At 44.4% G+C, this 144179-nt stretch overlaps 3 protein-coding genes across 3 annotated transcripts in view; 1 reads left to right on the top strand and 2 right to left on the bottom strand.

The window, feature by feature from the left end:
• cdk16 (cyclin dependent kinase 16) overlaps positions 1 to 24644 on the bottom strand; it is a 94508-nt gene extending 69864 nt beyond the window's left edge. The window contains exon 1 of the mRNA XM_079239523.1: positions 23531 to 24644. The gene's annotated coding sequence lies outside the window, so the exon portion shown is untranslated. The remainder of the gene's footprint in view (positions 1 to 23530) is intronic.
• A 9827-nt stretch (positions 24645 to 34471) lies between these two features.
• On the bottom strand, positions 34472 to 110814 carry abt1 (activator of basal transcription 1). The gene is made up of 5 exons (XM_079239132.1): positions 110783 to 110814; positions 82252 to 82572; positions 46911 to 47086; positions 34807 to 34992; positions 34472 to 34734 (listed from the first exon to the last, which is right to left on the bottom strand). Exons 2-5 carry the CDS (start codon positions 82559 to 82561, stop codon positions 34546 to 34548), a joined length of 861 nt encoding a protein of 286 aa, XP_079095258.1. The 5' UTR covers positions 82562 to 82572; positions 110783 to 110814; the 3' UTR covers positions 34472 to 34545.
• Positions 110815 to 115079: 4265 nt separating this feature from the next.
• On the top strand, positions 115080 to 122225 carry rad51c (RAD51 paralog C). The gene is made up of 4 exons (XM_079239788.1): positions 115080 to 115244; positions 121091 to 121325; positions 121390 to 121606; positions 121682 to 122225. The coding sequence occupies exons 1-4, from the start codon at positions 115127 to 115129 to the stop codon at positions 122171 to 122173; spliced, it is 1062 nt and encodes a 353-aa protein (XP_079095914.1). The 5' UTR covers positions 115080 to 115126; the 3' UTR covers positions 122174 to 122225.
• The last annotated feature ends 21954 nt before the right edge of the window (positions 122226 to 144179 follow it).

Genomic DNA, 144179 nt, shown 5'->3' with positions numbered 1-144179 from the left:
CACAACTTTTAATCACACATGCCTCTTGAGCATCCTGACTCATTTGGGTTAAAGTTGGACAAAATTCTTAGGACAAGTTCCTCCAAATGCATGGCAAAGAAAATGACAGAAATGACCCCAAAATTGGCACCCTTTTCAAAATGGCCGACTTCCTGTTGGATTTAGCCCATATGTCCAAGAGACTTTTTTGAAGGTACTGGGAGGGTCTACAAGTTTCCCGAATCATATCCATGTCAGTCAATGTAGTGGGCGGGGCTGATTAATTAAAATATTGTAGGGGGCGCTATGGAGCCATTTACTATCTTCTCCACTATATTTTAATTTTACTCTATTAAGGGCATAACTTTCATGACTCATGGCAAGTATGGTGAAGATGAAAGGTTCCATGGCTTTGTTACAGGTACTTCCTGGTTCATGATATCAGACACTTCTTGTTGCCAAGAGGTGGGGCTAATTCATAGTCCCATTATTGCATTGCAGATTTTGTTCATCATGGGACTGGCATCAAATGTGTCGATTCCTGTGCTGATATGTTGTTTTATGTGGGAGTATTAGCAATAAGTCTTTGTTAATGAGACATAAAACTTTGAGGGCCCGCCCCTCCTAAACTAAATCTTCTATTAGAAGAAATAACACAACTTTAAATCACACATGCCTCCTGAGCATCCTGTGCAAGTTGGGTGTCAGTTGGACAATATCCCTAGGAGGAGTTGTTTAAAATGCATGGCAAAGAAATGACCCCAAAAATGGCACCTTTTTCAAAATGGCCGACTTCCTGTTGGTTTTGGCCCATATGTCCAAGAGACTTTTTTGAAGGTACTGGAAGGTTCTCCAACTGTGCTGAATTTTATCCATGTCGGTCCATGTAGTGGGCGGGGCTGATTGATTGAAATTTTGTAGGGGGCGCTATGGAGACATGCTCCATTTATTCCATAATGTTTCAATGGGGCTTAGTTCAGGGCCTTACTGTCATCAGTCATGACAAGTATGGTGGCGGTCCAAGGTTCCATGGCTTGGTCACAGGTACTTCCTGTTTCATGGCGTTGGACCGCCATTCGCCATGTCCCGTTTAGCGTAGCGACTTGAGGTTTTTATTGTGGCATCATGAAAGGGTTTGACATGTTTTGGAGGAGGCTCAAGTGTTTGGGACCATTTGCTTAGAAGCATGACCCTCAAACGTGGAAAAAACCACTTCCTGTTGTAAGTGGGCGGGGCTTAGGTCTAGACCAGCAATGGTCACATTAATCTGTTCAGGACTGATCCCTTATTAATCCCTATAAGTTTTAGGGTGCTCAGATCAAAATTGACAATTTTATAGTGATTTATGATGTCACGCCGCCGCATGGAACTTCGCCATGGCGTCACGGGCACGCCGTGCAGCGTAGAGCAACGTCCTTTACCAGATCTCTTCACCGACATGTTTTGTGATGCCTGAGTGAATTTGGGCCATGTGGTGTCCACCAAGCCAGAGTTCTGGGTGTGTGAGCAAAAAACAACACTTTAGACCTCCAGGGGGCGTGGCTATTTCATAATCAAAATATTGACATATAGAACTCTGTAGGAGGGGACTGCCATCATATCTAGCAAATTTGGTGCAGAAATGTTGCTTTGTGTGGGAGTTATATCCGTTTAATTTTTCATGGCGAGACATCAAACTTTGAGGCCCCGCCCCTCGTAAACTAAGTCTCCTATTAGAAGAAATAACACAACATTTAATCACACATGCCTCCTGAACATCCTGAGCAATTTGTGGCTCAGTGGGATAAAAGCCCTAGGACGAGTTCGTTAAAATGCGAGGTGCTAAAACGCCAAAATATTGACTTTGACCTTAAATGGCCGCCTTCCTGTCGACATTTCACCATGACATTAAGAGGATTTTTTGTTCGCCCTAGCATGTAGATCATGTGTATGAATTTTCATAAAGATTAACGACATGCAGTGGCGGGGCACCTAAAATAGGTGGCGCTCTCATTCAGTTTCGCCCAAACATTCTGGAGCACCTCAAAATATCAAATTTTTCGTATTCCCTTGGGGGGGTACGCAAAATTTGGTGAGTTTTCGAGCACGTTCAGGCCTCCAAAAAAGCACGCGAAGTGTCCGAATAAAAATAATAATAATAATAAACGCTGCAATTACAATAGGCCTTCGCACTGCCAAGGTGCTCGGGCCTAATAATAATAATTAAAACCGCAAGCGGTGATATAGGCCCTCGCACCATGGCGCCACTCGGCATAATGCCACCGCCTCCCCTGGCAACATCCTTCCCATGCCTCTCTCAACCTAAAATGCAGCCAGACTGCACTTCAGGCCATTTAGACCTTATGAACGGTCACTTCCTGTCACCAAGGGGCGGGGCTAATTTATAATCTAATTATTGAAATACAGAAATGTGAAGGATATGATGGGCATCATCTGTAGCAAATTTGGTGCAGGTTGGTTGTTTTTTGTGGGAGTTATGTCAGTTTTCCTTTTCATTGCATCACATCTGCTTTGCTGCCCCGCCTCTCCTAAATGATATCCCCTATTAAAAGAAATAGCACAACTTTTAATCACACATGCCTCTTGAGCATCCTGACTTATTTGGGTTAAAGTTGGACAAAATTCTTAGGACAAGTTCCTCCAAATGCATGGCAAAGAAAATGACAGAAATGACCCCAAAAATGTCACCCTTTTCAAAATGGCCGACTTCCTGTTGGATTTAGCCCATATGTCCAAGAGACTTTTTTGAAGGTACTGGGAGGGTCTACAAGTTTCCCGAATCATATCCATGTCAGTCAATGTAGTGGGCGGGGCTGATTAATTAAAATATTGTAGGGGGCGCTATGGAGCCATTTACTATCTTCTCCACTATATTTTAATTTTACTCTATTAAGGGCATAACTTTCATGACTCATGGCAAGTATGGTGAAGATCAAAGGTTTCATGGCTTTGTTACAGGTACTTCCTGGTTCATGATATCAGACACTTCTTGTTGCCAAGGGGTGGGGCTAATTCATAGTCCCATTATTGCATTGGAGATTTTGTTCATCATGGGACTGGCATCAAATGTGTCGATTCCTGTGCTGATATGTTGTTTTATGTGGGAGTTTTAGCAATAAGTCTTTGTTAATGAGACATAAAACTTTGAGGGCCCGCCCCTCCTAAACTAAATCTTCTATTAGAAGAAATAACACAACTTTACATCACACATGCCTCCTGAGCATCCTGTGCAAGTTGGGTGTCAGTTGGACAATATCCCTAGGAGGAGTTTTTTAAAATGCATGGCAAAGAAATGACCCCAAAAATGGCACCTTTTTCAAAATGGCCGACTTCCTGTTGAATTTAGCCCATATGTCCAAGAGACTTTTTTGAAGGTACTGGCAGGTTCTCCAACTGTGCTGAATTTTATCCATGTTGATCAATGTAGTGGGCGGGGCTGATTGATTGAAATATTGTAGGGGGCGCTATGGAGACATGCTCCATTTATTCCATAATGTTTCAATGGGGCTTAGTTCAGGGCCTTACTGTCATCAGTCATGGCAAGTTTGATGGCGGTCCAAGGTTCCATGGCTTGGTCACAGGTACTTCCTGTTTCATGGCGTTGGACCGCCATTCGCCATGTCCCGTTTAGCGTAGCAACTTGAGGTTTTTATTGTGGCATCATGAAAGGGTTTGACATGTTTTGGAGGAGGCTCAAGTGTTTTGGACCATTTGCTTAGAAGCATGACCCTCAAACGTGGAAAAAACCACTTCCTGTTGTAAGTGGGCGGGGCTTAGGTCTAGACCAGCAATGGTCACATTAATCTTTTCAGGACTGATCCCTTATTAATCCCTATAAGTTTTAGGGTGATCAGATAAAAATTGAGAATTTTATAGTGATTTATGATGTCACGCCGCCGCATGGAACTTCGCCATGGCGTCACGGGCACGCCGTGCAGCGTAGAGCAACGTCCTTTATCAGATCTCTTCACCAACATGTTTTGTGATGCCTGAGTGAATTTGGGCCATGTGGTGTCCACCAAGCCAGAGTTATGGGTGTGTGAGCAAAAAACAACACTTTTGACCTTCAGGGGGCGTGGCTATTTCATAATCAAAATATTGACATATAGAACTCTGTAGGAGGGGACTGCCATCATATCTAGCAAATGTGGTGCAGAAATGTTGCTTTATGTGGGAGTTATATCCGTTTAATTTTTCATGGCGAGACATCAAACTTTGAGGCCCCGCCCCTCGTAAACTAAGTCTCCTATTAGAAGAAATAACACAACATTTAATCACACATGTCTCCTGAACATCCTGAGCAATTTGTGGCTCAGTGGGATAAAAGCTCTAGGACGAGTTCGTTAAAATGCGAGGTGCTAAAACGCCAAAATATTGACTTTGACCTAAAATGGCCGCCTTCCTGTCGACATTTCACCATGACATTAAGAGGATTTTTTGTTTGTACTGTCATGTAGATCATGTGTATGAATTTTCATAAAGATTAACGACATGCAGTGGCGGGGCACCTAAAATAGGTGGCGCTCTCGTTCAGTTTCGCCCAAACATTCTGGAGCACCTCAAAATATCAAATTTTTCGCATTCCCTTGGGGGGGTACGCAAAATTTGGTGAGTTTTCGAGCACGTTCAGGCCTCCAAAAAAGCACGCGAAGTGTCCGAATAAAAATAATAATAATAATAATAATAATAATTAAAACCGCAGGCGGTGATATAGGCCCTCGCACCATGGCGCCGCTCGGCATCATGCCACCGCCTCCCCTGGCAACATCCTTCCCATGCCTCTCTCAACCTAAAGTGCAGCCAGACTGCACTTCAGACCATTTAGGTTTTATGAAGGGTCACTTCCTGTCACCAAAGGGCGGGGCTAACTTATCATCTAATTATTGACATGCACAAATGTGAAGGATATGACTGGCAGCATCTGTAGCAAATGTGGTGCAGGTTGGTTGTTTTTTGGGGGATTTATGTCAGTTTTTCTTTTTGTTGCATCACATCTGCTTTGCTGCCCCGCCTCTTCTAAACGATATCCCCTATTAAAAGAAATAGCACAACTTTTAATCACACATGTCTCTTGAGCATCCTGACTCATTTGGGTTAAAGTTGGATAAAATTCTTGGGAGAAGTTCCTCAAAATGCATGGTAAAGAAAATGACAGAAATGACCCCAAAAATGGCACCTTTTTCAAAATGGCCGACTCCCTGTTTGATTTAGCCCATATGTCCAAGAGACTTTTTTGAAGGTACTGGGAGCGTCTACAAGTTTCCCGAATCATAACCATGTCAGTCAATGTAGTGGGCGGGGCTAATTAATTAAAATATTGTAGGGGGCGCTATGGAGCCATTTACTATCTTCTCCACTATATTGTAATTTTACTCTATTAAGGACTTTACTGTCATAAGTCATGGCAAGTATGGTGAAGATCAAAGGTTTCATGGCTTTGTTACAGGTACTTCCTGGTTCACGATATCAGACACTTGTTGTTGCCAAGGGGTGGGGCTAATTCATAGTCCCATTATTGCATTGTACATTTTGTTCATCATGGGACTGGCATCAAATGTGTCGATTCCTGTGCTGATATGTTGTTTTATGTGGGAGGTTTAGCAATAAGTCTTTGTTAATAAGACATCAAACTTTGAGGGCCCGCCCCTCCTAAACTAAATCTTCTATTAGAAGAAATAACACAACTTTAAATCACACATGCCTCCTGAGCATCCTGTGCAAGTTGGGTGTCAGTTGGACAATATCCCTAGGAGGAGTTGTTTAAAATGCATGGCAAAGAAATGACCCCAAAAATGGCGCCTTTTTCAAAATGGCCGACTTCCTGTTGAATTTAGCCCATATGTCCAAGAGACTTTTTTGAAGGTACTGGAAGGTTCTCCAACTGTGCTGAATTTTATCCATGTCGGTCCATGTAGTGGGCGGGGCTGATTGATTGAAATTTTGTAGGGGGCGCTATAGAGACATGCTCCATGTATTCCATTATGTTTCAATGGGGCTTAGTTCAGGGCCTTACTGTCATCAGTCATGGCAAGTATGGTTGCGGTCCAAGGTTCCATGGCTTGGTCACAGGTACTTCCTGTTTCATGGCGTTGGACCGCCATTCGCCATGTCCCGTTTAGCGTAGCGACTTGAGGTTTTTATTGTGGCATCATGAAAGGGTTTGACATGTTTTGGAGGAGGCTCAAGTGTTTTGGACCATTTGCTTAGAAGCATGACCCTCAAACGTGCAAAAAAACACTTCCTGTTGTAAGTGGGCGGAGTTTAGGTCTACACCAGCAATGGTCATAGTAATCTGTTCAGGACTGATCCCTTATTAATCCCTATAAGTTTTAGGGTGATCAGATCAAAATTGACAATTTTATAGTGATTTATGATGTCACGCCGCCGCATGGAACTTCGCCATGGCGTCACGGGCACGCCGTGCAGCGTAGAGCAACGTCCTTTATAAGATCTCTTCACCAACATGTTTTGTGATGCCTGAGTGAATTTGGGCCATGTGGTGTCCACCAAGCCAGAGTTATGGGTGTGTGAGCAAAAAACAACACTTTTGACCTCCAGGGGGCGTGGCTATTTCATAATCAAAATATTGACATATAGAACTCTGTAGGAGGGGACTGCCATCATATCTAGCAAATTTGGTGCAGAAATGTTGCTTTATGTGGGAGTTATATCCGTTTAATTTTTCATGGCGAGACATCAAACTTTGAGGCCCCGCCCCTCGTAAACTAAGTCTCCTATTAGAAGAAATAACACAACATTTAATCACACATGCCTCCTGAACATCCTCAGCAATTTGTGGCTCAGTGGGATAAAAGCTCTAGGACGAGTTCGTTAAAATGCGAGGTGCTAAAACGCCAAAATATTGACTTTGACCTAAAATGGCCGCCTTCCTGTCGACATTTCACCATGACATTAAGAGGATTTTTTGTTCGCCCTTGCATGTAGATCATGTGTATGAATTTTCATAAAGATTAACGACATGCAGTGGCGGGGCACCTAAAATAGGTGGCGCTCTCCTTCAGTTTCGCCCAAACATTCTGGAGCACCTCAAAATATCAAATTTTTCGTATTCCCTTGGGGGGGTACGCAAAATTTGGTGAGTTTTCGAGCACGTTCAGGCCTCCAAAAAAGCACGCGAAGTGTCCGAATAAAAATAATAATAATAATAATAATAATAAACACTGCAATTACAATAGGCCTTCGCACTGCCAAGGTGCTCGGGCCTAATAATAATAATAATAATAATAAACACTGCAATTACAATAGGCCTTCGCACCGCCAAGGTGCTCGGGCCTAATAATAATAATAATAATAATAATAATAATAATAATAAACGCTGCAATTACAATAGGCCTTCGCACCGCCAAGGTGCTCGGGCCTAATAATAATAATAATAATAATAATAATAATAATAATAAACGCTGCAATTACAATAGGCCTTCGCACCGCCAAGGTGCTCGGGCCTAATTAAAACCGCAAGCGGTGATATAGGCCCTCGCACCATGGCGCCGTTCGGCATAATGCCACCGCCTCCCCTGGCAACATCCTTCCCATGCCTCTCTCAATCTAAAGTGCAGCCAGACTGCACTTCAGGCCATTTAGGCCTTATGAAGGGTCACTTCCTGTCACCAAGGGGCGGGGCTAACTTATCATCTAATTATTGACATGCAGAAATGTAAAGGATATGACTGGCATCATCTGTAGCAAATTTGGTGCAGGTTGGTTGTTTTTTGTGGGAGTTATGTCAGTTTTCCTTTTAATTTCATCACAGCTGCTTTGCTGCCCCGCCTCTCCTAAACGATATCCCCTATTAAAAGAAATAGCACAACTTTTAATCACACATGCCTCTTGAGCATCCTGACTCATTTGGGTTAAAGTTGGACAAAATTCTTAGAAGGAACTTCTCAAAATGCATGACAAAGAAAATGACAGAAATTGCCCCAAAAATGACACCTTTTTTCAAAATGGCCGACTTCCTCTTTGATTTAGCCCATATGTCCAAGAGACTTTTTTCAAGGTACTGGAAGGTTCTACAACTGTGCCGAATCATATCAATGTCAGTCAATGCAGTGGGCGGGGCTGATTGATTGAAATATTGTAGGGGGCGCTATGGAGCCGTTTACGATTTTCTCCACTATATTGTAATTTTACTCTATTAAGGACATAACTGTCATGACTCATGACAAGTATGGTGAAGATCAACAATTTCATGGCTTTGTTACAGGTACTTCCTGGTTCATGATATCAGACACTTGTTGTTGCCAAGGGGTGGGGCTAGTTCAGAGTCATATTATTGCATTGTAGATTTTGTTCATCATGGGACTGGCATCAAATGTGTCGATTCCTGTGCTGATATGTTGTTTTATGTGGGAGTTTTAGCAATAAGTCTTTGTTAATGAGACATAAAACTTTGAGGGCCCGCCCCTCCTAAACTAAATCTTCTATTAGAAGAAATAACACAACTTTAAATCACACATGCCTCCTGAGCATCCTGTGCAAGTTGGGTGTCAGTTGGACAATATCCCTAGGAGGAGTTGTTTAAAATGCATGGCAAAGAAATGACCCCAAAAATGGCACCTTTTTCAAAATGGCCGACTTCCTGTTGAATTTAGCCCATATGTCCAAGAGACTTTTTTGAAGGTACTGGCAGGTTCTCCAACTGTGCTGAATTTTATCCATGTCGATCAATGTAGTGGGCGGGGCTGATTGATTGAAATATTGTAGGGGGCGCTATGGAGACATGCTCCATTTATTCCATAATGTTTCAATGGGGCTTAGTTCAGGGCCTTACTGTCATCAGTCATGGCAAGTTTGATGGCGGTCCAAGGTTCCATGGCTTGGTCACAGGTACTTCCTGTTTCATGGCGTTGGACCGCCATTCGCCATGTCCCGTTTAGCGTAGCGACTTGAGGTTTTTATTGTGGCATCATGAAAGGGTTTGACATGTTTTGGAGGAGTCTCAAGTGTTTGGGACCATTTCCTTAGAAGCATGACCCTCAAACGTGCAAAAAAACACTTCCTGTTGTAAGTGGGCGGGGCTTAGGTCTACACCAGCAATGGTCACAGTAATCTGTTCAGGACTGATCCCTTATTAATCCCTATAAGTTTTAGGGTGATCAGATCAAAATTGACAATTTTATAGTGATTTATGATGTCACGCCACCGCATGGAACTTCGCCATGGCGTCACGGGCACGCCGTGCAGCGTAGAGCAACGTCCTTTACAAGATCTCTTCACCAACATGTTTTGTGATGCCTGAGTGAATTTGGGCCATGTGGTGTCCACCAACCCAGAGTTATGGGTGTGTGAGTAAAAAAACAACCCTTTTGACCTCCAGGGGGCGTGGCTATTTCATAATCAAAATATTGACATATAGAACTCTGTAGGAGGGGACTGCCATCATATCTAGCAAATTTGGTGCAGAAATGTTGCTTTATGTGGGAGTTATATCCGTTTAATTTTTCATGGCGAGACATCAAACTTTGAGGCCCCGCCCCTCGTAAACTAAGTCTCCTAATTAAAAAAATAACACAACATTTAATCACACATGCCTCCTGAACATCCTCAGCAATTTGTGGCTCAGTGGGATAAAAGCTCTAGGACGAGTTCGTTAAAATGCGAGGTGCTAAAACGCCAAAATATTGACTTTGACCTAAAATGGCCGCTTTCCTGTCGACATTTTACCATGACATTAAGAGGATTTTTTGTTCGCCCTAGCATGTAGATCATGTGTATGAATTTTCATAAAGATTAATGACATGCAGTGGCGGGGCACCTAAAATAGGTGGCGCTCTCATTCAGTTTCGCCCAAACATTCTGGAGCACCTCAAAATATCAAATTTTTCGCATTCCCTTGGGGGGGTACGCAAAATTTGGTGAGTTTTTGAGCACGTTCAGGCCTCCAAAAAAGCAATTCATTTATTAGGAGAATAATAATAATAATAATAATAATAATAATAATAATAATAATAAACGCTGCAATTACAATAGGCCTTCGCACCGCCAAGGTGCTCGGGCCTAATAATAATAATAATAATAATAAACACTGCAATTACAATAGGCCTTCGCACCGCCAAGGTGCTCGGGCCTAATAATAATAAACACTGCAATTACAATAGGCCTTCGCACTGCCAAGGTGCTCGGGCCTAATAATAATAATAAACACTGCAATTACAATAGGCCTTCGCACCGCCAAGGTGCTCGGGCCTAATAATAATAATAATAATAATAAACACTGCAATTACAATAGGCCTTCGCACTGCCAAGGTGCTCGGGCCTAATTAAAACCGCAAGCGGTGATATAGGCCCTCGCACCATGGCGCCGCTCGGCATAATGCCACCGCCTCCCCTGGCAACATCCTTCCCATGCCTCTCTCAACCTAAAGTGCAGCCAGACTGCACTTCAGGCCATTTAGGCCTTATGAACGGTCACTTCCTGTCACCAAAGGGCGGGGCTAACTCATAATCTAATTATTGACATGCACAAATGTGAAGGATATGACTGGCATCATCTGTAGCAAATTTGGTGCAGGTTGGTTGTTTTTTGTGGGAGTTATGTCAGTTTTCCTTTTCATTGCATCACAGCTGCTTTGCTGCCCCGCCTCTCCTAAACGATATCCCCTATTAAAAGAAATAGCACAACTTTTAATCACACATGCCTCTTGAGCATCCTGACTCATTTGGGTTAAAGTTAGATAAAATTCTTAGAAGGAACTTCTCAAAATGCATGGCAAAGAAAATGACAGAAATTACCCTGAAAATGGCACCTTTTTCAACATGGCTGACCTCCTCTTTGATTTAGCCCATATGTCCAAGAGACTTTTTTGAAGGTGCTGGGAGGGTCTACAAGTGTCCCGAATCATATCCATGTCAGTCAATGTAGTGGGCGGGGCTGATTAATTAAAATATTGTAGGGGGCGCTATGGAGCCATTTACTATCTTCTCCACTATATTGTAATTTTACTCTATTAAGGGCATAACTTTCATGACTCATGGCAAGTATGGTGAAGATCAACAATTTCATGGCTTTGTTACAGGTACTTCCTGGTTCATGATATCAGACACTTGTTGTTGCCAAGGGGTGGGGCTAATTCATAGTCATATTATTGCATTGTATATTTTGTTCATCATGGGACTGGCATCAAATGTCTCGATTCCTGTGCTGATATGTTGTTTTATGTGGGAGTTTTAGCAATAAGTCATTGTTAATGAGACATAAAACTTTGAGGGCCCGCCCCTCCTAAACTAAATCTTCTATTAGAAGAAATAACACAACTTTAAATCACACATGCCTCCTGAGCATCCTGTGCAAGTTGGGTGTCAGTTGGACAATATCCCTAGGAGGAGTTGTTTAAAATGCATGGCAAAGAAATGACCCCAAATATGGCACCTTTTTCAAAATGGCCGACTTCCTGTTGGATTTAGCCCATATGTCCAAGAGACTTTTTTGAAAGTACTGGAAGGTTCTCCAACTGTGCTGAATTTTATTCATGTCGGTCCATGTAGTGGGCGGGGCTGATTGATTGAAATTTTGTAGGGGGCGCTATGGAGACATGCTCCATTTATTCCATAATGTTTCAATGGGGCTTAGTTCAGGGCCTTACTGTCATCAGTCATGGCAAGTATGGTGGCGGTCCAAGGTTCCATGGCTTGGTCACAGGTACTTCCTGTTTCATGGCGTTGGACCGCCATTCGCCATGTCCCGTTTAGCGTAGCGACTTGAGGTTTTTATTGTGGCATCATGAAAGGGTTTGACATGTTTTGGAGGAGTCTCAAGTGTTTGGGATCATTTGCTTAGAAGCATGACCCTCAAACGTGGAAAAAACCACTTCCTGTTGTAAGTGGGCGGGGCTTAGGTCTACACCAGCAATGGTCACAGTAATCTGTTCAGGATTGATCCCTTATTAATCCCTATAAGTTTTAGGGTGATCAGATCAAAATTGACAATTTTATAGTGATTTATGATGTCACGCCGCCGCATGGAACTTCGCCATGGCGTCACGGGCACGCCGTGCAGCGTAGAGCAACGTCCTTTATCAGATCTCTTCACCAACATGTTTTGTGATGCCTGAGTGAATTTGGGCCATGTGGTGTCCACCAAGCCAGAGTTATGGGTGTGTGAGCAAAAAACAACACTTTTGACCTCCAGGGGGCGTGGCTATTTCATAATCAAAATATTGACATATAGAACTCTGTAGGAGAGGACTGCCACCATATCTAGCAAATTTGGTGCAGAAATGTTGCTTTATGTGGGAGTTATATCCGTTTAATTTTTCATGGCGAGACATCAAACTTTGAGGCCCCGCCCCTCGTAAACTAAGTCTCCTATTAGAAGAAATAACACAACATTTAATCACACATGCCTCCTGAACATCCTGAGCAATTTGTGGCTCAGTGGGATAAAAGCTCTAGGACGAGTTCGTTAAAATGCGAGGTGCTAAAACGCCAAAATATTGACTTTGACCTTAAATGGCCGCCTTCCTGTCGACATTTCACCATGACATTAGGAGGATTTTTTGTTCGCCCTAGCATGTAGATCATGTGTATTAATTTTCATAAAGATTAACGACATGCAGTGGCGGGGCACCTAAAATAGGTGGCGCTCTCATTCAGTTTCACCCAAACATTCTGGAGCACCTCAAAATATCAAATTTTTCGTATTCCCTTGGGGGGGTACGCAAAATTTGGTGAGTTTTCGAGCACGTTCAGGCCTCCAAAAAAGCACGCGAAGCGTCCGAATAAAAATAATAAACACTGCAATTACAATAGGCCTTCGCACCGCCAAGGTGCTCGGGCCTAATAATAATAAAACCGCAAGCGGTGATATAGGCCCTCGCACCATGGCGCCGCTCGGCATAATGCCACCGCCTCCCCTGGCAACATCCTTCCCATGCCTCTCTCAACCTAAAGTGCAGCCAGACTGCACTTCAGGCCATTTAGGCCTTATGAACGGTCACTTCCTGTCACCAAGGGGCGGGGCTAACTTATCATCTAATTATTGACATGCACAAATGTGAAGGATATGACTGGCATCATCTGTAGTGAATTTGGTGCAGGTTGGTTGTTTTTTGTGGGAGTTATGTCACTTTTCCTTTTCACTGCATCACATCTGCTTTGCTGCCCCGCCTCTCCTAAACGATATCCCCTATTAAAAGACATAGCACAACTTTTAATCACACATGCCTCTTGAGCATCCTGACTCATTTGGGTTAAAGTTGGACAAAATTCTTAGGAGAAGTTCTTCAAAATGCATGGCAAAGAAAATGACAGAAATTACCCCAAAAATGGCACCTTTTTCAAAATGGCCGACTTCCTGTTGGATTTAGGCCATATGTCCAAGAGACTTTTTTGAAGGAGCTGGAAGGGTCTACAAGTGTGCTGAATTTTATCCATGTCAGACAATGTAGTGGGCGGGGCTGATTGATTGAAATATTGTAGGGGGCGCTATGGAGCCATTTACTATCTTTTCCATTATATTGTAATTTTATTTTATTAAGGACATAACTGTCATGACTCATGGCAAGTATGGTGAAGATCAACAATTTCATGGCTTTGTTACAGGTACTTCCTGGTTCATGATATCAGACACTTGTTGTTGCCAAGGGGTGGGGCTAATTCATAGTCCCATTATTGCATTGCAGATTTTGTTCATCATGGGACTGGCATCAAATGTGTCGATTCCTGTGCTGATATGTTGTTTTATGTGGGAGTTTTAGCAATAAGTCTTTGTTAATGAGACATAAAACTTTGAGGGCCCGCCCCTCCTAAACTAAATCTTCTATTAGAAGAAATAACACAACTTTAAATCACACATGCCTCCTGAGCATCCTGTGCAAGTTGGGTGTCAGTTGGACAATATCCCTAGGAGGAGTTGTTTAAAATGCATGGCAAAGAAATGACCCCAAAAATGGCACCTTTTTCAAAATGGCCGACTTCCTGTATGATTTAGCCCATATGTCCAAGAGACTTTTTTGAAGGTACTGGAAGCTTCTACAACTGTGCTGAATTTTATCCATGTCGGTCCATGTAGTGGGCGGGGCTGATTGATTGAAATTTTGTAGGGGGCGCTATGGAGGCATGCTGCATTTATTCCATAATGTTTCAATGGGGCTTAGTTCAGGGCCTTACTGTCATCAGTCATGGCAAGTTTGGTGGCGGTCCAAGGTTCCATGGCTTGGTCACAGGTACTTCCTCTTTCATGGCGTTGGACCGCCATTCGCCATGTCCCGTTTAGCGTAGCGACTTGAGGTTTTTATTGTGGCATCATGAAAGGGTTTGACATGTATTGGAGGAGGCTCAAGTGTTTGGGACCATTTGCTTAGAAGCATGACCCTCAAATGTGGAAAAAACCACTTCCTGTTGTAAGTGGGCGGGGCTTAGGGCTACACCAGCAATGGTCACAATCTGTTCAGGACTGATCCCTTATTAATCCCTATAAGTTTTAGGGTGATCAGATCAAAATAGACAATTTTATAGTGATTTATGATGTCATGCCGCCGCATGGAACTTCGCCATGGCGTCACGGGCACGCCGTGCAGCGTAGAGCAACGTCCTTTATCAGATCTCTTCACCAACATGTTTTGCGATGCCTGAGTGAATTTGGGCCATGTGGTGTCCACCAAGCCAGAGTTATGGGTGTGTGAGCAAAAAACAACACTTTTGACCTCCAGGGGGCGTGGCTATTTCATAATCAAAATATTGACATATAGAACTCTGTAGGAGGGGACTGCCATCATATCTACCAAATTTGGTGCAGAAATGTTGCTTTATGTGGGAGTTATATCCGTTTAATTTTTCATGGCGAGACATCAAACTTTGAGGCCCCGCCCCTCGTAAACTAAGTCTCCTATTAGAAGAAATAACACAACATTGAATCACACATGCCTCCTGAACATCCTGAGCAATTTGTGGCTCAGTGGGATAAAAGCTCTAGGACGAGTTCGTTAAAATGCGAGGTGCTAAAATGCCAAAATATTGACTTTGACCTAAAATGGCCGCCTTCCTGTCGACATTTCACCATGACATTAGGAGGATTTTTTCTTCGCCCTAGCATGTAGATCATGTGTATAAATTTTCATAAAGATTAACGACATGCAGTGGCGGGGCACCTAAAATAGGTGGCGCTCTCCTTCAGTTTCGCCCAAACATTCTGGAGCACCTCAAAATATCAAATTTTTCGTATTCCCTTGGGGGGGTACGCAAAATTTGGTGAGTTTTCGAGCACGTTCAGGCCTCCAAAAAAGCACGCGAAGTGTCCGAATAAAAATAATAAACACTGCAAATACAATAGGCCTTCGCACCGCCAAGGTGCTCGGGCCTAATTATGTATGAAATTAAATGCGGATCTTTTTTTTTTTTACCATGTTGTGCATTTGAAGGCATGTGCTGAGCATCAAAGGGTTAAAAATTTCTGAATAAGTGGACCATAATAATTCTAACATTTTCCAATTAAAATGACAATAATGATGTAAAAATGCAGTGACTGGAGTATCGAGCTTCACACAGGAAGAAAGCACAAGATCCAAAAAATCTGATGATCATTCAGCAGCAGAAAGACTAAAAAACCAGTCTGCAAAATGACAAGAAGTTCCAACCAGAATAATTCATTGGTTCTGTTAAAATCCTGTTTTATAAATCACGTAAACTACCACACCACAACTCTTCAGAAATGGAGACATATTTATTTCTAAATCAATCTTAATATTAATATAATAATATAAGATAACTGATTCCTAAAAATCCATATTTTCTATGTGTGATCCGTGTGATCAAATCTTGAAAGAAAGCAACGTGTTTTCATGGGGAAGGTTTCTTCCCCTCAGACTAAAAGATTAAATCCTCCTTTAATCTGGGATTTCTCTGCTTTCAAGGCATGATGATGTAGGGTTAGGATGTGTCAGCAGTCCACCCAGGATGCTTCACCTAACCCAGGATGCTTCACCTACCCCCAACCCAGGATGCTTCACCCAACCCAGGATGCTTCACCTACCCCCAACCCAGGATGCTTCACCCAACCCAGGATGCTTCACCTAACCCTGGATGCTTCACCCAACCCCAACCCAGGATGCTTCACTTAACCCCAGCCCTAACCCAGGATGCTTCATGTAACCCAGGATGCTTCATCCAACCCCAACCCAGGATGCTTCACCTACCCCAAACCCAGGATGCTTCACCCAACCCCAAATCCAGGATGCTTCACCCAACACAGGATGCTTCACCCAACCCATGATGCTTCACCTAACCCAGGATGCTTAATCGAAACCCAACCCAGGATGCTTCACCCAACCCCAACCCAGGATGCTTCACCTAACCCAGGATGCTTAATCGAAACCCAACCCAGGATGCTTCACCTAACCCTAAACCAGGATGCTTCACCTAACCCCAGCCCTAACCCAGGATGCTTCATATAACCCCAACCCAGGATGCTTCACCTAACCCAACCCAGGATGCTTCACCCAACCGAAACCCAGGATGCTTTACCTAATTCAGGATGCTTCACCCAACCCAAACCAGGATGCTTCACAAAACCGCAACCCAAAATGCTTCACAAAACCCAGGATGCATCACCTAATCCCAACCCAGGGTACTTCACCTAACCCAGGATGCTTCACCCAACCCAGGATGCATCACCTAACCCTAACCCAGGATGCTTCACCTAACCCCAACCCTAAGCCAAGATGCTTCAACCAACCCAGGATGCTTCACCTAATTCAGGATGCTTCACCCAACCCCAACCCAGGATGCTTCACCCAACCTCAACCCAGGATGCTTCACCCAACCCAGGATGCTTCACCTAACCCAGGATGCTTCACCCAACCAAAAACCAGGATGCTTTGTCTAACAAAGCCCAAACCCAGGATGCTTCACCCAACCCAGGATGCTTCACCTAACCCCAACCCTAACCCAGGATGTTTCATATAACCCAGGATGCTTCAACTAACCCCAACACAGGATGCTTCAACTAACCCCAACACAGGATACTTCACCCAACCCGGGATACTTTACCCAACCCAGGAAGCTTCACCTAATCCTAACCCAGGATGCTTCACCCAACCCAGGATGCTTCACCTAACCCAGGATGCTTCACCCAACCCAGGATGCTTCACCCAACCAAAAACCAGGATGCTTTGTCTAACAAAGCCCAAACCCAGGATGCTTCACCCAACCCAGGATGCTTCACCTAACCCCAACCCTAACCCAGGATGTTTCATATAACCCAGGATGCTTCAACTAACCCCAACACAGGATGCTTCAACTAACCCCAACACAGGATACTTCACCCAACCCGGGATACTTTACCCAACCCAGGAAGCTTCACCTAACCCTAACCCAGGATGCTTCACCCCACCCCAGGGCGCTTCACCCAACTCCACCCCAGGGTGCTTTACCCCAGGGTGCTTCACCCAACCCCACCCCAGGATGCTTTACCCATCCCAGGATGCTTTATCCTCCCCAGGATGCTTCACCCAACGAAAGATGCTTTACCCACCCCAGGATGCTTCACCCAACCCCAACCAAAGATGCTTCACCCAACCCCAACCCAGGATGCTTCACCCACCCAGGATGCTTCACATAACCCATGATGCTTCACCTAATCGCAACCATAACTCAGGATGCTTCACCCAACCCAAACCAGGATGCTTCACAAAACCGGAACCCAAAATGCTTCACAAAACCCAGGATGCATCACCTAATCCCAACCCAGGGTACTTCACCTAACCCAGGATGCTTCACTCAACCCAGGATGCATCACCTAACCCTAACCCAGGATGCTTCACCTAACCCCAACCCTAAGCCAAGATGCTTCAACCAACCCAGGATGCTTCACCTAATTCAGGATGCTTCACCCAACCTCAACCCAGGATGCTTCACCCAACCTCAACCCAGGATGCTTCACCTAACCCAGGATGCTTCACCAAAAACCAGGATGCTTCACCCAACCAAAAACCAGGATGCTTCGCCTAACAAAGCCCAAACCCAGGATGCTTCACCCAACCCAGGATGCTTCACATAACCCCAACCCTAACCCAGGATGCTTCATATAACCCAGGATGCTTCAACTAACCCGAACACAGGATGGTTCAACTAACCCCAACACAGGATACTTCACCCAACCCGGGACACTTTACCCAACCCAGGAAGCTTCACCTAATCCTAACCCGGGATGCTTCACCCAACACAGGATGCTTTTCCCAACTCCCACCCAGGATGCTTCACCTAACCCAGGATGCTTCACCCACACCAGGGCGCTTCACCCCACCCCAGGGCGCTTCACCCAACTCCACCCCAGGGTGCCTCACCCAACCCCACCCCAGGATGCTTTACCCATCTCAGGATGCTTTATCCACCCCAGGATGCTTCACCCAACCAAAGATGCTTTACCCACCCCAGGATGCTTCACCCAACCCCAACCAAAGATGCTTCACCCAACCCCAACCCAGGATGCTTCACCCACCCAGGATGCTTCACCCAACCCCAACCCAGGATGCTTCACCCAACCCAGGATGCTTCAACCCAACCCAGGATGTTCCACCCAACCCAGGATGCTCCACCCAACCAAGGGTGCCTCACCCAACCCCAACCCAGGGTGCTTCACCCAACCCCACCCCAGGATGTTTCACCCAATCCAGGATGCTTCACCCAACCCCAACCCAGGATGCTTCACCCAATCCAGGATGCTTCACCCAACCCCAACCCAGGATGCTTGACCTAACCCAGGATGCTTCACCCAACCTAGGATGCTTCAGCCAACCCAGGATGCTTCACCTAACCCTAACACAGGATGCTTCACCCAACCCGGGATACTTTACCCAACCCAGGAAGCTTCACCTAATCCTAACCCAGGATGCTTCACCCAACACAGGATGCTTTTCCCAACTCCCACCCAGGATGCTTCACCCAACCCAGGATGCTTCAACTAACCCTAACACAGGATGCTTCACCCAACCCGGGATTACTTCATCCAACCCAGGAAGCTTCACCTAATCCTAACCCGGGATGCTTCACCTAACCGAGAATGCTTCACCCAACCCAGGAAGCGTCACCCAACCCAGGAAGCGTCACCCAACCCCAACCCAGGATGCTTCACCTAACCCCAACCCAGGATGATTCACCTAACCCTAACCCACCTAACCCTCAACCAGCAGCTTGTGTGTGAAAGAAAAATCTTCAGTTGTTGAACTCAACTCTTGTGTGAAATCTTAAAATTGTGTTGGACTTTGTGCAACGGGACAGTTTGAAGCTTCAGTTCTACAGATGGTGGATAGTTTCTCTGTTCCACTATGGCCAACTGGGCGGGAGGTCCGGGTTCTGTGTCACGTGGTCTGGAAGCAAACTTCATTCTAGATGTTCCAGAGAAACCACGAGGGTTCAGTCGGCCCCCAGGTTCCATCAGATTTATAATAGTGATCCAGAACCAGACCAGGACCTGGTTCCAGACATGTTGCATCACTACGTGCCGCAATGCGTCTCTACCACCTGCTGCCGCAACGCGCTGCTACCACCTGCTGCAGAGCGTCCCTCTACCACCTGCTGCAACGCGTCGCTACCACCTGCTGCCGCAACGCGCTGCTACCACCTGCTGCAGCTCGTCCGTCTACCACCTGCTGCAACGCGTCGCTACCACCTGCTGCAACGCGTCGCTACCACCTGCTGCAACGCGTCGCTACCACCTGCTGCAGCGCGTCGCTACCACCTGCTGCAACGCGTCGCTACCACCTGCTGCAACGCGTCGCTACCACCTGCTGCAACGCGTCGCTACCACCTGCTGCAGCGCATCGCTACCACCTGCTGCAACGCGTCGCTACCACCTGCTGCAACGCGTCGCTACCACCTGCTGCAGCGCATCGCTACCAACTGGTGCAACGCGTCCCGCTACCAACTGGTGCAACGCGTCCCGCTACCTGCTGCAACGCGTCGCTACCACCTGCTGCAACGCATCGCTACCAACTGGTGCAACGCGTCCCGCTACCTGCTGCAACGCGTCGCTACCACCTGTTGCCGCAACGCGTCGCTACCACCTGTTGCCGCAACGCGTCGCTACCACCTGGTGCAGCGCGTCCTGCTACCTGCTACAACGTGTCGCTACCACCTGCTGCAGCTCGTCCTGCTACCTGCTACAACGTCTCGCTACCACCTGCTGCAGCTCGTCCTGCTACCTGCTACAACGTCTCGCTACCACCTGCTGCAGCGCGTCCCGCTACCACCTGCTGCAGCGCTCGTCGCTACCACCTGCTGCAGCTCGTCGCTACCACCTGCTGCCGCAACGCGTCGCTACCACCTGCTGCCGCAACGCGTCGCTACCACCTGCTGCCGCAACGCGTCGGTACCACCTGGTGCAGCGCGTCCCGCTACCTGCTGCAACGCGTCGCTACCACCTGCTGCAGCTCGTCCCGCTACCTGCTGCAACGCGTCGTTATCACCTGCTGCAACGCGTCGCTACCACCTGCTGCAGCTCGTCCTGCTACCTGCTACAACGTGTCGCTACCACCTGCTGCAGCTCGTCCTGCTACCTGCTACAACGTCTCGCTACCACCTGGTGCAGCGCGTCCCGCTACCTGCTGCAGCGCGTCCCGCTACCACCTGCTGCAGCTCGTCGCTACCACCTGCTGCAACGCCCCTCTACCACCTGCTGCAACGCCCCTCTACCACCTGCTGCAACGCCCCTCTACCACCTGCTGCAACGCCCCGCTACCACCTGCTGCAACGCCCCGCTACCACCTGCTGCAACGCCCCGCTACCACCTGCTGCAACGCCCCGCTACCACCTGCTGCAACGCGTCGCTACCACCTGCTGCAACGCGTCGCTACCACCTGCTGCAACGCCCCTCTACCACCTGCTGCAAGGCGTCGCTACCACCTGCTGCAACGCCCCTCTACCACCTGCTGCAACGCCCCTCTACCACCTGCTGCAACGCGTCGCTACCACCTGCTGCAACGCGTCGCTACCACCTGCTGCAACGCGTCGCTACCACCTGCTGCAACGCGTCGCTACCACCTGCTGCAACGCGTCGCTACCACCTGGTGCAACGCGTCGCTACCACCTGCTGCAGCTCGTCCCGCTACCTGCTGCAACGCGTCGCTACCACCTGCTGCAGCTCGTCCCGCTACCTGCTGCAACGCGTCGCTACCACCTGCTGCAGCTCGTCCCGCTACCTGCTGCAACGCGTCGCTACCACCTGCTGCAACGCGTCGCTACCACCTGCTGCAGCGCGTCGCTACCACCTGCTGCAGCGCGTCGCTACCACCTGCTGCAGCGCGTCGCTACCACCTGCTGCAGCGCCCCGCTACCACCTGCTGCAACGCCCCGCTACCACCTGCTGCAGCGCGTCGCTACCACCTGCTGCAGCGCGTCGCTACCACCTGCTGCAGCGCGTCGCTACCACCTGCTGCAGCGCGTCGCTACCACCTGCTGCAGCGCCCCGCTACCACCTGCTGCAGCGCCCCGCTACCACCTGCTGCAGCGCCCCGCTACCACCTGCTGCAACGCCCCGCTACCACCTGCTGCAACGCCCCGCTACCACCTGCTGCAACGCCCCGCTACCACCTGCTGCAACGCCCCGCTACCACCTGCTGCAACGCGTCGCTACCACCTGCTGCAACGCCCCTCTACCACCTGCTGCAACGCCCCTCTACCACCTGCTGCAACGCGTCGCTACCACCTGCTGCAACGCGTCGCTACCACCTGCTGCAGCGCGTCGCTACCACCTGCTGCAGCGCGTCGCTACCACCTGCTGCAGCTCGTCCCGCTACCTGCTGCAACGCCCCTCTACCACCTGCTGCAACGCCCCTCTACCACCTGCTGCAACGCCCCTCTACCACCTGCTGCAACGCGTCGCTACCACCTGCTGCAACGCGTCGCTACCACCTGCTGCAACGCGTCTCTACCACCTGCTGCAACGCCCCTCTACCACCTGCTGCAACGCCCCTCTACCACCTGCTGCAACGCCCCTCTACCACCTGCTGCAACGCCCCTCTACCACCTGCTGCAACGCGTCGCTACCACCTGCTGCAGCTCGTCCCGCTACCTGCTGCAACGCGTCGCTACCACCTGCTGCAACGCGTCGCTACCACCTGGTGCAGCGCGTCCCGCTACCTGCTGCAACGCGTCGCTACCACCTGCTGCAGCTCGTCCCGCTACCTGCTGCAACGCGTCGCTACCACCTGCTGCAACGCGTCGCTACCACCTGCTGCAACGCGTCGCTACCACCTGCTGCAACGCCCCTCTACCACCTGCTGCAACGCGTCGCTACCACCTGCTGCAACGCGTCGCTACCACCTGCTGCAACGCGTCGCTACCACCTGCTGCAGCTCGTCCCGCTACCTGCTGCAACGCGTCGCTACCACCTGCTGCAACGCGTCGCTACCACCTGCTGCAACGCGTCGCTACCACCTGCTGCAGCTCGTCCCGCTACCTGCTGCAACGCGTCGCTACCACCTGCTGCAACGCGTCACGCTACCTGCTGCAACGCGTCACGCTACCTGCTGCAACGCGTCGCTACCACCTGCTGCAGCTCGTCCCGCTACCTGCTGCAACGCGTCGCTACCACCTGCTGCAACGCGTCGCTACCACCTGCTGCAACGCCCCTCTACCACCTGCTGCAGCTCGTCCCGCTACCACCTGCTGCAGCTCGTCCCGCTACCTGCTGCAACGGGTCGCTACCACCTGCTGCAACGCGTCACGCTACCTGCTGCAACGCGTCGCTACCACCTGCTGCAGCTCGTCCCGCTACCTGCTGCAACGCGTCGCTACCACCTGCTGCAGCTCGTCCCGCTACCTGCTGCAACGCGTCGCTACCACCTGCTGCAACGCGTCGCTACCACCTGCTGCAACGCGTCGCTACCACCTGCTGCAACGCGTCGCTACCACCTGCTGCAACGCCCCTCTACCACCTGCTGCAACGCGTCGCTACCACCTGCTGCAACGCGTCGCTACCACCTGCTGCAGCTCGTCCCGCTACCTGCTGCAACGCGTCGCTACCACCTGCTGCAACGCGTCCCGCTACCTGCTGCAACGCGTCCCGCTACCTGCTGCAACGCGTCCCGCTACCTGCTGCAACGCGTCGCTACCACCTGCTGCAACGCGTCCCGCTACCTGCTGCAACGCGTCCCGCTACCTGCTGCAACGCGTCGCTACCACCTGCTGCAGCTCGTCACGCTACCTGCTGCAACGCGTCGCTACCACCTGCTGCAACGCGTCGCTACCACCTGCTGCAACGCGTCGCTACCACCTGCTGCAACGCGTCGCTACCACCTGCTGCAACGCGTCGCTACCACCTGCTGCAGCTCGTCACGCTACCTGCTGCAACGCGTCGCTACCACCTGCTGCAACGCGTCGCTACCACCTGCTGCAACGCGTCGCTACCACCTGCTGCAACGCGTCGCTACCACCTGCTGCAACGCGTCACGCTTCATGGAAATGAAGCCTCCAGACTGTGACGTCCAGCAGCTGACGGAGGATCCGGTTCCGTGGAGCTGTGAGGCCGGGACCAGAGGATCTGCAGCCGCGTGAACGGCTCCGTTGCCAGCGCGCGCAGAAGGATGCCGTGACTCACCGGGAGGAGTGTACCCGGTCTCTCCAGTCAGATCCGGTCTGTCCCGGGTTGTCTCTGGCTCCGTTTAGTTGGAAGAAGTCTCTGTTCGCTCAGCCTCCCAGTAATCTGCAGCCATATTGCTGCGTCTCTCCTCCGCTGCGTCGCGACGCTCACCGCGCCGTGAGTGACGTGTTTGACCGTGCTGCTTACGTAAGCAGCTCCTTTCCGGTGACTTTTCCACGCAGCGCACCGGTGCAGGTCTCTGCAGAGCTGGAGGACAGCACGAGACAACGACACAGTAAACACAAACACCCAGAAACAATATGCAGAAATAAAAGGCTGTTTTTCTTCTCATGTTTCCATGGCATCATAAACTGATGTCATACTTTATACCTTCAATTACATTTATTTTCGTAGTGTAATAAGATTTCTGTTTATCACGCTGCCACCACCTTTGTTAATCCGGTCTGGTCCGGTGTCAGAGGCAAGAGAGTACCCACCACACCAGTTTATAAGTATACACAACAAACTTTATTAGAAAAATGTTGATCCGGTAAAAAAATGTCTGGGTCCTGCAGATGAAATAAAGGAGTCAGTAGGCAGAGCACTACACCACGTTCTGCGTGCAAACACTGCAAACAAAAAGGAGCTATTAACACCCAAAGAGGCACACAAGAACAGCTGCACAGCAACACCACACAGCACACTAGGGGGATTCACCAAACACCCCCCCTTTAAGGACCACTGCAACACCACGTAGGTCACGCCCACATATGACGTCAGAAAGGTAAAGTGTTGCTCGGCTGACTGACCGCCTGAAATGACAGCTCCCAGACTTATAAAAGATATAAAAACTGTTAGTAAGAGTTATAAACAAATACAAAACAAAGTTATAAGAATAAAAAATAGTGACTTATCCTGCCCCGGTCTGACGACAAGACCCTCCCGTGGGGTGGAAGGATTAAAGTCTGCTGGACCCAGCGGTGTTGCGGCTCCTGCCACGAAGGGCGAACAGGCAGGGCTGATCCGCTCTCTGTGTTTGATGTCTTTGCGTGGATTCAGTTGTCGAAACAGCTCGGAGGTGCACCGCCCAGGCACTTACTAATCCCCGGACCCTAGCTACCTAAAGGAGGCATCCAGCCTCCGCTCCTAATCGCAGGAACGCAGCTCCCCTAGTCAGCTGTCTTCGCTGCCGGCAGCACTATAAGCTGCGAACAGCACCCCCCCCCACCAGAGTGCCGCCACGTACGCAGCCGCTGAGCTCGGACAATGCTTGTCAAACGCCGACAGACAGCCACACCGTCGTCCAGGGCCCCGTCGCTCCTCTCAGTCTCTCCTTTTCTCTCCTCTGCTGCAGCCGCAAATCCATCTCGCCACCCCCCCCCCCCCCACAGGTGAGCAGCATCAGTGATCAACTTCTCGTCCGACACACCCACATTACAGTATCTTATTGATTTGAATGTGTTGTTCAGAACTTAATTCTAGCTATTTACCAACATACCTGTATATCTATTTCACATCACCTTCACATTCTGGTTTTTCATCACATTTTTCACATCCACTGGGTTCCTATATTCGTATATATATATATCTCACATTCTTAATATTCCTAACATGGTCTTCAGATATTCATCATATTCCTCACATAGCTCCCACTTTTTCCTGAATCAAACTACCCAAAAGAAAACTTGGGCCCTAAAGTCTCATGAAGGAGGACCACAACCAAATCCCAATCCAGGGACCAGCTCAAAGTTCAGGATCAGAATATCATACAGAACAAGGTCCAGGACCACATTAAAATACAGGATCAAGTTAAAATACAGGGACGGGCCATACTCAAGGACATGGCCAAAGTCCAGGATCTGGATCTGTGTCCAGGATCTGATGCAGACGCAGGAAGAGTAGCTACTACCTTAGTAGTGGATAATGGGGTTCAAATGACCAAATTCAATTCAAGACCAGAAGTCTCATTTAGAAGGCTGTCACACAAAACCAGGGGTGGCTCATTAATGGTCAACTTCTGGGATTTATAAAAACAACTTGGTGGTAAAAGGTCCCACCTCCACGCCGACTCTGACCTGCCAGACGCACATCTGGAGAAACAGGAAACCAACGAAGAATAAAACCAAAGAAATGGTGTAAAGTTTGAGACATTTGTGCAAAAATCAAAAATAAACTTTTTCACAAAATGCTGTACATGAACACGATTGGTATATATGAAGAAAATGCATCTAAATATTTGATGTGAGTTCAGAGTGGGGTTCAGGATCCAAACGCAGATGAGCTCAAGATTCAAATAAGAGTTTTATCGTTTCCTTTTTCCCAGGCAGATTAGCAGGTGGACACGCAGGCAAGCAGGCCAACAGACTGACAGACGGGCAGACAGATTGGAATCCCTGGGTGAAAAAACAGACAAACCAGGTTAGATCAGGCAGGGAAAAAATTGGCAAAATGCTGAGAATGGCCGAGAGCCATACCACTGGTGAGCAACAATCAGGCGATGACTGGAAGGATGAGCTGGTCTTTTGTAGTGCTGCTGATTACCAGATGAGAACCAGGTGCTGATCTCGTTGCTGGGGAAACAGGCACTGCAGCACATGCCAGAGCAGGAACCACAACAGTATTGATCCTCCACCCCCAATAAATCTGGATTTACATCAGAAATGTGATTGATAAGAACATTGACCAGTAAAATCTGTTCTTCAACCGTCATTCTACATGTTATAAAAGCCATATCACACAATAAGTTGCAGCTGCCATGCTAATAAATTTCTACATGAATTATCCATCCATCCATCTTCATGCCACTTATCCGGGGTCGGGTCGCGGGGGCAGCAGCCTAAGCAGGGAAGCCCAGACTTCCCTCTCCCCAGCCACATTTACCAACTCTGCGGGGGGATCCCGAGGCGTTCCCAGGCCAGCCGAGAGATATAATCCCTCCAGCGTGTCCTGGGTCTTCCCCGGGGTCTCCTCCCAGAGGGACGTGCCTGGAACACCTCACCAGGGAGGTCCAGGAGGCATCCTGACCAGATGCCCGAGCCACCTCAACTGGTTCCTCTCGATGTGGAGGAGCAGCGGCTCTACTCTGATCTCCTCCCGGATGACCGAGCTCCTCACCCTATCTCTAAGGGAGAGCCCGGCCACCCTGCGGAGGAAACTCATTTCAGCCGCCTGTATACGAGATCTCCTTCTTTCGGTCACGACCCACAGCTCATGACCATAGGTGAGGGTAGGAACGTAGATCGACTGGTAAATGGAGAGCTTCGCCTTCTGGCTCAGCTCCTTCTTCACCACGACAGACCGGCGCAGAGTCCGCATTACTGCAGACGCCGCACCGATCCGTCTGTCAATCTCACGCTCCATCCTTCCCTCACTCGTGAACAAGACCCCGAGATATTTAAACTCCTCCACTTGAGGCAGGACCTGACTCCCGACCCGGAGAGGGCAATCCACCCTATTCCCGCTGAGGACCATGGTCTCAGATCTGGAGGTGCTGATTCTCATCCCAGCCGCTTCACACTCGGCCGCGAATTGCTCAAATGAGAGCTGGAGATCACGACCAGATGAAGCCAACAGGAACACGTCATCTGCAAAAAGCAGGGACCCAATCCTGAGGCCACCAAGTCGGATCCCCTCAACACCTCGGCTGCGCCTAGAAATTCTGTCCATATAAGTTATGAACAGAATCGGTGATAAAGGGCAGCCTTGGCGGAGTCCAACCCTCACCGGAAACGAATCTGACTTACTACCGGCAATGTGGACCAAGCTCTGACACCTGTCGTACAGGGACCGGACAGCTCGTACAAGGGGGTCCGGTATCCCATACTCCCGGAGTACCCCCCACAGGAGCCCCCGGGGGACACGGTCGAATGCCTTCTCCAGGTCCACAAAGCACATGTAGACTGGTTGGGCAAACTCCCATGCCCCCTCCAGGACCCCAAAGAGGGTATAGAGCTGGTCCACTGTTCCACGACCAGGACGAAAACCACACTGCTCCTCCTCAATCTGAGATTCGACTATCCGGCGGACCCCCCTCTCCAGGACCCCTGAATAGACCTTACCAGGGACGCTGAGGAGTGTGATTCCCCTGTAATTGGAACACACCCTCCGGTCCCCCTTCTTAAAAAGGGGGACCACCACCCCAGTCTGCCAATCCAGCGGTACTGTCCCCGATGTCCACGTGATGCTGCAGAGGCGTGTCAGCCAGGACAGCCCCACAGCATCCAGAGCCTTAAGGAACTCCGGGCGGATCTCATCCACCCCCGGGGCCTTGCCACCAAGGAGCTTTTTGACCACCTCAGCGACTTCAGCCCCAGAGATAGGAGAGTCCACCCCTGAGTCCACCAGCTCTGCTCCCTCATGGGAAGACGTGTTGGTAGGATTGAGGAGGTCTTCGAAGTATTCCCTCCACCGACCCACAACGTCCCGAGTTGAGGTCAGCAGCTCCCCATCTCCACTATACACAGTATTGACAGAGCAAACTGCCTGTCCCTGCTGGAGGATATGCAGAGGAACAGAACTATGTTCTCCACAGCCAGACATGGTGTAGTGGTCATCTGGCAGATGGAAGCAGGTGGAGGTGCTTCGATGAACAGAAGGAAACCTGTTCCACACCTGCAAAGGTAGTGGAGGCTTGTGCTACATAAGATGGTACTAAATGGAAACATGTCACGTGTCCCCAACCTCCAACCATCCAGAAGTGATGCAACACATCAGAGTTGGAGAATTATCATTTATTCACGACTTTTTTTAGGGCACGTTTCTGCGGCGTGGGGGGTGGGGGGGGCTTTCTTCCTGTCATGGAAATGACCGCCCGACCTTTACAACCAGCTTGTGGGCGTGACAAAATTTTCCTTCACATGCGCCAAATTTAGTGTTGATCCTGATTTACAGTACAAAGCGAAAAAGGTGTGGGACGTGCATATGCCAGCTCTGACGTGCTGAAATTGCGGTAACGTATTGTGTCATTTCCTGTTTCCCCAGCGTGTGTTGCTGCATATTGCTAACCGTTGGCTCCTTTAACTTCTTTCTAACTTCTATCTACTGTTAACCAACCACTCACTTCAGCCCACAATATCTTCCCAAACCACTGTTCTATACATTGCATTTATTTTTGGGATCTTTGGCTTTCTGTTTACTGACTTAAACAGCTCAAGCACTCGGTTTTAGCATGGCTGCTAGCTCTCTTCCCACACCCCGGTCCCCTGCCTTTTCTTGCTCGGTGTGTCTGATGTTTAGCTACTCCTCCGCCTCCTTTAGTGATAACGGTAGGTGTATTAAGTGTAGCAGCTTGGCAGCCTTGGAGGCGAGGCTCTGTGAGTTAGAAGCCCAGCTCCGCACTCAGTTAGGGAAGCAGTTAGTTAGCAAGCCCCCATTAGCCAGTGCGGAGCTACCAGCCAGGGCAGCTAGCCCACCTAGCGGTCCCTCAGCAGTTCCCGGCAGCTGGGAGCCGAGGCGGGCTGGACGACGGTCAGGCGGAAGCGTAGCCCCAAACCAAAACCCACTGGCCACCACCGACCTGTTCACGTTTCTAACAGATTTTCCCCGCTCGGCGACACACCCGCTGAGGCAGAAACCCTGATTATAGGTAGTTCCATAGTCAGAAACGTGGCTCTAGAGACACCGGGGACCATAGTCAGATGCATTCCTGGGGCCAGAGCGGGCGACGTCGAATCGTATCTGAAACTGCTGGCTAAGGCTAAACGTAAATACCGTAAGATTGTAATTCACGTCGGCGGTAACGACATCCGGTTACGCCAATCGGAGGTCACTAAAATGAATGTTGCTTCGGTGTGTAACTTTGCCAAGAGCATGTCGGACTCCGTAGTTTTCTCTGGTCCCTTGCCAAATTTAATCAGCGATGACATGTTTAGCCGCATGTCATCCTTCAACCGCTGGTTGTCTAGGTGGTGTCCCGATAACAACGTGGGTTTTATAGATAATTGGAGCGCTTTTTGGGGAAAGCCTGGTCTTATTAGGAGAGATGGCATCCATCCCACGTTGGATGGAGCCGCTCTCTTATCTAGCAATATGGACTCTTTTATTAGTCAGCTAAATTGACAACTCAGGGTTGGGACCAGGAGGCAGAATTGTAGTCCTACACACTTTTCTGCAGCTTCCCACCTGCCGCCGCCCACCCAAAACCCCATTCCGACCTTATACACCTCCCCAGCAGTAAGAATTAAACAACACAAAAACACTTCTGGGGTTAATCGTGAAAACCTCATAAAAATAAAAACAATGGATCTAATAAAATCAGAAAATAAGACAATAAAGTGTGGCCTACTGAATATTAGATCCCTCCCAAATAAGTCTTTATTAGTCAATGACTTGATAGGTGATCACCACATTGATTTATTCTGTCTTATGGAAACCTGGTTACAGCAAGAGGATTATGTTAGTATTAATGAAGCTACGCCAGCTAACTATTTAAACTTTCACATTCCTAGAACTACAGGCAGAGGAGGAGGTGTTGCAGCTATTTTTAAGTCAGAATTTTTCATTAATCCTAAGCACAAAACTAACTATAAATCCTTTGAATTCCTGACATTAAATTTATCTCATCCAAAATGGAATTGAGAGAAACCGCTCCTTTTAGCATTAGTGTATCGCCCACCTGGACCTTACTCCGAGTTTCTGACCCAATTCTCTGATCTCTTGTCTGAGTTAGTGCTGACTACTGATAAGGTCATTGTACTAGGTGATTTTAATATTCATGGTGACCATGAAAATGATAGTTTAAATATTTCCTTTAGCTCTATTCTAAACTCAATTGGGTTTTCACAAAATGTCCATGGAGCCACTCACTCTCATGGTCATACTCTTGATCTGGTTCTAACATCTGGTATTGAGACTGATAAGCTCAAAGTATTTCCTCAAAACCCTGTCTTGTCCGATGACTTTTTATTAACCTTTTAATTCACTTTATTTGATTACTCACTGACCAAAAATAAATTCTACTATAGTAGATGTTTATCAGACAATAATATTACAAAATTTAAACAATAAGTTGAATCAACTTTTTCACCTCTACCATGTGTTAGCATTACTTAGGCTACGTTCACAATACAGGCTGAAGTGACTTAAATCCGATCTTTTTGCCCCTAAGTGACCTGTAACCAATCTTTTCTTACCAGTCTGAATGACACAGATCTGATATTTTCCAATGCGACCCAGGCCGCTTGGATATGTGGTTCTAAATCCGATATGTATCTGATCTTTTGCCATGTGACTTCAGTCTGAACGGTCAGGTCCCTTTAATCTGACTAATGCGTCATTGACACGCAACAAACGTCATTATTTTGCGTTTGTTGTTTATGAATTCTTTATCAGTAAATGCGCTCAAATCACTCTCCCACCAATCCTGACTGCGACTCCGAACCCAAACGTTTCTCTCGACTGTTGCCACAGCTCCACAAAAGGCCTTGACCAAAACTTTTACTTTCTGCTTCTGTAAACGTGTCCTTAAAACGAACCCATTCACAATGTTGTGGCTACGGTTGGACAAAACTTTTAACTTTTATTTAACTTTTACGGTTGGACAAAACTTTTAAAATAGCAAATGCTCTGCTGCCGTCCATATTTACTTCTGCAAACAAAAAGACGTCACACGCACGCTCACTGCACGTCGCTGTGTCTTCTACGCATGCGGGACGCTTCTGGTGCGCATGAGGTTCATACAAGAGATCACATACAAGTCACATTTGATCGGAAATGTGAACGGACTTTCAAAAAATTCAGACTTCACAAAAACATCCGATATGAGCAGCAAGCCCTGCAGTGTGAACGTAGTCTTCAAGTCCCCCTTTAAGCCTTACTCCTGCTCAGATTGATCAACATGCTGATACTATAACAGCTTCAATGCGTACAACCTTGGATAATGTTGCTCCCCTAAAGAAGAAGAAATTAGGTAAGATTATGAAGGCTCCCTGGTTTAATTCCCATCTTCGAGCTCTAAAACAGGCGTCAAGGCGTTTGGAAAACAGATGGCGATCATCAGGATTAGAGGAGTCTCACTTAACCTGGAAAGAAAGTTTAATTGTATACAAAAAAGCCTTATGTACGGCAAGAACAGCTTATTATTCATCATTGATAGAGGAAAACAAAAACAACCCTCGGTTTCTTTTCAGCACTGTAGCTAGGCTTACTAGGAGCCGGAGCGCTGTGGAGCCATGTATTCCTTTCTCACTTAGCTGGGATGATTTCATGTATTTTTTCAGGAATAAAATTGACACTATTAGAGATCAAATTCACAATACTCTTCCTTCTACCTATAATGTTGAGCCTGTTGTGGTCTCCGAAGCATCCTTAGAACCAGGATCTGACTTGTGTCTAAATAGTTTCTGTCCTGTCCAACCCTCTGAATTAACTAAAATAATAGCTTCATCTAAACCATCCACCTGTATCTTAGACCCTCTCCCAACGAGCCTCTTTAAGGACATTTTCCCTTTAATTAATACATCACTACTAAATCTTATCAATATGTCTTTAGTGACAGGATATGTACCACAATCATTTAAAACTGCTGTAATCAAGCCTTTACTTAAAAAGCAATCTCTGGATCCAGAGGTGATAGCAAATTATAGACCTATATCTAACCTCCCGTTTATGTCCAAAATTCTGGAGAAAATAGTTTCAGCTCAGCTACATGCCCACCTGAGCAGAAATAATTTATGCGAGGAGTTTCAGTCAGGATTTAGAGCTCATCATAGCACTGAGACAGCATTGGTGAAAGTTACTAATGACCTTCTTATGGCCTCAGACAAAGGACTTGTGTCCGTACTTATCTTGCTTGATCTTAGTGCTGCATTTGATACAGTCGATCATAACATTCTGTTACAGAGACTAGAACAGGTGATTGGAATTACAGGTACAGCGTTAAGCTGGTTTAAATCATATTTATCTGATAGACTTCAGTTTGTTCATGTAAATGACAAGTCCTCCCAAACTACAGTAAGTCATGGAGTTCCTCAAGGTTCTGTACTTGGACCAATACTCTTCACGCTATATATGCTCCCTTTAGGCAAAATTATTAGACAGCATGGAATAAACTTTCATTGTTACGCAGATGATACTCAACTATACTTATCCTTTAAACCAGATGAAACAAATCAGCCCAATAGGCTACAAAATTGTCTCATAGACATAAAGACTTGGATGTCTAGAAATTTTCTCCTCTTAAACTCACATAAGACTGAAGTAATTCTTTTTGGATCTGAAAAACTCAGAGCTAAATTTTCCAGTTTTGTAATGAACCTGGATGGCATTACTTTAGCTTCCAGTGCTACAGTGAGAAACCTTGGAGTAATATTTGACCCTGACCTGTCCTTTGGTCCACATATTAAGCAGGTTACTAAAACAGCCTTCTTTCATTTACGTAATAAAGCCAAAATTAGGGACATTCTGTCTCAGAGTTATGCAGAAAAACTGGTTCATACTTTTGTTACTTCGAGACTAGATTACTGTAACTCTCTATTACTGGGCTGTCCTAAATATGCCCTGAAAAGCCTTCCGCTGATCCAGAATTCTGCAGCCAGAGTCCTGACCAGAACCAGCAGGAGAGATCATATTTCTCCAGTTTTAGCCTCTCTTCATTGGCTGCCTGTTGAATCTAGAATAGAATTTAAAATCCTTCTCCTTACATATAAAGCCCTCCACAACCAGGCACCACTATATATCAAAGACCTCATAGTTCCTTATATACCAGGCAGAGTACTTCGTTCGCAGACTGCAGGCTTACTTGTGGTTCCTAGAGTCTCAAAGAGCCGAGCAGGAGGCAGAGCCTTTGGTTATCAGGCCCCTCTCTTATGGAATAAGCTCCCAGTTAGTGTTAGGGAAGCAGACACCCTCCCCACCTTTAAGACTAGGCTGAAGACTTATCTTTTTGATAAGTCCTATAGCTAGGGATGGTTAGCATCCCTTAGTTATGCTGCTATAGGTTTAGACTGCTGAGGGACATTTCCTGATACACTGAGCTTCTTTCTCTTTATCGCTCTCTTTTATCCCCCCCCCCCCCCCCATAACAGTGTTGCATCATTAACATGTATGTCTCCTGTCTCAGCAGGTCTCCCTGGCCGGGAGTAGCAGTTCCTGTTGTCTGTTGTCTTTCTGTCCTCTTCCCCCCACACAGCAGAGGCAGATGGCTGCCTGTCCTGAGCCGGGTTCTGCCGGAGGTTTCCTTCCTGTTAAAAGGGAGTTTTTTCCTTCCCACTGTCGCCAGTGTGCTTGCTCAGGATGGGAGATTGAGTTGGACTCAACTCAATCTGTTGGTTTCCTTATATAGGCTGTTATGAATTGGCCTTCATTATGTTTTCCCCTCTGTCTGTAAAGCGTCTTGAGATGGCATTGCCGTGATTTGACGCTATATAAATAAAGTTGAATTGTATTGAATTGAATATGCACTGCTTTATAAATTGGGAAGTTTCCTGTTTTCCGTACAGGCACCACTTGTAGTCATTGTTGCTGGGCAGTTTTATGAATGAGGTTCCAGATCCAAGTCTTGGACCAGAACTTGGAGACAAGACATTTAAGTCTAATAATTGTAGCGATCTTGGCCTCCCAGGATTAAAAACATTCGACTGGATTAAACAATAGTTGTATTTCTTTCTCTGCAGTAAGACTGATCCACACAGGACGAAGAGAGAGTGACCATTTGACCCAAGAGGCGTGGTGACACTCAGAGATTTACACCTTTACTCCCTACAGAATGCGGCTGTGTCAACACAAAGGATTAAAGCACATCTAACAATTTATGGTCGCAGGTCGGGGGAAATGCCGAGAGTCGCATCTGACCAAACCCTGGTTCTTGTCAGAAATGACACTTCTAAGCCAAAAGACGAGACTCCATGGCACCAGAACAACCCCTCCCCTGACGGAGAAGGAGACAGAAGGAATCCAAACTTCTTTCCCCAATTGAAGGAACTGATCTAGCGGAATAGCCTCTACATAATCTTTATTAACAACTTCAAATGTTCATTTAACAAGAAACCGAAGAAACTTGATATCATTAATTCGTTTCCATGGAAAAGTCTTCCAACTTAAGAAGTCGTCACTGATTGGTTCGAGTTGAAAATCTTGGCCAGCAGCGAAACATTTGATTGGCTCTTCTTTTGAATGAGGTGAGCCTTGTCCAAGTGCTTCTGGATAACCAAGTCTTTCTTATTTTTCCTTGATTGAATTTCTTCCTCAGTCTGACGCTGTGTGAAGTCCCACGTCTTCTCATCCACCTGTCCATAACAAAGGATATCTTTTAGTGAACTTTCACCTGAGATGATTACCTGAATGCCTGACCAGTTTACCTGCTCTCCACTCTTCTGTCTCTTCTTCCTCAGTTTGTCCAGGTGAGCACCCTTCTCTACGTTGTTAAGGTAGAAGTTTGTTTCTCTCTTGGCCTGTGAAACTTCAGTCCTCAGTCGCTGGTGCAGCACCGTCTGCTCGTAGGCTAGCCGCTCGCTCAGGTGAGTCCACTGGAACCTGTGCAGGTACTGCAGAGACAGGAAGTAAGACACAGAGGGGAGTAACATACAAGTCAAGTCATTGGCTGCCATCCTGAAAATGACAGATGTCTTTGGCAGCCAGTGAGTCAATTGTAAAATTAACAGTTAGGTTAGTGAAGGTAACAGTAAGGTTAACAGTAAAATTAATAGTACAGTGAACAGTAAACTGTAGCTGACAGCAAAGTTAATATTAAGTTCACCAGTTAACTTAAGGTCACCTGTAAGGATGATGAGGGGGCAGAAATGTGAACGGGGAATCGTGTACATGTCATGCTTCACGTCATACTTAATTGTACTGTTAGTAGAGTCCAACACTGAAGAAATGGATTTCACTTTGTCAGGCCTCGAACCAAAGACCTGTCCATCCTGGGTGTCCTACCAGAAATTAAAGCTCTTGCTAGTAAGGCTCTTCGGGTCACTGAGGCCCCAGCCCCCCTGACCACAATACCGTGGCAATCCCTCAGGGGGGAAACGGAATATAAATATATCCATCCATCTAGGTCTGGGCGATATATCAAATATACTAGAGATTTCGTGGCTAGTCCCCCGTGCGATATTGAAAATACCTATATTTGTCATATTGGAGTATCCTGTTGTCACGCAGGTGTTTTTAGCTGTGGGGGGGGTTTCCTCCCTCCTCCTCGACTCTGCACCGCTTTGCACAGAGAGTTAAAGCAAGCGCACCTCGTTACGTACATAACATGAGCTACGTGCTACGTCATGAGAGGCAGCGTGGAGCCACTTTCTCACTAAATCTGGCGACTTCTTGTGAAAAGCGACAAATCTAGCAGCTTTTACAGGAGTTATTGGAGACTTTCCTGGTGTTTTGGCGACTGACTTTAAAGCGCATATTGTAAAGTTATTGTCAGAAGGAGAGTCTCTCCCCGTCCTAAAGCACTCAGTCGCTCCGGCTGCAGCTGCAGCCAGTCAGAGGAGCAGAGAGGACACCTGCACGACTCCACCTACAGTCACAATGAACAGCCAAATCCGCCACTGATCCCGCTCTGGATTACAGAGTGGGACGTAAATTACAAAGTTTTTCACGTCACGCAAAAATAATTCATTCTATTTGATTACATTCACAGCCTCTGTCACTTACTCACCTCATCCACTGTGTGTGACACAAGCATATTTATCTAGCTCCTCATGTCTCTAGAAAGTACAGAAAGGAGTGGGAATCAAACCCTGAATTAAAAGCTGGCTGAAGCCGTTTATTGGAGACGATACGAGGACATTCTGCCTGGATTATAAGACTGATTTCTACGCTAAACTCTGCCATTAAAAAAATACACGACAACTCAGAAACGTATCCATAAAACAAAGCCTTATAATAGTTTAACCCAAAGCAAGCTAAAACTTAAAAAAAAAAAAGAAAAAGAAAAAAAAAAGAAAAAAGACTAAACTAAAAGTAAGAAAACTACACAAATAAAAAAAGTTTGGGCAGTCCCAAGTCCAGATAAAGGGGGTTGAACATGCAGCTAGCTATTCCACAAAACATAACAATCCTTTGGTTAAATTTAATATTTGATAATCTAACATTTAATAAAGCAGAACAAAGCGGATTTATACAATGTGGTTTTAATGGTATTCAAAATAATTTTTCAAAGGGATAGACTGTTTCAGTGGCAAAAAAAGAAAAGAATAGAAGAAAAATAGTGCAGGATCCATCATCTGGGGGTGGTTTGGATACCGGAGAGAAGATGTTGACCAAACAACTGTCGTATGCAAAGTATGTTGCAGAAGTGTCGCCACAAAAGGTCGTAGTACCACAGATTTATTTAATCATTTGAAAAGTCCCCCCTAGAGCACCTATTTTCATACGTTGCATTTATTACATCATGCAAAGTCACTTTATTTTGTTTTAAAATGACATGTTTCTGCCACTGCTTTAACTGTTCAATAAATACGGTTTGGATCAATTTGCTTCGTTGCAATTTCATCCTTTTGGCATGAATGTTTAAAATCAGCATATCTTAATGCAGTATGAACAATTATGTTTTAATGGAGACACAAAATCATCGTTCTGATGTGATTGTATGCACCAAAGCATTAATTCAAGGCTGAGGTAAATATCGAGATATATATCGTATATCGTGACATGCCATAAAAATATTGGGATATTACTAAAAGGTCATATTGCCCAGCCATCCATCCATCCATTCTCTGTAACTTTATCCGGGGTCGGGTCGCGGGGGCAGCAGCCTAAGCAGTGAAGCCCAGACTTCCCTCTCCCCAGCCACATTTGCCAACTCTGCGGGGGGATCCCGAGGCGTTCCCAGGCCAGCCGAGAGATATAATCCCTCCAGCGTGTCCTGGGTCTTCCCCGGGGTCTCCTCCCAGAGGGACGTGCCTGGAACACCTCACCAGGGAGGTCCAGGAGGCATCCTGACCAGATGCCCGAGCCACCTCAACTGGTTCCTCTCGATGCGGAGGAGCAGCGGCTCTACTCTGATCTCCTCCCGGATGACCGAGCTCCTCACCCTATCTCTAAGGGAGAGCCCGGCCACCCTGCGGAGGAAACTCATTTCAGCCGCCTGTATACGAGATCTCATTCTTTCGGTCACGACCCACAGCTCATGACCATAGGTGAGGGTAGGAACGTAGATCGACTGGTAAATGGAGAGCTTCGCCTTCTGGCTCAGCTCCTTCTTCAAGCGAGAGCTGGAGATCACGACCAGATGAAGCCAACAGGACCACGTCATCTCCAGTAACCCAAAGAGGGTATAGAGCTGGTCCACTGTTCCGCGACCAGGACAAAGTTCCTCTTTCTCTCCAATGACATTGTGCAACAGGATGGGGTTAGAACGCGTGCCAATGTGGAGAATGACCTCTAACGCGATGCTGAAGACACAACAATCACCAGGGCTGCTACATACAGTTTTTGCAACATGGGAAAAGCCTCCTTGTACTCATGCAGGTGTTGCATCTGTTTTGCCACAAGAATTTAGTTTTTCAGAGAAAATTGATGGAGACACACGAATCTCCAGATGAGCTGCTGAAACCAATGGGAGTTGTGAAAAACAAGAAAACTCTGTGGTTATCCTCAAATCAGCATGTAGAACTAGAAGCTGGGCAGAGCATCCCGACAGGGTCATTTTCCCTCTGTCTGACTGGCTCTGAGTGGGTTAGGGTTGGAGCCCGCAACAGCAGGTCACGGGATCGATGCTCTACTCCTTCTCCTCCTTCCAGCGGGATACTGCTGAAGAATCGATTTAATGTGGCAAACTTCCCTCATTTGACCAGTGGCCCCCATGTTGCTCCCTAGCCGCCCTGCGGCTGTGTCTCGCCATGGAGAGATGCACTTCACCCCGGCTCCGCGGAGCAACAAGCCTGCGGCTCGGGCCTCGCCTCACCTGGCTCCCGGAAGCCATGATGTGCAAAATACTGCAGCTCACCATCTGGAGGATTTCCTGCTCACAACCCAACTCATCGGGGATTCCATAGTGAGGAACATGTGGATGAGAGGGGTATTAACCGTGTCGTTCCCTAGCGCTACTGTGGCTGAGATGACGCTGAAAATTACAGAGATCCTGAAGTCCCATCCACAGGTCAGCAAAGTAATCATCCATGCAGGCACAAATGACATCCCTAAAAAACAGTCTGAGCTGTTAAAACAAGATTTTATTCTTCTTTTTAACATTTATAAAAAGTGCATCTATAAATGCTTTTATCTCTGGCCCCACTCCCACTTGTAGTAGAGGAATAGGCCGCTTCAGTAGGCTGCTTAGCCTCAATACCTGGCTGTCCTCTGCCTGTACCTCTCACAGAATGGGTTTCATTGACAACTTTTATGCATTTGGCAGAGACGACATCTTTTCGGGCCTGATGGGCTTCACCTTAACGCAGCAGGTCGTCGCCTACTGTCTGCTAATTTGACGTTTGGCATACAGCATGCCCGCACAGACTGATGTCTCCCAGGTCCTAGCACCTATGGATTTGGTTCAGCGTTTAATTGTATTCCTAACAATACTGGACTTGGACCTACATTTTCCTCTGGTAGTTTGTCAATTCCTCACACCAACAGAGAACAATACAGACCAAAACCTCAGAAGATTACAAATATGCATAACCTGAAACAACTGCCAAAATATCACAAAACGTCAGTTACTGTCTCAAACTTACCCGTGATCAATTTGGCACTTTTCAACATACGCTCTCTTTTAAACAAGTCTTTTATTGTTAATGATCTTATTCTAGACCACAAACTTGACTGTCTTCTTTTGACCGAGACCTGGCTGGGCACAGATGCACCTGTAGTTCTTGCAGAGGCCTCCCCACCTAAGTTTAGCTTTGCTTTTTCAACTAGAAATGGTAGGAAAGGAGGTGGCACAGCATCTATTGCTATGAAATCACTCACTTTCAAACAAACCTCATTTGACCATTACACCACCTTTGAATACCATGCAACTGTTTTTAGCAGCCCCCCAATTTTATGTGTCACAGTCTATAAACCAAAGAAATGTGCTGATTTTATCAACAAATTTGCAAGTTTTTATTAATGATCCACTCTACTTATAGCATGATTATTCTAACCGGTGATTTTAACCTACACATAGACTACACCTCAGACCCTATTTCAAGAGATTTTTTAAATATTCTTAATTTAATGGATTTTACCCAACACATCACGCAGCCAACTCACAAGAGAGGACACACCCTGGACTTGGTCATTAGCCATGGACTGTCCACCTCTGTCCTCTGTTGTAGACCTGGCTGTGTCTGACCACTATTATGTGTTTTTTAATATCACTGGTTTTATACAGCGGGAGACCTCGATCCGAACTGTAAGGAAGCGCCATCTAAACCCTGAAGTGGCTGCAAACTTTCTTACCATTTAAGATAAATGTCCTCAAGTTGTTTTACCTGCCCCCTGTGATCTTATTGTTGACAGTTTTAACAGTAGACTTCAGTCTAGCCTTGATTCGGTCGCCCCACTCACAGCGAAAAAGGTACAAATTAAACTTACCGCCCCTTGGAGAACCGAGGAAATCAAAAAACTGAAAAGAAAATGCAGGGCAGCAGAGAGACGATGGAGGAAAAATAAAATAACAACCAACCACCAGATTTTTTGCGACCAGCTGAAAGTAAATAACAATGTTGTGAAAAAGGAAAGAAATTCTTATTTCGCCAAATTAATCACAACCACAAGAACAATTAAAAAATTCTCTTTTCCACTATTGACAATTTATTTAATCCCAATTCCAGCAAACTTCAAATAACTCCATCAGATCCACTCTGTGAGAGGTTTGCTGACCACTTCAGACGTAAAATAAACATTATCCGATGCAACATTTTATCCTCCAATAACACTAATTTTATTCCATCAGAGTGTTTGTTTTTACCTGAGGAAACGCTGGACAGTTTTGCCCTGGTTAATGCTGAGGTGCTAGATACAGTTTTTTCCACAGCGAGACCCACCACATGTATTTTAGATCCCATTCCAACTGGACTTTTTAAAACATTGTACGGGTCTTTTAGAGAAGAGCTCCTAAACATGATGAATTGCTCTCTTCAGACGGGGGTCTTTCCTGCTGCCTTTAAAACAGCAGTGGTGAGGCCCCTACTGAAGAAGAGCAATCTGGATGTTAATGATTTTAACAATTACAGGCCTGTATCCAACCTGCCTTTCTTAAGTATAATTCTAGAAAAACTTGTTTTTATTCAACTTAATGATTTTTTAGATACCTATAATCTTCTTGAAAAGTTTCAGTCTGGATTTAGAACAAACCACAGCACAGAGATAGCCCTTGTTAAGATCTTGAATGATATTAGGTGTAACTCAGATTTACAGAAACTAACAGTCTTGGTGCTGCTGGATCTTAGTGCAGCGTTTGACACAGTCGATCACACTATCCTTTTAAAAAGACAAACACCTGGTTGGTCTCTCTGGTGTCGTTCACAAATGGTTCACATACTACCTCACAGACAGGAAATTTCTGGTAAGTCTGGATGCATGTTCCTCGAAGATACATGAATTTACATGTGGTGTGCCTCAGGGATCAGTTCTAGGCCCTATTCTTTTTAGGCTTTACATGCTCCCTCTTGGTGGTGTCATCAGGAGACATGGAATAAACTTCCACTGTTATGCTGATGATACACAGCTCTATATGTCCATGTCTCCTGACGACACCAGACCAGTGGATGCCCTTTTTAGCTGCATTCTGGATATCAAGTCCTGGATGGCAGAGAACTTTTTACAGCTTAACCAGGACAAAACTTAATTTTTACTTATCAGCCCTGAGAGAGAAACACATTTTAAAGCTACAGACACTGTCCCTGCATCCATCTCTGCAGGTGAAAAATCTGCAGAGACTCTGACCTTAGTTTTCTCCCACATATTAAGAATACAAGAAGAATTGGTTTTTATCATCTTCAAAACACAACCAGAGTCCGCCCTATTCTTTCTCGGGGCAACACGGAGATGCTTATGCATGCTTTTATCACAAGTCGCATAGACTACTGTAATGCCCTACTTTCTGGTCTTCCTAAAAAGAATATTTCGGCTCTTCAATTATTGCTAAATTCTGCTGCACGTGTCCCGACGAAGACCAGGGGGCGGGGCCACATTACACCTGTTTTAAGGTCATTGCATTGGCTTCCCGTGTGTTTCAGGATCGATTTTAAGGTTCTTTTGCTAGTTTATAGATGTCTGAACGGTTTGGGGCCTTCTTATCTTTCTGAACTACTTTTACTTTATAAGCCCTCGCGGACCCTGAGGTCCTCTGGTTTTCTGGTCATTCTGAAAGTCAGGACTCGTACCCATGGGGAGGCATCTTTTCAATATTATGGCTCTGGAACAGTCTGCCGGAGGACCTGAGGGCTGCAGAGAACATTAATGTTTTTAAGAACAGGCTCAAAACTTATCTTTTTAACTTGGCTTTTAATTAGTATTTACTATATGAGTCTGAACATCTAATTTATTTATTTGTACCCCATTCTTTTGAGGGATTTTTTTAAAAATCTGCTTTTAAAAGTTTTATTGTTTTAACTTGAAATATTTCTTGTTTTATTATTACGACTATTTTATTGATTTATTTTTTTAAAATGTATTTTATCAATTTTAGGATATTTTTCGGTGTTTCCTCAGAGGGAGCCCTCTGCACTGGGTGTCATAATGGCCGTGGCTGCAGGGGCGCCTTTCATGGCTTTGGTCTGTAATGGTGCCCCTGGTACTGTGGTCTGGTCGACTCCTGGTGCAGATGGCTCCTATGATGGTGTTCCTTACCAGGCTCATCTGTGCTCAGCTATAAATAACTCGGTAGGTGTATGCGTCATGTTTAAGAGTACTGTTGGAAATTGATGTTATTTGGGTGTGTGTATGTGTTTGAATGTGGGGAGGGGCTGATGAGTTTTATTTGTTGTGTTTTTATATCACTTTGTGTTGCATTTTATTGTAGGAAAAAGTGCTTTATAAATAAAGTTTGATTTTGATTTGAACAGTATGATCATTTCCATGCCTCAGTACCTGGTTGGGCTTTCTGCATGAATTACTGCATCAATGCGGCGCGGCAATGGAAGCCATCAGCGTGTGGCGCTGCTCAGGTGTAATGGAAGCCCAGGTTGCTTTGATAGCAGCCTTCAGGTCATCTACATAGTTGGGTCTGGTGTCTCATCTTCCTTCTGACAACACAGATTCTCTACGGGGTTCAGGTCAGGTGGTCTGTTGGCCGATCCAGCACAGTAACACCGTGGTCGTTGGAGCAGCTTTTGGTACCTTTGGCGGTGTAGGCAGAAGTCCTGCTGGGAAATGAAATCTGCATCTCCATAAAGCTTGTCAGCAGAAGGAATGTCTCTAAAATGTCCTGCTAGATGCTGTGATGACTGTGACCTTCAAAAAACCCAGTGGAGCAACACCAGCAGATGACATGGCTCCCAAACCATCACTGACTGTGGAAACTTCCCTCTGGACTTCCAGCAACATGGATTCTGGGCCTCTCCACTCTTCCTCCAGACTCTGGGACCTTGGTTTCCTCATGAAATGCAGAATCTGCTTCCATCTGAGAACCAGTCCTGTTCCTCCGTAGCCCAGGTGAGATGCTTCTGTCGGTGTCTCTGGTCCAGGAGAGGCGCGACACGAGGAATGGGACGTCTGTAGTCCATGTCTAGGATCCGGAGCGGCTCTTGATGAGTCCAGCTTCAGTCCACTCCTTGTGAAGCTCCCAGATTCCTGACTGGATGTTCCTCTCCAGGCGGTTCTGCCTTCTGCTGGTGCAGCTTTTCCTTCCTCTCAGCTTCCCATTAACATGCTTGGATCCAGCACTCTGTGGACAAGCAGCTTCTTTAGAAATGACCTTTCTGGCTTTCCCTCTGTCCCTCTGCTGACCTGACATCTGTCAGCTCAGCAGTCTTCCCCATGGTTGTGTCGCCGTCTGACCCAGACTGAGACCATTTAAAGGTCTAGGAGACCTTTGCAGGATTTTGAGTTAATTAGTTGATTCGGGTGACACCATGACTTTCTAAGATGGAAGTTTTTCAGAAGAGTTCAATTTTCTGAGACACTGCATTTTGGGTTTGGCTTCTTTGAGTGTGTGTCTGTCAGTGGAAGCATTGCTCCATCACACATGAGCACTGGATGTGTGTGCCCACTCAGAGCCAGTCAGACAGAGGGAAAATGACCCTGTCGGGATGCTCTGCCCAGCTTCTAGTTCTACATGCTGATTTGAGGATAACCACAGAGTTTTCTTGTTTTTCACAACTCCCATTGGTTTCAGCAGCTCATCTGGAGATTCGTGTGTCTCCATCAATTTTCTCTGAAAAACTAAATTCTTGTGGCAAAACAGATGCAACACCTGCATGAGTACAAGGAGGCTTTTCCCATGTTGCAAAAACTGTATGTAGCAGCCCTGGTGATTGTTGTGTCTTCAGCATCGCGTTAGAGGTCATTCTCCACATTGGCACGCGTTCTAACCCCATCCTGTTGCACAATGTCATTGGAGAGAAAGAGGAACTTTGTCCTGGTCGCGGAACAGTGGACCAGCTCTATACCCTCTTTGGGTTACTGGAGATGACGTGGTCCTGTTGGCTTCATCTGGTCGTGATCTCCAGCTCTCGCTTGAGCGATTCGCGGCCGAGTGTGAAGCGGCTGGGATGAGAATCAGCACCTCCAAATCTGAGACCATGGTCCTCAGCCGGAATAGGGTGGATTGCCCTCTCCGGGTCGGGAGTCAGGTCCTGCCTCAAGTGGAGGAGTTTAAATATCTCGGGGTCTTGTTCACGAGTGAGGGAAGGATGGAGCGCGAGATCGACAGACGGATCGGTGCGGCGTCTGCAGTAATGCGGACTCTGCGCCGGTCTGTCGTGGTGAAGAAGGAGTTGAGCCAGAAGGTGAAGCTCTCCATTTACCAGTCGATCTACGTTCCTACCCTCATCTAGGGTCATGAGCTGTGGGTCGTGACCGAAAGAAGGAGATCTCGTATACAGGCGGCTGAAATGAGTTTCCTTCGCAGGGTGGCCGGGCTCTCCCTTAGAGATAGGGTGAGGAGCTCGGTCATCCGGGAGGAGATCAGAGTAGAGCCGCTGCTCCTCCGCATCGAGAGGAACCAGTTGAGGTGGCTCGGGCACCTCAACTTTATAGGCATACACCTATAAAGAATCTTGATTTATAACAATATGCACTCTTAAAGCAACATGACCGTTAGAAAATCCCACCTGCACCTCAACACTTGCTATAGGGTTCTGCCTTGTGTTCCATCCTCAACACATCCACATTCAAATATAAATGGTGGATGCAAGGCAGGGCTGGGCGACTAATTGGATTTTAATCTCAATTATGATCTGGGTTTTCAGCGATCAAAAAAATAAAAGGGTGAAATTTTTTTTTCTCTCTGCAGTTTTCTCTCCTGCTGTCTTCAGCTGCTAATCGAGCGTCTCTGGCGTTGCAGCGCTGTGCTGTAAACTCCTCCCACAGCCGCTTTGGTTTTATTCAGCTACTGTTGCCAACTTGCCGACTTTCTCGCTAAATCTGGAGACTTTCCAAACCCCCTTGGCAACATTTTTTAATAAAAGAGACGAGCAACAAATCTAGTGAGTTTTACTGGAGTTATTAGAGATTTTTCTTGTCTTTTGGCGACTGACTTAAAGGCACATATTGTTCTGCAGTTACTGTCAGGAATGAGCAACGGGAGCACACAGTCGGCCAGTCTACAGTCGCCTCTGGCTGTAGGTCAATGTAGAATAATTGCAGCAGGTTTTGGAAGTTCACAACAACATAGTTTATATTGACACTTTGTCAAGACATAGCTTCATGTTGTTTATTTGTTTTCTATAATTTGTAGAATCCTTTGTTTAAGACATTGTTTAAAAGCCACTGTTCAATGTTAAAGTCAAAATAATCGTGATTATTATTTTTACGATAATCAAGCAGCCCTAATGCAAAGCATCTCATGAACAGCAATGGGTATTTAAATAAGCAGTTGAACAAGGTGATTCAAAGCAGTTTCACCGAGACAGACATCCATGTGTCCCTGATGAAGGTGGAGAGTTGATAAAAAAAATTCCGTTTGATAACCATAAAGGGACATAATGTGGCAGGCCTTCATCTGGAGGGGAATAAATGATACATGCTGCTCTGCTAAATCGCATAAATAATTGAAGAATTGATAGAAGTCAAACATTTTTTGAGTAATTTGTACGACGTCATGTTTGACATTTCAAACGCGTTAAAAGAACTTGTTCAATGAAGGAATTGCTGTGTTAAACACGACATCCTCAGGAACGTGCTCCTGTTGAAATTCCCCTTGTTGTTGGAGGGGGCTGGGAGATAGAATGGCAAAGAAACAAAGATCAAGTTTGTAATAAACCACAAACTATGTGAAAAGTGATGTACACCAGTTTTGGGCCCTGGTTTGGGCGTACGCAACAGTCTCTGGAGAGATTTCTGCTGGCAGAATTTAGTCAGATATTTTATGACCCCCAATTTAAAATGGGTGCAGTCAAGGGAGACAGAGGTAGATGGTGGAAGAAATGTGGAGAAGACCTCGAGGGCCACTTACATATATTTTGGAGCTGGCTAGTTATTCAACCATATTGGCGAGAGATTATGCGGGTACTTTAAAATTCTTCTGGCAATGAAATTTGTTGTTCTTATACTGCAATCTATTTGGCTAATATTGCACTCCATTTACTGAGGAGAGCCAAATTTCTTTTAAAATACTATTAGCTGCAAGTAATAAAGCTGTCACTTGAAAATGGTTGCAGACCACACCTCCAAGCTCTTTTCATGAAATCGCCAGATGGATAAGTATTTGATACAATGGGAAATTGGACTGTTTGTGATCACAAGAGATGCTCACTGAGCCATTGCTGTACAAACTGACTTATTTCCCACAAGGTGACCAACTGTTTACTTTATGTTTTTCCATAAGTTCTATGTTCCTTTTAAATTAATTAAGAAGAACAGCTAAAAATCATTCAAATGTGAGTGACCGGTGAGCAGCGGCCTCACATTGCCAGCATTCATGAGAAATTGAAGTAACCAGTTGCAACAGTAAAGGTAACTGAAAAGTGTGTCAAGTTTTTTGTAAAGTTGATAGTAAAGTTAATCTCCAGGTTAATAGTATGGATGATATCAAAGTTGACACTCAAGTTAACCATTAATAGTAAACACAAATGGTAAATTAACTTGTACTTGTACCACTCAAAGTGCTTTACACTACTTGTTACATTCACCCACACACACACTCATACCCCGATCGGCACATCGAGGTGCAACTTGGGGTTCAGTGTCTTGCCCAAGGACACTTTGGCACATAGTCAGGGGAAGCCTGGAATCGATCTCCCAACTTTCTAGAGACAACTTCCTGGACTACAGCCACTCAAAGTAAAAAGCAATACATAATAAATCAAATATTAAAAGTGGTTAAATACCAGGACCAACTTTAAAAAAAAGGGTGATGTGATGGTATCACCTTGATGCACCACAGGTCGGAGGAAAAGCGTTGTCTCTTCCTGGTTCCCATTGGGGTGTTGTGCAACGATGCAGCCACCCGCTTTGCCACCCGTTTGTCCCGAAACTCCACCCATCCTTCGGTGAAGTCACACCGCCGCGAGGCAGCCTTACTTCTTCTCTTCCTCAACTGTTTGTCTGAAACAACCAGACAATGGGCATTGGTCACATGACTAAAAAGGTTGAGCAGGGGTCAAAGTGTGATGGTCAGCCCCTGATACATAGTCATGGACAAAACCATCGTCCATTCACTGTCCGCCCCCCCAGTCACTGACCGAAACCCAGTCACGCTCCATCGTCCAATCACAATAGCCCAGTCACTTTCCACCATCCAGGTACAGCCGCATTTGTCAACTGACTCTGACCATGACCTAGTCACTGACCTCAATCCAGTAACTGACCATAACCCAGTCATTAACCACATTCCAGTAACTGACCATGACCCAGTCATTAACCACATTCCAGTAACTGACCAGAACCCAGTCATTAACCATATTCCAGTAACTGACCAGAACCCAGTCATTAACCATATTCCAGTAACTGACCAGAACCCAGTCATTAACCATATTCCAGTAACTGACCATGACCCAGTCACTAACCATATTCCAGTAACTGACCAGAACCCAGTCATTAACCATATTCCAGTAACTGACCAGAACCCAGTCATTAACCATATTCCAGTAACTGACCATGACCCAGTCACTAACCATATTCCAGTAACTGACCAGAACCCAGTCATTAGCCATATTCCAGTAACTGACCATAACCCAGTCATTAACCATATTCCAGTAACTGACCAGAACCCAGTCATTAACCATATTCCAGTAACTGACCATGACCCAGTCACTAACCATATTCCAGTAACTGACCAGAACCCAGTCATTAACCATATTCCAGTAACTGACCAGAACCCAGTCATTAACCATATTCCAGTAACTGACCATGACCCAGTCACTAACCATATCCCAGTAACTGACCAGAACCCAGTCATTAGCCATATTCCAGTAACTGACCATAACCCAGTCATTAACCACATTCCAGTAACTGACCAGAACCCAGTCATTAACCATATCCCAGTAACTGACCAGAACCCAGTCATTAACCATATTCCAGTAACTGACCAGAACCCAGTCATTAACCATATTCCAGTAACTGACCAGAACCCAGTCATTAACCATATTCCAGTAACTGACCATGACCCAGTCACTAACCATATCCCAGTAACTGACCAGAACCCAGTCATTAACCATATTCCAGTAACTGACCAGAACCCAGTCATTAACCATATTCCAGTAACTGACCAGAACCCAGTCATTAACCATATCCCTGTAACTGACCAAAACCCAGGCATTAACCATATCCCAGTAACTGACCAAAACCCAGGCATTAACCATATTCCAGTAACTGACCAAAACCCAGTCATTAACCATATCCCAGTAACTGACCAAGACCCAGGCATTAACCAAATTCCAGTAACTGACCAAAACCCAGTCATTAACCATATCCCAGTAACTGACCAAAACCCAGTCATTAACCATATCCCAGTAACTGACCAAAACCCAGTCATTAACCATATCCCAGTAACTGACCAAAACCCAGTCATTAACCATATCCCAGTAACTGACCAAGACCCAGGCATTAACCAAATTCCAGTAACTGACCAAAACCCAGTCATTAACCAAATTCCAGTAACTGACCAAAACCCAGTCATTAACCAAATTCCAGTAACTGACCAAAACCCAGTCATTAACCATATCCCAGTAACTGACCAAAACCCAGGCATTAACCATATCCCAGTAACTGACCATGACCCAGTCATTAACCATATCCCAGTAACTGACCATGACCCAGTCATTAACCATATCCCAGTAACTGACCATGACCCAGTCATTAACCATATCCCAGTAACTGACCATGACCCAGTCATTAACCATATCCCAGTAACTGAACATAACCCAGTCATTAACCAGATTCCAGTAACTGACCAGAACCCAGTCATTAACCAGATTCCAGTAACTGACCATGACCCAGTCATTAACCATATTCCAGTAACTGACCGTGACCCAGGCATTAACCATATTCCAGTAACTGACCGTGACCCAGGCATTAACCAGATTACAGTAACTGACCGTGACCCAGGCATTAACCATATTCCAGTAACTGACCAGAACCCAGGCATTAACCATATTCCAGTAACTGACCATGACCCAGTCATTAACCATATCCCAGTAACTGACCGTGACCCAGTCATTAACCATATCCCAGTAACTGACCATGACCCAGTCATTAACCATATCCCAGTAACTGACCATGACCCAGTCATTAACCATATCCCAGTAACTGACCATGACCCAGTCATTAACCATATCCCAGTAACTGACCATGTCCCAGTCATTAACCATATCCCAGTAACTGACCATGACCCAGTCATTAACCATATCCCAGTAACTGACCATGACCCAGTCATTAACCATATTCCAGTAACTGACCTTGACCCAGTCATTAACCAGATTCCAGTAACTGACCATGTCCCAGTCATTAACCATATCCCAGTAACTGACCATGACCCAGTCATTAACCATATCCCAGTAACTGACCATGACCCAGTCATTAACCAGATTCCAGTAACTGACCTTGACCCAGTCATTAACCAGATTCCAGTAACTGACCATGACCCAGTCATTAACCATATCCCAGTAACAGACCATGACCCAGTCATTAACCATATTCCAGTAACTGACCATGACCCAGTCATTAACCATATCCCAGCAACTGACCATGACCCAGTCATTAACCATATCCCAGTAACTGACCATGACCCAGTCATTAACCATATTCCAGTAACTGACCATGACCCAGTCATTAACCATATTCCAGTAACTGACCAGAACCCAGTCATTAACCATATTCCAGTAACTGACCAGAACCCAGTCATTAACCATATTCCAGTAACTGACCATAACCCAGTCATTAACCATATTCCAGTAACTGACCAGAACCCAGTCATTAACCATATCCCAGTAACTGACCAGAACCCAGTCATTAACCATATCCCAGTAACTGACCAGAACCCAGTCATTAACCAGATTCCAGTAACTGACCAGAACCCAGTCATTAACCAGATTCCAGTAACTGACCATGACCCAGTCATTAACCATATTCCAGTAACTGACCATGACCCAGTCATTAACCATATTCCAGTAACTGACCATGACCCAGTCATTAACCATATTCCAGTAACTGACCATGACCCAGTCATTAACCATATCCCAGTAACTGACCAGAACCCAGTCATTAACCATATCCCAGTAACTGACCATGACCCAGTCATTAACCATATCCCAGTAACTGACCATGACCCAGTCACTAACCATATTCCAGTAACTGACCGTGACCCAGTCACTAACCATATTCCAGTAACTGACCGTGACCCAGTCATTAACCAGATTCCAGTAACTGACCGTGACCCAGTCATTAACCATATCCCAGTAACTGACCGTGACCCAGTCATTAACCATATCCCAGTAACTGACCATGACCCAGTCATTAACCATATCCCAGTAACTGACCATGGCCCAGTCATTAACCATATCCCAGTAACTGACCATGACCCAGTCATTAACCATATCCCAGTAACTGACCAAAACCCAGGCATTAACCATATTCCAGTAACTGACCATAACCCAGTCATTAACCATATTCCAGTAACTGACCAGAACCCAGTCATTAACCATATCCCAGTAACTGACCAGAACCCAGTCATTAACCATATCCCAGTAACTGACCAGAACCCAGTCATTAACCATATTCCAGTAACTGACCAGAACCCAGTCATTAACCATATTCCAGTAACTGACCAGAACCCAGTCATTAACCATATCCCAGTAACTGACCATAACCCAGTCATTAACCATATCCCAGTAACTGACCAGAACCCAGTCATTAACCATATCCCAGTAACTGACCAGAACCCAGTCATTAACCATATCCCAGTAACTGACCAGAACCCAGTCATTAACCAGATTCCAGTAACTGACCGTGACCCAGTCATTAACCATATTCCAGTAACTGACCATGACCCAGTCATTAACCATATTCCAGTAACTGACCATGACCCAGTCATTAACCATATTCCAGTAACTGACCATGACCCAGTCATTAACCATATTCCAGTAACTGACCATGACCCAGTCATTAACCAGATCCCAGTAACTGACCATGACCCAGTCATTAACCATATTCCAGTAACTGACCATGACCCAGTCATTAACCATATCCCAGTAACTGACCAGAACCCAGTCATTAACCATATCCCAGTAACTGACCAGAACCCAGTCATTAACCAGATTCCAGTAACTGACCATGACCCAGTCATTAACCATATTCCAGTAACTGACCATGACCCAGTCATTAACCATATTCCAGTAACTGACCATGACCCAGTCATTAACCATATTCCAGTAACTGACCAGAACCCAGTCATTAACCATATTCCAGTAACTGACCAGAACCCAGTCATTAACCATATTCCAGTAACTGACCATGACCCAGTCATTAACCATATTCCAGTAACTGACCAGAACCCAGTCACTAACCATATTCCAGTAACTGACCAGAACCCAGTCACTAACCATATTCCAGTAACTGACCAGAACCCAGTCACTAACCATATTCCAGTAACTGACCAGAACCCAGTCATTAACCATATCCCAGTAACTGACCAGAACCCAGTCACTAACCATATTCCAGTAACTGACCAGAACCCAGTCATTAACCATATTCCAGTAACTGACCATGACCCAGTCATTAACCATATTCCAGTAACTGACCATGACCCAGTCACTAACCATATTCCAGTAACTGACCAGAACCCAGTCACTAACCATATTCCAGTAACTGACCAGAACCCAGTCACTAACCATATTCCAGTAACTGACCAGAACCCAGTCACTAACCATATTCCAGTAACTGACCAGAACCCAGTCATTAACCATATTCCAGTAACTGACCATGACCCAGTCATTAACCATATTCCAGTAACTGACCAGAACCCAGTCACTAACCATATTCCAGTAACTGACCAGAACCCAGTCACTAACCATATTCCAGTAACTGACCAGAACCCAGTCATTAACCATATCCCAGTAACTGACCATGACCCAGTCACTAACCATATTCCAGTAACTGACCGTGACCCAGGCACTAACCATATTCCAGTAACTGACCGTGACCCAGTCATTAACCAGATTCCAGTAACTGACCGTGACCCAGTCATTAACCATATCCCAGTAACTGACCGTGACCCAGTCATTAACCATATCCCAGTAACTGACCATGACCCAGTCATTAACCATATCCCAGTAACTGACCATGGCCCAGTCATTAACCATATCCCAGTAACTGACCATGACCCAGTCATTAACCATATCCCAGTAACTGACCATGACCCAGTCATTAACCAGATTCCAGTAACTGACCATGACCCAGTCATTAACCATATCCCAGCAACTGACCATGACCCAGTCATTAACCATATCCCAGTAACTGACCATGACCCAGTCATTAACCATATTCCAGTAACTGACCATGACCCAGTCATTAACCATATCCCAGTAACTGACCAGAACCCAGTCATTAACCATATCCCAGTAACTGACCAGAAACAGTCATTAACCATATTCCAGTAACTGACCAGAACCCAGTCATTAACCATATTCCAGTAACTGACCAGAACCCAGTCATTAACCATATTCCAGTAACTGACCAGAACCCAGTCATTAACCATATCCCAGTAACTGACCATAACCCAGTCATTAACCATATCCCAGTAACTGACCAGAACCCAGTCATTAACCAGATTCCAGTAACTGACCAGAACCCAGTCATTAACCAGATTCCAGTAACTGACCATGACCCAGTCATTAACCATATTCCAGTAACTGACCATGACCCAGTCATTAACCATATTCCAGTAACTGACCAGAACCCAGTCATTAACCATATTCCAGTAACTGACCAGAACCCAGTCATTAACCAGATTCCAGTAACTGACCATGACCCAGTCATTAACCAGATTCCAGTAACTGACCAGAACCCAGTCACTAACCATATTCCAGTAACTGACCAGAACCCAGTCACTAACCATATTCCAGTAACTGACCAGAACCCAGTCATTAACCATATTCCAGTAACTGACCGTGACCCAGTCATTAACCATATCCCAGTAACTGACCGTGACCCAGTCATTAACCATATCCCAGTAACTGACCATGACCCAGTCATTAACCATATCCCAGTAACTGACCGTGACCCAGTCATTAACCATATCCCAGTAACTGACCGTGACCCAGTCATTAACCATATTCCAGTTACTGACCGTGACCCAGTCATTAACCATATCCCAGTAACTGACCGTGACCCAGTCATTAACCATATCCCAGTAACTGACCGTGACCCAGTCATTAACCATATCCCAGTAACTGACCGTGACCCAGTCATTAACCATATCCCAGTAACTGACCGTGACCCAGTCATTAACCATATCCCAGTAACTGACCGTGACCCAGTCATTAACCATATCCCAGTAACTGACCATGACCCAGTCATTAACCATATCCCAGTAACTGACCATGACCCAGTCATTAACCATATCCCAGTAACTGACCATGACCCAGTCATTAACCATATCCCAGTAACAGACCATGACCCAGTCATTAACCATATCCCAGTAACAGACCATGACCCAGTCATTAACCATATCCCAGTAACTGACCATGACCCAGTCATTAACCATATCCCAGTAACAGACCATGACCCAGTCATTAACCATATTCCAGTAACTGACCATGACCCAGTCATTAACCATATTCCAGTAACTGACCAGAACCCAGTCATTAACCATATCCCAGTAACTGACCAGAACCCAGTCATTAACCAGATTCCAGTAACTGACCAGAACCCAGTCATTAACCAGATTCCAGTAACTGACCATGACCCAGTCATTAACCATATTCCAGTAACTGACCATGACCCAGTCATTAACCATATTCCAGTAACTGACCAGAACCCAGTCATTAACCATATTCCAGTAACTGACCAGAACCCAGTCATTAACCAGATTCCAGTAACTGACCATGACCCAGTCATTAACCAGATTCCAGTAACTGACCAGAACCCAGTCACTAACCATATTCCAGTAACTGACCAGAACCCAGTCACTAACCATATTCCAGTAACTGACCAGAACCCAGTCATTAACCATATTCCAGTAACTGACCGTGACCCAGTCATTAACCATATCCCAGTAACTGACCGTGACCCAGTCATTAACCATATCCCAGTAACTGACCATGACCCAGTCATTAACCATATCCCAGTAACTGACCGTGACCCAGTCATTAACCATATCCCAGTAACTGACCGTGACCCAGTCATTAACCATATTCCAGTTACTGACCGTGACCCAGTCATTAACCATATCCCAGTAACTGACCGTGACCCAGTCATTAACCATATCCCAGTAACTGACCGTGACCCAGTCATTAACCATATCCCAGTAACTGACCGTGACCCAGTCATTAACCATATCCCAGTAACTGACCGTGACCCAGTCATTAACCATATCCCAGTAACTGACCGTGACCCAGTCATTAACCATATCCCAGTAACTGACCATGACCCAGTCATTAACCATATCCCAGTAACTGACCATGACCCAGTCATTAACCATATCCCAGTAACTGACCATGACCCAGTCATTAACCATATCCCAGTAACAGACCATGACCCAGTCATTAACCATATCCCAGTAACAGACCATGACCCAGTCATTAACCATATCCCAGTAACTGACCATGACCCAGTCATTAACCATATCCCAGTAACAGACCATGACCCAGTCATTAACCATATCCCAGTAACAGACCATGACCCAGTCATTAACCATATTCCAGTAACTGACCATGACCCAGTCATTAACCATATTCCAGTAACTGACCAGAACCCAGTCATTAACCATATCCCAGTAACTGACCAGAACCCAGTCATTAACCATATCCCAGTAACTGACCAGAATCCAGTCATTAACCATATTCCAGTAACTGACCATAACCCAGTCATTAACCATATTCCAGTAACTGACCAGAACCCAGTCATTAACCATATCCCAGTAACTGACCGTGACCCAGTCATTAACCATATCCCAGTAACTGACCGTGACCCAGTCATTAACCATATCCCAGTAACTGACCATGACCCAGTCATTAACCATATCCCAGTAACTGACCATGACCCAGTCATTAACCATATCCCAGTAACTGACCATGACCCAGTCATTAACCATATCCCAGTAACAGACCATGACCCAGTCATTAACCATATCCCAGTAACAGACCATGACCCAGTCATTAACCATATCCCAGTAACTGACCATGACCCAGTCATTAACCATATCCCAGTAACAGACCATGACCCAGTCATTAACCATATTCCAGTAACTGACCATGACCCAGTCATTAACCATATTCCAGTAACTGACCAGAACCCAGTCATTAACCAGATTCCAGTAACTGACCGTGACCCAGTCATTAACCATATTCCAGTAACTGACCATAACCCAGTCATTAACCATATCCCAGTAACTGACCATGACCCAGTCATTAACCATATTCCAGTAACTGACCGTGACCCAGTCATTAACCAGATCCCAGTAACTGACCGTGACCCAGTCATTAACCATATCCCAGTAACTGACCATGACCCAGTCATTAACCATATCCCAGCAACTGACCATAACCCAGTCATTAACCATATTCCAGTAACTGACCATAACCCAGTCATTAACCAGATTCCAGTAACTGACCATGACCCAGTCATTAACCATATTCCAGTAACTGACCATAACCCAGTCATTAACCATATTCCAGTAACTGACCAGAACCCAGTCATTAACCATATTCCAGTAACTGACCAGAACCCAGTCATTAACCAGATTCCAGTAACTGACCAGAACCCAGTCACTAACCATATTCCAGTAACTGACCTTGACCCAGTCACTAACCATATTCCAGTAACTGACCAAAACCCAGTCATTAACCATATCCCAGTAACTGACCAAAACCCAGTCATTAACCATATCCCAGTAACTGACCGTGACCCAGTCATTAACCATATTCCAGTAACTGACCGTGACCCAGTCATTAACCATATTCCAGTAACTGACCGTGACCCAGTCATTAACCATATCCCAGTAACTGACCATGACCCAGTCATTAACCATATCCCAGTAACTGACCATGACCCAGTCATTAACCATATCCCAGTAACTGACCATGACCCAGTCATTAACCATATCCCAGCAACTGACCGTGACCCAGTCATTAACCAGATTCCAGTAACTGACCATGACCCAGTCATTAACCATATTCCAGCAACTGACCATGACCCAGTCATTAACCATATCCCAGCAACTGACCATGACCCAGTCATTAACCATATCCCAGCAACTGACCATGACCCAGTCATTAACCATATCCCAGCAACTGACCATGACCCAGTCATTAACCAGATTCCAGTAACTGACCGTGACCCAGTCATTAACCATATTCCAGTAACTGACCGTGACCCAGGCATTAACCATATTCCAGTAACTGACCGTGACCCAGGCATTAACCAGATTACAGTAACTGACCGTGACCCAGGCACTAACCATATTCCAGTAACTGACCAGAACCCAGGCATTAACCATATTCCAGTAACTGACCGTGACCCAGTCATTAACCATATCCCAGTAACTGACCGTGACCCAGTCATTAACCATATCCCAGTAACTGACCATGACCCAGTCATTAACCATATCCCAGTAACTGACCATGACCCAGTCATTAACCATATCCCAGTAACTGACCATGACCCAGTCATTAACCATATCCCAGTAACTGACCATGTCCCAGTCATTAACCATATCCCAGTAACTGACCATGACCCAGTCATTAACCATATCCCAGTAACTGACCATGACCCAGTCATTAACCATATTCCAGTAACTGACCTTGACCCAGTCATTAACCAGATTCCAGTAACTGACCATGTCCCAGTCATTAACCATATCCCAGTAACTGACCATGACCCAGTCATTAACCATATCCCAGTAACTGACCATGACCCAGTCATTAACCAGATTCCAGTAACTGACCTTGACCCAGTCATTAACCAGATTCCAGTAACTGACCATGACCCAGTCATTAACCATATCCCAGTAACAGACCATGACCCAGTCATTAACCATATTCCAGTAACTGACCATGACCCAGTCATTAACCATATCCCAGCAACTGACCATGACCCAGTCATTAACCATATCCCAGTAACTGACCATGACCCAGTCATTAACCATATTCCAGTAACTGACCTTGACCCAGTCACTAACCATATTCCAGTAACTGACCAGAACCCAGTCATTAACCAGATTCCAGTAACTGACCATGACCCAGTCATTAACCAGATTCCAGTAACTGACCAGAACCCAGTCACTAACCATATTCCAGTAACTGACCAGAACCCAGTCACTAACCATATTCCAGTAACTGACCAGAACCCAGTCATTAACCATATTCCAGTAACTGACCGTGACCCAGTCATTAACCATATCCCAGTAACTGACCGTGACCCAGTCATTAACCATATCCCAGTAACTGACCATGACCCAGTCATTAACCATATCCCAGTAACTGACCGTGACCCAGTCATTAACCATATCCCAGTAACTGACCGTGACCCAGTCATTAACCATATTCCAGTTACTGACCGTGACCCAGTCATTAACCATATTCCAGTTACTGACCGTGACCCAGTCATTAACCATATCCCAGTAACTGACCGTGACCCAGTCATTAACCATATCCCAGTAACTGACCGTGACCCAGTCATTAACCATATCCCAGTAACTGACCGTGACCCAGTCATTAACCATATCCCAGTAACTGACCGTGACCCAGTCATTAACCATATCCCAGTAACTGACCGTGACCCAGTCATTAACCATATCCCAGTAACTGACCGTGACCCAGTCATTAACCATATCCCAGTAACTGACCATGACCCAGTCATTAACCATATCCCAGTAACTGACCATGACCCAGTCATTAACCATATCCCAGTAACAGACCATGACCCAGTCATTAACCATATCCCAGTAACAGACCATGACCCAGTCATTAACCATATCCCAGTAACTGACCATGACCCAGTCATTAACCATATCCCAGTAACAGACCATGACCCAGTCATTAACCATATTCCAGTAACTGACCATGACCCAGTCATTAACCATATTCCAGTAACTGACCAGAACCCAGTCATTAACCATATCCCAGTAACTGACCAGAACCCAGTCATTAACCATATCCCAGTAACTGACCAGAATCCAGTCATTAACCATATTCCAGTAACTGACCATAACCCAGTCATTAACCATATTCCAGTAACTGACCAGAACCCAGTCATTAACCATATCCCAGTAACTGACCGTGACCCAGTCATTAACCATATCCCAGTAACTGACCGTGACCCAGTCATTAACCATATCCCAGTAACTGACCATGACCCAGTCATTAACCATATCCCAGTAACTGACCATGACCCAGTCATTAACCATATCCCAGTAACTGACCATGACCCAGTCATTAACCATATCCCAGTAACAGACCATGACCCAGTCATTAACCATATCCCAGTAACAGACCATGACCCAGTCATTAACCATATCCCAGTAACTGACCATGACCCAGTCATTAACCATATCCCAGTAACAGACCATGACCCAGTCATTAACCATATTCCAGTAACTGACCATGACCCAGTCATTAACCATATTCCAGTAACTGACCAGAACCCAGTCATTAACCAGATTCCAGTAACTGACCGTGACCCAGTCATTAACCATATTCCAGTAACTGACCATAACCCAGTCATTAACCATATCCCAGTAACTGACCATGACCCAGTCATTAACCATATTCCAGTAACTGACCGTGACCCAGTCATTAACCAGATCCCAGTAACTGACCGTGACCCAGTCATTAACCATATCCCAGTAACTGACCGTGACCCAGTCATTAACCATATCCCAGTAACTGACCATGACCCAGTCATTAACCATATCCCAGTAACTGACCATGACCCAGTCATTAACCATATCCCAGTAACTGACCATGACCCAGTCATTAACCATATCCCAGTAACAGACCATGACCCAGTCATTAACCATATCCCAGTAACAGACCATGACCCAGTCATTAACCATATCCCAGTAACTGACCATGACCCAGTCATTAACCATATCCCAGTAACAGACCATGACCCAGTCATTAACCATATTCCAGTAACTGACCATGACCCAGTCATTAACCATATTCCAGTAACTGACCAGAACCCAGTCATTAACCAGATTCCAGTAACTGACCGTGACCCAGTCATTAACCATATTCCAGTAACTGACCATAACCCAGTCATTAACCATATCCCAGTAACTGACCATGACCCAGTCATTAACCATATTCCAGTAACTGACCGTGACCCAGTCATTAACCAGATCCCAGTAACTGACCGTGACCCAGTCATTAACCATATCCCAGTAACTGACCATGACCCAGTCATTAACCATATCCCAGCAACTGACCATAACCCAGTCATTAACCATATTCCAGTAACTGACCATAACCCAGTCATTAACCAGATTCCAGTAACTGACCATGACCCAGTCATTAACCATATTCCAGTAACTGACCATAACCCAGTCATTAACCATATTCCAGTAACTGACCAGAACCCAGTCATTAACCATATTCCAGTAACTGACCAGAACCCAGTCATTAACCAGATTCCAGTAACTGACCAGAACCCAGTCACTAACCATATTCCAGTAACTGACCTTGACCCAGTCACTAACCATATTCCAGTAACTGACCAAAACCCAGTCATTAACCATATCCCAGTAACTGACCAAAACCCAGTCATTAACCATATCCCAGTAACTGACCGTGACCCAGTCATTAACCATATTCCAGTAACTGACCGTGACCCAGTCATTAACCATATTCCAGTAACTGACCGTGACCCAGTCATTAACCATATCCCAGTAACTGACCATGACCCAGTCATTAACCATATCCCAGTAACTGACCATGACCCAGTCATTAACCATATCCCAGTAACTGACCATGACCCAGTCATTAACCATATCCCAGCAACTGACCGTGACCCAGTCATTAACCAGATTCCAGTAACTGACCATGACCCAGTCATTAACCATATTCCAGCAACTGACCATGACCCAGTCATTAACCATATCCCAGCAACTGACCATGACCCAGTCATTAACCATATCCCAGCAACTGACCATGACCCAGTCATTAACCATATCCCAGCAACTGACCATGACCCAGTCATTAACCAGATTCCAGTAACTGACCGTGACCCAGTCATTAACCATATTCCAGTAACTGACCGTGACCCAGGCATTAACCATATTCCAGTAACTGACCGTGACCCAGGCATTAACCAGATTACAGTAACTGACCGTGACCCAGGCACTAACCATATTCCAGTAACTGACCAGAACCCAGGCATTAACCATATTCCAGTAACTGACCGTGACCCAGTCATTAACCATATCCCAGTAACTGACCGTGACCCAGTCATTAACCATATCCCAGTAACTGACCATGACCCAGTCATTAACCATATCCCAGTAACTGACCATGACCCAGTCATTAACCATATCCCAGTAACTGACCATGACCCAGTCATTAACCATATCCCAGTAACTGACCATGTCCCAGTCATTAACCATATCCCAGTAACTGACCATGACCCAGTCATTAACCATATCCCAGTAACTGACCATGACCCAGTCATTAACCATATTCCAGTAACTGACCTTGACCCAGTCATTAACCAGATTCCAGTAACTGACCATGTCCCAGTCATTAACCATATCCCAGTAACTGACCATGACCCAGTCATTAACCATATCCCAGTAACTGACCATGACCCAGTCATTAACCAGATTCCAGTAACTGACCTTGACCCAGTCATTAACCAGATTCCAGTAACTGACCATGACCCAGTCATTAACCATATCCCAGTAACAGACCATGACCCAGTCATTAACCATATTCCAGTAACTGACCATGACCCAGTCATTAACCATATCCCAGCAACTGACCATGACCCAGTCATTAACCATATCCCAGTAACTGACCATGACCCAGTCATTAACCATATTCCAGTAACTGACCTTGACCCAGTCACTAACCATATTCCAGTAACTGACCAGAACCCAGTCATTAACCAGATTCCAGTAACTGACCATGACCCAGTCATTAACCAGATTCCAGTAACTGACCAGAACCCAGTCACTAACCATATTCCAGTAACTGACCAGAACCCAGTCACTAACCATATTCCAGTAACTGACCAGAACCCAGTCATTAACCATATTCCAGTAACTGACCGTGACCCAGTCATTAACCATATCCCAGTAACTGACCGTGACCCAGTCATTAACCATATCCCAGTAACTGACCATGACCCAGTCATTAACCATATCCCAGTAACTGACCGTGACCCAGTCATTAACCATATCCCAGTAACTGACCGTGACCCAGTCATTAACCATATTCCAGTTACTGACCGTGACCCAGTCATTAACCATATTCCAGTTACTGACCGTGACCCAGTCATTAACCATATCCCAGTAACTGACCGTGACCCAGTCATTAACCATATCCCAGTAACTGACCGTGACCCAGTCATTAACCATATCCCAGTAACTGACCGTGACCCAGTCATTAACCATATCCCAGTAACTGACCGTGACCCAGTCATTAACCATATCCCAGTAACTGACCGTGACCCAGTCATTAACCATATCCCAGTAACTGACCGTGACCCAGTCATTAACCATATCCCAGTAACTGACCATGACCCAGTCATTAACCATATCCCAGTAACTGACCATGACCCAGTCATTAACCATATCCCAGTAACAGACCATGACCCAGTCATTAACCATATCCCAGTAACAGACCATGACCCAGTCATTAACCATATCCCAGTAACTGACCATGACCCAGTCATTAACCATATCCCAGTAACAGACCATGACCCAGTCATTAACCATATTCCAGTAACTGACCATGACCCAGTCATTAACCATATTCCAGTAACTGACCAGAACCCAGTCATTAACCATATCCCAGTAACTGACCAGAACCCAGTCATTAACCATATCCCAGTAACTGACCAGAATCCAGTCATTAACCATATTCCAGTAACTGACCATAACCCAGTCATTAACCATATTCCAGTAACTGACCAGAACCCAGTCATTAACCATATCCCAGTAACTGACCGTGACCCAGTCATTAACCATATCCCAGTAACTGACCGTGACCCAGTCATTAACCATATCCCAGTAACTGACCATGACCCAGTCATTAACCATATCCCAGTAACTGACCATGACCCAGTCATTAACCATATCCCAGTAACTGACCATGACCCAGTCATTAACCATATCCCAGTAACAGACCATGACCCAGTCATTAACCATATCCCAGTAACAGACCATGACCCAGTCATTAACCATATCCCAGTAACTGACCATGACCCAGTCATTAACCATATCCCAGTAACAGACCATGACCCAGTCATTAACCATATTCCAGTAACTGACCATGACCCAGTCATTAACCATATTCCAGTAACTGACCAGAACCCAGTCATTAACCAGATTCCAGTAACTGACCGTGACCCAGTCATTAACCATATTCCAGTAACTGACCATAACCCAGTCATTAACCATATCCCAGTAACTGACCATGACCCAGTCATTAACCATATTCCAGTAACTGACCGTGACCCAGTCATTAACCAGATCCCAGTAACTGACCGTGACCCAGTCATTAACCATATCCCAGTAACTGACCGTGACCCAGTCATTAACCATATCCCAGCAACTGACCATAACCCAGTCATTAACCATATTCCAGTAACTGACCATAACCCAGTCATTAACCAGATTCCAGTAACTGACCATGACCCAGTCATTAACCATATTCCAGTAACTGACCATAACCCAGTCATTAACCATATTCCAGTAACTGACCAGAACCCAGTCATTAACCATGTTCCAGTAACTGACCAGAACCCAGTCATTAACCAGATTCCAGTAACTGACCAGAACCCAGTCACTAACCAGATTCCAGTAACTGACCTTGACCCAGTCACTAACCATATTCCAGTAACTGACCAAAACCCAGTCATTAACCATATCCCAGTAACTGACCAAAACCCAGTCATTAACCATATCCCAGTAACTGACCGTGACCCAGTCATTAACCATATTCCAGTAACTGACCGTGACCCAGTCATTAACCATATTCCAGTAACTGACCGTGACCCAGTCATTAACCATATCCCAGTAACTGACCATGACCCAGTCATTAACCATATCCCAGTAACTGACCATGACCCAGTCATTAACCATATCCCAGCAACTGACCGTGACCCAGTCATTAACCATATCCCAGCAACTGACCGTGACCCAGTCATTAACCAGATTCCAGTAACTGACCATGACCCAGTCATTAACCATATTCCAGCAACTGACCATGACCCAGTCATTAACCATATCCCAGCAACTGACCATGACCCAGTCATTAACCATATCCCAGCAACTGACCATGACCCAGTCATTAACCATATCCCAGCAACTGACCATGACCCAGTCATTAACCAGATTCCAGTAACTGACCGTGACCCAGTCATTAACCATATTCCAGTAACTGACCGTGACCCAGGCATTAACCATATTCCAGTAACTGACCGTGACCCAGGCATTAACCAGATTACAGTAACTGACCGTGACCCAGGCATTAACCATATTCCAGTAACTGACCAGAACCCAGGCATTAACCATATTCCAGTAACTGACCGTGACCCAGTCATTAACCATATCCCAGTAACTGACCGTGACCCAGTCATTAACCATATCCCAGTAACTGACCATGACCCAGTCATTAACCATATCCCAGTAACTGACCATGACCCAGTCATTAACCATATCCCAGTAACTGACCATGACCCAGTCATTAACCATATCCCAGTAACTGACCATGTCCCAGTCATTAACCATATCCCAGTAACTGACCATGACCCAGTCATTAACCATATCCCAGTAACTGACCATGACCCAGTCATTAACCATATTCCAGTAACTGACCTTGACCCAGTCATTAACCAGATTCCAGTAACTGACCATGTCCCAGTCATTAACCATATCCCAGTAACTGACCATGACCCAGTCATTAACCATATCCCAGTAACTGACCATGACCCAGTCATTAACCAGATTCCAGTAACTGACCTTGACCCAGTCATTAACCAGATTCCAGTAACTGACCATGACCCAGTCATTAACCATATCCCAGTAACAGACCATGACCCAGTCATTAACCATATTCCAGTAACTGACCATGACCCAGTCATTAACCATATCCCAGCAACTGACCATGACCCAGTCATTAACCATATCCCAGTAACTGACCATGACCCAGTCATTAACCATATTCCAGTAACTGACCATGACCCAGTCATTAACCATATTCCAGTAACTGACCAGAACCCAGTCATTAACCATATTCCAGTAACTGACCAGAACCCAGTCATTAACCATATTCCAGTAACTGACCATAACCCAGTCATTAACCATATTCCAGTAACTGACCAGAACCCAGTCATTAACCATATCCCAGTAACTGACCAGAACCCAGTCATTAACCATATCCCAGTAACTGACCAGAACCCAGTCATTAACCAGATTCCAGTAACTGACCAGAACCCAGTCATTAACCAGATTCCAGTAACTGACCATGACCCAGTCATTAACCATATTCCAGTAACTGACCATGACCCAGTCATTAACCATATTCCAGTAACTGACCATGACCCAGTCATTAACCATATTCCAGTAACTGACCATGACCCAGTCATTAACCATATTCCAGTAACTGACCATGACCCAGTCATTAACCATATCCCAGTAACTGACCAGAACCCAGTCATTAACCATATCCCAGTAACTGACCATGACCCAGTCATTAACCATATCCCAGTAACTGACCATGACCCAGTCACTAACCATATTCCAGTAACTGACCGTGACCCAGGCACTAACCATATTCCAGTAACTGACCGTGACCCAGTCATTAACCAGATTCCAGTAACTGACCGTGACCCAGTCATTAACCATATCCCAGTAACTGACCGTGACCCAGTCATTAACCATATCCCAGTAACTGACCATGACCCAGTCATTAACCATATCCCAGTAACTGACCATGGCCCAGTCATTAACCATATCCCAGTAACTGACCATGACCCAGTCATTAACCATATCCCAGTAACTGACCAAAACCCAGGCATTAACCATATTCCAGTAACTGACCATAACCCAGTCATTAACCATATTCCAGTAACTGACCATAACCCAGTCATTAACCATATCCCAGTAACTGACCAGAACCCAGTCATTAACCATATCCCAGTAACTGACCAGAACCCAGTCATTAACCATATCCCAGTAACTGACCAGAACCCAGTCATTAACCATATTCCAGTAACTGACCAGAACCCAGTCATTAACCATATTCCAGTAACTGACCAGAACCCAGTCATTAACCATATCCCAGTAACTGACCATAACCCAGTCATTAACCATATCCCAGTAACTGACCATAACCCAGTCATTAACCATATCCCAGTAACTGACCAGAACCCAGTCATTAACCATATCCCAGTAACTGACCAGAACCCAGTCATTAACCAGATTCCAGTAACTGACCGTGACCCAGTCATTAACCATATTCCAGTAACTGACCATGACCCAGTCATTAACCATATTCCAGTAACTGACCATGACCCAGTCATTAACCATATTCCAGTAACTGACCATGACCCAGTCATTAACCATATTCCAGTAACTGACCATGACCCAGTCATTAACCAGATCCCAGTAACTGACCATGACCCAGTCATTAACCATATTCCAGTAACTGACCATGACCCAGTCATTAACCATATCCCAGTAACTGACCAGAACCCAGTCATTAACCATATCCCAGTAACTGACCAGAACCCAGTCATTAACCAGATTCCAGTAACTGACCATGACCCAGTCATTAACCATATTCCAGTAACTGACCATGACCCAGTCATTAACCATATTCCAGTAACTGACCATGACCCAGTCATTAACCATATTCCAGTAACTGACCAGAACCCAGTCATTAACCATATTCCAGTAACTGACCAGAACCCAGTCATTAACCATATTCCAGTAACTGACCATGACCCAGTCATTAACCATATTCCAGTAACTGACCATGACCCAGTCACTAACCATATTCCAGTAACTGACCAGAACCCAGTCACTAACCATATTCCAGTAACTGACCAGAACCCAGTCACTAACCATATTCCAGTAACTGACCAGAACCCAGTCACTAACCATATTCCAGTAACTGACCAGAACCCAGTCATTAACCATATTCCAGTAACTGACCATGACCCAGTCATTAACCATATTCCAGTAACTGACCATGACCCAGTCACTAACCATATTCCAGTAACTGACCAGAACCCAGTCACTAACCATATTCCAGTAACTGACCAGAACCCAGTCACTAACCATATTCCAGTAACTGACCAGAACCCAGTCATTAACCATATCCCAGTAACTGACCGTGACCCAGTCACTAACCATATTCCAGTAACTGACCGTGACCCAGGCACTAACCATATTCCAGTAACTGACCGTGACCCAGTCATTAACCAGATTCCAGTAACTGACCGTGACCCAGTCATTAACCATATCCCAGTAACTGACCGTGACCCAGTCATTAACCATATCCCAGTAACTGACCATGACCCAGTCATTAACCATATCCCAGTAACTGACCATGGCCCAGTCATTAACCATATCCCAGTAACTGACCATGACCCAGTCATTAACCATATCCCAGTAACTGACCATGACCCAGTCATTAACCAGATTCCAGTAACTGACCATGACCCAGTCATTAACCATATCCCAGCAACTGACCATGACCCAGTCATTAACCATATCCCAGTAACTGACCATGACCCAGTCATTAACCATATTCCAGTAACTGACCATGACCCAGTCATTAACCATATCCCAGTAACTGACCAGAAACAGTCATTAACCATATTCCAGTAACTGACCAGAACCCAGTCATTAACCATATTCCAGTAACTGACCAGAACCCAGTCATTAACCATATTCCAGTAACTGACCAGAACCCAGTCATTAACCATATCCCAGTAACTGACCATAACCCAGTCATTAACCATATCCCAGTAACTGACCAGAACCCAGTCATTAACCAGATTCCAGTAACTGACCAGAACCCAGTCATTAACCAGATTCCAGTAACTGACCATGACCCAGTCATTAACCATATTCCAGTAACTGACCATGACCCAGTCATTAACCATATTCCAGTAACTGACCAGAACCCAGTCATTAACCATATTCCAGTAACTGACCAGAACCCAGTCATTAACCAGATTCCAGTAACTGACCATGACCCAGTCATTAACCAGATTCCAGTAACTGACCAGAACCCAGTCACTAACCATATTCCAGTAACTGACCAGAACCCAGTCACTAACCATATTCCAGTAACTGACCAGAACCCAGTCATTAACCATATCCCAGTAACTGACCGTGACCCAGTCATTAACCATATCCCAGTAACTGACCGTGACCCAGTCATTAACCATATCCCAGTAACTGACCGTGACCCAGTCATTAACCATATCCCAGTAACTGACCGTGACCCAGTCATTAACCATATTCCAGTTACTGACCGTGACCCAGTCATTAACCATATTCCAGTTACTGACCGTGACCCAGTCATTAACCATATCCCAGTAACTGACCGTGACCCAGTCATTAACCATATCCCAGTAACTGACCGTGACCCAGTCATTAACCATATCCCAGTAACTGACCGTGACCCAGTCATTAACCATATCCCAGTAACTGACCGTGACCCAGTCATTAACCATATCCCAGTAACTGACCGTGACCCAGTCATTAACCATATCCCAGTAACTGACCGTGACCCAGTCATTAACCATATCCCAGTAACTGACCATGACCCAGTCATTAACCATATCCCAGTAACTGACCATGGCCCAGTCATTAACCATATCCCAGTAACTGACCATGGCCCAGTCATTAACCATATCCCAGTAACTGACCATGACCCAGTCATTAACCATATCCCAGTAACTGACCATGACCCAGTCATTAACCATATCCCAGCAACTGACCATGACCCAGTCATTAACCATATCCCAGTAACTGACCATGACCCAGTCATTAACCATATTCCAGTAACTGACCATGACCCAGTCATTAACCATATCCCAGTAACTGACCAGAACCCAGTCATTAACCATATCCCAGTAACTGACCAGAAACAGTCATTAACCATATTCCAGTAACTGACCAGAACCCAGTCATTAACCATATTCCAGTAACTGACCAGAACCCAGTCATTAACCATATTCCAGTAACTGACCAGAACCCAGTCATTAACCATATCCCAGTAACTGACCAGAACCCAGTCATTAACCATATCCCAGTAACTGACCAGAACCCAGTCATTAACCAGATTCCAGTAACTGACCAGAACCCAGTCATTAACCAGATTCCAGTAACTGACCATGACCCAGTCATTAACCATATTCCAGTAACTGACCATGACCCAGTCATTAACCATATTCCAGTAACTGACCAGAACCCAGTCATTAACCATATTCCAGTAACTGACCAGAACCCAGTCATTAACCAGATTCCAGTAACTGACCATGACCCAGTCATTAACCAGATTCCAGTAACTGACCAGAACCCAGTCACTAACCATATTCCAGTAACTGACCAGAACCCAGTCACTAACCATATTCCAGTAACTGACCAGAACCCAGTCATTAACCATATCCCAGTAACTGACCGTGACCCAGTCATTAACCATATCCCAGTAACTGACCGTGACCCAGTCATTAACCATATCCCAGTAACTGACCGTGACCCAGTCATTAACCATATCCCAGTAACTGACCGTGACCCAGTCATTAACCATATCCCAGTAACTGACCGTGACCCAGTCATTAACCATATTCCAGTTACTGACCGTGACCCAGTCATTAACCATATTCCAGTTACTGACCGTGACCCAGTCATTAACCATATCCCAGTAACTGACCGTGACCCAGTCATTAACCATATCCCAGTAACTGACCGTGACCCAGTCATTAACCATATCCCAGTAACTGACCGTGACCCAGTTATTAACCATATCCCAGTAACTGACCGTGACCCAGTCATTAACCATATCCCAGTAACTGACCGTGACCCAGTCATTAACCATATCCCAGTAACTGACCATGACCCAGTCATTAACCATATCCCAGTAACTGACCATGACCCAGTCATTAACCATATCCCAGTAACTGACCATGACCCAGTCATTAACCATATCCCAGTAACAGACCATGACCCAGTCATTAACCATATCCCAGTAACAGACCATGACCCAGTCATTAACCATATCCCAGTAACTGACCATGACCCAGTCATTAACCATATCCCAGTAACAGACCATGACCCAGTCATTAACCATATTCCAGTAACTGACCATGACCCAGTCATTAACCATATTCCAGTAACTGACCAGAACCCAGTCATTAACCATATCCCAGTAACTGACCAGAACCCAGTCATTAACCATATCCCAGTAACTGACCAGAATCCAGTCATTAACCATATTCCAGTAACTGACCATAACCCAGTCATTAACCATATTCCAGTAACTGACCAGAACCCAGTCATTAACCATATCCCAGTAACTGACCGTGACCCAGTCATTAACCATATCCCAGTAACTGACCGTGACCCAGTCATTAACCATATCCCAGTAACTGACCATGACCCAGTCACTAACCATATTCCAGTAACTGACCGTGACCCAGGCACTAACCATATTCCAGTAACTGACCGTGACCCAGTCATTAACCAGATTCCAGTAACTGACCGTGACCCAGTCATTAACCATATCCCAGTAACTGACCGTGACCCAGTCATTAACCATATCCCAGTAACTGACCATGACCCAGTCATTAACCATATCCCAGTAACTGACCATGGCCCAGTCATTAACCATATCCCAGTAACTGACCATGACCCAGTCATTAACCATATCCCAGTAACTGACCAAAACCCAGGCATTAACCATATTCCAGTAACTGACCATAACCCAGTCATTAACCATATTCCAGTAACTGACCAGAACCCAGTCATTAACCATATCCCAGTAACTGACCAGAACCCAGTCATTAACCATATCCCAGTAACTGACCAGAACCCAGTCATTAACCATATTCCAGTAACTGACCAGAACCCAGTCATTAACCATATTCCAGTAACTGACCAGAACCCAGTCATTAACCATATCCCAGTAACTGACCATAACCCAGTCATTAACCATATCCCAGTAACTGACCATAACCCAGTCATTAACCATATCCCAGTAACTGACCAGAACCCAGTCATTAACCATATCCCAGTAACTGACCAGAACCCAGTCATTAACCAGATTCCAGTAACTGACCGTGACCCAGTCATTAACCATATTCCAGTAACTGACCATGACCCAGTCATTAACCATATTCCAGTAACTGACCATGACCCAGTCATTAACCATATTCCAGTAACTGACCATGACCCAGTCATTAACCATATTCCAGTAACTGACCATGACCCAGTCATTAACCAGATCCCAGTAACTGACCATGACCCAGTCATTAACCATATTCCAGTAACTGACCATGACCCAGTCATTAACCATATCCCAGTAACTGACCAGAACCCAGTCATTAACCATATCCCAGTAACTGACCAGAACCCAGTCATTAACCAGATTCCAGTAACTGACCATGACCCAGTCATTAACCAGATTCCAGTAACTGACCATGACCCAGTCATTAACCATATTCCAGTAACTGACCATGACCCAGTCATTAACCATATTCCAGTAACTGACCAGAACCCAGTCATTAACCATATTCCAGTAACTGACCAGAACCCAGTCATTAACCATATTCCAGTAACTGACCATGACCCAGTCATTAACCATATTCCAGTAACTGACCATGACCCAGTCACTAACCATATTCCAGTAACTGACCAGAACCCAGTCACTAACCATATTCCAGTAACTGACCAGAACCCAGTCACTAACCATATTCCAGTAACTGACCAGAACCCAGTCACTAACCATATTCCAGTAACTGACCAGAACCCAGTCATTAACCATATTCCAGTAACTGACCATGACCAAGTCATTAACCATATTCCAGTAACTGACCATGACCCAGTCACTAACCATATTCCAGTAACTGACCAGAACCCAGTCACTAACCATATTCCAGTAACTGACCAGAACCCAGTCACTAACCATATTCCAGTAACTGACCAGAACCCAGTCATTAACCATATCCCAGTAACTGACCGTGACCCAGTCACTAACCATATTCCAGTAACTGACCGTGACCCAGGCACTAACCATATTCCAGTAACTGACCGTGACCCAGTCATTAACCAGATTCCAGTAACTGACCGTGACCCAGTCATTAACCATATCCCAGTAACTGACCGTGACCCAGTCATTAACCATATCCCAGTAACTGACCATGACCCAGTCATTAACCATATCCCAGTAACTGACCATGGCCCAGTCATTAACCATATCCCAGTAACTGACCATGACCCAGTCATTAACCATATCCCAGTAACTGACCATGACCCAGTCATTAACCAGATTCCAGTAACTGACCATGACCCAGTCATTAACCATATCCCAGCAACTGACCATGACCCAGTCATTAACCATATCCCAGTAACTGACCATGACCCAGTCATTAACCATATTCCAGTAACTGACCATGACCCAGTCATTAACCATATCCCAGTAACTGACCAGAAACAGTCATTAACCATATTCCAGTAACTGACCAGAACCCAGTCATTAACCATATTCCAGTAACTGACCAGAACCCAGTCATTAACCATATTCCAGTAACTGACCAGAACCCAGTCATTAACCATATCCCAGTAACTGACCATAACCCAGTCATTAACCATATCCCAGTAACTGACCAGAACCCAGTCATTAACCAGATTCCAGTAACTGACCAGAACCCAGTCATTAACCAGATTCCAGTAACTGACCATGACCCAGTCATTAACCATATTCCAGTAACTGACCATGACCCAGTCATTAACCATATTCCAGTAACTGACCAGAACCCAGTCATTAACCATATTCCAGTAACTGACCAGAACCCAGTCATTAACCAGATTCCAGTAACTGACCATGACCCAGTCATTAACCAGATTCCAGTAACTGACCAGAACCCAGTCACTAACCATATTCCAGTAACTGACCAGAACCCAGTCACTAACCATATTCCAGTAACTGACCAGAACCCAGTCATTAACCATATCCCAGTAACTGACCGTGACCCAGTCATTAACCATATCCCAGTAACTGACCGTGACCCAGTCATTAACCATATCCCAGTAACTGACCGTGACCCAGTCATTAACCATATCCCAGTAACTGACCGTGACCCAGTCATTAACCATATTCCAGTTACTGACCGTGACCCAGTCATTAACCATATTCCAGTTACTGACCGTGACCCAGTCATTAACCATATCCCAGTAACTGACCGTGACCCAGTCATTAACCATATCCCAGTAACTGACCGTGACCCAGTCATTAACCATATCCCAGTAACTGACCGTGACCCAGTCATTAACCATATCCCAGTAACTGACCGTGACCCAGTCATTAACCATATCCCAGTAACTGACCGTGACCCAGTCATTAACCATATCCCAGTAACTGACCGTGACCCAGTCATTAACCATATCCCAGTAACTGACCATGACCCAGTCATTAACCATATCCCAGTAACTGACCATGGCCCAGTCATTAACCATATCCCAGTAACTGACCATGGCCCAGTCATTAACCATATCCCAGTAACTGACCATGACCCAGTCATTAACCATATCCCAGTAACTGACCATGACCCAGTCATTAACCATATCCCAGCAACTGACCATGACCCAGTCATTAACCATATCCCAGTAACTGACCATGACCCAGTCATTAACCATATTCCAGTAACTGACCATGACCCAGTCATTAACCATATCCCAGTAACTGACCAGAACCCAGTCATTAACCATATCCCAGTAACTGACCAGAAACAGTCATTAACCATATTCCAGTAACTGACCAGAACCCAGTCATTAACCATATTCCAGTAACTGACCAGAACCCAGTCATTAACCATATTCCAGTAACTGACCAGAACCCAGTCATTAACCATATCCCAGTAACTGACCAGAACCCAGTCATTAACCATATCCCAGTAACTGACCAGAACCCAGTCATTAACCAGATTCCAGTAACTGACCAGAACCCAGTCATTAACCAGATTCCAGTAACTGACCATGACCCAGTCATTAACCATATTCCAGTAACTGACCATGACCCAGTCATTAACCATATTCCAGTAACTGACCAGAACCCAGTCATTAACCATATTCCAGTAACTGACCAGAACCCAGTCATTAACCAGATTCCAGTAACTGACCATGACCCAGTCATTAACCAGATTCCAGTAACTGACCAGAACCCAGTCACTAACCATATTCCAGTAACTGACCAGAACCCAGTCACTAACCATATTCCAGTAACTGACCAGAACCCAGTCATTAACCATATCCCAGTAACTGACCGTGACCCAGTCATTAACCATATCCCAGTAACTGACCGTGACCCAGTCATTAACCATATCCCAGTAACTGACCGTGACCCAGTCATTAACCATATCCCAGTAACTGACCGTGACCCAGTCATTAACCATATCCCAGTAACTGACCGTGACCCAGTCATTAACCATATTCCAGTTACTGACCGTGACCCAGTCATTAACCATATTCCAGTTACTGACCGTGACCCAGTCATTAACCATATCCCAGTAACTGACCGTGACCCAGTCATTAACCATATCCCAGTAACTGACCGTGACCCAGTCATTAACCATATCCCAGTAACTGACCGTGACCCAGTCATTAACCATATCCCAGTAACTGACCGTGACCCAGTCATTAACCATATCCCAGTAACTGACCGTGACCCAGTCATTAACCATATCCCAGTAACTGACCATGACCCAGTCATTAACCATATCCCAGTAACTGACCATGACCCAGTCATTAACCATATCCCAGTAACTGACCATGACCCAGTCATTAACCATATCCCAGTAACAGACCATGACCCAGTCATTAACCATATCCCAGTAACAGACCATGACCCAGTCATTAACCATATCCCAGTAACTGACCATGACCCAGTCATTAACCATATCCCAGTAACAGACCATGACCCAGTCATTAACCATATTCCAGTAACTGACCATGACCCAGTCATTAACCATATTCCAGTAACTGACCAGAACCCAGTCATTAACCATATCCCAGTAACTGACCAGAACCCAGTCATTAACCATATCCCAGTAACTGACCAGAATCCAGTCATTAACCATATTCCAGTAACTGACCATAACCCAGTCATTAACCATATTCCAGTAACTGACCAGAACCCAGTCATTAACCATATCCCAGTAACTGACCGTGACCCAGTCATTAACCATATCCCAGTAACTGACCGTGACCCAGTCATTAACCATATCCCAGTAACTGACCATGACCCAGTCATTAACCATATCCCAGTAACTGACCATGACCCAGTCATTAACCATATCCCAGTAACTGACCATGACCCAGTCATTAACCATATCCCAGTAACAGACCATGACCCAGTCATTAACCATATCCCAGTAACAGACCATGACCCAGTCATTAACCATATCCCAGTAACTGACCATGACCCAGTCATTAACCATATCCCAGTAACAGACCATGACCCAGTCATTAACCATATTCCAGTAACTGACCATGACCCAGTCATTAACCATATTCCAGTAACTGACCAGAACCCAGTCATTAACCAGATTCCAGTAACTGACCGTGACCCAGTCATTAACCATATTCCAGTAACTGACCATAACCCAGTCATTAACCATATCCCAGTAACTGACCGTGACCCAGTCATTAACCATATTCCAGTAACTGACCGTGACCCAGTCATTAACCAGATCCCAGTAACTGACCGTGACCCAGTCATTAACCATATCCCAGTAACTGACCATGACCCAGTCATTAACCATATCCCAGCAACTGACCATAACCCAGTCATTAACCATATTCCAGTAACTGACCATAACCCAGTCATTAACCAGATTCCAGTAACTGACCATGACCCAGTCATTAACCATATTCCAGTAACTGACCATAACCCAGTCATTAACCATATTCCAGTAACTGACCAGAACCCAGTCATTAACCATATTCCAGTAACTGACCAGAACCCAGTCATTAACCAGATTCCAGTAACTGACCAGAACCCAGTCACTAACCATATTCCAGTAACTGACCTTGACCCAGTCACTAACCATATTCCAGTAACTGACCAGAACCCAGTCATTAACCATATCCCAGTAACTGACCGTGACCCAGTCATTAACCATATTCCAGTAACTGACCGTGACCCAGTCATTAACCATATTCCAGTAACTGACCGTGACCCAGTCATTAACCATATCCCAGTAACTGACCATGACCCAGTCATTAACCATATCCCAGTAACTGACCATGACCCAGTCATTAACCATATCCCAGTAACTGACCATGACCCAGTCATTAACCATATCCCAGCAACTGACCGTGACCCAGTCATTAACCAGATTCCAGTAACTGACCATGACCCAGTCATTAACCATATTCCAGCAACTGACCATGACCCAGTCATTAACCATATCCCAGCAACTGACCATGACCCAGTCATTAACCATATCCCAGCAACTGACCATGACCCAGTCATTAACCATATCCCAGCAACTGACCATGACCCAGTCATTAACCAGATTCCAGTAACTGACCATGACCCAGTCATTAACCATATCCCAGCAACTGACCATGACCCAGTCATTAACCATATCCCAGCAACTGACCATGACCCAGTCATTAACCATATCCCAGCAACTGACCATGACCCAGTCATTAACCATATCCCAGCAACTGACCATGACCCAGTCATTAACCATATCCCAGCAACTGACCATGACCCAGTCATTAACCAGATTCCAGTAACTGACCGTGACCCAGTCATTAACCAGATTCCAGTAACTGACCATGACCCAGTCATTAACCATATCCCAGTAACTGACCATGACCCAGTCATTAACCATATCCCAGTAACTGACCATGACCCAGTCATTAACCATATCCCAGTAACTGACCATGACCCAGTCATTAACCATATCCCAGTAACTGACCATGACCCAGTCATTAACCATATTCCAGTAACTGACCATGACCCAGTCATTAACCATATCCCAGTAACTGACCAGAACCCAGTCATTAACCATATCCCAGTAACTGACCAGAAACAGTCATTAACCATATTCCAGTAACTGACCAGAACCCAGTCATTAACCATATTCCAGTAACTGACCAGAACCCAGTCATTAACCATATTCCAGTAACTGACCAGAACCCAGTCATTAACCATATCCCAGTAACTGACCAGAACCCAGTCATTAACCATATCCCAGTAACTGACCAGAACCCAGTCATTAACCAGATTCCAGTAACTGACCAGAACCCAGTCATTAACCAGATTCCAGTAACTGACCATGACCCAGTCATTAACCATATTCCAGTAACTGACCATGACCCAGTCATTAACCATATTCCAGTAACTGACCAGAACCCAGTCATTAACCATATTCCAGTAACTGACCAGAACCCAGTCATTAACCAGATTCCAGTAACTGACCATGACCCAGTCATTAACCAGATTCCAGTAACTGACCAGAACCCAGTCACTAACCATATTCCAGTAACTGACCAGAACCCAGTCACTAACCATATTCCAGTAACTGACCAGAACCCAGTCATTAACCATATCCCAGTAACTGACCGTGACCCAGTCATTAACCATATCCCAGTAACTGACCGTGACCCAGTCATTAACCATATCCCAGTAACTGACCGTGACCCAGTCATTAACCATATCCCAGTAACTGACCGTGACCCAGTCATTAACCATATCCCAGTAACTGACCGTGACCCAGTCATTAACCATATTCCAGTTACTGACCGTGACCCAGTCATTAACCATATTCCAGTTACTGACCGTGACCCAGTCATTAACCATATCCCAGTAACTGACCGTGACCCAGTCATTAACCATATCCCAGTAACTGACCGTGACCCAGTCATTAACCATATCCCAGTAACTGACCGTGACCCAGTCATTAACCATATCCCAGTAACTGACCGTGACCCAGTCATTAACCATATCCCAGTAACTGACCGTGACCCAGTCATTAACCATATCCCAGTAACTGACCATGACCCAGTCATTAACCATATCCCAGTAACTGACCATGACCCAGTCATTAACCATATCCCAGTAACTGACCATGACCCAGTCATTAACCATATCCCAGTAACAGACCATGACCCAGTCATTAACCATATCCCAGTAACAGACCATGACCCAGTCATTAACCATATCCCAGTAACTGACCATGACCCAGTCATTAACCATATCCCAGTAACAGACCATGACCCAGTCATTAACCATATTCCAGTAACTGACCATGACCCAGTCATTAACCATATTCCAGTAACTGACCAGAACCCAGTCATTAACCATATCCCAGTAACTGACCAGAACCCAGTCATTAACCATATCCCAGTAACTGACCAGAATCCAGTCATTAACCATATTCCAGTAACTGACCATAACCCAGTCATTAACCATATTCCAGTAACTGACCAGAACCCAGTCATTAACCATATCCCAGTAACTGACCGTGACCCAGTCATTAACCATATCCCAGTAACTGACCGTGACCCAGTCATTAACCATATCCCAGTAACTGACCATGACCCAGTCATTAACCATATCCCAGTAACTGACCATGACCCAGTCATTAACCATATCCCAGTAACTGACCATGACCCAGTCATTAACCATATCCCAGTAACAGACCATGACCCAGTCATTAACCATATCCCAGTAACAGACCATGACCCAGTCATTAACCATATCCCAGTAACTGACCATGACCCAGTCATTAACCATATCCCAGTAACAGACCATGACCCAGTCATTAACCATATTCCAGTAACTGACCATGACCCAGTCATTAACCATATTCCAGTAACTGACCAGAACCCAGTCATTAACCAGATTCCAGTAACTGACCGTGACCCAGTCATTAACCATATTCCAGTAACTGACCATAACCCAGTCATTAACCATATCCCAGTAACTGACCGTGACCCAGTCATTAACCATATTCCAGTAACTGACCGTGACCCAGTCATTAACCAGATCCCAGTAACTGACCGTGACCCAGTCATTAACCATATCCCAGTAACTGACCATGACCCAGTCATTAACCATATCCCAGCAACTGACCATAACCCAGTCATTAACCATATTCCAGTAACTGACCATAACCCAGTCATTAACCAGATTCCAGTAACTGACCATGACCCAGTCATTAACCATATTCCAGTAACTGACCATAACCCAGTCATTAACCATATTCCAGTAACTGACCAGAACCCAGTCATTAACCATATTCCAGTAACTGACCAGAACCCAGTCATTAACCAGATTCCAGTAACTGACCAGAACCCAGTCACTAACCATATTCCAGTAACTGACCTTGACCCAGTCACTAACCATATTCCAGTAACTGACCAGAACCCAGTCATTAACCATATCCCAGTAACTGACCGTGACCCAGTCATTAACCATATTCCAGTAACTGACCGTGACCCAGTCATTAACCATATTCCAGTAACTGACCGTGACCCAGTCATTAACCATATCCCAGTAACTGACCATGACCCAGTCATTAACCATATCCCAGTAACTGACCATGACCCAGTCATTAACCATATCCCAGTAACTGACCATGACCCAGTCATTAACCATATCCCAGCAACTGACCGTGACCCAGTCATTAACCAGATTCCAGTAACTGACCATGACCCAGTCATTAACCATATTCCAGCAACTGACCATGACCCAGTCATTAACCATATCCCAGCAACTGACCATGACCCAGTCATTAACCATATCCCAGCAACTGACCATGACCCAGTCATTAACCATATCCCAGCAACTGACCATGACCCAGTCATTAACCAGATTCCAGTAACTGACCATGACCCAGTCATTAACCATATCCCAGCAACTGACCATGACCCAGTCATTAACCATATCCCAGCAACTGACCATGACCCAGTCATTAACCATATCCCAGCAACTGACCATGACCCAGTCATTAACCATATCCCAGCAACTGACCATGACCCAGTCATTAACCATATCCCAGCAACTGACCATGACCCAGTCATTAACCAGATTCCAGTAACTGACCGTGACCCAGTCATTAACCAGATTCCAGTAACTGACCATGACCCAGTCATTAACCATATCCCAGTAACTGACCATGACCCAGTCATTAACCATATCCCAGTAACTGACCATGACCCAGTCATTAACCATATCCCAGTAACTGACCATGACCCAGTCATTAACCATATCCCAGTAACTGACCATGACCCAGTCATTAACCATATCCCAGTAACAGACCATGACCCAGTCATTAACCATATCCCAGTAACAGACCATGACCCAGTCATTAACCATATCCCAGTAACTGACCATGACCCAGTCATTAACCATATCCCAGTAACAGACCATGACCCAGTCATTAACCATATTCCAGTAACTGACCATGACCCAGTCATTAACCATATTCCAGTAACTGACCAGAACCCAGTCATTAACCATATCCCAGTAACTGACCAGAACCCAGTCATTAACCATATCCCAGTAACTGACCAGAATCCAGTCATTAACCATATTCCAGTAACTGACCATAACCCAGTCATTAACCATATTCCAGTAACTGACCAGAACCCAGTCATTAACCATATCCCAGTAACTGACCGTGACCCAGTCATTAACCATATCCCAGTAACTGACCGTGACCCAGTCATTAACCATATCCCAGTAACTGACCATGACCCAGTCATTAACCATATCCCAGTAACTGACCATGACCCAGTCATTAACCATATCCCAGTAACTGACCATGACCCAGTCATTAACCATATCCCAGTAACAGACCATGACCCAGTCATTAACCATATCCCAGTAACAGACCATGACCCAGTCATTAACCATATCCCAGTAACTGACCATGACCCAGTCATTAACCATATCCCAGTAACAGACCATGACCCAGTCATTAACCATATTCCAGTAACTGACCATGACCCAGTCATTAACCATATTCCAGTAACTGACCAGAACCCAGTCATTAACCAGATTCCAGTAACTGACCGTGACCCAGTCATTAACCATATTCCAGTAACTGACCATAACCCAGTCATTAACCATATCCCAGTAACTGACCGTGACCCAGTCATTAACCATATTCCAGTAACTGACCGTGACCCAGTCATTAACCAGATCCCAGTAACTGACCGTGACCCAGTCATTAACCATATCCCAGTAACTGACCATGACCCAGTCATTAACCATATCCCAGCAACTGACCATAACCCAGTCATTAACCATATTCCAGTAACTGACCATAACCCAGTCATTAACCAGATTCCAGTAACTGACCATGACCCAGTCATTAACCATATTCCAGTAACTGACCATAACCCAGTCATTAACCATATTCCAGTAACTGACCAGAACCCAGTCATTAACCATATTCCAGTAACTGACCAGAACCCAGTCATTAACCAGATTCCAGTAACTGACCAGAACCCAGTCACTAACCATATTCCAGTAACTGACCTTGACCCAGTCACTAACCATATTCCAGTAACTGACCAGAACCCAGTCATTAACCATATCCCAGTAACTGACCGTGACCCAGTCATTAACCATATTCCAGTAACTGACCGTGACCCAGTCATTAACCATATTCCAGTAACTGACCGTGACCCAGTCATTAACCATATCCCAGTAACTGACCATGACCCAGTCATTAACCATATCCCAGTAACTGACCATGACCCAGTCATTAACCATATCCCAGTAACTGACCATGACCCAGTCATTAACCATATCCCAGCAACTGACCGTGACCCAGTCATTAACCAGATTCCAGTAACTGACCATGACCCAGTCATTAACCATATTCCAGCAACTGACCATGACCCAGTCATTAACCATATCCCAGCAACTGACCATGACCCAGTCATTAACCATATCCCAGCAACTGACCATGACCCAGTCATTAACCATATCCCAGCAACTGACCATGACCCAGTCATTAACCAGATTCCAGTAACTGACCATGACCCAGTCATTAACCATATCCCAGCAACTGACCATGACCCAGTCATTAACCATATCCCAGCAACTGACCATGACCCAGTCATTAACCATATCCCAGCAACTGACCATGACCCAGTCATTAACCATATCCCAGCAACTGACCATGACCCAGTCATTAACCATATCCCAGCAACTGACCATGACCCAGTCATTAACCAGATTCCAGTAACTGACCGTGACCCAGTCATTAACCAGATTCCAGTAACTGACCATGACCCAGTCATTAACCATATCCCAGTAACTGACCATGACCCAGTCATTAACCATATCCCAGTAACTGACCATGACCCAGTCATTAACCATATCCCAGTAACTGACCATGACCCAGTCATTAACCATATCCCAGTAACTGACCATGACCCAGTCATTAACCATATCCCAGTAACTGACCATGACCCAGTCATTAACCATATCCCAGTAACTGACCATGACCCAGTCATTAACCATATCCCAGTAACTGACCATGACCCAGTCATTAACCATATTCCAGTAACTGACCATTTAGGGTGTTTCAATGTGGACTCATGAAGTTGTTTTGAATCTGAATGTGTTGGTTACCTTCAGGCTGGAGGAATATTCGTCCAATTTCTCCATAGACGGACAGCAGGTTTCTCAGGTGTTTGGGGCGGAGCCTTGGAGGAATGTGACCCAGGTAGATGATACCTGGAATGCACTTCCTGTCTTGACCACAAGTCATTTTATTCTTAATTCCAGAATTTTTTTTATCTTCATCAACCTGGCTGTGTGTTGTCCTCTCATCATCCACATCTGTTACATCTCTTCTGCCAGTGGCTACAACCTCCTCCTGCTCCTCCTCCAATCGCTGAACTTTGGTCATCCTTTCCTCTTCTTCCTTTTGCCTCTTCATCTCTCGAGTCACTACAAAGAGCACAAACACATGACCTCAAATGTGGCCATGTAGTCAATGAATGAATCAGATTTCTACCCATGTCAGTCTGCAGCAGGTGGTGAAGTGATCTTTTTCATCAGCCAGAGAGGACGTCAGAACATGAACTGATAACTCATGCAACACGTCTAATCTCATTACTCATCATTTCACAGGACAGAAATGAAAGAAGTTCAGAAAAATCAGGAAGATTGTGGGGAGTTCATTATTCCGGATGAAATCCCTCCTAAGTGTTTCCACTCGTCTGAAGACAATAGTTTTTATTTAGCAAATGATGGGGTGAACCTCACAGCCAACCTTTGGATTATAAGAAATAAAATTTTCCTCAAAAGACATCGGTGGAATTCGGACGGCTTCAAAGTCGTCATACAGCGGTGTGGACATGCCATCATTTATCAATAAACATGATCATGTAGTGATGATTTATCTTCACGTTTCATCAGATTCACCTCGCGTAACTGAACGACATCAGTTTCAAAGACAAGAAATATCAATTCTGCAGCAAAAACATCATTAAATATGAAAGATTTCATCATCTGAGACCATGGTCCTCAGCCGGAATAGGGTGGATTGCCCTCTCCGGGTCGGGAGTCAGGTCCTGCCTCAAGTGGAGGAGTTTAAATATGTCGGGGTCTTGTTCACGAGTGAGGGAAGGATGGAGCGTGAGATGGACAGACGGATCGGTGTGGCGTCTGCAGTAATGCGGACTCTGCGCCGGTCTGTCGTGGTGAAGAAGGAGCTGAGCCAGAAGGCGAAGCTCTTGATTTACCAGTCGATCTACGTTCCTACCCTCACCTATGGTCATGAGCTGTGGGTCGTGACCGAAAGAAGGAGATCTCGTATACAGGCGGCTGAAATGAGTTTCCTCCGCAGGGTGGCCGGGCTCTCCCTTAGAGATAGGGTGAGGAGCTCGGTCATCCGGGAGGAGATCAGAGTAGAGCCGCTGCTCCTCCACATCGAGAGGAACCAGTTGAGGTGGCTCGGGCATCTGGTCAGGATGCCTCCTGGACCTCCCTGGTGAGGTGTTCCAGGCACGTCCCTCTGGGAGGAGACCCCGGGGAAGACCCAGGACACGCTGGAGGGATTATATCTCTCGGCTGGCCTGGGAACGCCTCGGGACCCCCCCGCAGAGTTGGTAAATGTGGCTGGGGAGAGGGAAGTCTGGGCTTCCCTGCTTAGGTTGCTGCCCCCGCGACCCGACCCCGGATAAGCGGCAGAAGATGGATGGATGGATGGATGGATGGATTTCATCATCTCAACTTTAAACCCGGAGTGTTTGATTCAGTTTCTGATCAGAAGAGATGCCGGTTGGACATTTATCCATCCTATGACTCGGGGAAAGGAACGCAACACGTGCACAGTTCAGTTCATGTGCACGGTTCAGAGTTGAGAATCCGGTTTCCAGGAGAGAGAAGGCGCTAAGGAGAGAGAGAATGCGGTCACGCGAGACTCGGCGAGATTTGGCAGGATCAACATGGCGCGCTACTGAAGTAAACAAAACCTTTATTACCAGGCTAACGGTAAGAAATTAAACGAATAATTTAAAACAGTTAAAAACTCCAATCACACCAACCCGGTCACTCTGGATAACAACGAAGAAGATCTCATCAGCCCGATAGAGGTAATCGAAGAAAGCTTCCAGTGGATCGTAACGGGGAAAACCAGCAACACCGCGGCGACGGCGTCCAAAACCGGTTCCACCTCCAATAGAGTTCGCCCAGCGGATTCCCCCGAAGTAACCTTGCCAGGTTCTCCAACAGGTAGTGTTACGACGGATATCCTAATCTCCATCGACGGGAAGTTATCCAGCCTAGACGCCAGGCTTTCCCTGCTGGAAGTTCTACACCGGGAGTTCCAGTCGTTAAAGCACAGTCTAGAATACAGCCAGCAGCAGGTAGAAGCTTTAGCTACGGAGAACAACGCGCTTAGAGACTCTGTTAAGACTCTCATGGATGGAGTATGCCGACTAACGGAGGAAAATAAAAAAATGAAAGAATTAGTCTTAGATATCCAGGCATGAGAGATAACTTAGTTATTTCAGGGCTCGCTGAGCAGCCAGAGGAAGACGCAGAGGTAACCATGAAAGAATTCATCCGATCCCACCTGAAGCTTCCAGAGGAAAAGGTAAAAGCCATCTCCTTTCACCGTGTTCATCGCATGGGAAGGAAAACATCGGAGGGCAGACCAAGACCAATAGTTGCTAAATTCGTGCTACATAAAGAAAAAGAAGAGGTGAAGCGCTGTGGGAGACAGCTCCGTGGGACTAATATCAGCATGAGCGATCAGTTCCCCAGAGAGATCCTGGAGCGTCGTAAGATCTTGTTCCCCATCAGGAGGAAATTCCTGGTGACAAGCTCTATGTCAGTGGCCAGCTACATCGTGACCATAACACCACTCCCTGGCTCTACTAACCTCAGATATGTATCCACACTCTACACGCTTTGCACTGGTGATATTAAGGCTAATAAGTCTCACTGGGATTTAATCAGAGTTTAATGTTTGCTCACAATAGTTAACAACACTGCCAGTCTCTTTCACAAAACAGATCTCCTTATGGGTTTGTTTTTCCTTTTCACCCACTTTCCTCTTTTGGTCAACTTCTGGCTCATCTTTTTCTCTCTCCTTCCATACTCTCTTCTTTCTTTCTTTTCTAGCTGCCACCTCACAGAACTAAATAGCACAGATGCAAAACTACACAGTTCATTAGATAACACTTACATACATAACCCAACACTCTCACTGTTATTATTTCAAACATATTTAGTAACATTCAATACAGTCATACAACACAAGGCATACATACTTACACCTGCGCACACACTTATTCACATCAAGTGGAAGCATCTAACACCTACCCTGTCACCACAAGCATGACAGTACTTAGGTTTATCACACGGAGCTGGGACCAGAGAGAAGAGACTAACAATCTTTAACAGGCTAAATGATCTACAGGCAGACATTGTGTTCTTACAGGAGATTCATATGACAAATACTTCAGTGGACGCTCTCTCTACATCCCAGTTTCCTCATGTTTACTCCGCCTGCTATAACTCCAGACAGAGAGGAGTTGCCATTTTGATAAATAGAAAAGTGACATTCACAGAAATCAACAGAACCACAGATCCAGAGGGAAGATATATTATAGTGACATTAACTATCCAAAATATGAAGTTATGTTTAGCTAACATATATGGGCCAAATGTGGATGATTCCTCCTTCTTTCATTCCTTTTTTAAAACTGTCTCAGAACACTCAGACAGCACACTTATATCATAGGAGGAGATTTTAATGTGGTAATGGGTCCCGTAGACAGGACGAATAATTCAGAAAACAATAGAACCTGGCAGTCTACAGACACTGTTAAACAATATATGGAGGAACTTGGTCTTTGCGATATATGGCGGTCTTTTCATCCTAATATCAAGGAATACACTTGTTTTTCCTCAGTTCACCACTCATATTCTAGGCTAGATTATTTCCTGGTTAGCAGCTTGTTGGTGTGTATGATTTCAGAAACCCAGATCCACCCCGTTACAGTCAGCGATCATGCACCAGTTTCCTTCACTGTAAGAAGTACGAGAATCACACCACCTGCTAAAAGCTGGAGATTCAATACAGCACTGCTTAAAGACCCCGACTTTATCCGCTATTTCACAAAAGAATGGGCTGTTTACCTAGAAAATAATGATAAACCAGGAGTTTCAGCATGTGTTCTGTGGGAAGCAGGTAAGGCGGTAATGAGAGGAAAAATGATCTCTTTTGCATCATATAAAAAAAAGAAGGATAACTCAAAAATATCAGAACTAGAATTAAGAATTAATTCATTAGAGGATGCCTACAGTGCTTTACCAAATGAACAAACGTTGAATCAAATAAGGGAGGCGAAACTTGAATTAAACAAAATAATCAACGAAAGAACGGAGTTTCTGGTGCAAAGGTTACGCTTGGAGAGGTTTGAACCCAGCAACAAATCTGGAAAATCTTTAGCCAGTCAACTAAAAACAAAGAAAGAGCAACTATTTCATCTGTTAAAGATCCAGCAGGTAATATCTTACATGACCCTGACACAATAAATAGCATTTTTAGAGACTTCTATAAAAATCTGTATACATCCCAATTAGATCCATCAGATAATGACATAAATCAGTTTCTTAATAATATAGACCTCCCAGGACTACAGCAGGAAGACGTTACAGCCTTAGATTCCCCCCTTACAGCAGAGGAGCTACATGAAGCCCTCAAACATATGCCATGTAAAAAAGCCCCAGGACCGGATGGCTTCCCAGCAGAGTTCTATCAGGTATTCTGGACAACACTGGCCCCTACGTTTTTCTAAATGATGACACAAATAAAGGAAAATGGCTACTTACTCCAAAACATGAATTCTGCCAGCATCATTGTACTGTTAAAACCAGGCAAAGACTCCACACTTCCATCTCGCTACAGACCCATATCACTGATAAATGCAGACCTTAAGATAATCTGCAAAGCTTTAGCTGCAAGGTTAGAGAAAGTAACTCCACTTATTATACACCCTGATCAGACAGGCTTTATAAAAGGCAGATATTCCTCTGTTTACATGCGCAGGTCAATCAATATAATAGATTACTCTATTTATTAATTTAGAGCATATTATCATAACAGAAGAATTTTATCTTTTGACACTCTATCATCACAATATGGAATTAATAGCAGCAGATTTCTAGAATATCAGCAACTCAAATCCATTATACTTAGGAAATTCCACCCTCATCAAATAGACTTGGAACTTCCTCCCACAGTAGCAGAATTTATGGAACTTCGTAGCCCAAAGTTACTTTCAAAAATATACAGGTCGATGTCAAAAATAGATGATTGAAATTCCTTGCCAACTTCCAAATGGGAGGCAGACCTATCTATCAGTCTCAGTCAACCTTCTTGGCTGCAAATATGTCTAAATGCTTTTAATATGACAGACAGTTCAAATCTACAACTCATCCAATACAAAATCCTTCATAGAACACATTACACAGGACAAAGAATGTTCAAGATGGGTCTAAATCGCTCAGAGATCATAGGGGGGCGCGTAGCAGGTGGGGGGACGAGGGCGGCGTGGGAAGGTTGAAGGAGGAGGAGGGGGGGGGGGGGGGGGGTGAAGGTTGTGAATGGGCGGATGATACTAAATACAACTATGATGAGTAAATACTACCATAATGAGGAAATACTACCATGATGAGTAAATACTACCATAATGAGGAAATACTACCATAATGAGTAAATACTACCATAATGAGTAAATACTACCATAATTAGTAAATACTACCATGATGAGTAAATACTACCATAATGAGTAAATACTATCATAATGAGTGAATACTACCATGATGAGTGAATACTACCATGATGAGTGAATACTACCATGATGAGTGAATACTACTATAATTAGTAAATACTACCATAATTAGTAAATACTACTGTAATGAATAAATACTACCATAATGAGTAAATACTACCATGATGAGTAAATACTACCATAATGAGTAAATACTACCATAATTAGTAAATACTACCATAATTAGTAAATACTACTGTAATGAATAAATACTACCATAATGAGTAAATACTACCATGATGAGTAAATACTACCATAATGAGTGAATACTACCATGATGAGTGAATACTACCATAATGAGTAAATACTACCATAATTAGTAAATACTACTGTAATGAATAAATACTACCATGATGAGTAAATACTACCATAATTAGTAAATACTACCGTAATGAGTAAATACTACCATGATGAGTGAATACTACCATGATGAGTGAATACTACCATGATGAGTGAATACTACCATGATGAGTAAATACTACCATGATGAGTGAATACTACCATGATGAGTAAATACTACCATGATGAGTAAATACTACCATGATGAGTGAATACTACCGTAATGAGTAAATACTACTGTAATGAATAAATACTACCATAATGAGTAAATACTACCATGATGAGTAAATACTGCCATAATGAGTAAATACTACCATAATGAGTAAATACTACCATGATGAGTGAATACTACCATGATGAGTAAATACTACCATAATGAGTAAATACTACCATGATGAGTAAATACTACCATGATGAGTAAATACTACCATAATGAGTAAATACTACCATAATGAGTAAATACTACCATAATGAGTAAATACTACCATAATGAGTAAATACTACCATAATGAGTAAATACTACCATAATGAGTAAATACTACCATGATGAGTAAATACTACCATGATGAGTAAATACTACCATAATGAGTAAATACTACCATAATGAGTAAATACTACCATGATGAGTAAATACTACCATGATGAGTAAATACTACCATGATGAGTGAATACTACCATAATGAGTAAATACTACCATAATGAGTAAATACTACCATAATGAGTAAATACTACCATGATGAGTGAATACTACCATGATGAGTGAATACTACCATAATGAGTAAATACTACTGTAATGAATAAATACTACCATAATGAGTGAATACTACCATGATGAGTAAATACTGCTATAATGAGTAAATACTACCATAATGAGTAAATACTACCATGATGAGTGAATACTACCATGATGAGTGAATACTACCATGATGAGTGAATACTACCATAATGAGTAAATACTACCATAATGAGTAAATACTACCATGATGAGTGAATACTACCATGATGAGTGAATACTACCATAATGAGTAAATACTACTGTAATGAATAAATACTACCATAATGAGTGAATACTACCATGATGAGTAAATACTGCTATAATGAGTAAATACTACCATAATGAGTAAATACTACTGTAATGAATAAATACTACCATAATGAGTAAATACTACCATGATGAGTAAATACTACCATGATGAGTAAATACTACCATGATGAGTAAATACTACCATGATGAGTGAATACTACCATGATGAGTAAATACTACCATAATTAGTAAATACTACCATAATTAGTAAATACTACTGTAATGAATAAATACTACCATAATGAGTAAATACTACCATGATGAGTAAATACTACCATAATGAGTGAATACTACCATGATGAGTGAATACTACCATAATGAGTAAATACTACCATAATTAGTAATTACTACTGTAATGAATAAATACTACCATGATGAGTAAATACTACCATAATTAGTAAATACTACTGTAATGAGTAAATACTACCATGATGAGTGAATACTACCATGATGAGTGAATACTACCATGATGAGTGAATACTACCATGATGAGTAAATACTACCATGATGAGTAAATACTACCATGATGAGTAAATACTACCATGATGAGTGAATACTACCGTAATGAGTAAATACTACTGTAATGAATAAATACTACCATAATGAGTAAATACTACCATGATGAGTAAATACTGCCATAATGAGTAAATACTACCATAATGAGTAAATACTACCATGATGAGTGAATACTACCATGATGAGTAAATACTACCATAATGAGTAAATACTACCATGATGAGTAAATACTACCATAATGAGTAAATACTACCATAATGAGTAAATACTACCATAATGAGTAAATACTACCATGATGAGTAAATACTACCATAATGAGTAAATACTACCATGATGAGTAAATACTACCATGATGACTAAATACTACCATAATGAGTAAATACTACCATGATGAGTAAATACTACCATAATGAGTAAATACTACCATGATGAGTAAATACTACCATGATGAGTGAATACTACCATGATGAGTGAATACTACCATAATGAGTAAATACTACCATAATGAGTAAATACTACCATGATGAGTGAATACTACCATGATGAGTGAATACTACCATAATGAGTAAATACTACTGTAATGAATAAATACTACCATAATGAGTGAATACTACCATGATGAGTAAATACTGCTATAATGAGTAAATACTACCATAATGAGTAAATACTACCATGATGAGTGAATACTACCATGATGAGTGAATACTACCATAATGAGTAAATACTACCATGATGAGTAAATACTACCATGATGAGTAAATACTACCATGATGAGTAAATACTACCATAATGAGTAAATACTACCATGATGAGTAAATACTACCATGATTAGTAAATACTACCATAATTAGTAAATACTACGGTAATGAATAAATACTACCATGATGAGTAAATACTACCATGATGAGTAAATACTACCATGATGAGTAAATACTACCATGATGAGTAAATACTACCATGATGAGTGAATACTACCATGATGAGTAAATACTACCATAATGAGTAAATACTACCATAATGAGTAAATACTACCATGATGAGTAAATACTACCATGATGAGTAAATACTACCATGATGAGTGAATACTACCATGATGAGTGAATACTACCATAATGAGTAAATACTACCATAATGAGTAAATACTACAATAATGAGTAAATACTACCATGATGAATAAATACTACCATGATGAGTAAATACTACCATGATGAGTGAATACTACCATAATGAGTGAATACTACCATGATGAGTAAATACTGCTATAATGAGTAAATACTACCATAATGAGTAAATACTACCATGATGAGTAAATACTACCATGATGAGTAAATACTACCATGATGAGTAAATACTACCATGATGAGTGAATACTACCATAATGAGTGAATACTACAATAATGAGTAAATACTACCATGATGAGTAAATACTACCATGATGAGTAAATACTACCATGATGAGTGAATACTACCATAATGAGTAAATACTACAATAATGAGTAAATACTACCATGATGAATAAATACTACCATGATGAGTAAATACTACCATGATGAGTGAATACTACCATAATGAGTGAATACTACCATGATGAGTAAATACTGCTATAATGAGTAAATACTACCATAATGAGTAAATACTACCATGATGAGTAAATACTACCATAATGAGTAAATACTGCTATAATGAGTAAATACTACCATGATGAGTAAATACTGCTATAATGAGTAAATACTACCATGATGAGTAAATACTACCATGATGAGTGAATACTACCATGATGAGTAAATACTACCATGATGAGTGAATACTACCATAATGAGTGAATACTACCATGATGAGTAAATACTACCATAATTAGTAAATACTACTGTAATGAATAAATACTACCATGATGAGTGAATACTACCATGATGAGTAAATACTACTGTAATGAATAAATACTACCATGATGAGTAAATACTACCATGATGAGTAAATACTACCATGAGTGAATACTACCATAATGAGTGAATACTACCATGATGAGTAAATACTGCTATAATGAGTAAATACTGCTATAATGAGTAAATACTACCATGATGAGTGAATACTACCATGATGAGTAAATACTACCATAATTAGTAAATACTACTGTAATGAATAAATACTACCATGATGAGTGAATACTACCATGATGAGTAAATACTACCATGATGAGTAAATACTGCTATAATGAGTAAATACTACCATCATGAGTAAATACTACCATGATGAGTAAATACTGCTATAATGAGTAAATACTACCATAATGTGTAAATACTGCTATAATGAGTAAATACTACTATAATGAGAAAATACTAGCATGAGTAAATACTACCATAATGAGTAAATACTACCATAATGAGAAAATACTGCCATGATGAGTAAATACTACAATAATGAGTAAATACTACCATGATGAGTAAATACTACCATGATGAGTGAATACTACCATGATGAGTGAATACTACCATGATGAGTGAATACTACTATAATGAGTAAATACTACCATGATGAGTGAATACTACCATGATGAGTAAATACTACCATGATGAGTGAATACTACCATGATGAGTGGATACTACCATAATGAGTAAATACTACCATAATGAGTAAATATTACTATATTCAGTAAATACGACCATGAATACTACATACTACTATAATGAGTAAATATTACCATAATGAGGAAACACTACTATGATGACTACAGACTACTATAACTTGTAAATACTACCATGATGAGTAAATACTACCATAATGAGGAAATACTACTATAATGACTAAATACTACCATAATGACTAAATACTACTATATTGAGTAAATACTACAATAATGAGTAAACAATAATGAGTAAATACTACCATAATGAGTAAATACTGCTATAATGAGTAAATACTACCATGATGAGTAAATACTACCATGATGAGTAAATACTACCATGATGAGTAAATACTGCCATAATGAGTAAATACTGCCATAATGAGTAAATACTACCATAATGAGTAAATACTACCATAATGAGTAAATACTACCATAATTAGTAAATACTACCGTAATGAGTAAATACTACCATAATGAGTAAATACTACCATAATGAGTAAATACTACCATGATGAGTGAATACTACCATGATGAGTAAATACTACCATAATTAGTAAATACTACTGTAATGAATAAATACTACCATAATGAGTAAATACTACCATAATTAGTAAATACTACTGTAATGAATAAATACTACCATAATGAGTAAATACTACCATAATTAGTAAATACTACTGTAATGAATAAATACTACCATAATGAGTAAATACTACCATAATTAGTAAATACTACTGTAATGAATAAATACTACCATAATGAGTAAATACTACCATAATTAGTAAATACTACTGTAATGAATAAATACTACCATAATGAGTAAATACTACCATAATGAGTAAATACTACCATGATGAGTAAATACAACCATAATTAGTAAATACTACTGTAATGAATAAATACTACCATAATGAGTAAATACTACCATAATTAGTAAATACTACCATAATGAGTAAATACTACCATGATGAGTAAATACTACCATAATTAGTAAATACTACTGTAATGAATAAATACTACCATGATGAGTAAATACTGCTATAATGAGTAAATACTACCATAATGAGTAAATACTACCATAATTAGTAAATACTACTGTAATGAATAAATACAACCATAATGAGTGAATACTACCATGATGAGTAAATACTACCATGAGTGAATACTACCATGATGAGTAAATACTGCTATAATGAGTAAATACTACCATAATGAGTAAATACCATAATTAGTAAATACTACTGTAATGAATAAATACAACCATAATGAGTGAATACTACCATGATGAGTAAATACTACCATGATGAGTGAATACTACCATGATGAGTGAATACTACCATGATGAGTGAATACTACCATAATGAGTGAATACTACCATAATGAGTAAATACTACCATAATGAGTAAATACTACCATGATGAGTGAACACTACCATGATGAGTGAATACTACCATGATGAGTAAATACTGCTATAATGAGTGAATACTACCATAATGAGTAAATACTACTGTAATGAATAAATACTACCATAATGAGTGAATACTACCATGATGAGTAAATACTGCTATAATGAGTAAATACTACCATGATGAGTGAATACTACCATGATGAGTGAATACTACCATGATGAGTGAATACTACCATAATGAGTAAATACTACCATGATGAGTAAATACTACCATAATGAGTAAATAATACCATAATGAGTAAATACTACCATGATGAGTGAATACTACCATGATGAGTGAATACTACCATGATGAGTGAATACTACCATGATGAGTGAATACTACCATAATGAGTAAATACTACTGTAATGAATAAATACTACCATAATGAGTGAATACTACCATGATGAGTAAATACTGCTATAATGAGTAAATACTACCATGATGAGTGAATACTACCATGATGAGTGAATACTACCATGATGAGTGAATACAACCATGATGAGTGAATACTACCATAATGAGTAAATACTACCATGATGAATAAATACTACCATAATGAGTAAATACTACCATAATTAGTAAATACTACTGTAATGAATAAATACTACCATAATGAGTAAATACTACCATAATGAGTAAATACTACCATGATGAGTAAATACAACCATAATTAGTAAATACTACCATAATGAGTAAATACTACCATAATGAGTAAATACTACCATAATTAGTAAATACTACTGTAATGAATAAATACTACCATAATGAGTAAATGCTACCATAATAAGTAAATACTACCATAATGAGTAAATACTACCATGATGAGTAAATACTACCATAATTAGTAAATACTACTGTAATGAATAAATACTACCATGATGAGTAAATACTGCTATAATGAGTAAATACTACCATAATGAGTAAATACTACCATAATTAGTAAATACTACTGTAATGAATAAATACAACCATAATGAGTGAATACTACCATGATGAGTAAATACTACCATGAGTGAATACTACCATGATGAGTAAATACTGCTATAATGAGTAAATACTACCATAATGAGTAAATACCATAATTAGTAAATACTACTGTAATGAATAAATACAACCATAATGAGTGAATACTACCATGATGAGTAAATACTACCATGATGAGTAAATACTACCATGATGAGTAAATACTACCATGATGAGTGAATACTACCATGATGAGTGAATACTACCATGATGAGTGAATACTGCTATAATGAGTAAATACTACCATAATGAGTAAATACTACCATGAGTGAACACTACCATGATGAGTGAACACTACCATGATGAGTAAATACTGCTATAATGAGTAAATACTACCATATAGAGTAAATACTACCATGATGAGTGAATACTACCATGATGAGTAAATACTACCATAATGAGTAAATACTACCATAATGAGTAAATACTACCATGATGAGTGAATACTACCATGATGAGTGAATACTACCATGATGAGTGAATACTACCATGATGAGTGAATACTACCATAATGAGTAAATACTACTGTAATGAATAAATACTACCATAATGAGTGAATACTACCATGATGAGTAAATACTGCTATAATGAGTAAATACTACCATGATGAGTGAATACTACCATAATGAGTAAATACTACCATGATGAGTAAATACTACCATGATGAGTAAATACTACCATAATTAGTAAATACTACTGTAATGAATAAATACTACCATGATGAGTGAATACTACCATGATGAGTAAATACTACCATGATGAGTAAATACTACCATGATGAGTGAATACTACCATGATGAGTGAATACTACCATAATGAGTGAATACTACCATGATGAGTAAATACTGCTATAATGAGTAAATACTACCATGATGAGTAAATACTGCTATAATGAGTAAATACTACCATGATGAGTAAATACTGCTATAATGAGTGAATACTACCATGATGAGTGAATACTACCATAATGAGTAAATACTGCTATAATGAGTAAATACTGCTATAATGAGTAAATACTACCATAATGAGTAAATACTACCATGATGAGTAAATACTACCATGATGAGTAAATACTACCATGATGAGTAAATACTGCTATAATGAGTAAATACTGCTATAATGAGTAAATACTACCATAATGAGTGAATACTACCATGATGAGTAAATACTACCATAATGAGTAAATACTACCATAATGAGTAAATACTACCATGATGAGTGAATACTACCATGATGAGTGAATACTACCATAATGAATAAATACTACCATAATGAGTGAATACTACCATGATGAGTAAATACTGCTATAATGAGTAAATACTGCTATAATGAGTGAATACTGCTATAATGAGTGAATACTACCATGATGAGTAAATACTACCATAATGAGTAAATACTACCATGATGAGTAAATACTACCATGATGAGTAAATACTACCATGATGAGTGAATACTGCTATAATGAGTAAATACTACCATAATGAGTAAATACTACCATAATGAGTAAATACTACCATGATGAGTAAATACTACCATGATGAGTGAATACTACCATGAGTGAATACTACCATAATGAGTAAATACTACTGTAATGAATAAATACTACCATAATGAGTGAATACTACCATGATGAGTAAATACTGCTATAATGAGTAAATACTACTATAATGAGTAAATACTACCATGATGAGTGAATACTACCATGATGAGTAAATACTACCATAATGAGTAAATACTACCATAATGAGTAAATACTACCATAATGAGTAAATACTACCATGATGAGTAAATACTACCATGATGAGTGAATACTACCATGATGAGTGAATACTACCATGATGAGTGAATACTACCATAATGAGTAAATACTACCATAATGAGTAAATACTACCATAATGAGTAAATACTACCATGATGAGTAAATACTACCATGATGAGTAAATACTACCATGATGAGTAAATACTACCATAATGAGTAAATACTACCATAATGAGTAAATACTACCATGATGAGTAAATACTACCATGATGAGTAAATACTACTGTAATGAATAAATACTACCATGATGAGTGAATACTACCATGATGAGTAAATACTACCATGATGAGTGAATACTACCATGATGAGTAAATACTACCATGATGAGTGAATACTACCATGATGAGTGAATACTACCATGATGAGTGAATACTACCATAATGAGTGAATACTACCATGATGAGTAAATACTACCATAATTAGTAAATACTACTGTAATGAATAAATACTACCATGATGAGTGAATACTACCATGATGAGTAAATACTACCATGATGAGTAAATACTACCATGATGAGTAAATACTGCTATAATGAGTAAATACTACCATGATGAGTAAATACTACCATGATGAGTGAATACTACCATGATGAGTGAATACTACCATAATTAGTAAATACTACTGTAATGAATAAATACTACTGTAATGAATAAATACTACCATGATGAGTAAATACTACCATGATGAGTAAATACTACCATGATGAGTAAATACTACCATGAGTGAATACTACCATGATGAGTAAATACTACCATGATGAGTGAATACTACCATGAGTGAATACTACCATGATGAGTGAATACTACCATGATGAGTGAATACTACCATGATGAGTGAATACTACCATGAGTGAATACTACCATGATGAGTAAATACTACCATGATGAGTAAATACTGCTATAATGAGTAAATACTACCATGATGAGTAAATACTACCATAATGAGTGAATACTACCATGATGAGTAAATACTACCATAATTAGTAAATACTACTGTAATGAATAAATACTACCATGATGAGTGAATACTACCATGATGAGTAAATACTACCATGATGAGTAAATACTACCATGATGAGTGAATACTACCATGATGAGTAAATACTACCATGATGAGTGAATACTACCATGATGAGTGAATACTACCATGAGTGAATACTACCATGATGAGTGAATACTACCATGATGAGTGAATACTACCATAATGAGTGAATACTACCATAATGAGTGAATACTACCATGATGAGTGAATACTACCATAATGAGTGAATACTACCATGATGAGTAAATACTACCATAATTAGTAAATACTACTGTAATGAATAAATACTACCATGATGAGTGAATACTACCATGATGAGTAAATACGACTGTAATGAATAAATACTACCATGATGAGTAAATACTACCATGATGAGTGAATACTACCATGATGAGTGAATACTACCATGATGAGTAAATACTACCATAATTAGTAAATACTACTGTAATGAATAAATACTACCATGATGAGTGAATACTACCATGATGAGTAAATACTACCATGATGAGTAAATACTGCTATAATGAGTAAATACTACCATAATGAGTAAATACTACCATGATGAGTAAATACTACCATGATGAGTAAATACTGCTATAATGAGTAAATACTACCATAATGAGTAAATACTGCTATAATGAGTAAATACTACCATAATGAGAAAATACTAGCATGAGTAAATACTACCATAATGAGTAAAAACTACCATAATAAGTAAATACTACCATAATGTGTAAATACTGCTATAATGAGTAAATACTACTATAATGAGAAAATACTAGCATGAGTAAATACTACCATAATGAGTAAATACTACCATAATGAGAAAATACTGCCATGATGAGTAAATACTACAATAATGAGTAAATACTACCATGATGAGTAAAAACTACCATGATGAGTGAATACTACCATGATGAGTGAATACTACCATGATGAGTGAATACTACTATAATGAGTAAATACTACCATGATGAGTGAATACTACTTGATGAGTAAATACTACCATGATGAGTGAATACTACCATGATGAGTGAATACTACCATAATGAGTAAATACTACTATAATGAGTAAATATTACTATATTCAGTAAATACGACCATGAATACTACATACTACTATAATGAGTAAATATTACCATAATGAGGAAACACTACCATGATGACTACAGACTACTATAACTTGTAAATACTACAATAATGAGTAAACAATAATGAGTAAATACTACCATAATGAGTAAATACTGCTATAATGAGTAAATACTACCATGATGAGTAAATACTGCCATAATGAGTAAATACTACCATAATGAGTAAATACTACCATAATGAGTAAATACTACCATAATTAGTAAATACTACTGTAATGAGTAAATACTACCATGATGAGTGAATACTACCATGATGAGTAAATACTACCATGATGAGTAAATACTGCTATAATGAGTAAATACTACCATAATGAGTAAATACTACCATAATGAGTAAATACTGCTATAATGAGTAAATACTACCATAATGAGTAAATACTGCTATAATGAGTAAATACGACCATAATGAGAAAATACTAGCATGAGTAAATACTACCATAATGAGTAAAAACTACCATAATAAGTAAATACTACCATAATGTGTAAATACTGCTATAATGAGTAAATACTACTATAATGAGAAAATACTAGCATGAGTAAATACTACCATAATGAGTAAATACTACCACAATGAGAAAATACTGCCATGATGAGTAAATACTACAATAATGAGTAAATACTACCATGATGAGTGAATACTACCATGATGAGTGAATACTACCATGATGAGTGAATACTACTATAATGAGTGAATACTACTATAATGAGTAAATACTACCATGATGAGTGAATACTACCATGATGAGTAAATACTACCATGATGAGTAAATACTACCATGATGAGTGAATACTACCATGATGAGTGAATACTACCATAATGAGTAAATACTACTATAATGAGGAAACACTACCATGATGACTACAGACTACTATAACTTGTAAATACTACCATGATGAGTAAATACTACCATAATGAGGAAATACTACTATAATGACTAAATGCTACCATAATGAGTAAATACTACTATATTGAGTAAATACTACAATAATGAGTAAACAATAATGAGTAAATACTACCATAATGAGTAAATACTGCTATAATGAGTAAATACTACCATGATGAGTAAATACTGCCATAATGAGTAAATACTGCCGTAATGAGTAAATACTACCATAATTAGTAAATACTACCATGATGAGTGAATACTACCATGATGAGTAAATACTACCATAATTAGTAAATACTACTGTAATGAATAAATACTACCATAATGAGTAAATACTACCATAATTAGTAAATACTACTGTAATGAATAAATACTACCATAATGAGTAAATACTACCATAATTAGTAAATACTACTGTAATGAATAAATACTACCATAATGAGTAAATACTACCATAATGAGTAAATACTACCATGATGAGTAAATACTACCATAATTAGTAAATACTACTGTAATGAATAAATACTACCATAATGAGTAAATACTACCATAATGAGTAAATACTACTGTAATGAATAAATACTACCATAATGAGTAAATACTACCATAATTAGTAAATACTACTGTAATGAATAAATACTACCATAATGAGTAAATACTACCATAATGAGTAAATACTACCATAATGAGTAAATACTACCATAATTAGTAAATACTACTGTAATGAATAAATACTACCATAATGAGTAAATACTACCATAATTAGTAAATACTACTGTAATGAATAAATACTACCATAATGAGTAAATACTACCATAATTAGTAAATACTACTGTAATGAATAAATACTACCATAATGAGTAAATACTACCATAATGAGTAAATACTACCATGATGAGTAAATACTACCATAATTAGTAAATACTATTGTAATGAATAAATACTACCATGATGAGTAAATACTACCATGATGAGTGAATACTACCATGATGAGTAAATACTGCTATAATGAGTAAATACTACCATAATGAGTAAATACTACCATAATTAGTAAATACTACTGTAATGAATAAATACAACCATAATGAGTGAATACTACCATGATGAGTAAATACTACCATGATGAGTAAATACTACCATGATGAGTGAATACTGCTATAATGAGTAAATACTACCATGATGAGTGAATACTACCATGATGAGTGAATACTACCATGATGAGTAAATACTACCATATAGAGTAAATACTACCATGATGAGTGAATACTACCATGATGAGTAAATACTACCATAATGAGTAAATACTACCATAATGAGTAAATACTACCATGATGAGTGAATACTACCATGATGAGTGAATACTACCATGATGAGTGAATACTACCATGATGAGTGAATACTACCATAATGAGTAAATACTACTGTAATGAATAAATACTACCATAATGAGCGAATACTACCATTATGAGTAAATACTGCTATAATGAGTAAATACTACCATAATGAGTAAATACTACCATGATGAGTGAATACTACCATGATGAGTGAATACTACCATAATGAGTAAATACTACCATGATGAGTAAATACTACCATAATTAGTAAATACTACTGTAATGAATAAATACTACCATGATGAGTGAATACTACCATGATGAGTAAATACTACCATGATGAGTGAATACTACCATGATGAGTAAATACTACCATAATTAGTAAATACTACTGTAATGAATAAATACTACCATGATGAGTGAATACTACCATAATGAGTGAATACTACCATGATGAGTAAATACTGCTATAATGAGTAAATACTACCATGATGAGTAAATACTACCATGATGAGTAAATACTACCATGATGAGTAAATACTACCATGATGAGTGAATACTACCATAATGAGTAAATACTACCATAATGAGTAAATACTACCATGATGAGTGAATACTACCATGATGAGTGAATACTACCATGATGAGTGAATACTACCATGATGAGTAAATACTACCATGATGAGTAAATACTGCTATGAGTAAATACTGCTATAATGAGTGAATACTACCATGATGAGTGAATACTACCATAATGAGTAAATACTACTGTAATGAATAAATACTACCATAATGAGTGAATACTACCATGATGAGTAAATACTACCACAATGAGTAAATACTACCATGATGAGTAAATACTACCATGATGAGTGAATACTACCATGATGAGTAAATACTGCTATAATGAGTAAATACTACCATAATGAGTAAATACTACCATGATGAGTGAATACTACCATGATGAGTAAATACTACCATGATGAGTGAATACTACCATAATGAGTAAATACTACTGTAATGAATAAATACTACCATAATGAGTGAATACTACCATGATGAGTAAATACTGCCATAATGAGTAAATACTACCATAATGAGTAAATACTACTGTAATGAATAAATACTACCATGATGAGTGAATACTACCATGATGAGTAAATACTACCATGATGAGTGAATACTACCATGATGAGTGAATACTACCATGAGTAAATACTACCATAATTAGTAAATACTACCATGATGAGTGAATACTACCATGATGAGTGAATACTACCATGATGAGTGAATACTACCATGAGTAAATACTACCATGATGAGAAAATACTACCATAATTAGTAAATACTACTGTAATGAATAAATACTACCATGATGAGTGAATAATACCATGATGAGTAAATACTACCATGATGAGTAAATACTACCATGATGAGTGAATACTACCATGATGAGTAAATACTACCATAATGAGTGAATACTACCATAATGAGTAAATACTACCATAATGAGTAAATACTGCTATAATGAGTAAATACTGCTATAATGAGTAAATACTACCATGATGAGTGAATACTACCATAATGAGTAAATACTACCATAATTAGTAAATACTACTGTAATGAATAAATACTACCATGATGAGTGAATACTACCATGATGAGTAAATACTACCATGATGAGTAAATACTGCTATAATGAGTAAATACTACCATAATGAGTAAATACTGCTATAATGAGTAAATACTACCATAATGAGAAAATACTAGCATGAGTAAATACTACCATAATGAGTAAAAACTACCATAATAAGTAAATACTACCATAATGTGTAAATACTGCCATAATGAGTAAATACTACTATAATGAAAAAATACTAGCATGAGTAAATACTACCATAATGAGTAAATACTACCATAATGAGTAAATACTACCATAATGAGAAAATACTGCCATAATGAGAAAATACTGCCATGATGAGTAAATACTACAATAATGAGTAAATACTACCATGATGAGTGAATACTACCATGATGAGTGAATACTACCATGATGAGTGAATACTACCATGATGAGTGAATACTACTATAATGAGTAAATACTACCATGATGAGTGAATACTACCATGATGAGTGAATACTACCATGATGAGTGAATACTACTATAATGAGTAAATACTACCATGATGAGTGAATACTACCATGATGAGTAAATACTACCATGATGAGTGAATACTACCATGATGAGTGAATACTACCATAATGAGTAAATACTACTATAATGAGTAAATATTACTATATTCAGTAAATACGACCATGAATACTACATACTACTATGAGTAAATATTACCATAATGAGGAAACACTACCATGATGACTACAGACTACTATAACTTGTAAATACTACCATGATGAGTAAATACTACCATAATGAGGAAATACTACTATAATGACTAAATACTACTATATTGAGTAAATACTACAATAATGAGTAAACAATAATGAGTAAATACTACCATAATGAGTAAATACTGCTATAATGAGTAAATACTACCATAATGAGTAAATACTACCATAATGAGTAAATACTACCATAATTAGTAAATACTACTGTAATGAATAAATACTACTGTAATGAATAAATACTACCATAATGAGTAAATACTACCATAATGAGTAAATACTACCATGATGAGTGAATACTACCATGATGAGTAAATACTACCATAATTAGTAAATACTATTGTAATGAATAAATACTACCATAATGAGTAAATACTACCATAATTAGTAAATACTACTGTAATGAATAAATACTACCATAATGAGTAAATACTACCATAATTAGTAAATACTACTGTAATGAATAAATACTACCATGATGAGTGAATACTACCATGATGAGTAAATACTACCATGATGAGTAAATACTACCATGATGAGTAAATACTACCATGATGAGTAAATACTACCATGATGAGTAAATACTGCTATAATGAGTAAATACTACCATAATGAGTAAATACTGCTATAATGAGTAAATACTACTATAATGAGAAAATACTAGCATGAGTAAATACTACCATAATGAGTAAATACTACCATAATGAGAAAATACTGCCATGATGAGTAAATACTACCATGATGAGTAAATACTACCATGATGAGTAAATACTACCATAATGAGTGAATACTACTATAATGAGTAAATACTACCATGATGAGTGAATACTACCATGATGAGTGAATACTACCATGATGAGTGAATACTGCTATAATGAGTAAATACTACTATATTGAGTAAATACTACAATAATGAGTAAACAATAATGAGTAAATACTACCATAATGAGTAAATACTGCTATAATGAGTAAATACTACCATGATGAGTAAATACTGCTATAATGAGTAAATACTACCATAATGAGTAAATACTACCATAATGAGTAAATACTACCATAATGAGGAAATACTACCATAATGAGTAAATACTACCATGAAGAGTGAATACTACCATGATGAGTAAATACTACCATAATTAGTAAATACTACTGTAATGAATAAATACTACCATAATGAGGAAATACTACCATAATGAGGAAATACTGCCATAATAAAGATATACTACCATGATGAGTAAATACCACCATAATGAGTAAACTATAATGAGTAAATACTACCATAATGAGTAAACTATAATGAGTAAATACTACCAAAATAAGTAATACTACTATAATGAGGAAATACTACTATAATGAGTAAATACAACCATGATGACTACATACTACTATAACTTGTAAATACTACCATGAGTAAATACTACCATGATGAGTGAATACTACCATGATGAGTGAATACTACCATGATGAGTAAATACTACTATATTCAGTAAATACGACCATGAATACTACATACTACTATAATGAGTAAATATTACCATAATGAGGAAATACTACCATGATGACTACAGACTACTATAACTTGTAAATACTACGATGATGAGTAAATACTACCATAATGAGGAAATACTACTATAATGACTAAATACTACCATAATGAGTAAATACTACTATATTGAGTAAATACTACAATAATGAGTAAACAATAATGAGTAAATACTACCATAATGAGTAAATACTGCTATAATGAGTAAATACTACCATGATGAGTAAATACTGCTATAATGAGTAAATACTACCATAATGAGTAAATACTACCATAATGAGTAAATACTACCATGATGAGTGAATACTACCATGATGAGTAAATACTACCATAATTAGTAAATACTACTGTAATGAATAAATACTACCATAATGAGGAAATACTACCATAATGAGTAAATACTGCCATAATAAAGATATACTACCATGATGAGTAAATACCACCATAATGAGTAAACTATAATGAGTAAATACTACCATAATGAGTAAACTATAATGAGTAAATACTACCATAATGAGTAAACTATAATGAGTAAATACTACCAAAATAAGTAATACTACTATAATGAGGAAATACTACCATAATGAGGAAATACTACTATAATGAGTAAATACAACCATGATGAGTAAATACTACCATGATGACTACATACTACTATAACTTGTAAATACTACCATGAGTAAATACTACCATAATGAGGAAATACTACTATAATGAGTAAATACTGATATGAGTAAAAACTACTATAATGAGTAAACCACCATGATGAGTAAATACTCCCATAATGAGTAAATACTACTATAATAACTAAATACTGCCATAATGAGTAAATACTACCATGATGAGTGAATACTACCATGATGAGTAAATACTACCATGATGAGTAAATACTACTATATTCAGTAAATACTACCATGAATACTACATACTACTATAATGACGAAATACTACCATGATGAGTGAATACTACCATGATGAGTAAATACAACTATAATGAGTAAATACTACTATATTCAGTAAATACTACCATGAATACTACATACTACTATAATGACTAAATACTACCATGATGAGTGAATACTACCATGATGAGTAAATACTACTATATTCAGTAAATACTACCATGAATACTACATACTACTATAATGACGAAATACTACCATGATGAATGAATACTACCATGATGAGTGAATACTACCATGATGAGTAAATACAACTATAATGAGTAAATACTACTATATTCAGTAAATACTACCATGAATACTACATACTACTATAATGACGAAATACTACCATGATGAGTAAATACCACCATAATGAGTAAACTATAATGAGTAAATACTACCATAATGAGTAAACTATAATGAGTAAATACTACCAAAATAAGTAATACTACTATAATGAGGAAATACTACCATAATGAGGAAATACTACTATAATGAGTAAATACAACCATGATGAGTAAATACTACCATGATGACTACATACTACTATAACTTGTAAATACTACCATGAGTAAATACTACCATAATGAGGAAATACTACTATAATGAGTAAATACTGATATGAGTAAAAACTACTATAATGAGTAAACCACCATGATGAGTAAATACTCCCATAATGAGTAAATACTACTATAATAACTAAATACTGCCATAATGAGTAAATACTACCATGATGAGTGAATACTACCATGATGAGTAAATACAACTATAATGAGTAAATACTACTATATTCAGTAAATACTACCATGAATACTACATACTACTATAATGACTAAATACTACCATGATGAGTGAATACTACCATGATGAGTAAATACAACTATATTCAGTAAATACTACCATGAATACTACATACTACTATAATGACGAAATACTACCATGATGAGTGAATACTACCATGATGAGTAAATACAACTATAATGAGTAAATACTACTATATTCAGTAAATACTACCATGAATACTACATACTACTATAATGACGAAATACTACCATGATGAGTAAATACCACCATAATGAGTAAACTATAATGAGTAAATACTACCATAATGAGTAAACTATAATGAGTAAATACTACCAAAATAAGTAATACTACTATAATGAGTAAATACTACCATAATGAGGAAATACTACTATAATGAGTAAATACAACCATGATGACTACATACTACCATGATGACTACATACTACTATAACTTGTAAATACTACCATGAGTAAATACTACCATAATGAGGAAATACTACTATAATGAGTAAATACTGATATGAGTAAAAACTACTATAATGAGTAAACCACCATGATGAGTAAATACTCCCATAATGAGTAAATACTACTATAATAACTAAATACTGCCATAATGAGTAAATACTACCATGATGAGTGAATACTACCATGATGAGTGAATACTACCATGATGAGTAAATACTACTATATTCAGTAAATACTACCATGAATACTACATACTACTATAATGACGAAATACTACCATGATGAGTGAATACTACCATGATGAGTAAATACAACTATAATGAGTAAATACTACCATATTCAGTAAATACTACCATGAATACTACATACTACTATAATGACTAAATACTACCATGATGAGTGAATACTACCATGATGAGTAAATACAACTATATTCAGTAAATACTACCATGAATACTACATACTACTATAATGACGAAATACTACCATGATGAGTGAATACTACCATGATGAGTGAATACTACCATGATGAGTAAATACAACTATAATGAGTAAATACTACTATATTCAGTAAATACTACCATGAATACTACATACTACTATAATGACGAAATACTACCATGATGAGTGAATACTACCATGATGAGTAAATACAACTATAATGAGTAAATACTACTATATTCAGTAAATACTACCATGAATACTACATACTACTATAATCCAATCCAATCCAATCCAGTTTATTTATAAAGCACCGTTAAAAACAACAAAGTTGACCAAAGTGCTGTACAGAAGAAACAATAAAACATACATATTTACATCATAATTGGAGCATCAGCACATTGTTAATAGTAAAACAACCCTTTAAATTAGTAAAACGCCAAAGAGACAAGACAAGACTTAAAAACAAGAAGCGATTCAGCCTGTCTAATGTACAGGGGCAGCTTATTCCACAACTTGGGACCAATAACAGAAAAAGCTCGGTCACCTCTCAGTTTACGCTTCGTCTTAGGAACCACAAGCAGAAGTTGATCTGTGGACCTCAGAGAGCGTGTAGGGGAATACCTCACCAGCAGGTCTGACAGGTAGCGAGGGGCCAGACCGTTCAGGCATTTAAAAACAAATAAAAGAATCTTAAAATCAATTCTGTAACGGACAGGGAGCCAGTGAAGGGAAGACAAAATTGGTAAAACATGGTCAGACTTTCGAGATCCAGTTAAAAGACGCGCTGCAGCGTTCTGCACCAGCTGCAGCCGTGCGAGAGAGGACTGACTGATCCCACAGTACAGGGCGTTACTACCATAATGAGTAAATACTACTATAATGAGTAAATACTACTATAATGAGTAAATACTGCCATAATGAAGATATACTACCATGATGAGTAAATACTACCATAATGAGTAAACTATAATGAGTAAATACTACCAAAATGAGTAATACTACCATAATGATGAAATACTGGCATGAGTAAATACTACCATTATGAGTAAACTATAATGAGGAAATACTACCATAAAGAGGAAATACTACTATTATGAGTAAATACCACCATGGGTAAACACTACCACGATGACTACATTCTAATATAACTTGTAAATACTACCATGATGAGTATATACTACCATAATGAGTAAATACAACCGCAATGAGTAAATACTACCATGATGAGTAAATACTACTATAATGAGTAAATACTATGATGAGTAAATACTACCATGATGAGTCAATACTACCATAATGAGTAAATACTGCCATAATTAGTAAATACTACTTCAATGATGAAATACTACCATAATGAGTAAATACTGCCATAATTAGTAAATACTACCATAATGAGTAAATACTACCATAATGAGTAAATACTACCATAACGACTGAATACTTGTATAATGAGGAAATACTACTATAATAAGGAAATACTACTATGATGAGTAAATACCACCATAATGAGTAAATACTGCCATAATTAGTAAATACTACTATAATGAGTAAATACTGCCATAATTCGTAAATACTACTATAATGAGGATATACGATTATGAGTAAATACTAACATCTGTACACAGATGACGTGACAATGTATAAATAAAGTCCTGAATGAAAACCAGGTTCATCCGTAGAAAAAAAGAGAAAATATATAGATCAGTAGCAGAAAAACCAGAAGTCCGGGTAGGGTTAGGGGTTAACCAGAACAAACCAGAAGGGTTAGTGTTAACCAGAACTCCCAAATGTTCAGGGTTAACCAGAACTAACAAGAAGGGTTAGGTTTAACCAGAACACCTGGAAGTTTATGGTTAACCAGAACAAACCAGAAGGGTTAGTGTTAATCAGTACTAACCAGAGGGTTTGGGTTAACCAGAACTAACCAGAGGGTTAGGTTTAACCAGAACTCCCAAATGTTCAGGGTTAACCAGAACTAACAGGAAGGGTTAGGTTTAACCAGAACACCTGGATGTTTAGGGTTAACCTGAACTAACCAGAAGGCTGGGGTTAACCAGAACCCCTAGAAGTTTAGGGTTAACCAGAACTAACCAGAATGGTATGGGTTAAACAAAACAAACAGAAAGGTTATGGTTAACCTGAACTAACCAGAAGGGCTAGGGTTAACCAGAACCCCTAGAAGTTTAGGGTTAACCAGAACTAACCAGAATGGTATGGGTTAAACAGAACAAACAGAAAGGTTATGGTTAACCAGAACTAACCAGAATGGTATGGGTTAAACAGAACAAACAGAAAGGTTATGGTTAACCTGAACTAACCAGAAGGGCTAGGGTTAACCAGAACCCCTAGAAGTTTAGGGTTAACCAGAACTAACCAGAATGGTATGGGTTAAACAGAACAAACAGAAAGGTTATGGTTAACCTGAACTAACCAGAAGGCTAGGGTTAACCAGAAATCCTAGACGTTTAGGGTTAACCAGAACTAAACAAAGAGTTGGGGTTAACTAAAACTCCTAGAAGTTTAGGGTTAATTAGAACTAACCAGAAAGGTTAGGGTTAACCAGAAAGGTTATGGGTAACTAGAACTCCTACAAGTTTAGGGTTAACCACAACTAACCAGAAGGGTTAGGGTTAACTAGAACTCCTACAAGTTTAGGGTTAACCACAACTAACCAGAAGGGTTAGGGTTAACTAGAACTCCTACAAGTTTAGGGTTAACCACAACTAACCAGAAGGGTTAGGGTTAACTAGAACTCCTACAAGTTTAGGGTTAACCAGAAGACGCGACGACCAAGATAAACGTTACAGTCTGATCATATTTTTGGTCTCTGTGGTGTTCCCGTCCTTCCATCATGATCAATAACTGATCCAAGTTGTTTACTGATTACCATTGTTGTTGTTTATCTGTAATATTTATCAGAAAAGTAGAAACAAACTCACCTCTCCCACAACACGCGTGGAAACTGACACGTCTAAATGACGTCACTTCAGCAGCGCCGAGAAAAGACGGAACTTCTGAAAGCCCTTCCTAAATAAAACCATAAGTTGGCGGGAACATCGCATAGACATAATAAACATAGACTCTGCGTAGCATCACGCTGCCTATACAAGCTGACGTCTCATCCCGCCGCCATTTTGGATGGGTCTCCATGCCCCTCCAATGCATTTATCTGTAAGCTGTAGGTTCAACCACATCAATAACTTCACCAATTTTTACCTGATTTTTCTCCCAGTTTGGTTTTTTACAAAGGGCAGAGATATTGTTATGATACAGATCGCTGTAAAACATTTAAAGAACAACATGCTTTTATGTTCAAATATTTTGACACGTCCTATAGTTAGGGATGGTTAACATCCATTAGTTATGCAGCTATAGGTTTAGACTGCTGAGAGACATTTCCTAGGAGAAGGAAGGTATACTGATTGCTGAAGGAACCTGGTAAAATTCCTGGTATGCACTATACGCTGTAAAAAATAGTCCCGGTATGCAAAGGGATAGAATTTAAAAGTGCCGGTACTGCGTACCACTGCATACCGGCCCACTTAAAGCACTGATAATAATGCAAGTACCCCCTTTCAAATATCAACATACTTTAATTTCTAAAGGACGTTTATCTCAATGTACAGACTAGTTCATGCTCATCCAGTGCCCAGTCTGCTGAAACAGATCAGGATTTCTGCTGGGGTTTTGGCAACATGGTTGTCTGGAACATCTGGTCTCGACGAAGTAACACAGTTACATCATCTGTTATCAGTTCACAGAAGGAGACATGTTTGGACTTGACCAGAAGAGGAATGGTAAAATGTCATTTTTCATGTCATTGTGAAGTTGTGGAACTACCGTTTGTAAGATGAATGTTCATCCAGGTGATTTGTACTGACTGTGAAATGTTAACTAACCCTAACCCTAACCCCTTTTTCAAAATGTCGCCCTTTTAACTATATTCAAGGACAGCATGGCTTTCCCAACCAGGCTGTCTGAGTGCACACCATGTTGTCCAGTCCTGTTGGTATTTAATCTGTCCGTTAAACAGCCCAATGATGGTGGACTGTCGGGAAGATGGAGCTAGCCTGGTTGTTGAGGTCTTTTTTCGCAGCTGGGAAAACTGCAGTTGATGGTTGTGTTTTAAGTGCAGCTTGTTGTTTCGCCGTGTTTAGTTAATATTGTCTTAAAATAAACGTGACACTCAAGAAAAGTGAGAAAAGAAAAACAAATGAAAATAATTGTGTCCGGCAAACTTATTGCACACATTTTTCTGATCAGTTTTTCTTACTTATTGACTTATTGCGACAGGCCTACTTGCTGGACACCACATCCAATGTCCAAACAACATGACTGATATTCTCCCAGTTCCACAAACTGCTTCCTGTTTGTCAGATAATTCTTCACCCACTGCAGTGCCAATCCCCTGACACCATATTTTTCCAATTCATCAATCAATATGTCATGGTTTAACCTGTTCAGGGTGTACCCCCCCTTCACCCAAAGACTGCTGGGATAGGCTCCAGATTCCCAGCAACCCTTAATTGGATTAAGCAGTTAGGGTGATGAATGAAAGAATGAATATTTCATGGTTTACTGTATCAAATGCTTTTCTGAGATTGGCAAATATACCTGCTGTATATTTCTTTTTATCTAGGGAGTTTCTTCAGTTCAACAATGCCTGTGTAGTTGACTGGGTACTTCTCAATCTATACTGACGATGAAAGTAGCTTATTAGTTTCCATGTAACAATCTAATTTTTTACTAAATATACTTCTAAACTTTGTGAAAGTTGTGGGAGAGGAGAAATAGGTCTAAAGTTGTTGAAAGAGTGCTTTTCTCCTGTTTTAAACAATGGGATGACTGGAAATTGACCCGTTTGTAGGGACAAGTTGAACATGTGAGTAAGTGGCTTTGAAATCCCATCTATAACATGTTTCATAGTTTTCATATCTTTATCATGAAAATCAGTGGAAATCCACTAATAAGTTGTATTAGTTAATTTATTTTGTATTTTTATATTTATTTTCTGCATCCTTGGTTCTGTATTTTATGTACTCTCTGTTTAATATATTTTTCTTTTTACAAGCATTGGCTTCTACAAATCAAGGTTCTTGAGCGACCGAGTCAAAGTCCAGACCGGATCCTGCTGAAATGCTGCTTCCAGGAAGGAACCCAGAGGGAACCAGGAAGGAACCAAGAGGGAACCAGAAAGGAACAAGAAGGAACGAGGAAAGAGCCAGAAGGAACCAGGAAGGAACCAGGAGTGAACCAGAAGGAACCCAGAGGGAACCAGGAAGGAACCAGAAGGAACCAAGGGGGAACCAGGAAGGAACCAATAGGGAACCAGGAAGGAACCAGAAGGAACCAAGGGGGAACCAGGAAGGAACCAATAGGGAACCAGGAAGGAACCAGAAGGAACCAGGAAGGAACCAAGGGGGAACCAGGAAGGAACCAAGAGGGAACCATGAAGGAACCAAGGGGGAACCAGGAAGGAACCAAATGGGAACAAGAAGGAACCAGTAAGGAACCCAGAGGAAACCAGGAAGGAACCAGAAGGAACCAGGAAGGAACCAAGGGGGAAACCAGGAAGGAACCAAGAGGGAACCATGAAGGAACCAAGGGGGAACCAGGAAGGAACCAGGAAGGAACCAGGAAGGAACCAAGGGGGAACCAGGAAGGAACCAAGAGGGAACCATGAAGGAACCAAGGGGGAACCAGGAAGGAACCAAATGGGAACAAGAAGGAACCAGTAAGGAACCCAGAGGAAACCAGGAAGGAACCAGAAGGAACCAGGAAGGAACCAAGGGGGAAACCAGGAAGGAACCAAGAGGGAACCATGAAGGAACCAAGGGGGAACCAGGAAGGAACCAGGAAGGAACAAGAAGGAACCAGGAGGGAACCAGGAAGGAACCAGAAGGGAACAAGAAGGAACCAGGAAGAAACCCAAAGGGAACCACAAGGGAACAGGAAGGAACCCGGAAGGAACCCAAAGGGAACCAGAAAGAACCAGGAAGGAACCAGAAGGAACCAGGAAAGAACCAAAAAGGAACAAGAAGGAAAGAGGAAGGAGCCAGAAGGAACCAGGAAGGAACAAGAAGGAACCCAGAGGGAACCAGAAAGGAACAAGAAGGAACGAGGAAGGAGCCAGAAGAAACCAGGAAGGAAAAGGAACCCAGAGAGAACCACAAGGAACCAGAAGGAACCCAGAGGGAACCAGGAAGAACCAGAAGGAACGAGGGAGAAACGAGTAAGGAACCAAGAAGGAACCCAGAGGGACCCAGAAGGAACCAGGAAGGAACCAGAAGGAACGAGGGAGAAACGAGGAAGGAACCAGAAGGAACCAGGAAGGAACCAGAAGGGAACCATAAGGAACAAGGGAGAACCGAGGAAGGAACCAAAAGGAACCAGAAGGAACCAAAAGGGACCAGAAGGAACCGGGAGGAACCCAGAGGGAACCGGGATTAACCAGAAGGAACCAGGAAGGAACCCAGAGGGAACCACAAGGAACCAGGAAGGAACCAGAAGGAACCTGAAGGAACCAGGAAGGAACCAGAAGGAACCCAGAGGGAACCAGGAAGGAACCAGAAGGAATGAGGGAGAAACGAGTAAGGAACCAAGAATTGAACCCAGAGGGACCCAGAGGGACCCAGAAGGAACCAGAAGGAACGAGGGAGAACCGAGGAAGGAACCAGAAGGAACCAGAAGGGAACCAGAAGGAACGAGGGAGAACCGAGGAAGGAACCAGAAGGAACCGGGAGGAACCCAGAGGGAACCAGAAGGAACAAGGGAGAACCGAGGAAGGAACCAAAAGGAACCAGAAGGAACCAAAAGGGACCAGAAGGAACCAGAAGGAACTGGGAGGAACCCAGAGGGAACCGGGATTAACCAGAAGGAACCAGGAAGGAACCCAGAGGGAACCAGAAGGAACCTGAAGGAACCAGGAAGGAACCAGAAGGAACCCAGAGGGAACCAGGAAGGAACCAGAAGGAATGAGGGAGAAACGAGTAAGGAACCAAGAATTGAACCCAGAGGGACCCAGAAGGAACCAGAAGGAACGAGGGAGAACCGAGGAAGGAACCAAAAGGGACCAGAAGAAACCAGGAAGGAACCAGAAGGAACCGGGAGGAACCCAGAGGGAACCGGCATTAACCAGGAGGAACCCAGAGGAAATTTTCATCAGCACACAGCGACTCTTACTTTGAAAAAAGGAAGAGCGGAAATGGAGTGAGGTGCAATGCATGATGGGATTGTTGTGATGAGGGATGGTTTGAGGCGGTAGCAACCATTTAGCGGTGAGGATGTTGCGGCCGCTTTCCAGTCTCTGTCTGAACCCCGACGTGAAGGTGAAACTGGTCCGTGCTGGTTTCCAGTTCACGGCGGACCTGCTGTACGTCAGGCCGCTGCAACTCCGCCAAGGTACGGAACCTCCGGTCCAAACCGTCCCGGTGTCACGCAGAGACCCGTACCCCAAAGAAACCGCTGCCTCCGGCAAGCCGTTAGTATGAAGAAGCGGACGTGAATTCACGCCGTATTCTAAACCGTAAAAAGCGGCACGTGCCGTTTGTTTCGTGCACACGCGTTGTGAATGTGAACGCGCGGTGGCATTTTCTGCATATTTTATTTTCAAGAAGCTTCTGACTGCTCAGCCACTGGATGTTCGGCCTTTGGACCCAATCAGTGCTTCAGCAATCCTGATCAGAGGATCAATGATCCTTGCTGAAAGAGAGAACTAGTCGACACACACACCTGCATTTCTGCTCCTGTCTTAATCAGTGTTGTACCTGCTGCTGTGAGCACCACACTGCAATAAACACAGGCCATTAATCCAATATGTATAGTTCACACTGCTGTGTTTTCTTTAGTTTGATCTGGAGTCATCATGTCTATAGTTCCAGGGCAGACAGTCTGCACTCCGACTGCCGGCATGAGGTTCCTGCAGGGTTCATCATGGTTCCATCATTCTGATGTACAGTTCCTGTTAGAAATCCAGTCAGCAGCAGAAATAAACATGTTTACAGCAGGAATAAACATGTTTACAGCAGAAATAAACATGTTTACATCCGGAATAAACACGTTTACAGTGAAAATAAACATGTTTACAGCAGAAATATACACGTTTTCAGCAGAAATAAACATGTTTACAGCAGGAATAAACATGTTTACAGCAGAAATAAACATGTTTACATCCGGAATAAACACGTTTACAGTGAAAATAAACATGTTTACAGCAGAAATATACACGTTTTCAGCAGGAATAAACATGTTTACAGCAAGAATAAACATGTTTACAGCAGGAATAAACATGTTTACATCCGGAATAAACACGTTTACAGTGAAAATAAACATGTTTACAGAAGAAATATACACGTTTTCAGCAGGAATAAACATGTTTACAGCAAGAATAAACATGTTTACAGCAGGAATAAACATGCTTACATCCGGAATAAACACGTTTACAGTGAAAATAAACATGTTTACAGAAGAAATATACACGTTTTCAGCAGGAATAAACATGTTTACAGCAAGAATAAACATGTTTACAGCAGAAATAAACATGTTTACATCCGGAATAAACACGTTTACAGTGAAAATAAACATGTTTACAGCAGAAATATACACGTTTTCAGCAGGAATAAACATGTTTACAGCAAGAATAAACATGTTTACAGCAGGAATAAACATGTTTACATCCGGAATAAACACGTTTACAGTGAAAATAAACATGTTTACAGAAGAAATATACACGTTTTCAGCAGGAATAAACATGTTTACAGCAAGAATAAACATGTTTACAGCAGGAATAAACATGCTTACATCCGGAATAAACACGTTTACAGTGAAAATAAACATGTTTACAGAAGAAATATACACGTTTTCAGCAGGAATAAACATGTTTACAGCAAGAATAAACATGTTTACAGCAGGAATAAACATGCTTACATCCGAAATAAACATGTTTACATCAAGAATAAACATGTTTACAGTGGAAATATACACATTTTCAGCAGGAATAAACATGTTTACAGCAAGAATAAACATGTTTACAGCAGGAATAAACATGCTTACATCCGAAATAAACATGTTTACATCAAGAATAAACATGTTTACAGTGGAAATATACACATTTTCAGCAGGAATAAACATGTTTACAGCAAGAATAAACATGTTTACAGCAGGAATAAACAGGTTTACATCTGAAATAAACATGTTTACATCCGAAATAAACATGTTTACATCAAGAATAAACATGTTTACAGCAGAAATAAACATGTTTACATCCAAAATAAACATGTTTACATCAAGAATAAACATGTTTACAGTGGAAATATACACATTTTCAGCAGGAATAAACATGTTTACATCAAGAATAAACATGTTTACAGCAGAAATAAACATGTTTACATCAAGAATAAACATGTTTACAGCAGAAATAAACATGTTTACATCCGAAATAAACATGTTTACATCAAGAATAAACATGTTTACAGCAGAAATAAACATGTTTACATCCGGAATAAACACGTTTACAGTGAAAATAAACATGTTTACAGCAGAAATATACACGTTTTCAGCAGGAATAAACATGTTTACAGCAAGAATAAACATGTTTACAGCAGGAATAAACATGTTTACATCCGGAATAAACACGTTTACAGTGAAAATAAACATGTTTACAGAAGAAATATACACGTTTTCAGCAGGAATAAACACGTTTACAGTGAAAATAAACATGTTTACAGCAGAAATAAACATGCTTACATCCGAAATAAACATGTTTACATCAAGAATAAACATGTTTACAGTGGAAATATACACATTTTCAGCAGGAATAAACATGTTTACAGCAAGAATAAACATGTTTACAGCAGGAATAAACATGCTTACATCCGAAATAAACATGTTTACATCAAGAATAAACATGTTTACAGTGGAAATATACACATTTTCAGCAGGAATAAACATGTTTACAGCAAGAATAAACATGTTTACAGCAGGAATAAACAGGTTTACATCTGAAATAAACATGTTTACATCAAGAATAAACATGTTTACAGCAGAAATAAACATGTTTACATCCAAAATAAACATGTTTACATCAAGAATAAACATGTTTACAGTGGAAATATACACATTTTCAGCAGGAATAAACATGTTTACATCAAGAATAAACATGTTTACAGCAGAAATAAACATGTTTACATCAAGAATAAACATGTTTACAGCAGAAATAAACATGTTTACATCCGAAATAAACATGTTTACATCAAGAATAAACATGTTTACAGCAGAAATAAACATGTTTACATCCGGAATAAACACGTTTACAGTGAAAATAAACATGTTTACAGCAGAAATATACACGTTTTCAGCAGGAATAAACATGTTTACAGCAAGAATAAACACGTTTACAGTGAAAATAAACATGTTTACAGAAGAAATATACACGTTTTCAGCAGGAATAAACATGTTTACAGCAAGAATAAACATGTTTACAGCAGGAATAAACATGCTTACATCCGGAATAAACACGTTTACAGTGAAAATAAACATGTTTACAGCAGAAATATACACGTTTTCAGCAGGAATAAACATGTTTACAGCAAGAATAAACATGTTTACAGCAGGAATAAACATGTTTACATCCGGAATAAACACGTTTACAGTGAAAATAAACATGTTTACAGAAGAAATATACACGTTTTCAGCAGGAATAAACATGTTTACAGCAAGAATAAACATGTTTACAGCAGGAATAAACATGCTTACATCCGGAATAAACACGTTTACAGTGAAAATAAACATGTTTACAGAAGAAATATACACGTTTTCAGCAGGAATAAACATGTTTACAGCAAGAATAAACATGTTTACAGCAGGAATAAACATGCTTACATCCGAAATAAACATGTTTACATCAAGAATAAACATGTTTACAGTGGAAATATACACATTTTCAGCAGGAATAAACATGTTTACAGCAAGAATAAACATGTTTACAGCAGGAATAAACATGCTTACATCCGAAATAAACATGTTTACATCAAGAATAAACATGTTTACAGTGGAAATATACACATTTTCAGCAGGAATAAACATGTTTACAGCAAGAATAAACATGTTTACAGCAGGAATAAACAGGTTTACATCTGAAATAAACATGTTTACATCCGAAATAAACATGTTTACATCAAGAATAAACATGTTTACAGCAGAAATAAACATGTTTACATCCAAAATAAACATGTTTACATCAAGAATAAACATGTTTACAGTGGAAATATACACATTTTCAGCAGGAATAAACATGTTTACATCAAGAATAAACATGTTTACAGCAGAAATAAACATGTTTACATCAAGAATAAACATGTTTACAGCAGAAATAAACATGTTTACATCCGAAATAAACATGTTTACATCAAGAATAAACATGTTTACAGCAGAAATAAACATGTTTACATCCGGAATAAACACGTTTACAGTGAAAATAAACATGTTTACAGCAGAAATATACACGTTTTCAGCAGGAATAAACATGTTTACAGCAAGAATAAACATGTTTACAGCAGGAATAAACATGTTTACATCCGGAATAAACACGTTTACAGTGAAAATAAACATGTTTACAGAAGAAATATACACGTTTTCAGCAGGAATAAACACGTTTACAGTGAAAATAAACATGTTTACAGCAGAAATAAACATGCTTACATCCGAAATAAACATGTTTACATCAAGAATAAACATGTTTACAGTGGAAATATACACATTTTCAGCAGGAATAAACATGTTTACAGCAAGAATAAACATGTTTACAGCAGGAATAAACATGCTTACATCCGAAATAAACATGTTTACATCAAGAATAAACATGTTTACAGTGGAAATATACACATTTTCAGCAGGAATAAACATGTTTACAGCAAGAATAAACATGTTTACAGCAGGAATAAACAGGTTTACATCTGAAATAAACATGTTTACATCCGAAATAAACATGTTTACATCAAGAATAAACATGTTTACAGCAGAAATAAACATGTTTACATCCAAAATAAACATGTTTACATCAAGAATAAACATGTTTACAGTGGAAATATACACATTTTCAGCAGGAATAAACATGTTTACATCAAGAATAAACATGTTTACAGCAGAAATAAACATGTTTACATCAAGAATAAACATGTTTACAGCAGAAATAAACATGTTTACATCCGAAATAAACATGTTTACATCAAGAATAAACATGTTTACAGCAGAAATAAACATGTTTACATCCGGAATAAACACGTTTACAGTGAAAATAAACATGTTTACAGCAGAAATATACACGTTTTCAGCAGGAATAAACATGTTTACAGCAAGAATAAACACGTTTACAGTGAAAATAAACATGTTTACAGAAGAAATATACACGTTTTCAGCAGGAATAAACATGTTTACAGCAAGAATAAACATGTTTACAGCAGGAATAAACATGCTTACATCCGGAATAAACACGTTTACAGTGAAAATAAACATGTTTACAGAAGAAATATACACGTTTTCAGCAGGAATAAACATGTTTACAGCAAGAATAAACATGTTTACAGCAGGAATAAACATGTTTACATCCGGAATAAACACGTTTACAGTGAAAATAAACATGTTTACAGAAGAAATATACACGTTTTCAGCAGGAATAAACATGTTTACAGCAAGAATAAACATGTTTACAGCAGGAATAAACATGCTTACATCCGAAATAAACATGTTTACATCAAGAATAAACATGTTTACAGTGGAAATATACACATTTTCAGCAGGAATAAACAGGTTTACATCTGAAATAAACATGTTTACATCCGAAATAAACATGTTTACATCAAGAATAAACATGTTTACAGCAGAAATAAACATGTTTACATCAAGAATAAACATGTTTACAGTGGAAATATACACATTTTCAGCAGGAATAAACATGTTTACATCAAGAATAAACATGTTTACAGCAGAAATAAACATGTTTACATCAAGAATAAACATGTTTACAGCAGAAATAAACATGTTTACATCCGAAATAAACATGTTTACATCAAGAATAAACATGTTTACAGCAGGAATAAACATGTTTACATCAAGAATAAACATGTTTACAGCAGATATTTGACATATTTGACAAACTATGTGAAGCATAAATGTAAAACATGATTTTATGTTTCTCCTCATGTTGCTCTCTGTGTGTCAGATTTACAAGTTTTGAATCCATTTTTTTGCAGATTGTGGTGTTTCGCAGCAGGAGGCGGAGGAGGTGCTTCAGGTGGTGAGGTGGTGCAGTACCGACGTAGGGGGCGGAGCTTGTCTGACAGCGCTGGAGCTCCTGCAGAAGGAGGAGGAATTTCGGAGTATCGTGACGTTCTCAGCTCAGCTGGACAACATTCTCCGAGGAGGACTTCCTGTTGGGAAGACGACGGAGGTGTGCGGCGTTCCGGGAGTTGGGAAAACGCAGCTGTGGTAAGAAATGCGTCTGGCTGTGTTTCTGGTGTGACCCTGATCAATACACCTGGCGTCCTCTCAGCTTGCAGCTGGCGGTGGACGTCCAGGTGCCTCAATGCTTCGGCGGCGTTGGCGGTCAGGTGATCTTCGTGGACACGGAGGGCAGCTTCCTGCTGCAGAGGGTCGTAGACATGGCGGCCGCTGTCGTCAGACACTGCTCGTTGCTGACTGAGGACAACGAGCAGCGAGTTGCCATGACAACCTTCTCAGTGGAGTCCATTCTGGCCGACATCTTCCTGGTGAGACTGCGTCCCGTCGCTGCTGATGCTGCAGGGGAGATGGGTGCTGATTTGTCGTTTGTCTGCTTCCCTCAGGTGCGTTGCCATGACTACGTAGAACTGCTGGCCGAGCTCCACCTGTTACCTGACTTCCTGCAGGACCGGCCGCGGGTCCGCCTCCTTGTGATAGACAGCGTGGCGTTCCCTTTCCGGCGGTTCAATGACCTTTCCCAGAGGACACGCCTCCTCCACGGCCTTGGCCAGCGGCTCAACGCCATTGCAGCGCAACACAATGTTGCCGTGGTGACCACCAACCATATGACAACACGGCTCCGGGGGAGTCAATCGCATCTAGTGCCCGCCCTGGGAGAGAGCTGGGGTCACGCCTCCACCATCAGGCTCCTCCTCCACTGGAAGGGGCTGCGGCGGCTGGCGGCCATCTTTAAATCTCCGGGTCATTCGAATGCCAACGTTCAATTCCAGATCAACTCTGACGGCTTTAGAGACGCCGACCAACCAGAGCAGCCACACAGCAAACAGACACATGCCGACCAATCAGCTTCCAGTCTGAAAAGCAGCAGTAGCTGATTGGTCAGAGAATTTTAACCAGTCAGAGACCAGAAATGAGATTGCGTCATTTGTGCCGGGTGGCGGGGCGGGAATGGGGGCGGGGACAGGGCGGGTCTGAACAGTTGGGGGCGGGGCAGGGGGGGCGAGGACACAACAACGCCACATACTACATACAAATGTGTGTTAAAATATATAATAAAGTATTTTAAAATGAAATTTACTGTTTTACTGGCGATGTCGCAGGTGTGTGTGGACCCACTGGTCCCAGTTTGTCTCCGCCTCTACACCAGTACCCACTGGTCCCAGTTTGTCTCCGGCTCTACACCAGTACCCACTGGTCCCAGTTTGTCTCCGCCTCTACACCAGTACCCACTGGTCCCAGTTTGTCTCCAGCTCTACACCAGTACCCACTGGTCCCAGTTTGTCTCCGCCTCTACACCAGTACCCACTGGTCCCAGTTTGTCTCCAGCTCTACACCAGTACCCACTGGTCCCAGTTTGTCTCCGGCTCTACACCAGTACCTACTGGTCCCAGTTTGTCTCCGGCTCTACACCAGTACCCACTGGTCCCAGTTTGTCTCCGCCTCTACACCAGTACCTACTGGTCCCAGTTTGTCTCCGCCTCTACACCAGTACCCACTGGTCCCAGTTTGTCTCCAGCTCTACACCAGTACCCACTGGTCCCAGTTTGTCTCCGCCTCTACACCAGTACCTACTGGTCCCAGTTTGTCTCCGCCTCTACACCAGTACCCACTGGTCCCAGTTTGTCTCCAGCTCTACACCAGTACCTACTGGTCCCAGTTTGTCTCCGCCTCTACACCAGTACCCACTGGTCCCAGTTTGTCTCCGGCTCTACACCAGTACCTACTGGTCCCAGTTTGTCTCCGCCTCTACACCAGTACCCACTGGTCCCAGTTTGTCTCCAGCTCTACACCAGTACCCACTGGTCCCAGTTTGTCTCCGCCTCTACACCAGTACCTACTGGTCCCAGTTTGTCTCCGCCTCTACACCAGTACCCACTGGTCCCAGTTTGTCTCCGCCTCTACACCAGTACCCACTGGTCCCAGTTTGTCTCCGGCTCTACACCAGTACCCACTGGGTCCCAGTTTGTCTCCGCCTCTACACCAGTACCCACTGGTCCCAGTTTGTCTCCGGCTCTACACCAGTACCCACTGGTCCCAGTTTGTCTCCGGCTCTACACCAGTACCCACTGGTCCCAGTTTGTCTCCGCCTCTACACCAGTACCCACTGGTCCCAGTTTGTCTCCGCCTCTACACCAGTACCCACTGGTCCCAGTTTGTCTCCGGCTCTACACCAGTACCCACTGGTCCCAGTTTGTCTCCGCCTCTACACCAGTACCCACTGGTCCCAGTTTGTCTCCGGCTCTACACCAGTACCCACTGGTCCCAGTTTGTCTCCGCCTCTACACCAGTACCCACTGGTCCCAGTTTGTCTCCGCCTCTACACCAGTACCCACTGGTCCCAGTTTGTCTCCGCCTCTACACCAGTACCTCACTGGTCCCAGTTTGTCTCCGGCTCTACACCAGTACCCACTGGTCCCAGTTTGTCTCCGCCTCTACACCAGTACCCTACTGGTCCCAGTTTGTCTCCAGACTCTACACCAGTACCTACTGGTCCCAGTCTCCGCCTCTACACCAGTACCCACTGGTCCCAGTTTGCCTCCGCCTCTACACCAGTACCCACTGGTCCCAGTTTGTCTCCGGCTCTACACCAGTACCCACTGGTCCCAGTTTGTCTCCGGCTCTACACCAGTACCCACTGGTCCCAGTTTGTCTCCGGCTCTACACCAGTACCCACTGGTCCCAGTTTGTCTCCGCCTCTACACCAGTACCCACTGGTCCCAGTTTGTCTCCGCCTCTACACCAGTACCCACTGGTCCCAGTTTGCCTCCGCCTCTACACCAGTACCCACTGGTCCCAGTTTGTCTCCAGCTCTACACCAGTACCCACTGGTCCCAGTTTGCCTCCGCCTCTACACCAGTACCTACTGGTCCCAGTTTGTCTCCGCCTCTACACCAGTACCCACTGGTCCCAGTTTGTCTCCGCCTCTACACCAGTACCCACTGGTCCCAGTTTGTCTCCGCCTCTACACCAGTACCCACTGGTCCCAGTTTGTCTCCGCCTCTACACCAGTACCCACTGGTCCCAGTTTGCCTCCGCCTCTACACCAGTACCCACTGGTCCCAGTTTGTCTCCAGCTCTACACCAGTACCTACTGGTCCCAGTTTGTCTCCGCCTCTACACCAGTACCCACTGGTCCCAGTTTGCCTCCGGCTCTACACCAGTACCCACTGGTCCCAGTTTGTCTCCGGCTCTACACCAGTACCCACTGGTCCCAGTTTGTCTCCGCCTCTACACCAGTACCCACTGGTCCCAGTTTGTCTCCGCCTCTACACCAGTACCCACTGGTCCCAGTTTGTCTCCGCCTCTACACCAGTACCTACTGGTCCCAGTTTGTCTCCGGCTCTACACCAGTACCCACTGGTCCCAGTTTGTCTCCGCCTCTACACCAGTACCCACTGGTCCCAGTTTGTCTCCGCCTCTACACCAGTACCCACTGGTCCCAGTTTGTCTCCGCCTCTACACCAGTACCTACTGGTCCCAGTTTGTCTCCGCCTCTACACCAGTACCCACTGGTCCCAGTTTGTCTCCGCCTCTACACCAGTACCCACTGGTCCCAGTTTGTCTCCGGCTCTACACCAGTACCCACTGGTCCCAGTTTGTCTCCAGCTCTACACCAGTACCCACTGGTCTCAGTTTGTCTCCGGCTCTACACCAGTACCCACTGGTCCCAGTTTGTCTCCGCCTCTACACCAGTACCCACTGGTCCCAGTTTGTCTCCGCCTCTACACCAGTACCCACTGGTCCCAGTTTGTCTCCAGCTCTACACCAGTACCCACTGGTCCCAGTTTGTCTCCGGCTCTACACCAGTACCTACTGGTCCCAGTTTGTCTCCGCCTCTACCAGTACCACTGGTCCCAGTTTGTCTCCGCCTCTACACCAGTACCCACTGGTCCCAGTTTGTCTCCGCCTCTACACCAGTACCCACTGGTCCCAGTTTGTCTCCGCCTCTACACCAGTACCCACTGGTCCCAGTTTGTCTCCGCCTCTACACCAGTACCCACTGGTCCCAGTTTGTCTCCAGCTCTACACCAGTACCTACTGGTGGTCCCAGTTTGTCTCCGGCTCTACACCAGTACCCACTGGTCCGAGTTTGTCTCCAGCTCTACACCAGTACCTACTGGTCCCAGTTTGTCTCCAGCTCTACACCAGTACCCACTGGTCCCAGTTTGTCTCCGCCTCTACACCAGTACACACTGCTCCCAGTTTGTCTCCGCCTCTACACCAGTACCCACTGGTCCCAGTTTTCCTCCGCCTCTACACCAGTACCCACTGGTCCCAGTTTGTCTCCAGCTCTACACCAGTACCCACTGGTCCCAGTTTGTCTCCGCCTCTACACCAGTACCCACTGGTCCCAGTTTGTCTCCGCCTCTACACCAGTACCCACTGGTCCCAGTTTGTCTCCAGCTCTACACCAGTACACACTGGTCCCAGTTTGTCTCCGCCTCTACACCAGTACACACTGGTCCCAGTTTGTCTCCGCCTCTACACCAGTACCCACTGGTCCCAGTTTGTCTCCGCCTCTACACCAGTACCCACTGTTCCCAGTTTGTCTCCGCCTCTACACCAGTACCTACTGGTCCCAGTTTGTCTCCGCCTCTACACCAGTACCCACTGGTCCCAGTTTGTCTCCGCCTCTACACCAGTACCCACTGGTCCCAGTTTGCCTCTGCCTCTACACCAGTACCCACTGGTCCTAGTTTGTCTCCGCCTCTACACCAGTACCCACTGGTCCCAGTTTGTCTCCGCCTCTACACCAGTACCCACTGGTCCCAGTTTGTCTCCGCCTCTACACCAGTACCTACTGGTCCCAGTTTGTCTCCAGCTCTACACCAGTACCCACTGGTCCCAGTTTGTCTCCGCCTCTACACCAGTACCTACTGGTCCCAGTTTGTCTCCAGCTCTACACCAGTACCCACTGGTCCCAGTTTGTCTCCGCCTCTACACCAGTACCCACTGGTCCCAGTTTGTCTCCAGCTCTACACCAGTACCCACTGGTCCCAGTTTGTCTCCAGCTCTACACCAGTACCTACTGGTCCCAGTTTGTCTCCGCCTCTACACCAGTACCCACTGGTCCCAGTTTGTCTCCAGCTCTACACCAGTACCTACTGGTCCCAGTTTGCCTCCGCCTCTACACCAGTACCCACTGGTCCCAGTTTGTCTCCGCCTCTACACCAGTACCCACTGGTCCCAGTTTGTCTCCAGCTCTACACCAGTACCCACTGGTCCCAGTTTGTCTCCAGCTCTACACCAGTACCCACTGGTCCCAGTTTGTCTCCGCCTCTACACCAGTACCCACTGGTCACAGTTTGCCTCCGCCTCTACACCAGTACCTACTGGTCCCAGTTTGTCTGGGCCTCTACACCAGTACCCACTGGTCCCAGTTTGTCTCCGGCTCTACACCAGTACCCACTAGTCCCAGTTTGTCTCCAGCTCTACACCAGTACCCACTGGTCCCAGTTTGTCTCCGCCTCTACACCAGTACCCACTGGTCCCAGTTTGTCTCCAGCTCTACACCAGTACCCACTGGTCCCAGTTTGTCTCCGCCTCTACACCAGTACCCACTGGTCCCAGTTTGTCTCCGCCTCTACACCAGTACCCACTGGTCCCAGTTTGTCTCCGCCTCTACACCAGTACCCACTGGTCCCAGTTTGTCTCCAGCTCTACACCAGTACCCACTGGTCCCAGTTTGTCTCCAGCTCTACACCAGTACCCACTGGTCCCAGTTTGTCTCCGCCTCTACACCAGTACCCACTGGTCCCAGTTTGTCTCCGGCTCTACACCAGTACCCACTGGTCCCAGTTTGCCTCCGCCTCTACACCAGTACCCACTAGTCCCAGTTTGTCTCCGCCTCTACACCAGTACCCACTGGTCCCAGTTTGTCTCCGCCTCTACACCAGTACCCAATGGTCCCAGTTTGTCTCCGCCTCTACACCAGTACCCACTGGTCCCAGTTTGTCTCCGCCTCTACACCAGTACCCACTGGTCCCAGTTTGTCTCCAGCTCTACACCAGTACCCACTGGTCCCAGTTTGTCTCCAGCTCTACACCAGTACCCACTGGTCCCAGTTTGTCTCCGCCTCTACACCAGTACCCACTGGTCCCAGTTTGTCTCCGGCTCTACACCAGTACCCACTGGTCCCAGTTTGCCTCCGCCTCTACACCAGTACCCACTAGTCCCAGTTTGTCTCCAGCTCTACACCAGTACCCAATGGTCCCAGTTTGTCTCCGCCTCTACACCAGTACCCACTGGTCCCAGTTTGTCTCCAGCTCTACACCAGTACCCACTGGTCCCAGTTTGTCTCCGCCTCTACACCAGTACCCACTGGTCCCAGTTTGTCTCCGCCTCTACACCAGTACCCACTGGTCCCAGTTTGTCTCCAGCTCTACACCAGTACCTACTGGTCCCAGTTTGTCTCCAGCTCTACACCAGTACCCACTGGTCCCAGTTTGCCTCCGCCTCTACACCAGTACCCACTGGTCCCAGTTTGTCTCCGCCTCTACACCAGTACCCACTGGTCCCAGTTTGTCTCCAGCTCTACACCAGTACCCACTGGTCCCAGTTTGTCTCCGCCTCTACACCAGTACCCACTGGTCCCAGTTTGTCTCCAGCTCTACACCAGTACCTACTGGTCCCAGTTTGTCTCTGCCTCTACACCAGTACCCACTGGTCCCAGTTTGTCTCCGCCTCTACACCAGTACCCACTGGTCCCAGTTTGTCTCCGCCTCTACACCAGTACCCACTAGTCCCAGTTTGTCTCCAGCTCTACACCAGTACCCACTGGTCCCAGTTTGCCTCCGGCTCTACACCAGTACCCACTGGTCCCAGTTTGTCTCCGCCTCTACACCAGTACCCACTGGTCCCAGTTTGTCTCCGCCTCTACACCAGTACCTACTGGTCCCAGTTTGCCTCCGGCTCTACACCAGTACCCACTGGTCCCAGTTTGTCTCCGCCTCTACACCAGTACCCACTGGTCCCAGTTTGTCTCCGCCTCTACACCAGTACCCACTGGTCCCAGTTTGTCTCCGCCTCTACACCAGTACCTACTGGTCCCAGTTTGTCTCCGCCTCTACACCAGTACCCACTGGTCCCAGTTTGTCTCCGCCTCTACACCAGTACCCACTGGTCCCAGTTTGTCTCCGCCTCTACACCAGTACCCACTGGTCCCAGTTTGTCTCCGCCTCTACACCAGTACCTACTGGTCCCAGTTTGTCTCCAGCTCTACACCAGTACCCACTGGTCCCAGTTTGTCTCCGCCTCTACACCAGTACCCACTGGTCCCAGTTTGTCTCCGCCTCTACACCAGTACCCACTGGTCCCAGTTTGTCTCCAGCTCTACACCAGTACCTACTGGTCCCAGTTTGCCTCCGCCTCTACACCAGTACCCACTGGTCCCAGTTTGTCTCCGCCTCTACACCAGTACCCACTGGTCCCAGTTTGTCTCCAGCTCTACACCAGTACCCACTGGTCCCAGTTTGTCTCCAGCTCTACACCAGTACCCACTGGTCCCAGTTTGTCTCCGCCTCTACACCAGTACCTACTGGTCCCAGTTTGTCTCCAGCTCTACACCAGTACTTACTGGTCCCAGGTTGCCTCCGCCTCTACACCAGTACCCACTGGTCCCAGTTTGTCTCCGCCTCTACACCAGTACCCACTGGTCCCAGTTTGTCTCCGCCTCTACACCAGTACCCACTGGTCCCAGTTTGTCTCCGCCTCTACACCAGTACCTACTGGTCCCAGTTTGTCTCCGCCTCTACACCAGTACCCACTGGTCCCAGTTTGTCTCCGCCTCTACACCAGTACCTACTGGTCCCAGTTTGTGTCCGCCTCTACACCAGTACCCACTGGTCCCAGTTTGTCTCCGCCTCTACACCAGTACCTACTGGTCCCAGTTTGCCTCCGCCTCTACACCAGTACCCACTGGTCCCAGTTTGTCTCCGCCTCTACACCAGTACCTACTGGTCCCAGTTTGCCTCCGCCTCTACACCAGTACCTACTGGTCCCAGTTTGTCTCCGCCTCTACACCAGTACCCACTGGTCCCAGTTTGTCTCCGCCTCTACACCAGTACCCACTGGTCCCAGTTTGTCTCCGCCTCTACACCAGTACCCACTGGTCCCAGTTTGTCTCCGCCTCTACACCAGTACCTACTGGTCCCAGTTTGTCTCCAGCTCTACACCAGTACCCACTGGTCCCAGTTTGTCTCCGCCTCTACACCAGTACCTACTGGTCCCAGTTTGTCTCCAGCTCTACACCAGTACCCACTGGTCCCAGTTTGCCTCCGCCTCTACACCAGTACCTACTGGTCCCAGTTTGTCTCCGCCTCTACACCAGTACCCACTGGTCCCAGTTTGCCTCCGCCTCTACACCAGTACCCACTGGTCCCAGTTTGTCTCCGCCTCTACACCAGTACCCACTGGTCCCAGTTTGTCTCCGCCTCTACACCAGTACCTACTGGTCCCAGTTTGTCTCCGCCTCTACACCAGTACCTACTGGTCCCAGTTTGTCTCCGCCTCTACACCAGTACCCACTGGTCCCAGTTTGCCTCCGCCTCTACACCAGTACCCACTGGTCCCAGTTTGTCTCCGCCTCTACACCAGTACCCACTGGTCCCAGTTTGTCTCCAGCTCTACACCAGTACCTACTGGTCCCAGTTTTTCTCCGCCTCTACACCAGTACCCACTGGTCCCAGTTTGTCTCCGGCTCTACACCAGTACCCACTGGTCCCAGTTTGTCTCCAGCTCTACACCAGTACCCACTGGTCCCAGTTTGCCTCCGCCTCTACACCAGTACCCACTGGTCCCAGTTTGTCTCCGGCTCTACACCAGTACCCACTGGTCCGAGTTTGTCTCCAGCTCTACACCAGTACCTACTGGTCCCAGTTTGTCTCCAGCTCTACACCAGTACCCACTGGTCCCAGTTTGTCTCCAGCTCTACACCAGTACCCACTGGTCCCAGTTTGTCTCCAGCTCTACACCAGTACCCACTGGTCCCAGTTTGTCTCCGCCTCTACACCAGTACACACTGCTCCCAGTTTGTCTCCGCCTCTACACCAGTACCCACTGGTCCCAGTTTTCCTCCGCCTCTACACCAGTACCCACTGGTCCCAGTTTGTCTCCAGCTCTACACCAGTACCCACTGGTCCCAGTTTGTCTCCGCCTCTACACCAGTACCCACTGGTCCCAGTTTGTCTCCGCCTCTACACCAGTACCCACTGGTCCCAGTTTGTCTCCAGCTCTACACCAGTACACACTGGTCCCAGTTTGTCTCCGCCTCTACACCAGTACACACTGGTCCCAGTTTGTCTCCGCCTCTACACCAGTACCCACTGGTCCCAGTTTGTCTCCGCCTCTACACCAGTACCCACTGTTCCCAGTTTGTCTCCGCCTCTACACCAGTACCTACTGGTCCCAGTTTGTCTCCGCCTCTACACCAGTACCCACTGGTCCCAGTTTGTCTCCGCCTCTACACCAGTACCCACTGGTCCCAGTTTGCCTCTGCCTCTACACCAGTACCCACTGTTCCCAGTTTGTCTCCGCCTCTACACCAGTACCTACTGGTCCCAGTTTGTCTCCGCCTCTACACCAGTACCCACTGGTCCCAGTTTGTCTCCGCCTCTACACCAGTACCCACTGGTCCCAGTTTGTCTCCGCCTCTACACCAGTACCTACTGGTCCCAGTTTGTCTCCAGCTCTACACCAGTACCCACTGGTCCCAGTTTGTCTCCGCCTCTACACCAGTACCTACTGGTCCCAGTTTGTCTCCAGCTCTACACCAGTACCCACTGGTCCCAGTTTGTCTCCGCCTCTACACCAGTACCCACTGGTCCCAGTTTGTCTCCAGCTCTACACCAGTACCCACTGGTCCCAGTTTGTCTCCAGCTCTACACCAGTACCTACTGGTCCCAGTTTGTCTCCGCCTCTACACCAGTACCCACTGGTCCCAGTTTGTCTCCAGCTCTACACCAGTACCTACTGGTCCCAGTTTGCCTCCGCCTCTACACCAGTACCCACTGGTCCCAGTTTGTCTCCGCCTCTACACCAGTACCCACTGGTCCCAGTTTGTCTCCAGCTCTACACCAGTACCCACTGGTCCCAGTTTGTCTCCAGCTCTACACCAGTACCCACTGGTCCCAGTTTGTCTCCGCCTCTACACCAGTACCCACTGGTCACAGTTTGCCTCCGCCTCTACACCAGTACCTACTGGTCCCAGTTTGTCTGGGCCTCTACACCAGTACCTACTGGTCCCAGTTTGTCTCCGCCTCTACACCAGTACCCACTGGTCCCAGTTTGTCTCCGCCTCTACACCAGTACCTACTGGTCCCAGTTTGCCTCCGCCTCTACACCAGTACCCACTGGTCCCAGTTTGTCTCCGCCTCTACACCAGTACCTACTGGTCCCAGTTTGCCTCCGCCTCTACACCAGTACCTACTGGTCCCAGTTTGTCTCCAGCTCTACACCAGTACTTACTGGTCCCAGTTTGTCTCCGCCTCTACACCAGTACCTACTGGTCCCAGTTTGTCTCCGCCTCTACACCAGTACCCACTGGTCCCAGTTTGTCTCCGCCTCTACACCAGTACCCACTGGTCCCAGTTTGTCTCCGCCTCTACACCAGTACCCACTGGTCCCAGTTTGTCTCCGCCTCTACACCAGTACCCACTGGTCCCAGTTTGTCTCCGCCTCTACACCAGTACCCACTGGTCCCAGTTTGTCTCCAGCTCTACACCAGTACCCACTGGTCCCAGTTTGTCTCCAGCTCTACACCAGTACCCACTGGTCCCAGTTTGTCTCCGCCTCTACACCAGTACCCACTGGTCCCAGTTTGCCTCCGGCTCTACACCAGTACCCACTGGTCCAAGTTTGTCTCCGCCTCTACACCAGTACCCACTGGTCCCAGTTTGTCTCCAGCTCTACACCAGTACCCATTGGTCCCAGTTTGTCTCCGCCTCTGCACCAGTACCCACTGGTCCCAGTTTGCCTCCGCCTCTACACCAGTACCTACTGGTCCCAGTTTGTCTCCGCCTCTACACCAGTACCCACTGGTCCCAGTTTGTCTCCAGCTCTACACCAGTACCTACTGGTCCCAGTTTGTCTCCAGCTCTACACCAGTACCCACTGGTCCCAGTTTGTCTCCGCCTCTACACCAGTACCCACTGGTCCCAGTTTGCCTCCGCCTCTACACCAGTACCCACTGGTCCCAGTTTGTCTCCAGCTCTACACCAGTACCTACTGGTCCCAGTTTGTCTCCGCCTCTACACCAGTACCCACTGGTCCCAGTTTGTCTCCGCCTCTACACCAGTACCCACTGGTCCCAGTTTGCCTCCGCCTCTACACCAGTACCCACTGGTCCCAGTTTGTCTCCGCCTCTACACCAGTACCCACTGGTCCCAGTTTGCCTCCGGCTCTACACCAGTACCCACTGGTCCCAGTTTGCCTCCGCCTCTACACCAGTACCCACTGGTCCCAGTTTGTCTCCGCCTCTACACCAGTACCCACTGGTCCCAGTTTGTCTCCAGCTCTACACCAGTACCCACTGGTCCCAGTTTGTCTCCGCCTCTACACCAGTACCCACTGGTCCCAGTTTGTCTCCAGCTCTACACCAGTACCTACTGGTCCCAGTTTGTCTCCGCCTCTACACCAGTACCCACTGGTCCCAGTTTGTCTCCGCCTCTACACCAGTACCCACTGGTCCCAGTTTGTCTCCGCCTCTACACCAGTACCCACTAGTCCCAGTTTGTCTCCAGCTCTACACCAGTACCCACTGGTCCCAGTTTGCCTCCGGCTCTACACCAGTACCCACTGGTCCCAGTTTGTCTCCGCCTCTACACCAGTACCCACTGGTCCCAGTTTGTCTCCGCCTCTACACCAGTACCTACTGGTCCCAGTTTGCCTCCGGCTCTACACCAGTACCCACTGGTCCCAGTTTGTCTCCGCCTCTACACCAGTACCCACTGGTCCCAGTTTGTCTCCGCCTCTACACCAGTACCCACTGGTCCCAGTTTGTCTCCGCCTCTACACCAGTACCTACTGGTCCCAGTTTGTCTCCGCCTCTACACCAGTACCCACTGGTCCCAGTTTGTCTCCGCCTCTACACCAGTACCCACTGGTCCCAGTTTGTCTCCGCCTCTACACCAGTACCCACTGGTCCCAGTTTGTCTCCGCCTCTACACCAGTACCTACTGGTCCCAGTTTGTCTCCAGCTCTACACCAGTACCCACTGGTCCCAGTTTGTCTCCGCCTCTACACCAGTACCCACTGGTCCCAGTTTGTCTCCGCCTCTACACCAGTACCCACTGGTCCCAGTTTGTCTCCAGCTCTACACCAGTACCTACTGGTCCCAGTTTGCCTCCGCCTCTACACCAGTACCCACTGGTCCCAGTTTGTCTCCGCCTCTACACCAGTACCCACTGGTCCCAGTTTGTCTCCAGCTCTACACCAGTACCCACTGGTCCCAGTTTGTCTCCAGCTCTACACCAGTACCCACTGGTCTCAGTTTGCCTCCGCCTCTACACCAGTACCTACTGGTCCCAGTTTGTCTCCAGCTCTACACCAGTACTTACTGGTCCCAGGTTGCCTCCGCCTCTACACCAGTACCCACTGGTCCCAGTTTGTCTCCGCCTCTACACCAGTACCCACTGGTCCCAGTTTGTCTCCGCCTCTACACCAGTACCCACTGGTCCCAGTTTGTCTCCGCCTCTACACCAGTACCTACTGGTCCCAGTTTGTCTCCGCCTCTACACCAGTACCCACTGGTCCCAGTTTGTCTCCGCCTCTACACCAGTACCTACTGGTCCCAGTTTGTCTCCGCCTCTACACCAGTACCCACTGGTCCCAGTTTGTCTCCGCCTCTACACCAGTACCTACTGGTCCCAGTTTGCCTCCGCCTCTACACCAGTACCCACTGGTCCCAGTTTGTCTCCGCCTCTACACCAGTACCTACTGGTCCCAGTTTGCCTCCGCCTCTACACCAGTACCCACTGGTCCCAGTTTGTCTCCGCCTCTACACCAGTACCCACTGGTCCCAGTTTGTCTCCGCCTCTACACCAGTACCTACTGGTCCCAGTTTGTCTCCAGCTCTACACCAGTACCCACTGGTCCCAGTTTGTCTCCGCCTCTACACCAGTACCTACTGATCCCAGTTTGTCTCCAGCTCTACACCAGTACCCACTGGTCCCAGTTTGCCTCCGCCTCTACACCAGTACCTACTGGTCCCAGTTTGTCTCCGCCTCTACACCAGTACCCACTGGTCCCAGTTTGCCTCCGCCTCTACACCAGTACCCACTGGTCCCAGTTTGTCTCCGCCTCTACACCAGTACCCACTGGTCCCAGTTTGTCTCCGCCTCTACACCAGTACCTACTGGTCCCAGTTTGTCTCCGCCTCTACACCAGTACCTACTGGTCCCAGTTTGTCTCCGCCTCTACACCAGTACCCACTGGTCCCAGTTTGCCTCCGCCTCTACACCAGTACCCACTGGTCCCAGTTTGTCTCCGCCTCTACACCAGTACCCACTGGTCCCAGTTTGCCTCCGCCTCTACACCAGTACCTACTGGTCCCAGTTTGTCTCCGCCTCTACACCAGTACCCACTGGTCCCAGTTTGTCTCCAGCTCTACACCAGTACCTACTGGTCCCAGTTTGTCTCCAGCTCTACACCAGTACCCACTGGTCCCAGTTTGTCTCCGCCTCTACACCAGTACCCACTGGTCCCAGTTTGCCTCCGCCTCTACACCAGTACCCACTGGTCCCAGTTTGTCTCCAGCTCTACACCAGTACCTACTGGTCCCAGTTTGTCTCCGCCTCTACACCAGTACCCACTGGTCCCAGTTTGTCTCCGCCTCTACACCAGTACCCACTGGTCCCAGTTTGCCTCCGCCTCTACACCAGTACCCACTGGTCCCAGTTTGTCTCCGCCTCTACACCAGTACCCACTGGTCCCAGCTTGCCTCCGGCTCTACACCAGTACCCACTGGTCCCAGTTTGCCTCCGCCTCTACACCAGTACCCACTGGTCCCAGTTTGCCTCCGCCTCTACACCAGTACCTACTGGTCCCAGTTTGTCTCCGCCTCTACACCAGTACCCACTGGTCCCAGTTTGTCTCCGCCTCTACACCAGTACCCACTGGTCCCAGTTTGCCTCCGCCTCTACACCAGTACCCACAGGTCCCAGTTTGTCTCCAGCTCTACACCAGTACCCACTGGTCCCAGTTTGTCTCCGCCTCTACACCAGTACCCACTGGTCCCAGTTTGCCTCCGCCTCTACACCAGTACCCACTGGTCCCAGTTTGCCTCCGGCTCTACACCAGTACCCACTGGTCCCAGTTTGTCTCTGCCTCTACACCAGTACCCACTGGTCCCAGTTTGTCTCCAGCTCTACACCAGTACCCACTGGTCCCAGTTTGTCTCCGCCTCTACACCAGTACCCACTGGTCCCAGTTTGTCTCCGCCTCTACACCAGTACCCACTGGTCCCAGTTTGCCTCCGCCTCTACACCAGTACCCACTGGTCCCAGTTTGTCTCCGCCTCTACACCAGTACCTACTGGTCCCAGTTAGTCTCCGCCTCTACACCAGTACCTACTGGTCCCAGTTTGTCTCCAGCTCTACACCAGTACCCACTGGTCCCAGTTTGTCTCCGCCTCTACACCAGTACCCACTGGTCCCAGTTTGTCTCCGCCTCTACACCAGTACCTACTGGTCCCAGTTTGTCTCCGCCTCTACACCAGTACCTACTGGTCCCAGTTTGTCTCCAGCTCTACACCAGGACCTACTGGTCCCAGTTTGTCTCCGCCTCTACACCAGTACCCACTGGTCCCAGTTTGTCTCCAGCTCTACACCAGTACCCACTGGTCCCAGTTTGTCTCCGCCTCTACACCAGTACCTACTGGTCCCAGTTTGTCTCCGGCTCTACACCAGTACCTACTGGTCCCAGTTTGTCTCCGCCTCTACACCAGTACCTACTGGTCCCAGTTTGTCTCCGCCTCTACACCAGTACCCACTGGTCCCAGTTTGTCTCCGCCTCTACACCAGTACCCACTGGTCCCAGTTTGTCTCCGGCTCTACAGCAGTACCTACTGGTCCCAGTTTGCCTCCCCCTCTACACCAGTACCTACTGGTCCCAGTTTGTCTCCGCCTCTACACCAGTACCCACTGGTCCCAGTTTGCCTCCGGCTCTACACCAGTACCCACTGGTCCCAGTTTGCCTCCGCCTCTACACCAGTACCCACTGGTCCCAGTTAGCCTCCGCCTCTACACCAGTACCCACTGGTCCCAGTTTGCCTCCGGCTCTACACCAGTACCCACTGGTCCCAGTTTGCCTCCGCCTCTACACCAGTACCCACTGGTCCCAGTTTGTCTCCGCCTCTACACCAGTACCCACTGGTCCCAGTTTGTCTCCGCCTCTACACCAGTACCCACTGGTCCCAGTTTGCCTCCGGCTCTACACCAGCACCCACTGGTCCCAGTTTGCCTCCGGCTCTACACCAGTACCCACTGGTCCCAGTTTGTCTCCGCCTCTACACCAGTACCCACTGGTCCCAGTTTGCCTCCGGCTCTACACCAGTACCCACTGGTCCCAGTTTGCCTACGGCTCTACACCAGTACCTACTGGTCCCAGTTTGCCTCCGGCTCTACACCAGTACCTACTGGTCCCAGTTTGCCTCCGGCTCTACACCAGTACCCACTGGTCCCAGTTTGTCTCCGCCTCTACACCAGTACCCACTGGTCCCAGTTTGTCTCCGCCTCTACACCAGTACCCACTGGTCCCAGTTTGTCTCCAGCTCTACACCAGTACCCACTGGTCCCAGTTTGTCTCCGCCTCTACACCAGTACCCACTGGTCCCAGTTTGTCTCCGCCTCTACACCAGTACCCACTGGTCCCAGTTTGTCTCCGCCTCTACACCAGTACCCACTGGTCCCAGTTTGTCTCCGGCTCTACACCAGTACCCACTGGTCCCAGTTTGTCTCCGCCTCTACACCAGTACCCACTGGTCCCAGTTTGTCTCCGCCTCTACACCAGTACCCACTGGTCCCAGTTTGTCTCCAGCTCTACACCAGTACCCACTGGTCCCAGTTTGTCTCCAGCTCTACACCAGTACCCACTGGTCCCAGTTTGTCTCCAGCTCTACACCAGTACCCACTGGTCCCAGTTTGTCTCCGCCTCTACACCAGTACCCACTGGTCCCAGTTTGTCTCCAGCTCTACACCAGTACCCACTGGTCCCAGTTTGTCTCCGCCTCTACACCAGTACCCACTGGTCCCAGTTTGTCTCCGCCTCTACACCAGTACCCACTGGTCCCAGTTTGTCTCTGCCTCTACACCAGTACCCACTGGTCCCAGTTTGTCTCCGCCTCTACACCAGTACCCACTGGTCCCAGTTTGTCTCCGCCTCTACACCAGTACCCACTGGTCCCAGTTTGTCTCCGCCTCTACACCAGTACCCACTGGTCCCAGTTTGCCTCCGCCTCTACACCAGTACCTACTGGTCCCAGTTTGTCTCCGCCTCTACACGAGTACCCACTGGTCCCAGTTTGTCTCCGCCTCTACACCAGTACCCACTGGTCCCAGTTTGTCTCCGCCTCTACACCAGTACCCACTGGTCCCAGTTTTTCTCCGCCTCTACACCAGTACCAACTGGTCCCAGTTTGTCTCCGCCTCTACACCAGTACCCACTGGTCCCAGTTTGTCTCCGCCTCTACACCAGTACCCACTGGTCCCAGTTTTTCTCCGCCTCTACACCAGTACCAACTGGTCCCAGTTTGTCTCCAGCTCTACACCAGTACCCACTGGTCCCAGTTTGTCTCCGCCTCTACACCAGTACCCACTGGTCCCAGTTTGTCTCCAGCTCTACACCAGTACCCACTGGTCCCAGTTTGCCTCCGGCTCTACACCAGTACCCACTGGTCCCAGTTTGTCTCCGCCTCTACACCAGTACCCACTGGTCCCAGTTTGTCTCCGCCTCTACACCAGTACCCACTGGTCCCAGTTTGTCTCTGCCTCTACACCAGTACCCACTGGTCCCAGTTTGTCTCCGCCTCTACACCAGTACCCACTGGTCCCAGTTTGTCTCCGCCTCTACACCAGTACCCACTGGTCCCAGTTTGTCTCCGCCTCTACACCAGTACCCACTGGTCCCAGTTTGCCTCCGCCTCTACACCAGTACCTACTGTTCCCAGTTTGTCTCCGCCTCTACACGAGTACCCACTGGTCCCAGTTTGTCTCCGCCTCTACACCAGTACCCACTGGTCCCAGTTTGTCTCCGCCTCTACACCAGTACCCACTGGTCCCAGTTTTTCTCCGCCTCTACACCAGTACCAACTGGTCCCAGTTTGTCTCCGCCTCTACACCAGTACCCACTGGTCCCAGTTTGTCTCCGCCTCTACACCAGTACCCACTGGTCCCAGTTTTTCTCCGCCTCTACACCAGTACCAACTGGTCCCAGTTTGTCTCCAGCTCTACACCAGTACCCACTGGTCCCAGTTTGTCTCCGCCTCCACACCAGTACCCACTGGTCCCAGTTTGTCTCCAGCTCTACACCAGTACCTACTGGTCCCAGTTTGCCTCCGGCTCTACACCAGTACCCACTGGTCCCAGGTTGTCTCCAGCTCTACACCAGTACCCACTGGTCCCAGTTTGTCTCCGCCTCTACACCAGTACCCACTGGTCCCAGTTTGCCTCCGCCTCTACACCAGTACCCACTGGTCCCAGTTTGCCTCCGCCTCTACACCAGTACCCACTGGTCCCAGTTTGTCTCCGCTTCTACACCAGTACCCACTGGTCCCAGTTTGCCTCCGCCTCTACACCAGTACCCACTGGTCCCAGTTTGTCTCCGCCTCTACACCAGTACCCACTGGTCCCAGTTTGTCTCCAGCTCTACACCAGTACCTACTGGTCCCAGTTTGTCTCCGCCTCTACACCAGTACCACTGGTCCCAGTTTGTCTCCGCCTCTACACCAGTACCCACTGGTCCCAGTTTGCCTCCGCCTCTACACCAGTACCTACTGTTCCCAGTTTGTCTCCGCCTCTACACGAGTACCCACTGGTCCCAGTTTGTCTCCGCCTCTACACCAGTACCCACTGGTCCCAGTTTGTCTCCGCCTCTACACCAGTACCCACTGGTCCCAGTTTTTCTCCGCCTCTACACCAGTACCAACTGGTCCCAGTTTGTCTCCGCCTCTACACCAGTACCCACTGGTCCCAGTTTGTCTCCGCCTCTACACCAGTACCCACTGGTCCCAGTTTTTCTCCGCCTCTACACCAGTACCAACTGGTCCCAGTTTGTCTCCAGCTCTACACCAGTACCCACTGGTCCCAGTTTGTCTCCGCCTCTACACCAGTACCCACTGGTCCCAGTTTGTCTCCGCCTCTACACCAGTACCCACTGGTCCCACTTTGTCTCCGCCTCTACACCAGTACCCACTGGTCCCAGTTTGTCTCCAGATCTACACCAGTGCCTACTGGTCCCAGTTTGTCTCCGCCTCTACACCAGTACCCACTGGTCCCAGTTTGTCTCCGCCTCTACACCAGTACCCACTGGTCCCACTTTGTCTCCGCCTCTACACCAGTACCCACTGGTCCCAGTTTGTCTCCAGATCTACACCAGTGCCTACTGGTCCCAGTTTGTCTCCGCCTCTACACCAGTACCCACTGGTCCCAGTTTGTCTCCGCCTCTACACCAGTACCCACTGGTCCCAGTTTGTCTCCGCCTCTACACCAGTACCTACTGGTCCCAGTTTGTCTCCGCCTCTACACCAGTACCCACTGGTCCCAGTTTGTCTCCGCCTCTACACCAGTACCCACTGGTCCCAGTTTGTCTCCGCCTCTACACCAGTACCCACTGGTCCCAGTTTGTCTCCGCCTCTACACCAGTACCCAATGGTCCCAGTTTGCCTCCGCCTCTACACCAGTACCCACTGGTCCCAGTTTGCCTCCGCCTCTACACCAGTACCCACTGGTCCCAGTTTGTCTCCGCCTCTACACCAGTACCCACTGGTCCCAGTTTGTCTCCAGCTCTACACCAGTACCCACTGGTCCCAGTTTGTCTCCGGCTCTACACCAGTACCCACTGGTCCCAGTTTGTCTCCGGCTCTACACCAGTACCCACTGGTCCCAGTTTGTCTCCAGCTCTACACCAGTACCCACTGGTCCCAGTTTGTCTCCGCCTCTAAACCAGTACCCACTGGTCCCAGTTTGTCTCCAGCTCTACACCAGTACCCACTGGTCCCAGTTTGTCTCCAGCTCTACACCAGTACCCACTGGTCCCAGTTTGCCTCCGCCTCTACACCAGTACCCACTGGTCCCAGTTTGTCTCCGCCTCTACACCAGTACCCACTGGTCCCAGTTTGTCTCCGCCTCTACACCAGTACCCACTGGCCCCAGTTTGCCTCCGCCTCTACACCAGTACCCACTGGTCCCAGTTTGTCTCCAGCTCTACACCAGTACCCACTGGTCCCAGTTTGTCTCCAGCTCTACACCAGTACCCACTGGTCCCAGTTTGCCTCCGGCTCTACACCAGTACCCACTGGTCCCAGTTTGCCTCCGCCTCTACACCAGTACCCACTGGTCCCAGTTTGCCTCCAGCTCTACACCAGTACCCACTGGTCCCAGTTTGCCTCCGCCTCTACACCAGTACCCACTGGTCCCAGTTTGCCTCCGCCTCTACACCAGTACCTACTGGTCCCAGTTTGCCTCCGCCTCTACACCAGTACCCACTGGTCCCAGTTTGTCTCCGCCTCTACACCAGTACCCACTGGTCCCAGTTTGTCTCCGCCTCTACACCAGTACCCACTGGTCCCAGTTTGTCTCCGCCTCTACACCAGTACCCACTGGTCCCAGTTTGTCTCCAGCTCTACACCAGTACCCACTGGTCCCAGTTTGTCTCCAGCTCTACACCAGTACCCACTGGTCCCAGTTTGTCTCCGCCTCTACACCAGTACCCACTGGTCCCAGTTTGTCTCCAGCTCTACACCAGTACCTACTGGTCCCAGTTTGCCTCCGCCTCTACACCAGTACCTACTGGTCCCAGTTTGTCTCCGCCTCTACACCAGTACCTACTGGTCCCAGTTTGCCTCCGCCTCTACACCAGAACCCACTGGTCCCAGTTTGTCTCCGCCTCTACACCAGTACCCACTGGTCCCAGTTTGTCTCCGCCTCTACACCAGTACCCACTGGTCCCAGTTTGCCTCCGCCTCTACACCAGAACCCACTGGTCCCAGTTTGTCTCCGCCTCTACACCAGTACCCACTGGTCCCAGTTTGCCTCCGCCTCTACACCAGTACCTACTGGTCCCAGTTTGCCTCCGCCTCTACACCAGAACCCACTGGTCCCAGTTTGTCTCCGCCTCTACACCAGTACCCACTGGTCCCAGTTTGTCTCCGCCTCTACACCAGTACCTACTGGTCCCAGTTTGCCTCCGCCTCTACACCAGAACCCACTGGTCCCAGTTTGTCTCCGGCTCTACACCAGTACCCACTGGTCCCAGTTTGCCTCCGGCTCTACACCAGTACCCACTGGTCCCAGTTTGTCTCCGCCTCTACACCAGTACCCACTGGTCCCAGTTTGCCTCCGCCTCTACACCAGTACCCACTGGTCCCAGTTTGCTTCCGGCTCTACACCAGTACCTACTGGTCCCAGTTTGCCTCCGGCTCTACACCAGTACCTACTGGTCCCAGTTTGCCTCCGCCTCTACACCAGTACCTACTGGTCCCAGTTTGTCTCCGCCTCTACACCAGTACCCACTGGTCCCAGTTTGTCTCCGCCTCTACACCAGTACCCACTGGTCCCAGTTTGTCTCCGCCTCTACACCAGTACCTACTGGTCCCAGTTTGCCTCCGCCTCTACACCAGTACCCACTGGTCCCAGTTTGTCTCCGCCTCTACACCAGTACCCACTGGTCCCAGTTTGTCTCCGCCTCTACACCAGTACCCACTGGTCCCAGTTTGCCTCCGCCTCTACACCAGTAACTACTGGTCCCAGTTTGTCTCCGCCTCTACACCAGTACCCACTGGTCCCAGTTTGTCTCCAGCTCTACACCAGTACCCACTGGTCCCAGTTTGTCTCCGCCTCTACACCAGTACCCACTGGTCCCAGTTTGCCTCCGCCTCTACACCAGTACCCACTGGTCCCAGTTTGCCTCCGGCTCTACACCAGTACCCACTGGTCCCAGTTTGTCTCCGCCTCTACACCAGTACCCACTGGTCCCAGTTTGCCTCCGCCTCTACACCAGTACCTACTGGTCCCAGTTTGCCTCCGCCTCTACACCAGTACCTACTGGTCCCAGTTTGCCTCCGGCTCTACACCAGTACCCACTGGTCCCAGTTTGTCTCCGCCTCTACACCAGTACCCACTGGTCCCAGTTTGTCTCCGCCTCTACACCAGTACCCATTGGTCCCAGTTTGCCTCCGCCTCTACACCAGTACCCACTGGTCCCAGTTTGTCTCCAGCTCTACACCAGTACCCACTGGTCCCAGTTTGCCTCCGCCTCTACACCAGTACCCACTGGTCCCAGTTTGCCTCCGCCTCTACACCAGTACCTACTGGTCCCAGTTTGCCTCCGCCTCTACACCAGTACCCACTGGTCCCAGTTTGTCTCCGCCTCTACACCAGTACCCACTGGTCCCAGTTTGTCTCCGCCTCTACACCAGTACCCACTGGTCCCAGTTTGTCTCCGCCTCTACACCAGTACCCACTGGTCCCAGTTTGTCTCCAGCTCTACACCAGTACCCACTGGTCCCAGTTTGTCTCCAGCTCTACACCAGTACCCACTGGTCCCAGTTTGTCTCCGCCTCTACACCAGTACCCACTGGTCCCAGTTTGTCTCCAGCTCTACACCAGTACCTACTGGTCCCAGTTTGCCTCCGCCTCTACACCAGTACCTACTGGTCCCAGTTTGTCTCCGCCTCTACACCAGTACCCACTGGTCCCAGTTTGTCTCCAGCTCTACACCAGTACCCACTGCTCCCAGTTTGTCTCCAGCTCTACACCAGTACCCACTGGTCCCAGTTTGTCTCCGCCTCTACACCAGTACCTACTGGTCCCAGTTTGTCTCCAGCTCTACACCAGTACCCACTGGTCCCAGTTTGTCTCCAGCTCTACACCAGTACCCACTGGTCCCAGTTTGTCTCCAGCTCTACACCAGTACCCACTGGTCCCAGTTTGTCTCCAGCTCTACACCAGTACCCACTGGTCCCAGTTTGCCTCCGCCTCTACACCAGTACCCACTGGTCCCAGTTTGCCTCCGGCTCTACACCAGTACCCACTGGTCCCAGTTTGTCTCCGCCTCTACACCAGTACCCACTGGTCCCAGTTTGCCTCCGGCTCTACACCAGTACCCACTGGTCCCAGTTTGCCTCCGGCTCTACACCAGTACCCACTGGTCCCAGTTTGTCTCCGCCTCTACACCAGTACCCACTGGTCCCAGTTTGTCTCCGGCTCTACACCAGTACCCACTGGTCCCAGTTTGTCTCCGCCTCTACACCAGTACCCACTGGTCCCAGTTTGTCTCCGCCTCTACACCAGTACCCACTGGTCCCACTTTGTCTCCGCCTCTACACCAGTACCCACTGGTCCCAGTTTGTCTCCAGATCTACACCAGTGCCTACTGGTCCCAGTTTGTCTCCGCCTCTACACCAGTACCCACTGGTCCCAGTTTGTCTCCAGCTCTACACCAGTACCTACTGGTCCCAGTTTGCCTCCGGCTCTACACCAGTACCTACTGGTCCCAGTTTGCCTCCGGCTCTACACCAGTACCTACTGGTCCCAGTTTGCCTCCGCCTCTACACCAGTACCCACTGGTCCCAGTTTGTCTCCGCCTCTACACCAGTACCTACTGGTCCCAGTTTGCCTCCGGCTCTACACCAGTACCCACTGGTCCCAGGTTGTCTTCAGCTCTACACCA

The sequence above is a fragment of the Telmatherina bonti genome, assembly GCF_933228915.1.
Source record: "Telmatherina bonti genome assembly, chromosome: 4".
In the NCBI taxonomy this organism is placed as follows: domain Eukaryota; kingdom Metazoa; phylum Chordata; class Actinopteri; order Atheriniformes; family Telmatherinidae; genus Telmatherina; species Telmatherina bonti.
Note: the sequence above shows the minus strand (reverse complement) of the source record. Positions and strands in the feature narration are given on the sequence as shown.

Coding starts and splice junctions, on each gene's coding strand:
- rad51c (XM_079239788.1), top strand. CDS start 115,127: ATGTTGCGGCCGCTTTCCAGTCTCTGTCTGAACCCCGACGTGAAGGTG. Junction 115,245..121,090: donor GCCGCTGCAACTCCGCCAAG/GTACGGAACCTC, acceptor ATTTTTTTGCAG/ATTGTGGTGTTTCGCAGCAG. Junction 121,607..121,681: donor TTCTGGCCGACATCTTCCTG/GTGAGACTGCGT, acceptor TGCTTCCCTCAG/GTGCGTTGCCATGACTACGT.
- abt1 (XM_079239132.1), bottom strand. CDS start 82,561: ATGAAGAGGCAAAAGGAAGAAGAGGAAAGGATGACCAAAGTTCAGCGA. Junction 47,087..82,251: donor AATATTCCTCCAGCCTGAAG/GTAACCAACACA, acceptor TGGTTGTTTCAG/ACAAACAGTTGAGGAAGAGA. Junction 34,993..46,910: donor CCGACCTGTGGTGCATCAAG/GTGATACCATCA, acceptor CTGTCTCTGCAG/TACCTGCACAGGTTCCAGTG.